This window comes from Triticum aestivum, chromosome 7A (assembly GCF_018294505.1).
Source record: "Triticum aestivum cultivar Chinese Spring chromosome 7A, IWGSC CS RefSeq v2.1, whole genome shotgun sequence".
Lineage (NCBI taxonomy): Eukaryota > Viridiplantae > Streptophyta > Magnoliopsida > Poales > Poaceae > Triticum > Triticum aestivum.
In genome coordinates this window covers 258,539-402,717 of record NC_057812.1, presented here as the reverse complement: position 1 = coordinate 402,717, position 144,179 = coordinate 258,539, and the positions used below count along the sequence as shown (strand labels likewise).

Genomic DNA, 144,179 nt, shown 5'->3' with positions numbered 1-144,179 from the left:
TCCGCCGATGCCAGTGATTGCTCCTGGGACCACGGTGAGTTTTATTTGAATGGACATTACTTGCTAGTCTTAACATTTGAGTGTCATCATGCTAACAAGACATTGGAAATGATCTTTGGTGCAGCGTAACTCCAGACAAGCATCGCACGATCCTTCTCCATCTACCGACACGAGCCACCCCGCTCCTACACCTCCTGGATCTTGGTAAGTTTATCTAGTGTTTTGCTTAACACATGCATAAAGACCTAGACTTAGCTTTATTTCCTCCAATGCTTACCATAATGACCTAGACTTAGCTTCTTCTCCTCCAAAATGACTTAATAAGCTTACTGACCTCCAAAACCATCCATTTTACCTAAGTTAGCTCTAAAACGATCTGTACTTAGCTTACTTATGTCAAAAATTGCATAATTAGCTTAGTTAGCTCATAGACGATCCATTTTACCTAAGTTAGCTCTAAAATGACCCATTTTACCTAGGTTAGCTTATAAATGATCCAGTTCATCCAAGTTAGCTCAAAAATGACCCATTTTACCTAGATTAGCTCCTAAATGATCCATTTTACCTACGTTAGCTTTAAAATGACCCATTTCACCTAGGTTAACTCCAAAATGACCCATCTTACCTAGGTTATCTCATAAACGATCCATTTCAACTAATTTAGCTCATAAACGATCCATTTCACCAAGTTAGCTAAAAAACGATCCATTTCACCTAAATTAGCTCTTAAATGATCCATTTCACCTAAGTTAGCTCAAAAAGATCCATTTCAACTAAATTAGCTCATGAATGATCCATTTCACCTAAGTTAGCTCAAAAACGATCCATTTCAACTAAGTTAGCTCATAAATGATCCATTTCACCTAAGTTAGCTAAAAACGATCCATTTCACCTTAGTTACCTAAAAAATGATCCATTTGACCTTAGTTAGCTCATAAACGACCCATTTCAACTAAGTTAGCTCATAAATGATCCATTTCACCTTAGCTAGCTCATAAACGACCCATTTCAACTTAGTTAGCTCATATATGATCCATTTCACGTAAGTTAGCTCATAAATGACATACTCTTCTTGTTCTAGTCTTCTTCTTGTTCTACTCTTCTTGTTCTAGTCTTCTTCTTGTTCTACTCTTCTTCTTGTTCTAACTTTCTTATTTTTCATTTTGCAGATTTCATTCACTTGACGAAAGCTTGCATAGATGGAGTGCTCCTTATCCCTTTCTCTGTTTCTTTTGTATCGTTGAACTATGCATGTATCGTTGGATGAAACTATTGTAATATATATGGTTGGATGCCTCTATGTTGAACTTGTTATGTATGATGGAACTATGCATGTAATATATATGGTTGGATGATGAAGTTATGTGGTGGATATCTTATATGTTTGCTCTGTAATGGCCTTTTGAAATATATCTATATATGTCATATATATTTGTGATGAAAATTGTTGGATTTAATAAAAAACAGATAAAAGAGCCAACATGGCAGGCTCTTTGCCGTCTGCCACCGACGGCAACGGGCTCTTTGCCGTCTGCCGCGGACGGCAAAGAAGACACGTGGCATCCAGCTGTGCTTCCTGGGAGCTGACCCATTTGGTCAGTTTGCCTACAGTGGCAGACGGCAAAGACTTTGCCATCAGTGGCGAACAGCAAAGAACCTGCCATGTAGTGACGTGTAGATGACATCATACGGCGGACGGCAAAGACACTAGAAATTTTGCCGTCAGCGGCGGACGGCAAAGGCCTGCCGTTAGCCACTTAACGGACTGACAGCGCAATTATTGCCGTCCGCCGCAGACGGCAAAGGGCCTTTGCCGTCAGCCGCCAGGAAGCAGACAACAAAGTAGCTGTTTACCGTAGCCTACTTTGCCGGAGCCTTTTGCCGTCCACCGTTCATGCCTTTGCCGTCCGCCGTGGCAGACGGCAAAATAGCTGATTCCTGTAGTGCATGTGTCATTGAGCTGAGGATTATGGTCAGAAAGCAAAAGAAGGTTTTGCAAAGATCGCAGCTCTCCAAAAGCTCTCTCAGAAAGGGGTAAATGGAATAAAGAGGTGAGCTCAGTCGATTCAAAAACCTCCGGAGCAGAGATAAGGGGATCAATAGCAAACGAAAAAAGCCTAGCAAACCTTTGCTCAAGAGGAATATTAGTGTCCCCCAATGTCCAAGAATCAGACCAAAAGAGGACAGTGTCACCCTTATTAACATGCACTGCATTGACCATCCTGAATTTATCCATTAACTTGCATATATCCCTCCACCAGAAAGAACCACAAATGATGGTGGCATGAGGAACCCTACCATGGTAGTAAGTATTCCAGATGAGTTGAACCCAGGGCACATCAACTTTATTGTAGAATTTGCTAGCATGTTTAAGGAGCAGAGCCTCATTCTGCAACTTCAGATTCAAAATACCCAAGCCACCTTTGTTCTCTGGTCTACAAACCAAACCCCAAGCTGCTAGTGACTGACCAGAATCGTGACCATACTTCCTCCAAAGACACTGCCTCTGAATTCTCTCTAGCCGCTTTAAAATACCAGGAGGCAAGTCCAGACTACACAGGAAGAAAATTGGCACAGAAGAAAGGGCAGATATCAGGTACTGCAGTCTTCCTCCATGAGCAAGGAAAGAGGAGCTAACAGAGAGCTTCCTTTCCATACTATCAACCAGAGGCATTAAGTCCAAGATCTTGGGTTTTGTAATTCCCACAGGAAGGCCAAGATAAGTAAAAGGTAGGGTGCCAACCACACAACCAAAAACACCAGCAAGTCTAGCAATCTCCACTGAATCCACATTAATAGAAGTAGGGATGACTTGTGATAGTTAACATGCAATCCAGCGGACTTAGAAAAAAGGAAGAGCATTTTCTTCAATGAGAGCAACTGAGATTCCTCAGCAGGCATAATAATGAGGGTGTCATCAGCATACTGGATAATTGGATATTCCTTATCATGGAAAGGAATAGGAAGCTGAAGAAGACCTTTATGGTGCATATCATTGACTATTGATTGCAACAGATCTGCAGCAATGGCAAACAGAAGTGGGGAAAGAGGGTCACCCTGCCTAACCCCCTTTTGCAAGCAAATTGTTTTCCAGGAACTCCATTCAGCAGGACAGAAGAGGTTCCAGAAGCCAGAAACTGTTTAACCCAGGAAATCCACTTATCATTAAAACCCTTGTGCCTCAAAATTTGGAAAATGGCCTCATGTTCAATAGAGTCAAAAGCTTTCTCAAAATCCAGCTTGAGGATGACAATAGGCTTCTTTGACTGATGGCACTGGTGCAAATATTCCAAGGTCCAAGCAACACAGTCCTGAATGGTTCTGGACTTGATAAAACCATATTGGTTTTTATGCAAACATCTTATGATATCTAGCTGCAGCCTGTTAGCAGCCATCTTAGAAAGGAATTTCACCCCCATACCAGAAAGAGAGATAGGCCTAAAATCATTAACAGACTAAGGAGATCTCTTCTTAGGGACCAGGGTGATATAAGAATAATTGATGTTCTCCAGATTTACAGACCCCTCATAAAAAGCAGAAGCCAACTCACAGAAATCCTTACTAATTATAGGCCAACACTTTTTAAAAAAGAGTCCATTAAAGCCATCTGGCCCAGGAGACTTATCAATGGGCATGCTCTTAACAGTATTATCCATCTCCTCCTTGGAGAACATCTTAATGAGGGAGTCAAGGCCCCAAACTCTGTGTAAAATTGAGGAAAGATCAAAAGACATTTCAATACCATGACTAGTTCCCATCCTATTTTTGAAGTTTTGCCAGAGAGCAACAGCCATTTGCTCATGATCAGACACAATTGTACCATCATCCAACCGCAGAGAAGCAATGGAGTTATGCCTAAATCTTTCAGAAGCCATAGCATGAAAGAATTTAGTGTTCTCCTCTTCCACTTTAATAGATCTTATAGTGCACCTCTTCTTCCAATACAGAAATTGAAGGTGCAGCAGATGCTCCAAGTGCAACTTGACCAGATTATGAAAGTTGAACTCATGTCTATAAAGTGGCCTCAATTCCTCCAAGCAATCCAAAATGAGAACCACCCTATTACATTTAGCAATTAATATTTTCATTTTGGAAACATTCATGTGCCAACTCTTAAGATCCCTCCTCAAGGTTTTAAATTTGTCAGCAATCTTGCCCGAGATGTTGGTTTTGCTGGAAGCAGTAGCCCATGAAGCAGACAAATAGTCCATAAAACCCTGCAGCTCCACCCAGTAATTTTCAAAATGAAAGATATTACAGTTAGGGATGGAAGTGTTGATGGCCACCACACAAGGCACATGATCTGAAGCAGTCCTGGCCAGGGGCAACACCTGGGTGGAGGGGTAACAAGAGATCCAGTTTGAGGAAGTGAAAAACCAATCGAGCTGCTCTAGTAGAGGATTATCCTGCATATTGGACCAAGTGAAAGATCTCCCCTTAATAGGTAACTCAAGCAAGCCAAGGTGCCCAATAATCTCATTAAAAATGAAGATATCATTAGCATCGCCACCAGGGAGATTTCTGTTCTCAGTGGATCTAATAAAATTAAAGTCTCCCAAAACAAGCCAATTTTCAGAGTCAGGGATGGAGAGATTATATAGCCAGTCCACAAAATCATCCCTGGCCTGGCCACGACATGGCCCATAAACATTAACCAACGTCCATTGCTCATTGTTGTGTTTGGAAGTAAAGTGCACAACAACGCCAAACTGCTTGACCTCAATTAATCTCCCTGTAAGGACAGAGGAGTTCCACAACACAACAATGCCGCCCGAAGCCCCAACAGAAGGGCTATAAACAAAAGAATCAAAACGACGAGGGCAAAATTTTCTGACGGTTCTGGAGTCAATACACTCCATTTTCGTTTCCCGCAGACAGATAACAGAAGCCTGACTTTCATCCACCTTGTTACGAACAGCATGCTGACGGTCATCAGAATTTAGGCCCCGAACATTCCAACACATAACACGCCAACTTCTAGTAGACCGAATATCCATGGAACATAGCGTTTACAACTTTAACAGCATGCCCACATAGCAGGCAGCACAAAGAGCATTTCAGACATGCAGCAAAGCCAAACAACAGAAGTTTGCAAAGACAATGAAAGCATACAGGTCCCAGAGACAAAGTATTTAGATAAATCCTACGATAACTAGTCCAGTTATGGGTCGACCACACCCCGCTTGCACAGCCCGAGCTATTCATGAGAAGATTTGTCCTTGGCAGAAGAAGGATCCGCCATAAGCGCATCCACAGTGAGCTTTTCAGCAAAGATCCCCAGTTCCGCTCCAATTTGCTGAATATGACAAAGAGGTGTTGGAGGTGGCACTGAGGGCATGCTATGGGCAGAATCATCATCGATCAGAGGCATGGAACGGGGCTTCTTCTTCTTAGGTTCAGTCATAGGCAAGGCTTGAAGCACAGGCTTGAAACCATCCCGTCTTGCAGAGCTACGGGTGCAGCGGCGCAGTTCAGAGTCCACGACTGGAGGACGACCACGCTTGGAGGCCTTCTTCTTCTTCATAGAAGGAGCAGAAAAAGAGAACTGCTCATCAGGGGCAGTCGCAAACTGCAGGCCTGGGTCGTGCTCCAACTCCATCTGGCTGTCAGGAAACAGAGCCCGAGCAAGTCCCCTGGAAGGTGGGAGAGTAGACAAAGGGGCGACCATGCTAGCCGAATCATCAGTGGTAAAATCTGACACCCAATGGACCTTCTCTAAAGCCAGGGACCACGATCTCTTGGAAAGGAGCAGTGACCCAAAAGAAGACTGTAGGACTGGCTTTGGAACCTGAAGAGAAGAGCAGCGCCCCAAAAGAGTATCGAAAGTACGCCTCCAGGCCATCTCAGGAGGCAAAGGCGGGCCATAAACAACATGAACTCGTCCAACAACAAGATCTTGCTGTGGAAACACAGGTGGCTGGTACGGCACTATAGCCAATGCATCAGGATCAACGGGTGGCTCACCTAACTGAATGACATTTTCATCCACTTCCATAGCAGGCTGAATACCAATCTGAAGACCACCCTCAACGAGAACTGGTTCCACTGGTGCAACGTCAGGCTGGGCAGCCAAAGCAACATTTCCATTATCAACAGGAACTTGCACAACTACAGCTGGAGGATCTTGCACAATCGCCACATCATGTAAGGGAGGATCAGCCTGAACTTGACTATCCGACTAGCCAATAGAGCCCGAGAAATCCTGCTGGTTAATGACCATAGACTCCTAATCAGGAACGGGCTCAACTTGCACTGCATCCTCCTGGGCATCCTGCTCATTGTCATGCCAGCCCCAGCCACCGCCCTGATTATGCATGGGAGGCGGGGGAGGCGGCATGTCGTTCCACCCAAGAGCTGGATAAGGCGGAAGAGCAAAGAGATTATCTTCATGTATTAAGTGACCAGGCAGGGGGTGAGGATTGCCGTCAATAGGCATGGGATCTTCATCTTGCGGCATTCGCTCAGCAAAATTAGCTCCTAGGATGTAACACGGCGCTGTCCAAGAAACTTTAGCACCACCCCAGGCAGCATAATCAGAAAACACCACGTCCCTAGGAACCAGGATATCCTCAGGGAAGGAGGCAAACACAATAGATCTGACAAGATATGGATCGTCACTAATCCAATGGTGGAACTTTCCAAAGGTATTAACAGCAGCCCTGAGATTCTCAGTATTACGGAGATCCAGGGGGACACCTAAGAACATCAGACATCCATCACGAAAACCTTGAACCCCACGAAAACCCTCGCCATGGTCATGCTTCATAAAACGAACAAATCTATCCTGACCAAGATCTTGAGGAGGTAGTTGAATCAAAGCAAAACGCTCGCCAGCATCTCTGACCTCAAACAAACCCACTCCAGAAATCCATGGCTGAGCAGAACGAACATGAAAACCCATGTGGTTGATAAGCTCAACCACCTGCTCACGTACCTGACCCATCTGATGCAAAGGTGGAGCCGGCATAATCTCAGCAATCATGAAGCTCTCATGCGAACGAACAACGGGCGATGGGGGCGTAACGAAAGTCCGAGGAACGTGATGAACACCTCCGTCAATGATGTGATGGCCCACCGGCACATAACGCTGCGGATCCAGGGCGAAGTTGGCCATGGGCGGTGGCGAGGAAGGGAGCGGTGGCGTCGGAGGAGGCGGAGCAGATGGGGTGTGCGAAGCACAAGACTGCGGGCTGGTTAATGGTGATGTGATAGGACTAGCCTGCAGAGATGGCGGCAGCACGTGCTTCCCGACGCAAGGAGAGACCGGTCTATCCGAGATAGCGGGACGCTTCCGTTTCCAACATAAACCTTTTTCAATCGCAATAAACTCACAGTCTTTTCTTGAATGAGCAGGATCTCCACATGCCAAACATCCAATGGTGGAGGGGCAGCTGACAGAAGGTGGCCCCCCAAAGAGCAACGAGAACACGTAAGCACTTGGTCCACCATGTCATTGACCATGGTCTCGAAAGCGTCCAGAGCCTCCTACGTGGACGGGATCACCAACGTGGAAGGGCTAAAAGGCCCAACTGGAGAAGAAGGAGAAGAACTGGGCTCCACAGAAATTGGGCCGCCACTCAACGGAGAAAAACTTGGCCTGGGAAGACAGGTGGGCGAAGGTCCAGTGACAACCGAGTCCGAAGAACCCAACATGGCGGAGGGGCCCATCATGGCATCATTCGAAACATTAGCAATCCCGCCCGAAGAACGCGCCGGTGATGGAGCTAGTGGTTCCGGGGAAAGCGATCGGATAGGAGCGACCGTACCAAAGGTGATCGATGGCGAGGCAACCGTCCACTGAAGCTCCACCGGCGGCGGGGGGTGAATGACAACTCGTTCCTTGGGGGGAAGATTATAACCAGACAAAGATGCTAACTCAAGACAATTTTGAGTAGCCGGATAGCGATACCCTTTGCACACATCATAATTCTGGAACGTGGCGAAAGATAGCCTTTTACGAGTAGAATTAGCAGATTTGATCACAGACTTGACAGGGGGCTTATGCATAGCCAACATACCAAGAGTAGCACGCCGCTTAGAGGGACTAACAAGAATCCACTCAGCATCACACTCCTTCTTCCAGATCAAAAACTCACGCCACCAATTTGGCCCACCATTACCCCAGAGATGAAAATAACATTTAAACTGAGGACAAGCATAAGAGCATGAATCAAAAATATGAAAACCAATCTCCTTGCAAGACACCACAAATGAGAAAACCTTATCCTTGATATATGTCACCATAAGATCAATTGCTGAACCCCCTAGAGCTGCCTCAAGTGCCGCAGCCACAGAATCTTCATCAAGCGGGAAATCATGCCAACTGAAAGAGACCACCAGGACAAAAGGACGGGATCCCTCCAAAGTATGGATCGAAAGACCAGAAGATCTAAAAACCTTATCGGCAAAAGCCACACCACGAGAAAAATCCAGATCCAGAGTAGCACCACCATCTGAACCCATAAAGAATGGGATCCAAAGAGAGAGGAGGGAAATCCAAATCCAATGCACGGAGAAGATCCAAAAGTTACCGGAGGAACGGGGAGATCACCGGAGAGAGTCGCCGGAGGGTGGGTGGGTGGGAGCGCCATTGTCTACCCACTTCGTGTTGTATTTCTTTGAGCATTGTATAGAGTTTTACTAGCATAATGGATAACATTTAATTTCTTATCAACTCTTTGCCCTAGAACAACACCTACAACATAATTACTAGCATCACACATAATTTCAAAGGGTAAATTCCAATCAGGTGGCTGAACAATAGGTGCAGAGATCAATGCTTTCTTAAGTATTTCAAATGCTTCTACACAATCATCATGAAAGACAAATGGTATATCTTTTTGTAATAAATTAGTCAGAGGCCGAGAAACTTTTGAGAAGTCCTTAATGAACCTCCTATAAAATCCGGCATGACCAAGGAAACTTCTTATACCTTTGATGTCCTTGGGACATGGCATCTTTTCAATAGCATCAACCTTGGCTTTATCAACTTCAATAGCTCTTTCAGAAACTTTATGCCCCAAGACAATACCTTCATTAACCATAAAGTGGCACTTTTCCCAATTCAAGATAAGATTAGTTTCTTCACATCTCTGCAAACCTTGATCAAGATTGCTCAAGCAATCATCAAAAGAGGATCCATAGATGGAAAAATCGTCCATGAAAACCTCACAAATCTTTTCACAAAAGTCAGAGAATATAGCCATCATGCATCTTTGAAAGGTAGCAGGTGCATTACAAAAACCAAAAGGCATACGTCTATAAGCAAAAGTACCAAAAGGGCATGTAAAAGTAGTCTTTGATTGATCTTTAGCCGACACAGGTATTTGAGAGAAACCAGAATAACTATCTAGGAAGCAATAATGTGTATGTTTGCGTAATCTTTCTAGCATTTTATCTATAAAAGGTAAGGGGTAATGATCTTTCTTAGTAGCCTTATTTAATTTGCGGAAATCAATTACCATCCTATAGCCTGTAATAATTCTTTGTGGAATCAATTCATCTTTATCATTAGGAACAACAATAATACCTCCCTTCTTAGGGATACAATGGACAGGACTTACCCACTGACTATCAACAACATGATAAGTTATACCTGCCTCCAGAAGCTTTAGTATTTCTTTTCTTACCACTTCTTTCATTTTAGGATTCAAACGTCTTTGAGGATCACAAACCGGTTTGGCGTCCACCTCCAAATTTATTTTATGTTGACATAGAGTGGGACTAATTCCCTTAAGATCATCAAGAGTATATCCAATAGCAGCACGGTGCTTCTTCAAAGTTTTCAATAATCTTTCTTCTTCATGCTCTGAAAGGTTAGCACTAATAATAACAGGATATATCTTCTTTTCATCAAGATAAGCATATTTAAGATTATCGGGCAACGGTTTAAGCTCAAACACGGGATCACCCTTGGGTAGAGGAGGATCCCCTAGGATTTCAACAGGAAAATTGTGTTTCAGAATAGGTTCCTATTTAAAGAATATTTCATCTATTTCCCTTCTTTCATTCATAAACATATCGTTTTCATGGTCTAGCAAATAATGTTCTAAAGGATCACTAGGAGATACGACAATAGAAGCAAGACCAATAATTTCATCCTTACTAGGCAATTATTCTTCACGGTGTTGTTTACTAAATTTAGAGAAATTAAACTCATGAACCATATCATCCAAGCCAATAGTAACAACATTCTTTTCGCAATCTATCCTAGCATTAACAGTGTTCAAGAAGGGTCTACCAAATATAATGGGACAGAAGCTATCTTGTGGGGAACTGAGAACAATAAAATCAGCAGGATATTTAGTTTTCCCACACAAGACTTCAACATCTCTAACAATTCCCATTGCTGAAATAGTATCCCTATTGGCAAGTTTAATTGTGACATCAATATCTTCTAACTCAGCAGGTGCAATTTCATGCTTAAATTCTTTATACAAGTCATAAGGTATAACACTAGCACTAGCACCCATATCACATAAGCCATGATAACAATGATCTCCTATTTTAACAGAAATAACAGGCATGCGTACCACAGGTCTATGTTTATCTTTAGCACAAGGTTTAGCAATTCTAGCAGTTTCACCGCAGAACTGAATAACATGCCCATCAATATTATTAGACAAGAGATCGTTAACAATAGCAATATTAGGTTCTACTTTAACTTGCTCAGGAGGTGTATAAGTTCTAATATTGCTTTTACGAACCACAGTTGAAGCTTTAGCATGATCCTTTATTCTAACAGGGAAAGGTGGTTTCTCAACATAAGAAGTAGGAACAATAGGATCATTATAAGTGACAGTCTTTTCTTCAACTTCAATTGGTGCAGCTACTTTTACTTCTATGGGAGGATGATATTTAAACCACTTCTCCTTAGGTAGATCAACATAAGTAGCAAAAGATTCACAGAAAGAAGCTACTATCTCAGAGTCAAGCCCATATTTAGTGCTAAACTTACAGAAAATATCGGTATCCATAAAAGATTTAACACAATCAAACTTACGTGTCATACCTGATTCCTTACCTTTGTCGAGATCCCAATCTTCAGAGTTGCGTTTAATTCTATCCAATAAATCCCATTTAAATCCAATAGTCTTCATCATAAAAGAGCCAGCACAAGAAGTATCGACCATGCTGCGATTATTTTCAGAAAGCCGAGCATAATTTTTTTGAATAATTGTTTCTCTTGGGAGCTCATGATTGGGGCATGAATATAACATTGATTTAAGCCTCCCCCAAGCTTGAGCGATGCTTTCTCCTTCACGAGGCCAAAAATTATATATATAATTGCGATCACAATGAACAAGATGCATAGGGTAATACTTTTGATGAAATTCCAATTTCAATCTTCTATAGTTCCATGATCTCGTATCATCACATAGCCTATACCATGTCAATGCGTCTCACTTCAAAGATAAAGGGAAGACCTTATTCTTAGCAACATCATCGGGTATACGTGCAAGCTTAAGTAATCCACAAACTTCATCCACATATATTAAGTGGTCATCAGGATGCTTTGTTCCATCTCCTGCAAAAGGATTAGCTAGCAGTTTTTCTATCATACCCGAAGGAAATTCAAAAGGAATTTCATTTTCAATAGGTTCAGTAGGTTGAGGAGCAACTCTTTGCTCTACTGGTCTGGGTGAAGATACCCCGAAAAAGCCCCTCAGAGGATTACTTTCCATAGTAACAAGTGACAGTAAATTTCAGCACACTATATAAATTTTTCCTTACCAAATTCCACCTACCAAAGGCGCTTCACTCCCCGGCAACAGCGCCAGAAAAGAGTCTCGATGACCCACAAGTATAGGGGATCTATTGTAGTCCTTTCGATAAGTAAGAGTGTCGAACCCAACGAGGAGCAGAAGGAAATGATAAGCGGTTTTCAGCAAGGTATTCTCCGCAAGTACTGAAATAAGTGGTAACCGATAGTTTTGTGATAAGATAATTTGTAACGAGCAACAAGTAACAAAAGTAAATAAAGTGCAGCAAGGTGGCCCAATCCTTTTTGTAGCAAAGGACAAGCCTGGACAAACTCTTATAATAGGAAAAGCGCTCCCGAGGACACATGGGAATATCGTCAAGCTAGTTTTCATCACGTTCATATGATTCGCGTTCGGTACTTTGATAATTTGATATGTGGGTGGACCGGTGCTTGGGTGCTGTTCTTACTTGAGCAAGCATCCCACTTATGATTAACCTCTATTGCAAGCATCCGCAACTACACCAAAAGTATTAAGGTAAACTTAACCATAGCATGAAACATATGGATCCAAATCAGCCCCTTACGAAGCAACACATAAACTAGGTTTTAAGCTTCTGTCACTCTAGCAACCCATCATCTACTTATTACTTCCCAATGCCTTCCTCTTGGCCCAAATAATGGTGAAGTGTTATGTAGTCAACGTTCACATAACACCACTAGAGGCTAGACAACATACATCTCATCAAAATATCGAACGAATACCAAATTCACATGACTACTAATAGCAAGACTTCTCCCGTGTCCTCAGGAACAAATGTAACTACTCACAAAGCATATTCATGTTCATAATCAGAGGGGTAATAATATGCATAAAAGATCTGAACATATGATCTTCCACCAAATAAACCAACTAGCATCAACTACAAGGAGTAATCAACACTACTAGCAACCTACTAGCACCAATCCCGGACTTGGAGACAAGAATTGGATACAAGAGATGAACTAGGGTTTTGAGAGGAGATGGTGCTGGTGAAGATGTTGATGGAGATTGCCCTCACCTGATGAGAGGAGCGTTGGTCATGACGATGGCGATGATTTCCCCCTCCCAGAGGGAAGTGTCCCCGGCAGAACAGCTCTGCCGGAGCCCTAGATTGGTTCCACCAAGGTTCCGCCTCGTGGCAGCGGAGTCTCGTCCCGAAAGGTTGCCTCCTATTTTTTTCTCGATGAAAGACTTCATATAGAAGAAGATGGGCGTCGGAGAGCCACCAGGGGGCCCACGAGGTAGGGGGCGCTCCCTAGGGAGGGGGGGCCTCCCTCGTGGATAGGGTGTGGCCCCACTAGTCTTCATCTTTGGCGAGGATTTTTATTATTTATTATAAGATATTCTGTGGAGTTTCAAGACTTTTGGAGTTGTGCAGAATAGGTCTCTAATATTTGCTCCTTTTCCAGCCCAGAATTGTAGCTGCCGGCATTCTCCCTCCTTATGTAAACCTTGTAAAATAAGAGAGAATGGCCATAAGTATTGTGATATAATGTGAAGTAACAAACCATAATGCAATAAATATCGATATAAAAGCATGATGCAAAATGGACGTATCAATATTCTACGAAGATCTTTATCGGTCAGACCGCATAACAACATATGTTGTTCCCTTTGTCATCGGTATGTTACTTGCCCGAGATTCGATCGTCGGTATCTCAATACCTAGTTCAATCTCGTTACCGGCAAGTCTCTTTACTCGTTCCGTAATACATCATGCCGCAACTAACTCATTAGTTGCAATGCTTTCAAGGCTTATAGTGATGTGCATTACCGACTGGGCCCAGAGATACCTCTCCGACAATCGGAGTGACAAATCCTAATCTTGAAATACGCCAACCCAACAAGTACCTTTGGAGACACCTGTAGAGCACCTTTATAATCACCCAGTTACGTTGTGACGTTTGGTAGCACACAAAGCTTTCCTCCGGTAAACGGGAGTTGCATAATCTCATAGTCATAGGAACATGTATAAGTCACGAAGAAAGCAATAGCAGAATACTAAACGATCGAGTGCTAAGATAACGGAATGGGTCAAGTCAATCACATCATTCTCCTAATGATGTGATCCCGTTAATCAAATGACAACTCATGTCAATGGCTAGGAAACATAACCATCTTTGATCAACGAGCTAGTCAAGTAGAGGCATACTAGTGACACTCTGTTTGTCTATGTATTCACACAAGTATTATGTTTCCGGTTAATACAATTCTAGCATGAATAATAAACATTTATCATGAAATAAGGAAATAAATAATAACTTTATTATTGCCTCTAGGGCATATTTCCTTCAGTAATAAGTAGCATATTTGGGAGATCATTACATAAGCATGATGATAGTACTAATAAGTAGCATATTACATGATACTGCCCAATGGCTCATTCATCTAAGATGGAATTGATAGCATTCAACTTCACCTTGGTCTGCTCCACAACCTTTTCAAGCTCATTAGTGTGGGCATGTAACTTCCTCTTCTCTTCAGCAAGCGTCAACTTCATGTTCCTAATGACACTGACTTGAGCACAACCATGTTCTTAACCATGTCATACTTCTCCTGTAGCTTGCTCTCATCAGGTTTCCTTTCTATCTGGGCCCTCAGCTCCTAGGCATCCAAAAGGGCATTGAAATCTTCAACCAACCTCTCATAACTGGCTTGTAGCTTGATCTTCTCCTGTGTCACATTGTCACTACAAGAAATATGTCAACTTGTGACCATCATTATTGGTCGCTAAATGGTCATTATTTTTCATTTGCGACCTTTTTGTGACCAAAAACAGATGGTCAAAAGCCATCCGTCTTTAATGGAAATTAACGACATTTTGCGTGATATGGTCATTGAAGGCAACGACCAAAACAAAAGGTCGTTGATCCTACGACCTTCTGTTTTGGTCGCTAGTTGTCTGCCTAGGCCACATCGGATCCAACTTGGCTAGCTGACATGGCAAAATCGCGACCAAATGAAAAGGTCGTTGATAAGAATCAGCCCGGTCCGATTTGGTGTCTATATGGACCAAGCCCATTAATTTAGCCCATATATATTTTTTCCTGTCAATTTTCGCTAGCTACATGGGCCTAGCCCATCAATTCGGCCTTTTTATTTTCTGGGCCATGGCCTTTTTGTACCAACACAGTTTTAGTTTTCTTTTTTATAAAATGGGTCCACTAGTCAAACGGGTCCCACTTGTCAGGTTCTGATAAGTGGGTCCCAGCTATTAGGCTCAGATTCTTCATATTTCAATTTGATAGTAAAAGAAATAACCATTATTTAAATTTCCAAGCGGAAAAAACACATAATACTTCTAATAACAATAGCTAGATTCAGTACAAGCTCTACAAATGACAAGTAATACAAGCTGTAACATATACAGTACTTTACAGGCTTTACAAGCTGATACAAGCTCTACAAGTATGGGAATCATAGTTACAAGCTCTAGAAGTGTTTTCTTCTTCAGCATGGAGCTCCTTGATAGCGATCAAATGCCAGACTCACTGGACAACCATAGTCAGGACTGGGCTAACTCACTGGTCGCCCTGTTACATGAATCAGCCGGGAAGAATTAGAAAAACCGGAGCCAATATATTATGAACATTCCATTCAAAAAAAAGGAGTAAAGAGCAATTCTTTATAGAATGATAAACATATTTCAGCTAGTACCGTGCTTTTTGTTGACGAGCTAGTTAAAATGAGGTATTCATACAAGACAACAAACACAATAAGAATATGCATGGCACGAGTGCAGGTCCTGCAACTTCAATTCAACACATTGTGCCTAAACAACAATATCATTCTAGTACGACGGCCATCCATTCAACACGCAAGATCTAACATTTACTAGTCCGAGCTCACAAACTATCATCACAAATGCAGGAGAGAATAAAGGGAACCGAGAGAGATACCTGTCGATGATAGCGTCGACGATGATCTGGATTGAGTTAGCATCTGTGCGGAGGTGGATGATTGCCATGGTGTGCTTAGTGATGCACACGGACATGATCTTCTTGCCACTGTTGCATCCGTGTGCTCGATGATGGGGGTACCAATGCATCCAAGTAGAACAAAATCACCATCATTAAACCACAGCTTCAAGTACAAGCTAAGTATATATCAAGTGGCAGCAAAAACAAGTTGAGGAAAACACTGAAAATTGTTGCTGATATTAAATCTTCATTGTCCAGTTTTACTTCCATTTCTCTTGTTCATGTAAGTCATAGTGCTAATAAGGTGGCTCATATGTTCGCTAGATCAAGTGAACTTGTTGTCCGCTCTATCTACTGGCAGTGTATCCCCTGGTTGTATCCAAGATATTGTAAACAGTAAACTGCCACACGAATGAAAGAGACAGGTTTATTACTGCTAAAAATACTTAACGGCCACAACGAATTATTATCAAAGGAATGGCAACGAATCTAAGGGTTTATTTTGGCAAAATATCCAAGGTTGAGAAATGCAAAAATGCAAAAGCGCCGATCTACTGTAGTTGTTTAACCATCACCACACTAACTTACATGTGTTCAAGAGAGCCGTTCGATCCAAAGAATTGAAGACAGATAAAAGAAAGAGAAATGTTTCATTCTGTTCAGAAGCATAGTCCAAGCTATAGCTGAGTTCTAATGAAATGCATAGGTCCAGCCGATCACAACAGCAACTACTTTAGCCATTGGCTGGAGAAATGCTCATCCTTTTTATTCTTTGTAAATGAAATTTTGAGTTAAGCAATAGCACTATTTACTTACTACACATGTACCACCAGAATTACCAAACAAGATCATAAAAAACCCAGAAGAACAAAGAGGAGACTAAAAAAATTGCTCGAACAAACTTGTTATTTAACGCGGTTTTGAAAGTGTAAGTTGGCAACAGACAAACACTCACTCACTCAGACACTACAGGTGCTTGTTTCATCACGTTACAAAGGAGCAGCACAAACCACAACTTTTCTCGACACACACACATACACACAGGACCAGTAGATCAACACGGACCAGTAGTCTCCAATATAATAATGTTGAAGGTTTCAATTTCATGAGTGGATACTATAATTGACATGAACAAGGTATTCCGACACGCAACAAGGGAGAATTATGATAGTCGGGGCGAAAAACTGATAGTCAGAAAGGAAAAAAAATGCAATGTGAGAAGTTTCACAGCACTAAGTCCACAGTTCAGTTAAGTTTATGCAAATTCTATCACAAGGCCATTCTTTCATCAAAATAGAGTACAATAAAGCAATGTCATGGTCATCCTCAAAATTTGCTAAAATCAAGTGGAAACAATTTGTACAGAAACATGCCATGATCAAACTGAATAAGTCAAGTTAAATAGCTCGCACTAGTCTCTACCACCGCTCGAATCTTGCATTAATCTTCACCAGACCCCTATCTCAATATAATACATTGCCATGCAGCCACAAAAGGCAAGCTAGTTGTATCCATTGGCACTTTAGCACATAATAGACAAATAGACAGCCAATTAAAATAGCAAAGAGGGGAGACAACAGCAATACAGCACACTGGAAGACAGTGGTGCAGAAATTAAATCACTAATTGACAATGTAGCATGAAAATTGCAGAGCAATTATTCATACGAATTGAAGTGTCACATGTGGTGGTCCTGGAGGAGATGGGATCCGACGATTCTTCTATCGGTCCTGCGGAATACCCACACACAATCTGTACCAACTCGACAAGCAATGCCACTCGTTAGACTTAACCATCATACCACAATTCTTTAGTAGAGATGAAATTTCCGCATCCCTGGAGACCAATCGATTCGTATCCCCAAAATCCAACTAGCAATAGCAGCAGGGAATTTATTTTCCAACTAAATGTGCTCATAACAAATCCGCACTAACCACCAAAATCACAAGGATTAAACTTAAGGGCGAAGAACATGTGAAGAAATCGACCTGAATCGGGGAGAGGTTGTTGTTGACGAACTGCTGCAGCGACTCCCTCCTGGCCCCGAACCTCTGGCAGACCCCACCGTCGCGGAGGCAGCTGCGGATCTTGGCCCAGTTGTCGGCGTCCTCAACCCGGCAATGCAGCCAGGTCGAGTACTCCCCGAGGCGATACTCCTGGTACCCGCGGCCGAAGATGATAGAGCCGGCGCCGTGATTGGTGACGACGAAGGGGAAGACGGTGAAGACGCGGCAGAGGGACCCCGAGACGGCCTCCGTCTCGGGTCGTGGGATGAGCATGCCATCCCGGACGACGACCACCAGGCCAGTTGGATCTGGGAGTGGGGAGAGGGGAGAGGATCTGAGGTGGGGAGGAGAGTGGTGGGTGGCGGGAGCCGGGGGCGGCGGCGGGCTTCTTCTTCCGTTGGACCCTTGGATCACACGGGTAGAGAACGGAGCGCAGCTAGGTAGATATATCGAGGGCCGGCTAGAATGAGGAGGCGGCCTTGGAGGAGGCGAGGAGGCGGCCTTGAGGGGGCGAGGAGGGCGGCGAGCGGGGAGGAGGCCACTGCGCCCTGAGCGCGGCAGCGGCGACGGACGTGGTGGCGGCGAGCGGCTTAAGCGTGCGCGAGCGAGAGAGGATGGGGGGGAGAGTGAGTCCGGTGGCGAGATTGGATGTGGGGAGAAGGGGGCGGCGACGATGGAGTGGGAGGGGATAGGGTTTTGGGGGGGGGTGGTTTCTTTTTTTCTCTTTTTTTCTTTAGATAAATGGGATGGATGGATGGATGACATGTCATCGATCCATGGCACAAACATTTCAACCAATGAGAACAAAGCTTATGTAATTGTGTTCTTCTATTTGTTTCTCTTGTATTTTTTGCACAAGGGTGCATTCTGGAATGGCATAATTTGTTCAAATATATCATACTTTTCACAAGGGTGCATCCTGGAATGACAAACAATGTTGCCTAAGAAAGTTTTCATTTTTTGGACAAAAAATTCATTTTCCATTTTTTGAGTGTCCAAAATGAGTTTTTTTGTGAAGGACCTACATAATATTTGTTGCAAAATGGGATCAAATCAATTTTCTAAAATATTAGGCCATATTTAATGTACAATTGACCAAAAGGTTGGGTGTCAAAAGATTTTATCCACCTCTCGTGAAAAAGACAAATTTCCGCCGATTCAGGAGGAAGCGGGTCAAATTTGAACTACAGCTACCTTATAGTTTGCTTTTTATTTTTCCCAAAAATCATTTCTAGGTACATAAGCATCTATTTAATTAGAGAAACACCAAAAGTTTCCAAGATTCAACCACTAGCGAGGAACGGTCATGCCCGCCGTTTTGACCGCATTTTGAAATGGGCATGAAAAAATAAAAAAATAAAAAATGGAAAACCTTCGCATTGTGTCATTATACATGGCCAAGATACCAGGAAAAATAATAAACTTGTAATACGGTAATTATTTTAAAAAAGTGATCTCAGAAACAAGCTATCACATGTGAAAATGAATGGCTTTCAAGTAAAATGATCAATGTTATGGTAGTATTCATGGCATAGTTTGTTAAAATGATCTCATATTGTGCATAAAGGTGCATCTTGGAATGGCAAACAATGTTGCCTAAGGAAGTTTTCATTTTATTTGTACGAAAAAATCATTTTCCATTTTTTGAGTGCCAAAAATGAGTTTTTTATGAAGGACCTATCATATATTTGTTGCAAAATTGGACCAAATCATTTTTTAAAGTATTAGGACATATTTAATGTATAATTGACCAAATGGTTGGGTGTCAGAAGCTTTGATCCACCTCTCGTGAAAAAGACAAATTTCTGTCGATTCAGTAGGAAGCGGGTCAAATTTGAACTGCAGCTGCCTCATTGTTTTCTCATGATTTTTTCCAAAAATTATTTCTAGGTACAAAAGTATCTATTTCATTAGAGAAACACCAAAAGTTTTCCAAGATTCAACCACTAGCTAGGAACGGTCATGCCTGCTGTTTTGACCACATTTTGAAACGAGTATGAAAAATAAAAATAAAATAAAATAATTGGAAAACCTTCGCATTATGTCATTATATGTGGCCAAGATACCAGGAAAATAATAAACTTGTAATACGGTAATTATTTTAAAAAAGTGTTCTCAGAAATCAGCTATCACGTGTGAAGATCAATGGCTTTCAAGCCAAATGATCAATGTTCTGGTAGCATTCATGACATAGTTTGTTAAAATGATCTCATATTGTGCACAAGGGTGCATCTTGGAATGGCAAACAATGTTGCCTAAGGAAGTTTTTATTTTATTGGGACGAAAAAAATCATTTTCCAGTTTTCGAGTGCCAAAATGATTTTTTATGAAGGACTTACCATATATTTGTTGCAAAATTGGACCAAATCATTTTTCTAAAGTATTAGGACATATTAAATGTACAATTGACCAAATGGTCGGGTGTCAGAAACTTTGATCCACCTCTTGTGAAAAAGACAAATTTCTGTCGATTTAGAAGGAAGCGGGTCAAATTTGAAGTGCAGCTGCCTCATAGTTTGCTCATGATTTTTTCCAAAAATTATTTCTAGGTACAAAAGTATCTATTTCATTAGAGAAACACCAAAAGTTTCCAAGATTCAACCACTAGCGAGGAACGGTCATGCCCGCCGTTTTGACCGCATTTTGAAACGGGCATGAAAAATTAAAAAAAAATTGGAAAACCTTCGCATTGTGTCATTATACGTGGCCAAGATACCAGGAAAAATAATAAACTTGTAATCCGGTAATTATTTTTAAAAAGTGTTCTCAGAAATGAGCTATCATGTGTGAAGGTTTATGGCTTTCAAGACAAAATGATCAATCTTATGGCGACATTCATGAAAGAGTTTGTTCAAATGATCCCATATCGTGCACAAGGGTGAATCTTGGAATGGCAAACAATGTTGCCTAAGTAAGTTTTCATTTTCTTTGGATGAAAAATACATTTTCCATTTTCAGAGTGCCCAGAATGAGTTTTTTTGTGAAGGACCTATCATATATTTGTTGCAAAATTGTACCTAATCATTTTTCTAAAATATTAGGCTATATTTAATGTAGAATTGACCAAATGGTTAGGTGTCAAAAGTTTTGATCCACCTCTCGTGAAAAAGACAAATTTCCTCCAATTTAGTAGGAAACGGGTCAAATTTGAACTGCAGGTACCTTATAGTTTGCTCTTTATTTTTTTCTAAAAATCATTTATAGTTACATAAGTATATATTTAATCAGAAATACATGGTTTGGTGGCGATACGTCGAGGTTTGGACGGTGGCCGAGGGCCCCAACTCCAGAGCGTGTAAACTCGCATGCCCGCCGCGTGGTCGCCGCGTGACCGTGGCGTTGCCATGCGTTCTGGGCGGCCTAGACATGTCTAGTGGGTTGGGAACTCCCCAGGTAGGTGCCAGGGAGAAAATTACAACCAAAGAATCTCACGAGGAGACCGAACTATGCTCAAACATGAATTAGCAGCCAAGTGTTTGATTAGCGGTACGGGAAATGCACATGGATAATGTGCCTGAGTTTTGGCTGAGGATGTTCATCTACTAGGGAGACTGTCTTGGCAATTTTTCAGCTCAACTGGAGGAGCCTAGATGGCACTTGATTTGCAAAGTACCACATCGGGCAGAAATATGGATGTTGAAGCTGGGCTCAAATGAGTACATGGATTGAGCTGAAATTTTGTGGAGTATGGTCATTTGGGCATAAGAAAGCACTGTAATTTTTTATACCATTTGGATAATCCTAGCTTGTACTTCATTCACAAAGCTTCTCTCAGGATAGAAACTTTGAAAATTTGCCGAGGAAGATTTAGTAGGCAAATGGAGCTGAATATTGGAATGTGGCAATGATTTGGATATGGAAGATGGCACAAAAAGTTTGAGGGCAATAGGAGGTGTCTAGATAGCACTTGCTTTGCAATGTGCCAATCTGGACAGAAAATAGAATTTGAAGCTGGGCTTACATAGATGATTTGATTGTGCTGAAATTTGCTGTAGGATAATAAGTTTGGCATATGAAGGAACTGTAAAAATTTCATACCATTTGAATAAATAAAAATGGTACTTCCTTCAAAATGTTCTCCACTGAACTTAAATTTGGGAAACATATTGAGGGAGATTGGTTAAATAAAATGAGCTAAAATTTGCTGTATGGAGTTTCTATGGTCAAGGTAATAGAACTGTAGAAAATAGCCTGGGAAATAGTGTTTTTGGGCATAAAACAGTAGACTTGTGGTTTCTGCAAACCTAGCCTTCAATGTCGATGTTTTTTGCAATTCACTCGCCTAGACAAGATAGGTGCGCACGTGCCAGCCTAGCCTCAGCCTCAGCCCTCAGGTGGTGCCATAGTCTCTAGTAATCATGCAAAAAGAAAAGTTGGAATGTGAAATATTGTGTTGTACTATGAGTGAAGGAATTTCATGCGTTGGATGCAGAAGTAATGGATGGTCGGGATTTGATTTAGGGGAGGAAGGGTTGCCTTTTTGTTTCCTGCCAAAGAAAATAAAATAAAATAAAATAAAATATGAGACTCTCTCGATCCCCTTTCTCCACCCCACGGCCGTGCTACTGCGGCGCCCGCATCTTTGTCCCAGAGTGATGGAGAGGAGGTTCGGGGTCACGTTGCCGTGGCCTTTCGGGGCCAAGGCCGTCTCCCCTGACATTGACATGATGGCGGCCGTCGATGTGTGCCCTGTCTGCATGGACGACTTCCTGCTCCGCGCCGCCGCCAAGGCCAAGCAGCTCCCCTGCAAGCACGTCTTCCACGAGGACTGCATCCTCCCCTGGCTCCACATCCGCAGCTCCTACCCTGTCTGTCGCCATGAGATCGAGGTGCCCACTGATGACCCAGCTGAGTCTCCTGGTGCTGGTGCTGGTGGTGGCCCTTGGCCTAGGGTCATGGAGAGGAGGTTCAGGATCTCGCTGGCATGGGCTTTTTCTGGCGCCCAGCAGGCGGAGAGCAGCGACCACAACAACAATGATGTCGACTAATGCACCGTCCCTTATTTCATCATTATTACTTACGGTTACTTCCGTGTAAGACGTACTCCCTCCGTTCTGATTTACTCGTCGTGGTTTTAGTTCAAATTTGAACTAAAACCACGACAAGTAAATCGGAACGGAGGGAGTACGTAGGGTGATCTCAATTTAGGTTTGGTTTTAGTATTTACCTTTCAATGAGTTGATTGTTTGGTCAAAGCTGGCGTGCATGTTCTATATATTCAGCTAGACAGAGCTGTATGCATGGAAAGGGTTGTTCAAAATATAATTAGGGCTGGGCTGCTGTCAGTAGTTACACATTTACGTACACTGCATCTATGATAGGTGTACGGGATTCCTATTCGATGTGAAACAAAGGAAAATATATCCAGCAGTTTTGTTTGGTCTTGTCATGTGCTAGGGTTTATACTAGCAGCCTGGACACAAACAAGTATCTATGCATTCAGCAGTAAAACTTATTTTAGAGGACTATTCCCAATTTTTGGTTTGCACTTTGCGGTCTTGTGTCCTAGCTAGCTGGATTAATTCTCTTGTAAGTTTCTTTAGTTCGTTCCCTCACTAGGGTCATGCTGTTCGGAACCTTTGATGGTGAAAGTGTAGGTTAGTTGTGCTGCTCGCCCCAGCGTTTGCTCTGTATCGGTGTTGGTGCTTTGAAATACAAAGCGGGGTGAAACCCTTTTTCGGTAAAGTGTAGGTTAGAATGTGAATCCTATTCCTTTTTTGTCTGGCACGGAGGTAGGAAGGTATATGACCATGAAGGAGAAGCTGTGAACTTAACCAATTCGGTACTATAAAATGTGCACAGCATCATCCCCAGTAGTTTCACCTCCTCGCAGGCCTTTTTAACTTGCGGTTATGCTCTGCGCTTTGCTACCTGTTGTTTGGCTGGTGCACATTGCCCCTGCTATATCTGCATTCATTTTCCCTGCTGCTGCGATGGAGTCGTTATAATGTGAGATGTAGTAGGCCTGTATCTTCCCGAAACAACCGTGAAGCGCTTTGCCATCTATTGTTTATATATTGACGATGGCGCACATTGGGTTGCAACATTGATTTATACCTGTGCATTGCATCCCGAACACTAGTAATTGATCAAATTGAAGTGAACCTGATGAGTGGTTTGCTGTTGTGTGTGTTTGTATCAGGCTGCTGTGTGTGTTAGGAAGAAAGCAATATTATGTGTGTTTCATAGATGATTTCAGTAAATTTACATGGATTTATCTTATCAAACACAAGTCCGAGGTGTTTCAAAAGTTTCATGATTTTCAGAAACTTGTAGAGCGACAATTTGATCGCAAAATTTTTGCTCTCCAAACAGATTGGGGAGGGGAGTATGTTAAACTCAACTCCTTTTTTACCAAAATAGGTATATCTCACCATGTCTCCTGCCCTCATGCGCACCAACAGAATGGTTCAGCTGAGAGGAAACATCGTCATATTGTTGAAGTAGGTTTGTCTCTTCTTGCTCAAGCTTCTATGCCCCTGAAGTTTTGGGATGAAGCTTTCATTGCCGCAACCTACTTGATAAATCGGATGCCTAGCAAAGTGATCAACTTTGAAACACCTCTTGAACGGCTTTTCCATGAAAAACCCAACTATTCTATCTTGAGAATTTTTGGGTGTGCCTGCTGGCCCAACCTCCGACCTTACAACAATCACAAGCTTCAATTTCGCTCCAAGCAGTGTGCTTTCCTCAGGTATAGCAACCTTCACAAAGGCTTCAAATGCCTTGATATTTCCACCGGGCGTGTTTATATTTCAAGGGATGTTGTGTTTAATGAAAACGTTTTTCCTTTCTCTACACTCCATCCTAATGCCGGTGCTCGTCTTCGTGATGAGATCCTTTTGCTTTCACCAGATTTATTAAATCCTACTGATCAAGGGGGTGAACATATTGCTAATGATCATTTGTTTAATAATCCTAATCCTAACGGAGACAGTAGTGAAAAAAAAACAGCACTCCAAATCGTCATGATTTTATGCAGCAGCAGGAGCAACAGGAAACGCCTGGTGCGGAACACGAAGCAGATTCGCCTGCACTTGCGGGCGCTGATCCCGCGAGATTTGGTGGCAGGGGGCCAACTGACGCGCCTGCGGATCCCCAGGAAGATCTCCTGGCGCCCCCTGGCCCCGGTCTGGCGGAACTGGTGGTGATTGGTCGGGCGGACCCGACCTGCCCTCGCCTCCGTCTGGCGCGCGCCACGCGTCAGGCTCCCGCACGGGCGGCCGTCGACGTGTGCACCACCTGCATGGACGACTTGCTGCTCGGCGCCGTCGCCAAGGCCAAGCAGCTCCCCTGCAAGCACGTCTTCCACGAGGACTGCATCCTCCCCTGGCTCCACATCCGCAGCTCCTGCCCTGTCTGTCGCCATGAGATTGAGGTGCCTACTACTGATGACCCCGAGTCTCCTCCTGGTGGTGGCCTGCTTCGCCTAGGGTCATGGAGAGGAGGTTCGGGGTTACGTTGCCGTGGCCTTTCGGGGCCGATTTTGGCGCGCAGCAGGCGGAGAGCAACGACCAGGACCAGGACGCTGCTGGTTCACCATCTGGTGACTACAACAACGATGCCAATGCCAATGCCAATGCGAGCGGCCGCTCGTATGATGATGATCTCGACTGAGGCGCTTGCAAGGAAGAGGGGAAAAGGAGGTAATTTATTACATATTTATTTCTCTATCTTGCAATACATTGATGAGCTGTAGAGTGGTGATTCTTGACTTGGAGCTGAGTGTAGAAAAATGTTCGCTTATTTAAGCGATCAGCCTGCAGCTGAGGTTTTCATTTATTTGTCTTGGTTAGCCAATGCCACGTGTATGTACAAGTAAAACGGCTAGAGAGAGGCGGTTTTAGTTCGCCCCTGTATGGTTTTCCATTGTTGTTCAAATGTTCAATATCTCAATGTAGGTTTTACTCCATCCGTTCCTAAATATTTGTCTTTTTAGATATTTTAAATGGACTACCACATACGGATGTATATAAACATATTTTATAGTGTAGATTCATTCATTTTGCTCTGTATGTATTCATTGTTGTATAGGCTTGTTTGAAAGGAAAGGGTTGCGCTCATGGAACAAGATTTGTCAGTAGTTACACACTTGCACTGCATCTAATGGTAGTTGTATGGAATGCTATATTTCCTAGTTGACTATTTTATAGTTTTGATGTAGAACAAAGAAAAATACCAACCTGTTATATCTGGTCTTGCGGCACAATAGGGTTTTTACATCCCGAACACAAATAAGTGCCATCTATGCATTTAACTGAATTTGAATTTTACATCCTGGACACGGTAGGGCTTTTACATCTTGGACACAAACAAGTGTCATCTATGCATTTAACTAAATTTGATTTTTAAATCCTGGACACAAAGAAGTGCCATCTACGCATTCAAGTGAATTAGGATAATATCTGTTTTTCTGGAATAAGAAGTTTGGGCGAAGTTGAATGAGATTGTCGAGAGATGGGTATATGTTGACTGTCGTCAGTTTTTAGTTTACGCTTTGCTGTGTTGTGTCCTAGCTTGATTTATTCTCTTGTTAATTTCTTTCAATCCATTCCCTTACTAGAGCCAGGCTGTTTGGAACTGTTTATAATGAAAGTATAGTTTAGAATGTAAATCCTGTTTTTTTTTCTTTTTGGAACTTTTGATGTGACTATGAAGGAGAAGTGACATGACACCTATATAGTATAGCATCATATCCAGCGGTTTCACCTCCTCACAGGCCAACGTATTTTCCATGTTGTGATGGAGGCCTTTTTAACACGCTCTGCGCTTTGCCACCACCTGTTGTTTGTTTGCTGCACATTGCCCCTGCTATACTTGCATTCATTTTTGCCTGCTGCCATGAAATCATTTTAATGTGAGATGTAGTAGGCATGTAGCTCCCTAAAACAAGCGTGTTGTGATTTGCCATGCATCTGTTGTTTGTTTATATATTGGCGAGGGCGCATATATATTGGGTTGCAACATTCATATTATATATGTGCATTGCATCCCAAGCACCTGTTGTTTGTCTGGTGCACATTCTCTGCTGCGCTGGAGTCATTTTAATGTGAGATGCTGTAGGCATGTAGCTCCCTTGTTAAATAAACCGTGTTGTGATTTGCCATCTGTTGTTTGTTTATATATCGATATATCGATGAGCGTGCACGTTGGGTTGTAACATTGATTTATATCTGTGCATTGCATCCCAAACACTAGTAATTGATCAAACTGCAGTGAACCCGATGAGTGGTTTGCTGCTCTATGTGTGTATCAGGCAGGGGCAACGGACTGGCTGGAAGAAGGGAAGAGAATCTGAATGCAAGGAAAGAAGATAAGAAGAAGGAAGACTTATGTTGTTGTTGTTGATCTGAATTGAATTGGAAGCTTTTTTTGGGTGATGAATAGTGGCGCCGTCCGTCTATTGGTCTCCGTCCCCTCGTCTCCCCTCCCCTCTTTGCCTGTCATGGTTGTAGAAAGAGAGAGAGAAAAAAGTAGAGATATTCTTTTGTTGCCTGGTCTGGTCTAGTTGGTGGGTTGACTTGACTTGAAATACCTTCTTGTGGGAAGGAAGAAGCTCCCTCCTTCCTAACTTGTCTGTGTTAGTAGAATTCGGTCGATCCTCCTTTCTCTCTTGTGGGATGGGAAAGAAAGAATAAAGGGAACCCTAGCGATGCGATCCGATCCTCATATATATATACATAATGTGTTATACATGAATCAGTGGAGTATGTGTAAATGGATGGTGTCTGGAATTGATGATACTAGTACTAGTATTTTGATGCTTTGTTTTCCCTAGATAGCTAGCTAAGTAATCCATGAGAAATTTTCATGATATAATCATCTAAGTAGTATTGCTCATCCATCAGAGAGAGAGGATTCCAAGAAACTCAACACCTGCAAGCTGCTTAATCTTTGTGCTTAACATCCTGGACTACATACGGAGCAAAATGAATGAATCTACTTCTAAAATGCATCTATATACATCCGTATGTGGTTCATAGTTAAATCTCTACAAAGACTTATATTTAGGAACGGAGGGAGTATTACTTAACAAAAGCATGATTAACATACTTAATAAATACATCAACCCTAGAAAGCATAACAAATAATCCTTCGAGGCCCGCATTGCAATCAAAGAACAAATAATCCCAATAAGCACATGTAGTTCGAGCGGCCCTTCTTGCCCCTGTATCCACATGTATCCCAGTAACCGTTATGTATTAAGAAAATGGTTATCATTTATTCGATAATTTCTTGTCATGTACCAAAAATTGGTCCAAGTGTATCTAAAAACTATCATTGTGTATTTTTATAAATATTGCATCAACACTTTGAGATACACGCGACAATTTTTTTTAATAGTTTTCAAATATATGGTGAACAAATTTCAATGCATGATGATTTGTTTTAAATAGTTTACGCCATTTTCTATTTTTTAAAATACATGATGTACATTTTTTTGCAACACATGAACCTTTTTAAAAATAAAAGATGAATAACTACTTTCAAATACATGAAATTTTTTTTTTACTTGCAAGTCATTTTTTATTGAAGCAGTAAAATATTTTTTAATAAATATATTCTTTAGTACAATTATAAAATTAAATAAAAACGAAAGCCTAAAACTTAAAACATGAGGGACGTTTGAGCGACGTGAGGGACGCATTTATGGGCCAACAGGCGATCCGGCAGTTATAGCAGCGCCCCGGGACGTCCCCGCGCGGTTTGCGCAGGCCCATTGCCGGGCGGGCGGCCCATTTTGTTTTTCGTTATTTCTGTTTATTTTCATTTTTAAAAATGTTAAGGAATTCAAATGAGTTCCTAATTTCAAAATTCTTCATAAATTTTGAGAAGTGTTTGTTGATCCAAAAAGTGTTCGTTAATTCAAAATTGGTCATGAATTCAAAAAAAAATATCATGGATTTCCAAATATGTTTGTCGATTCGAAAAATGGTTGTCGATTCGGAAAGATGATCATGAATTCAAAAAATGGTCATGAATTTCGAAAATTGTTTGTTGATTCAAAAAATGATTGTGAATTTCGAAAAAATTTACTCGCTCCGATCCTAATTATTTGACACAACCTATATACAACATTGTATAGAGGCTGCGTCAATTAATTTGGATCAGAGGGAGTAGTGAATTGAAACTATGTTTGTGAATTCCAAAAATATGTTCCCAGATTTCATAAAATTTCATCAAAAAAAATCACAGATCTAAAAACAATGTTCGCAAATTTCAAAAATATTACTCCCAAATTACAAAAAATACTCACCATTTCAAAACAAATGTCCACGAATTTGAAAAAATAATCATAAATTCAAAATATCTTTGTGAATTTCAAAACCTTTTTCCTTTTCAAAAACAATATTCTCAGATTTCAAAAATTATTCACAATTGAATAAATGTTCTCAGATTTCAAAAAATGTTCAAAAAATTGAATAAATGTTCTTGGGTTTATTTTTTGAAATTTTCATGAATTTTAAAAAGAAATAAAGAACAAAATATAAAATAAAAAGGAAAAAACTGAAGAAATCCACTAGTAAAAACACAAAATAGGAAAAAAAAAGTAAAGTGAAATACGAAATTCAACAACTCTGTCGGTTCCATGATTTCAACGAGAAAATCCTACACTAGAAGCAAAGTAAAAGAAAAATTGGCGCATAGCTGAAAATCAGACTATTGTACCACGGCATAAATGCCCCCCAAAAAGTCTCTACTTGACCCCTACCCCTGTTAATCCGATTTTGGCCCGCGCCAAGACCAGTGGGACCCATGACCTTGCCGACTCAGCATTTCCGGTCTCGCCCCACTCCACATCATCCATCCCTGTTTGGGAACAACCTCAAGGGCTCTAACGACCGGGATTTGGAGGTGGAAGTTCCGATAGGTCGTATGAAAACGAGGTTTATTTCAGACTTCACTCGGTAAATGAAAATCAATCACGTATATATACCTTGGAAAACCGGAAATTAACCACGTGTGTACACTGAAAAAAAAAAGAAAATCAATGAATCAATCACGTATTCCAAATCTGATGGTAATCATGGAAGCACGGTGCACATTCCAAATCTGATTTACTATATAGTATATATTGTAATTGAAATATATGATGGCATGGAGACGTAATAAGCAATTTAAGGAAGGAAACTGGAATATACTTATCACGTAAGTAAGTAAAGTATACGATTGGAAGGAAACAATCAATCAAAATCAAAATTAAAATGGAAGGAAACTATCAATCAGCATACAGCTCCAACGTTCACCTCCTGCATGCTCCGGTTCCGATGGCCAGCCAAAACTGATCGTCCGCAAAATCATCATCATCAAAATTCAAACCTCCTTTTAAAACCCCCAAAATCCTCACCTGCACCCGCACACACTCAGATCCATCTTCCAAACCATCTCCACGAACCCAGTGAGCTGCGAGCTGGAAGTTGAAGTAGCCATGGACATGGAGAGCCTACCGTCGGCCGCCGCCCTCGCCACGGAACAACCGCTGACGCTGAGGGCCTCCACACGCAACCGCAAGCGCACACCTGTCGTCAAGTCTCCGGTGAAGAGGAAGAGATCCAAGGCGCCGGCGCAGCCCGCGCCCAAGGCTGCCACCGACAGCGACTCTGACTCTGTGTTCGTCGGGGAGTCATTCCTCGCCGAGGAGGCGCACAGCAGGTGGCCCAATCGATACAAGCGCCAACGCGGCCCAAACCTGTCACGGACCCAAGTACCTCTACCTAACGCACACCAGCACTTAACCACCCAATTCCCAGGTGGCTGGGTCGAACTTGTGGCTGGGCCGCTTCTTCCTCCTGGGCCGGCCTTCTCCGGGGTTGTGGGCTGTAGAGGTACTTGGGTCCGTGACAAAACCCAAGGAGGGGGTAACTCATGCGTCCTATATCTTCATCTATATATGTGTCACTTCATTCTATATATGCATGTGCTCAAGACGACATTAATGTAGTTGGAGCAGGAAAGCGGCCGCCACTGACGATGAGGAGGTCAAGCTGGCCAAGTCGCACTACCGATCAGCCAAGGTCGACGACACCATCTACAACATTGGCGACTACGTCTATGTAACGGTACGATATACGATATATAACACAGTAATTAACATCCCTAGCTCTCTTCACCTCTAGTTTTTTTTTTTTGAGGGATTCTTCACCTCTAGTCTAGGTCTCATCTCTGAATACATGCATGTTAGCTTCCTTCCGATCAGATTAGTCTTGCTATATACCTAGTTTGTTTGTTGGTCTATCGTAGCAGCACTGCAACAGCAGAGTAGAAGGTCAGCACTTTTTTTTTACTTCAGTACTGAAGATTGTTACCTTAACTTTAACTAGCAGTGTGTCCCGCACACTTGCGCGGCTAGGCAATGCATATATATGAAGAGTAATCTCTACTCCTAATGGAGCAGTCCGTAAGTCGTTCGTTCGTTCGTTCGCAGCCCCTCCCATCGATCGATCAGGTCAACCCCCAACGATTTTATTCCTTACTTCGGTTGTCCCTCCTCTTTCCTTAGAAGACAGGTAAAATCGGCATGCAATCCCCACTTACCATAGTTTGAGTTAATTCACGGCACATCTTTCCTGCAAAAATTGGAACACAATCTTTTTCTTCCCTTGATGCACCAACGCCTGACAAAAGTAGATGCAAACCCCATACTCATCAATCTTCTGATAGGTGAAATCATATTTTCTCCCTGTACCTGCCCGAACCAGAAATCGCTCCTTGTAATCCTGGAACGGGAAGGGCAACTTTCCTGTACGTACTCCTCCCAGATAGCTCATATTGTAGTATTGGAATGGTTTGAATCCTTGACGGTGGTGGTGCGATTCCCTGGCTGCGCGGGGAGCAGCGACAAGCAGCGATGACCAACGGGCATCAGCAGCGTGAGCACACCCGCGGGACCGGAGGCGGTGCAGTGGGCGTCGCGAGCGGAAGAGCGCCGTGCACGGCGTCCATGATTTGGGCGGACTAGGGAAGCGTGCGCCGCCGCAGAATCGGCAATTTGGCGGGCAAACACAATGATCCACTGATGCCAATGAATTTTTTCAGCTGCCGGGTCTGGTGCTCGATCCACTGATTTGGAGAATCCGATTCTGTCCCACAAACATATTGTGGGCACGGATATATTCACGAATGCAGAGCTTTCACGCCAAGAAGTCTGATGTGGAGGGTGGGCGGGAGTTTCGGGCGCACGACGATCCAGTTCGTGGTAGGGTGGTCCGAGGGGTGCATGTGTGCACTCGCCTGGTTAGGAGGATGTAGGCGACAAGAAGTGCACCGTCGACGTTGTTGCGTGCATCGTGGCGGGGACGCCCGTGTGGTGGCTGTGCGTTTGCTGCTCGAGCTGGGTGTTGGTGTGGAGGTCCCCGACAGGAACGGACGCCGCCGGAGCTGCTACGGGCGGGGAGATGCTAGCGGCGTGCTGTTGGAGCTGGGAGGAGACGCGGAGGCCCCGGACCCGATACTCTGTGCAGCGTGCTTAGATGGTTGTGCATGATGGGGAGGCGGAAGGACCGGCGCCTGCCGGCCAGGGCAGCTTCGTGCCGCGGGCTCGGGTGCGATCTCTTCCTCAATCCTTTCCCCGGTGAGCTTTCATTGCTTCTTAGTTTTGGTTGTGCGTGGCTGAGATTTCTGGAACTCCAATCAGATTAATTTCAAATTTATTGCGTTGCTTGCAGCATGACAAGGTCTGCATGGAACTCGATTAGTATGAAATTTGAACATTTGTAGGTTGTTGTGATATATAGTTGCACGTTAATGATTTTTTGGTTGTTAGAAACTTGGAATCGGACCGCCCTGAATGAGTACATGCAGTTTGAATCACCACCCCGAGTTGAACATAGTGATTTAGGATATGTTGCCTGATTTATGTGTTGGTGGCTTTGGGTAGGCTGGTTTGAATCTGAATTCAATAGCTGATGAAGGTAAATCCTTGAACAAAACGTGAAGGAGTTTATGAGACAGTATATATTTTTCATTCAACACCCACTTCCAACATTGTAAGAGTAAAGCTAGAAATCTTGATAGGAATGTTTAGACATTGACGTTTTCCCTGATATGTCAATGCCCGCATGCCTCTCTAAAAAATACTCTTCTCAGATTACTTGTTTGTGTTTTGTTCCCTCGCTACTGAGGAACGTGATGACAGAAAAACGACGGATGGGGGTGAGGCAATAGTGGAAGAAGGCACGAGGAGCAAAGCAGATAGAAAATAAATGAAGAACCATGCCTATCATTTTATGATTGTGTTAACATACCTTCTGTTTACGTATATTTGTTCATGTTTATTTCGTGATATATTATGATAATTTTTTATAAGTATCACTATCTACTTCCTCCAGGTGATAGAGGAAGAGGAAGAAGCAATTTGTAGGTGCATACTATTATAGCATGAATTGGTTCTTTGGCAAAATGTTCATGGATCAGAATAGGTGGGGGTTATTTAGTTCAGTTTAGAGAGCATTTTTCATTGCCATATTTTTTGTCACCTTTGGTTTTCTATATTGGGCCTCATCTATGAATATTTTTGATTATGTTGTTTCCCATGGTTTTCCTATATGTAACACAGTAACAGTATGTCAGGTTTTACAAGGTTGATCATTGAACCATGTTCCTCCGATTAATAACAAATGGTTCAAGAGTTGTTTGTACTGTGAACCATTATTAGCGATGGATGTCCTAATAATTAATTATAAGCTGGTTGTTTGCTTGCTTCTTGTGAATACAACATGGCTCGCTGACTTTATTTTTATCGCAGTATGCAAGCTTCTAAGCGCCGGATCAAGGTCCTACTAATTAATTAAGGGGGTCGATTGCTTGCTTTCTTATCTCAGTAATGCAAGCATTACATGGGATTGCCATGTTGTGAATTAAAAGGAATCCAGTTCTTTAGGGCACGGTTTAGTTATTGCTGAACAGAAGGCCATGTAAAGAGTAAATGGCAATGTAGCATAATAGAACAAATACATGGTGTTGTGTGCTGCAGAGTTGCAGTGTATTCCTGCATTTTGAAATATGGAATAGATATGATATGCTAGATATAAAGCTTCAGTTTGGAATTCTGCTGTGTAGTTTGGTGTACTCTCAATATCATTTCAAGTATAGGGTTTTGTGACGAAGGGGGTCAAGCCATCGGGCGGCACAGCGGCGAGCGAGCTTCACTGATTGCAGCGAGACGAGAGAAGAAGAGGAGTACTCGAGGAAGAGAGTGAGCAGTAAGTAAATTCTTATCTGGTCTAGCAATAGTCTTTTTTCCTCCGAAATAGGCAGCCAATCAGTCGCGCCATTGCCACCTTACCACCCAGTGCTGCACAACCCAAGACAGCGCGCCGCCGGCAGACCCGTTGACGAACTAGGAGCATCGCCGCCAGCCGCCACCTCCGAGCAGGGTCGCCATGCGCGGGGAATGTCAGGGCTGCCTCCGCTGACACCACGCGAGCAAGGCCCGACGGTGCACGCCGGCGGCGGCGAGAGGGGGTTAGTATGAGGTGGAGGAACTGGAGGGAGGGAGGGGAGCCTCACTCAAGAATCTCGAGAGTTTAGCATGAACTGTCGATGGAAAAGAATATGCCTTTGGTATTTTCATGCTAGGTTTTGCTCTTATCTGAAGTCCCGTGAGTACTTTCTTTTGATAAATTTGAACATGTAATTTTGCATTGCGATTTCTTAGCACATTCCTAACAAAAGGTGACATTAAGCAGTTCGAAGATGGCTGTGAGAGGCACCACACCCTATACAAAATATTCTTGTTATTTTCCCCTTTCGCCTTAGGGTTGTAACTCTCTTGTAAATTCCTAATTTTGAATCTTTGAAAAATAGGATGGCCCTCTTATCTTATGTATTGACTTATATACTTACATTCTTCATACGAGACAAGAGGGCCATTCTATTTTTCTCGGTGAAGCAACAAAGATGTTTATTTGTGATATTTTTCCATGTAGTGTCCTACTATACCACCCAAGATAGATGGCGTGAATTTGTTTTGTTTACACAAAGTATTTTTTAATTTTCTTAATTTGTAGCATAGAGATGTTAATCTAAGTGTATGGTGAAGGAAGTAAAGGGGGAAATGCATGTACAATGCTCACAAGTTCAGATGCATACTCCTTTAGAACTTCATATATATTTTTAAAAACTTCTTTATGATCGTGTTCCCATCGGACGTCTGCTACCTTCGCCGCCACCCTTGCGCCGGACCTTGCCCTCTACCGTCGGACTACACCTGCACCTACAAAGCAAAAAGTGCTGGGCAGCCATCAATGCTCCTTTTGTGAGGAATATTAACAATAATGACACGCAATAATCTTCAGCCATCAATGCCTATCACTTTCGGACGACACGGTTATTTAAGTCGGTCGACTCGCTCCTCGCACGGCAAGGTGGAATTAAACCTCCTACCGCGCCAGGCCAACTTGGGTGTTAATCTTCACTGCAAATCACTGTTCAAGATATCTTCCGATATTCCGATAAATCGGCCGATTTATCGCTTACCATTGTCTGGCCGATAAGATAAATCGACCGATAAATCAGCCGATATGGCGATAAATCGACCGATATGCCGATAAACTGGCCGATTTACCCCTTATCGATCATGGGTCGACCGATAAGTTCCCGATAAGTGATATCCCCAACATTGCTGCAAATCTAAACAACCCCGTCGGCGCAACATGGACTGTGGGTTCGGATCGTAATCGTATACACTAGAACTGACATGCAAATCCAAAATGATCGACGTGCATGTGTTTGCATGTATTTGATGTTTGGAAAAATAGGATTTGTGATTGCAAATGAAAATTTAAGGCACGAGAGGACACTATCCGTGGATGCACCTGGGTGCGTCTGCAGACGTTTGAGGGGCCAAATTTGTTCATTGTGTCAGTAGATGCTCTGAAATCATGAAGAAAAGTAACAAAGAGCAACAAACACCAAGTGGAAATTCTTGGAACACTGTCCATATGAGCATCTTTGAGAGACTTATAAGCTTGCACATTGTTTTGAGATTGACGAAGTCGCTACAGACACCTTCGTTGACTACGGGAGCGTCTTCTCCTACTGAACGCACATCACTAGAAGGCCTGAAATAAATCTAAAAAATGCAAGCACGAGTGTCAAGTCTAGGATTTGAACACTGGTGGGCTAAAATACCATTATCCTCCTAACCATACAACTATAAGTCATTGTCCTCTTAACCATCCAACCACGCATTCTTTCGCTCATACGAATATGTATTGGACCATATGGATGCATGGCATCACACTAACTGAGTAACGTATAATAGCAATACCACTAATTGTGAGATAGGTGAACAAATGGATAAATGTCTAGATTTAACCCATGTATATTTAATTTAAGTTTTCATAAAATCTATTTTAAATGATGTTTAAAAAGAATTATACCGGTGTCTAATTATCTATGATGCACGAGTCACAAAAGCACATAAATTAGAACAAAATGTGCAATAAAAAATCCAATGTTTTGTATCAATATACAAAGTGTAATAAATTTGTCAATAAAATAATACCTTTATTCTTTCGCGGAGTGTCCATCACGGTGCTATGATCTATGATATTGCATGTTCATATAAAAAATATTTGTCAAAATCATATACTTAAGAACATGTATGGTAGTACATCTAAAATCTAGCCGCACAAATGCACGGGCCGCCCCGCAGTTATGTTTACACATGCTATCTGTAGATTTTTTAAATGCCCGTGGCAACGCACGGGCTTTTTACTAGTGTAGTTTGTAATGTCTAGGTTGATCTATTAAAATAACTTTATGTTGATTAATTTCTTTCTCGGTGGTATATCTCATGTCATCAAAATTGGAATTTATGACACTCTATCACTCTAGAATGTATATTATAGATGTTTTGTGATTCCAACCTTTATCCATGGTGAAAAAACACTATGCACCTTCCTTTGCAAGAGATGCGCTTACTCACAAATATATATCGCCCGTCCATCTTTCTTACCTAGTGTCATTCATATCTTCTACATAAGACATGCATCTATTTTTCAATGCTTCTCAACCTACTACTTTTTGATTATTCTCGATCACCATGGACTTGGTCCGCTAGTGATATGAATGCTTCTGCTCGTGTCCATCATGCTCCTATCAAGCTCTTCCCATATACTGCCAAAAACTATCCATGTTGATGCATCTAATGCACACTTCTTATTTCCAATGCGCAAAAGTGATACATGCACAGAATACACTGAGGCATGTTTGGATGTATTTCCCCTTTCTTTCATTGCTACATATTGCACGCTATTTGATGTTTTTTTGTTGATGTTCCGTTTGTGCTTTGAATTTTGTATACAAATACGTACAACTGCCCATATAAATTTATGTACACCGATATTTATAAGAACATTGTTTTTTTCTAACTCCTTCTTTTCCTTACACCAATTCTCTTTGGTGCATATATATAATTTGTACTATCAATGGATTTTGCTGCAAAATTAAATTTACACTTTATTTGTATTTTCATGGGCATCTTTATTTTCAAAATAAGTCCCGCACAGTATGGTATGAAAATAAAAATGCTAAAATTTTGTTCTTATTACAATACTACTAACGTAAAATAGAGTTAAATCCATAGTGGATTAGATTCCTCCTGGCATATTTATGTATGCATCTAGGACCGTCTGTCTTATTACTATTGTCCACGCCAATTTGATATAGCACCAATATTTACACTTGCTCCATTGAAACATTGTTCTTTATTATCGTGTGTATGTTGATTTGTAGTGACCTATAATTATTACAAATTGACCAGGTATGCTGTTTACAACATATTTGCTACAACTTCCTCTTTACGTCACTCTCATATTAGCTATGAACTAATGTGTACAGTTTAACCACTTAGTAAAAAAAACTACATTTTGTACCATGTATATGTGTAATTGATTTATATGCGTTATCTACCCAATAAAAATTGCACTCCAGCTCAAACATCTATTATCAGTTTAAGTAATATATTTTTTAGCATAACTTGCGTCTACATTTTATCATCTTCACAAAAAATAACTGCCTTTAGTCCCACGTATATGCTAGTATTTGGCGTAATTCGGGTAGATTAATTGCACAAATCTGATTGATGGCATCCAGTTAGATGTTGATCATGCATCGAATGCAGACATATCAGGTTGTACCGTCGGATGACTTTGGGTTCGCTTGAGTCCAATTCCATACACATATACATGTGTATATGTTTTCCTTCGTGTGTAGTTTTAGATCTCTTTATAATTAGCATCCACTGCAAAATCTACGATTGAGAATATTCCAATGAAAGAAAAAATTGTTTTGCTGATGTCATCGTGACATCATCACATGCAATGGTCGTACAATCTGGCATTGTTTGCTACACTAGTAGAAAAGGGGGATTTGGTCCAGGCCGGATAAGCCCATTAGTCCCGGTTCAGTCCAGAACCGGGACCAATGGGTGCATTGGACCCGGTTCGTGAGCCCAGGGGGCCGCCCGGGCCACGTGGGCCGTTGGTCCCGGTTCGTCTGGACCTATTGGTCCCGGTTGGTGGTACGAACCGGGACCAATGGGCCTCGCTCCTGGCCCACCACCATAGGTCCCGGTTGGAGGCATGAACCGGGACCAATAGGTCCCCTTTAGTCCCGGTTCATGTCTGCAACCGGGACTAAATGGTTCGTCCTCATTGCGATTCACAGTTTAGTCCCACCTCGCCAACCGAAAGGCGCCCACACTGGTTTATAAGCCCGTCCCTCTCTGCCTTGTTGAGCTCCTCTCAAAATGAAAATAGATGCCCCTATACAGGAAATTTGACCTAAATTCATAAAGAATTTCTCTAAAATTCATAGAAATTGATTATGAATTTAGGTTGAATTTTCTCTATAGGCGCATCTATGTTCATTTTTTTTAGTAAAGTTAATCACAAACTTGAGATTCACACAAATTTCAAAGAATTCAAATTTTAACTATTCTATTTGAAAACTAATGGCACTAACAGAAAGTTTATAATTTTCGGTATCTCTGTGGAGAAAGATTGTACATAGTAAATATAATACACAAAGTGTTTTCAAATTTGAAAACTAATGGCATTAACAAAAAGTTTATAAAGAATTAAAAAATAAAGCAAAAAACAAAAGAAAATAAATAATGCAGAAAACAAAACAAAAAAACTGGAAAAAAATAGCAACAATAAGTATTTTGTTGTAAGTAGAAACAAAATAAAATAAATAAAACAACAAAGAAAAAAAAAGGTGCCACCTACTTGGCCCCCACGGCCTGAATACGACTAGAAACCGTACCATGGGCCAAGATTCAGGCCCGCAGGAGGCCAGTAGGCCCACAGGCACACCGCACAGGGTTAGGCCCGAAAGGCTGCATTTGAGAGGAGCTCGAGAGGGAAGGCGCAGCAGCGCTTATAAATCACTCTCGAGCTCCCTCAGCTAGCGAGGTGGGACTAAATTTCAGGGTATAAACCTTTAGTATTGTTGAAACTAAAATTATATAAAATTTATGCAACTAAAATTATCAAAGTATTTTCTGTTCAAAACATTATAAGCAAAAATAAACTTTAATAGCAAAAAGAATTATCATAAATATTTCTTTTGTTACAAACTAGTGATTCACATAAATTTCAAAGAATTCAAATTTAAACAATTCAAACTGGAAAATTAATGGCATTTTGATAATTTGTTACAAACTAGTTTATAATTTTTATTACCTAAAACCAAAAATAATAACTGAAAAACTAGTAAGTATTTTGCTGTAAGTAAAGAAAAACAAAAAACTGTTTTTTTTTAAAAAAATGCCGCCTACTGGGCCACCACAGTCTGCATACGACTAGAAACCTGCTAGTTGGGCCAGGATGCAGGCCCACAGTAGGCCCAGTAGGCCCACATGCACAGAGAGTGGATTTAGGCCCGTAAGCCTGCAGTAGAGAGGAGCTCGAAGTGGTCGGCTCGGCAGGGCTTATAAACCACTCCGAGCCCCTCTCGGCTAGCGAGGTGGGACTAAACATCCCAACGCACCGCGGCAGTTCCAGTACACGCCCTTTGGTCCCGGTTGGTGGCACCAACCGGGACCAATGCCCCCCTTTAGTCCCAGCTGGTGGCACCAACCGGGACCAAAGGCCGCCGCTTCCCGCCATTTGGGCTGCCGAAAAGTGGCCTTTGGTGTCGGTTGGTGGCACCAACCGGGACTAAAGGTCGCATTCGTCCCGGTTTCTGTCACGAACCGGAACCAATGCTTCGTCTATATAAGTAGCACTTGTGAAATTTTTCATTCAGTTCGTCTTCCCCGCCCGACGACGCCGCCAGGCTGCCCCTCAATCTGCGCCTCGCCGTCGCCCTGCCTCCGACGCCGTCCCGCGCGGCCCAGACGCCGTCGCCACCCCGTGCCCCCCTGCCTCCTCGCCGCCCGACGCCGTGCCCCTCACCGTCACCGTCGCCGCCCCCTGCCTCCTCATCGCCCGTCGCCGCGCCCCTCACCGTCGCCCCCGTGTCCTGCCTCCTCGTCGATCGCCGCCCCGTTGCGTAATTTCCTAATTTAGATGTGTAGTTAATTTAGATGCGTAATTTAGGATGTATAGTTAATTGAGTTGTTGTAGTTAATTTAGATGCGTAGTTTAGATGTATAGTTAATTGAGTTGTTGTAGTTAATTTAGATGTATAGTTTAGATGCAAAAGTTAGAATTTTTTTCTGTTCATACATTTTTTTCTGTTTATATTATTGTTGCATATGCAAAAGTTTGTGTGTTCATATATATGCAAAGAATATGTCAATTTTTTCATAGAATTTTTATGAATTCTTTTGTTGTAATTTTGTTCATAGATTTTTTATGATTTTTTTGTTCATAGAGTTTTCTTTGTCAATTTACATATATGTTCATATTGTGTAGGAATCTGAAAATTATGTATGATCAAAGTCATTTATGTACATGTTCATATTTAGAAGAAAAAGAAGGAGATAAAAAAGGAAAATAAGAAGAGGAAGAAGGAGAAGAAGAAGAAGAATAAGAAGAAGAGGAGAGGAAGAAGAGGAGAAATAAATAAGAAGATGAAAAAGAAGAAGAAAAAGAGGAGAAGAAGAAGGAATAGAGGAGAAGAATTCTTCTTCTCCTCCTCTATTATTCCTTCTTCTTCTCCTCTTTTTTTCTTCGATCTCCTCCTCTATTCCTTTCTTCTTCTCCTCTTTTTTCTTCTTCTTCCTCTTCTTATTTTTGTTATCGGGTATGTCGTTGTCGATATACCCCCCTCCCCGATAACTTTTAGTAAGTACTACTTAGAAAGTGTTTAATGGAATTAGTTAGAACTAGGTAAACTTGTTTATTTTTAGTAAGTACTGCTTTATTCTATTTATAGTAAGTGCTTAGTAGTGGAACTAGTTGATTTAATAAAACTGGTTTATTTTACTATAGAAGTAGTTTATTTTTAGCAAGAAAATTAATAGAACTAGTTTATTTTTTTAGTTAAAGCAATTATTCCCGCATCGACGTGGACGATGCCTACCCCGCATCCTCGTCGTCGAGTCGGCGGAGGACGTCACCTGCTTGACCAGATGGGCCATGTCCGGGACTGGGCTCCGTCGGGGTAGTACTGGGAGGCGCTACCTTCCGGGGGGGCGTAGCTTGGTGAGAAGCCAGCCCGTCGTTGACCCGATCCTTGTTTGGTGGCGGTCGCGTGGGCCAGTGACGGTGCCGAGGCTTCCGGACACCGCGGAGGTGGTACGTCACCGTGTCAGTGAGGAGGACCAGCACGTCCGTCGCTACATGGTTGCGTTGGAGGGCAGGTTCGAGAATACCTGACAGATTCTTCAGGGATCTCACTGGAGCTATGATCCTGTGATGGTTCCTTCCCTTTGGGTGTCCACCGCCCGCACCGATACCCGTCGGGCGCTACGGTTCTAGCTGTACTGGCGATATGTATGATAGTATTCGACGTGTATTAGTGATAATATTCGACGATGTACGGACACATGTAGATGATGTATTTTTCTTATAATTGAATGCATCCTAATTTGAATACTACTTTATTTTGCGATTTGATTTTTCTTATTGAATGCTCAAAGTGGAGAGCACTATGCAAGGCATATGCATATGATTAGTTGAATAATAATGATCTAATTTAGTTTCTGTAGTACACATATATATATATAATTGTACATGTTTAATCTTTGAATTATGAACGTATAAGAAATGTCATCATCGGACGACGGAAGTCTCCCGGGGGAGTGCAACTGGTGCCACGACGATCGAGGTCTGTGCGACAGGCCTCACCTGGACGATGATCGGCGCTTCAGCATTAAGCTCGAGGAGACCTTCGAAGTTGAAACGGTACGCAATGACGACAAGTGTTTTTTTCATAATTAAGCATGACTTCAACTATTTCAACGTGTAATTTTCATCTTTTACAATTCGAGTATAGTTTATCCCATGCCATGCAAGATGCTATGTCTTGGAGAGGATGGATTTTGAAGACCATGAAAATTTTGAAACGAAGAAAATTCACCTAAGGACCCATCATGATGTGGATTTTGAAGTAAAGTTGTATAATGCTGAGAGCGTAACCCATTTTGGTTGCAAAAATTGGGAAGCATTTTGCAAATTATATGGTTTTGATGAGGGTATGCTTGTCACCATGGATCTTGGTGATCCTGAAATCGAGTAAGACAATATGGACATTTGGGTCCTCGTTGATACGCCTCCAGTTCTACCGTTATGTGAGTTTCTCAAACATAGTTAATTATTAACTAACTTATATTGTTCATTTCAAAATAGTTGACAGCTTATTTCCATTGACAGCTTATTTTGAAGTATCAAAGAATGTGCAGAAGATGGTAGATAGAACTTACTACACCGATGGCTCTGAGTTAACTTACAAGGAGAAAAATCATCTGGTTGGATTTTGTAATGATCTTGAGAATTACAATATCTACAATCGAACTCCTCAACATTATGGTCAATACGTGCCACTAGTGCACGTGTTGAACTACGGTAACTACTATGGAGATACCCTGGTAAGATTTTTTACTATTACGACATACGTGCATCTTTTGCATACTTCTATATAAAACTAGTACATCATTGCGCTAACTATGAAGTTATTACTATGTTTTTCAACAGATAATCCCAGAGGATTGTGTGCCTCATCTGATGTATGAGCATGGTCGCCTTGATGTTTTGAACATATATCCAAGTCATCCTACGAATCTCAACTGTCCATACCGGATTTCTAAAATAAGTGGAGACATGCAAATCAGAGAATGGAAAAAATGTATGGACACTCGTAAAGAGGTTCTTGGACGCAAAAGGAAGCACGGCGCAAGAATTGGAGACAGGATGATCTCCATTCTCCATAATGGAGAGTCAGGGTCTATACTGTTTTATGTTATTTTACCTTAAAGAGGGTATTTAGGTCCTACCTAATACTGATGATCATGTGCTAAGAACAATTAAGTAGGGTTGGGTTCGATGACTATGAGGATGATGATCGTATGACTTGTTATTAATAACGAGTAGAAGTTCTATCATGATGATTAGTAGGACTTATTATTATGATGATGCATGATGTGAGCATGAAGAGTTATTATATATATATATATATATATATATATATATATATATATATATATATATATATATATATATATATATATATATATATATATATCAGTGGGTGAAATGAACATGGATTGGATTGAAGTGAAGGAAACATGCATGTGGTGCATGTCGAAAGTAATACTAATCCAAACTTGATCAAGTTAGGATTAATTAGTATTACTTTCGACATGCACCACATATGTTGCGTTCACTTCAATCTAAGCCATGTTTAGGCATAGCATAGCGTTGGTATAAACCAAGCAAGGAGATATAAGAGACCACACTTCTCTCTATTAGCTAGCTAATAACAAGCTAAATTAACCCCCAAAACCCCTAAACAAGCCCCTTTCAAAAAAAAACAAAAACCCTAGCCACATAAATGCTGATGCGTGGATGCCTATTGGTCCCGGTTGGTTCCACCAACCGGGATCAAAGGCCCTCCTGCCTGGGCTCGGCGCACCGGCCACGTGGAGGCCCATCTGTCCCGGTTCTGGTTAGAACCGGTACTAAAGGGTCAGGGCATTAGTAACGACCCTTTAGTCCCGGTTCAGGAACCGGGACTAAAAGCCATTATGAATCGGGACAATAGGCCCGTTTTCTACTAGTGCTACCGTGAGGTGTGTACAACTTCCAGTGGAGTTTCCAATTGTAGTTAGGTTCTGTGTTAGATCTGGACTTTTGCTTTCCTTTTTTTTGACCGGCTATTGTCTCACACCCGGACTACTACAGGACGCAGAGTTTCTGCACCCGAGCTCAAATGAGCTCAGGTGAACAGTAAAATCAAAATAAAATCGAAAAAATTCAAAAAATTCCAAATTTTTTTTGGGTGAAACATTGACAAAAGTTGTAAGTGCTTGCAAAAATTCGTCTTAAAATCACATTCCTAGAAGGCGTGGCAGAAAAAACAAAATTGGTACTCTGAAAATGCTACTTTGAAAAGCATTTTGGAGCACTGAATTTGTTTTTTTTGTCACGCCTCACAGGAATGTGATTCCATGACGAATTTTTGCAAGTAGGTAGAACTTTTGTCAATGTTTATCCCAAAAAAAATTTGAATTTTTTTCAATTTTTTTTTATTTTTTTTCGATTTTACTGTTCACCAAGCTCAAATGAGCTCGGGAGTAGAAAGGTACTTTCGACTACTACATCTTTATGCATAGACACGTGACAACGTGATGGTTCAATCATGCCGTTTTCTACAGATTAACATGTTACGTAATTACTTTTAAATCTTAGCCGTTGCTATTCTAATCAGATTAACATGTTACGTAATTACTTTTAAATCTTAGCCGTTGCTATTCTAATCAAATGGTCTAAATAATATTAGCATATGTGGATGAACATGATGGCTTATTTGTCTCTTGTTTTAATTATATAATAGATAGATAGATAGATAGATAGGTTTAAAATTGGTTATGTACGCATTGCATCGGAATAATGCAGAGGTCGCTTTTTCTAAACAAGTAATAGGAGTAGTAGTAGTAGTAAAGACCGCATTGCTTGATTGTTGCGACTAGAAATAATCCTATACTTCCAACTATTAATTCCTTTCTACGTACCCATTTGTGCATAGGCCGGTGAAAATCTGGTGGACTACATCGGCAGGATAACAGAGTTCTTCGAGGGCGTCGACGGTGGCCGCTACTTCGCCTGCCGGTGGTTCTTCCGTCCACAAGACACAGTGATATCCAACACGAAACTTGTCAAGGACCACACCCACGACCCGAAGCGTGTTTTCTTGTCTGACGAGAGGAACGATAATGACCTTGATTGTATTGTGTCCAAGGTCAAGATCATCCAGGTCGATCCCAAGGTAAGTGTAGTTTGTTGTTCATGACTCTATGATGCCTTATACCTATGTAAATGTTTCTCAGTTTTGTTGCACACCTCGTTTCAGCTTGATCAAGAAGCCAAGGCTCAACTAGCGGCTGACGCGGACCTGTACTTTGATATGTCCTATACTGTCCCCTACTCGACGTTTGAAAATATCACACCAGGTAATTGCTGCCTGCATCAAGGGCAAACCAGCTTGGTTATGTTTTGAACATTATATATATTGGCTCTATAGAGAAACTTACTATATATTGACATGGCTTTGCACTCTGCTTATAACCTTTGGAGTACCATTGCTAAATTTGTTGTATTAGATTTTCAAAATTATTTTTTGGGCTTTGAAGGTTTTTTAAAATATACATAGACCTATTTTCCCCACCAATTTCGCTGTTGTTGATCATAATCTGCTTGAAGTCAGAAATCCAGTTTCCACCTTGAACTTGTACACACAAATTCAGAATTAATCTACCGAGATAAATTCCCGTGGTAAAAAAAATTATTATGATAATACAAGATTTGCCTTGCTTGTAGATATTAATGAGAATTCTGGGATCTCATTTGATGGTGAAGCTAATTCAGAGTCTGACGCTGCAGCAACAAAAGCAACAATTCTCGACCTATATTCAGGCTGTGGTGGAATGTCCACCGGCTTGTGCTTGGGTGCAGTAATAGCTGGTCTTCAGATCGAAACGGTATAGTTCTACCTTATTGTTTTGAAGAATATAAGTGATTGATTTCTCTCCACTAACATGTCCTTATTTGCTTTTACCTTTTTCTTGATATTTGTAGCGATGGGCTGTAGATCTTAATACCAATGCATGTGAGAGCTTTAAGTATAACCATCCAAGCACAGAGGTATGTCTTGGTGCATCTTAAACTTCGTTATATTGTATAAATGCTCTCTCTTGTTTGCTGAATATATAATTTGTTTCCTGATTTTTGGATGTAGGTTCGTAATGAAAAAGTGGAGGATTTTCTTACCTTGCTAGAGGAATGGTCTGTCCTATGTGACAAGCACATTCATAAACATAATGGTGATGCCTCAGCTAGTTCGTTGGCGGATGAAGGGAAAGACCGTGTACTTGAAAAAGGCAAGCTTGTCATAGACAAACTTACCGCCATCTCCTATGGTGGCACCAAGAGAGAAAAATGCATATACTTCAAGGTACTCTTAATTCTCATCTTGTTCATTTGTTGGTGCATTTGTTGTTTGTGTACATGTCATCATAATATAATTTTTTAACAGGTGCAATGGAATGACCATCAGGTCGAGGATTCCTGGAGCCCATGGAGAAACTCCGGTTAGTATCTAATCAGAAGTTATTCGTAAAAAAAAGTGTATTTCAAGTGCAATGACTCTGCTTCAATGTTCAGTGCTTTCCCAGTTAAAATTAAACAATTTGTTCAAGAAGGCCATAGGCGAAAGATCTTACCATTGCCAGTGAGTGTTTCCTATCTTCTTTCTACTTGATAATATTGGCTAAACACAAGATTCGCTAATGGTATTTGATTGTCCTATCACATTTTAAAGGGTGATGTTGATGTGTTGTGCGGTGGCCCGCCCTGTCAAGGATTGAGCGGGAACAATCGGCACAGAAAATGTGACAAACCCTTGGATGATGACAAGAATAGACAGATTGTCACATTTATGGACATCGTTTCCTTCCTTAAGCCAAAATATGTGCTTATGGAAAACGTCGCGGATATTCTTAAGCTCAATGGTGGCTCTGTTGGTAGGTATGCTTTGAGCCGTTTGGTGGCACTAAACTATCAATCTCGGATGGGGTTGATGGTAGCCGGTTGCTATGGGCTGCCACAATTCCGAATGCGAATGTTCCTATGGGGAGCCCTCCCGACCATGGTTTGTTTTTGTACCTTGTCATTATCAGTGTTCTCTACAACTCTATGACTCAGATGATTGATATGGTGTATTTGGCTATGCAGGTGCTCCCAAAGTACCCCCTCCCCCAAGTGCCTTCTCTGTAAGTAAAACTATACTGAAATCACTAGCAAGTGTAAACATGCATGATGACCAGATTGATTCTGTTTTGCAGCAAAGCGTTGTTGCATATGATGAAAATCAGAAACCAACCTTGAAGGAGGCTCTGTGTCTTGGTGACGCCATTTCAGATCTGCCCACGGCAAGTTTCTCCCCCAGCCTATACATTTCATAACCTCGACATATCTAACATCTTTTGTACATCTAGGTAAGCAACGATGAAACTGCGGATGAAACTGTGTATAGTGTGAAAGCAGAGACGGAATTCCAGCGCTATATCCGGCTAAGTCGTAAAGGTAAATTACATAGCTCTACTAACAAGATGAATCCGCTCACCTTTTTGTTTGTTTGGGAAAGAAAGGCCTAGTTTTTCACTTTGCAATTCAGTTTCATATATATACCTTTGTAATGAGTTGAAGCTCCTGACATGTTCCAGAGATGCTGGACTACTCATTTGGTGATAACAAATGTCCCTCAGAAGGTAAGCTCCTGGATCACCGGCCTTTGAAGCTGAACAAAGATGACTATGAGCGTGTTAAGCAAATACCATATCAGAAGGTAGGAGGCTGGACCTGAACTGAACATTTGCAACTCGTGAATGTTGATGATGATGTGTTGCTTGACAGATACATGCAAGTCGGCAACGCGGTGGCGGTCCCAGTCGGCCGTGCGTTGGGGTATGCGCTGGCCCAGGCGTTCCTGCGCAAGTCGGAGGGGAACAGCAACCCGCTGATCGTGCTGCCCGACGACTTCTCCGACGTGGCCACGATGAGGGCGAGGGCAAGGGCAGCGTCGGCTGCTGCCGAGGTGGCGGCGGAGGAGTTGGAAGGAGCTTGAGACCTGAGTTCATCTGGGAACAACTAATCACTAGCTATCATGATGACTCGTTAGGATGGGTGGGAGACGAGTAAGCACTGCTGTTGCTGTGCTTGACTGCTGATGTTTCCAGTCTGTTTTTTGCCCTGTCTACTGGTTTGGTAGCTGGATGAAATTGTGCTCCGGCCAGTTGCAGGTTGTGGCTGCTGTTTCATTAAGTGTAGGACTGAATGAATCTATTCTACTCCCTCTGTAAAGAAATATACGAGCATTTAGGTCACTATTTCTTTACGGAGGGAGTATGTAGTAAACGAAACTGGATTGAACCAAATAGTCGTCAGTAAAATGCAATTTTCTTGCCCGGCCATGAGAAAAAGAAACAAATGGATTTTGGAACTTTGAAGGGTACAAGTATAAGTAGTATAAACTAGCTAGCTAGTTGAGATACAACTTGTTCGTGGAGAAACAACTTCACTAGCTAGTTGAGAAACAACTTATTCCCCTTCTAATACTTTAGAAAATATGGGATTCCAGAAATTCCCCTAACGGTGTTTTGTTGATCTCTCCTCTAATGTTGTAATCTCTATTTTATCATCTCTGATCTCACACTCTGGTCACATAGACCCTGTTCGGAATTCCACCAGCTCCATGAAATCGCGAGAGCTGCGAAGCCAAGAAACAGGTGCTCCGTGATTTTCAAGTGTAACTCCACCTGCTCCGGGGCTCTAAACAGTACGGTAAGCTATCCTGAGGTAGGGATCACGCCGGCCTATCCTGTCGCGTGATTTCCTATCCTCTCCACTGTCCTGACTCTTGTAAAACAAAAACAAAAACAAAAACAAAAACAAAAAATCGAAATATACTCAGGTTGGGACTCTTTTCCCCCGGTGACAGTTTCAAAACAAAAAAGAGACGGGACTCTCAAAAAGATACCAACTGTCGATTATACAGATCGATCGATCGATGCAGCTATATATATATATAATGATTAGTAACTCAAGTTGAGTTGCAAACTGTTGTGAATGCTCTGAATCAAGGTATGATTTCCGATGAATAATAAATAAAACAAGGTAAAGAGAAGAGGGTACGTATACCTCGATTGAATGCATAACCCCACGAACAGGGCACAGTCACACACAAACACAGGCACAGGCACAGTCATCCCAACTGAAGGCAACCAAAGAGCATCTCCAATGCATGGGATCGACCAACATATCTCTCTGGATGGTTCAGATGATCACCTAGTTTCTCCGGGTCTATATATTTGGACACAAGGATCTAGTTTTTTTTTTCTGTTTTTGTTTTTCGAGAATGGAAATAAGAATTGTTATGATCGTATTTTCCAATTTGCGGGATCCCAATGCACCTTATCCGGCTTAGTTGTTGGTCAGGTAACGGAAAAATGGTCTCAAGAAGCCGGATAAAGAAATACAAGAGAGTGTAAATGTCAGATAGTAGACTTGTTTCCCGAAAACAAAAACCAAAAGAGGAAAATGGATGAATGAAGAAAAAAAGGAGTATATTTGGTTTGCTCCAAACAAAAAACAAAAAATAAATTAATGGAATGGGCAAAAGAGGGTCAAAAAAGTGGAGGTTCAATTCCCCGCACCTCTCGCATGCGAAGCGAGCACTCTACCTTATGAGCTACACCCCATATTTGCGTTTGTTGAATTGTGATGCTTAAGGTAATGGGGTGGAAGAATCAAAACAATGGAGGAAGACGCGCTCCGCTCTCGCTCCCCCACCAGCCCCTCGCCATGCGCCTCCCCGGCCGTGTGGACCACCATATCGGCGCTGCTCACTCCGAGCCCGTCGACCACCTCACCCCCTGCCCGGCACTGGCCTCTCCCCGGCGCCTCGAACTCCGCGGCGGCGCAGCTGCGAATCCTTCGGCACCTGCGGTCGCCCCAGGCTCCCATGGCACGCTGGATCTGGCTGGATCTGGTTTCGGTCACCTTGAAGTGGGCGGTCCAAGCGAGGCCAGTGGGCAGTCGCCCTGCTTGGCAAGCGGGCATTCATGCCCTGCGCCGGCCTACTCTCGGCGCCTCCCCTCGATGATCTCGATCCCGCAATCCTCCACCATTACTGCTCTGCGCTGCGCGCCATCTCCCCCTCCTCGCCTCGCCTCCACAGTCTACATCCCGCCCACCTCCTCCTTCAATGCGCTGCAGGGCACGCTTCCGCCCTCCTCCTCCAGCTTGGAGGCGCGGGATTCGCGCGATGGGCGGGCCCCGGAGGCCTCTGCTTGGAAACTGGTCGCTTCGAGGAAACAGCAGCGTGCACCGCCCGTACCATCTTCAGCCGGGCTGAGTAATGGCCGCCCGCGCTCCCCAGCTGAGCTCCTGCTCGCCGAGCAACGGCGCGCTGCCTATTTGAGGCGCTTTCACGACAAGTGTCTTCGCTGTCTCGCCCCCGGCCACCGTGCAATTGATTGCCGATATCCCGTGCGCTGTTCTTCCTGCTGGCATTGGGCGCACCGCTCCAGGTCCGCCCGCTGTCCCGCCCGCAAGCCCGCCCCTAGCCAGAGCCCCTGCGTCCCCTCCTCCGCCTCAACCTCCCACAGCGCCTCGCCGCATCCCGCCACCACCACCACCTGCGCCTCGCCACCCCCCCGCACCCAGCCACATCCCACCGCCACCTCAGGCCGCGCCACCGCCCTCTCCTCCCATCTGTGCGCGCCCCCCTGCCCTGCCGCCTGTGCCGATGGCCTACCGCCCTGGGGACCTCTCCCGCCGCCAGGCGGCCGACGCCACCTTTTCGGTGTGCTCCCAGGCTGTCGAGGAAATGGCCCGCCATCTCAGGGGCACAGCGGTGGTCGTCACCCTCTCGGAGCAGCGCCAGGACATCAACCCCCAGCTCGTCGCCAAGGCCATCGAGCGCGACCTCGCCATCCCTTTCGACCAGATGCACGTGTCAAGGCACAATCCTGAAGACTTCCTCGTCCGGTTCGCGCACACGCGTGATCGCAACATTGCTGTCGACGTCGGCGTGGCGTCCTGCCGCGGGGTGGCTATGACCCTCGCCGCCTGGAGGCCGGCCGCGGGCGGGCATCAACGCGCCTGGCGCTTCTACTGTCGCCTGGCCATTGAGAACCTCCCCGTCCAGGCGTGGCACCGTGAGGTGGTGCAGGACGTGCTCGGCATGTCTTGCTGGGTGGACAGGCTGGAGCGCCAGACGACGTCGCTATCCAACACCGCGCTTGCCTACGCTTGGGTGTGGGCGTGGAGCCCCGATGACATCCCCCTCGGCAGCGGCCATTCCTTCCTGGATCGTGCGCCGGACGGCCGTGGTCGCCCCGCTCTCCCCGAAGGCACCCCGCGCGAAGAGGCGCTGCACGGTCCCCAGTTCCCCGTCATCATCCACCTGGACCTGACCAAGGACTACACGCCGCTGGCCGATCGCGCGCCCGGGGCCAGCCAGGAGTGGCCCATCGAGGAGCGTTTCGGCTGGACTCGTCACTTTGAAGATGGCACGGTGGCGCCCGCCCCGCGCCGCCGCCCCCGCGGCCAGGATCACCCGCGCCCCTATCCCAGGCGCCGTGGGGGTGATGACGACGATGACGTGGCGGGTGACTGATACGTCTCCGTCGTATCTACTTTTCCAAACACTTTTGCCCTTGTTTTGGACTCTAACTTGTATGATTTGAATGGAACTAACCCGGACTGACGATGTTTTCAGCAGAATTGCCATGGTGTTGTTTTATGTGCAGAAAAAAAAAGTTCTCGGAATGACCTGAAACTCCACGGGATATCTTAGAATAAATAATAAAAAATCCTCGCCAAAGATGAAGACCAGGGGGCCCACACCCTGTCCACGAGGGTGGGAGGCGCGCCCCTCCCCCCTGGGCGTGCCCCCTACCTCGTGGGCCCCCTGGTGGCCCTCCGACGCCAACTCCAACTCCATATATTGGCTTTCAAGGAGAAAAAATCAGAGAGAAAGTTTCATCGCGTTTTACGATACGGAGCCGCCGCCAAGCCCTAATCTCTCTCGGGAGGGCTAATCTGGAGTCCGTTCGGGGCTCCGGAGAGGGAGATTCATCGCTGTCATCATCATCAACCATCCTCCATCACCAATTTCATGATGCTCACCGCCGTGCGTGAGTAATTGCATCGTAGGCTTGCTAGACGGTGATGGATTGGATGAGATTTATCATGTAATCGAGTTAGTTTTGTTAGGGTTTGATCCCTAGTATCCACTATGTTCTGAGATTGATGTTGTTATGACTTTGCTATGCTTAATGCTTGTCACTAGGGCCCGAGTGCCATGATTTCAGATCTGAACCTATTATGTTTTCATGAATATATGTGAGTTCTAGATCCTATCTTGCAAGTCTATAGTCACCTACTATGTGTTATGATCCGGCAACCCCGAAGTGACAATAATCGGGACCACTCCCGGTGATGACCATAGTTTGAGGAGTTCATGTATTCACTATGTGTTAATGCTTTGTTCCTGTTCTCTATTAAAAGGAGGCCTTAATATCCCTTAATTTCCAATAGGACCCCGCTGCCACGGGAGGGTAGGACAAAAGATGCCATGCAAGTTCTTTTCCATAAGCACGTATGACTATTTATGGAATACATGCCTACATTATATTGATGAACTGGAGCTAGTTCTGTGTCACCCTATGTTATGACTGTTACATGATGAACCACATCTGGCATAATTATCCATCATTGATCCGGTGCCTACGAGTTTTCCATATACTGGTTTACGCTTATTTACTTTTCCGTTGCTACTGTTACAATCACTACAAAAATACCAAAAACATTACTTTTGCTGTCTTTACTTTGTTATCGTTACCACCACTATCATATTACTTTGCTACTAAGCACTTTGCTACAGATACTAAGTTTCCAGGTGTGGTTGAATTGACAACTCAGCTGCTAATACTTGAGAATATTCTTTGGCTCCCCTTGTGTCGAATCAACAAATTTGGGTTGAATACTCTACCCTCGAAAACTGTTGCGATCCCCTATACTTGTGGGTTATCAGTGACCGCGACCGTGGGCGTGGGCGCCGGGCGAGTCGCGTCCGGCTCGGCGCAGGGGTCTGCTTGGCTGCCGCTCGGATGGCTCAGAGCACGGTGCCACATCGGATGGGCGTCGGTCGCACGGCTCTTCATCCTGCCACGGACGTCTCCATGACACGTCTCCTGGCTCCTTTCACGGGCGGAGCACCTCGCGTGGCTCCAGCAGCAGCCAGTCGTCGCGCCGCAGCCGCTCGAGGTCCCGTGACCGTTTTCGCCGCGGGGGTGCCCGCTCTGCCTCCCCGACAGGCGTTTTGGAGGATGCGGTCGTGCCGCCTCTCGTCTTGGCTGCGGTGCTGCCTGGCGCCCTGGCGCTGCCTGTGCTGTCTGCGGATGCCGCCCTTCTCGGCGTCCCCGTCTGCCGTGTCATCGGCCAAGAGCCTCTGCCCTTCCCCTCTGAGGTAGAGATGCTCTGGCGCGACCTCACGCGCGCTGATCCCCTCCTGCTCGACCTGGATGGCGGGACCGTGCGCCAGGTGCACTCCTTCCCAGCGGACGAGACTCTGTGGCCCTACACCAACCAACCCCCACTCCCCTGGTCTGGTCTCTCGGCCACGGAGATGGGCCTGCTGCCTGCACCGACCCAAGGCCCGGACAAGGAGCCCTTGCAGCCCACGCTGCTGCCTAGTGCGCCCCTCGCCCCCTGGCCCAACCTCTGCTACATGGACCCGGCCCCGCCCGCTCTCGAGGAGGTCGTCGTCCACAAGTCTCCTGCTGAACGGGTCCACCTGGACAACGTGGCTGACAGCCTGGCTTGCAAGTTCACTGGGCTGGAAGTTGACGAGGACGGCCCAGCGTCGCTTCTTGCCAAGCTCTTCCGCACGCCGCCGGCCTCGCTGCTTGGGTCGCCACCGCCCCCTCCGATCAAGACTGGTGATGTCTTCCCCCCCCCCCCCCCGACCCTCCGGTGATGGTGCCCACCCCCATTGCGATGCCACCGCTGCAGCGTCGGGCCAGCGCGCGGATCGCCAAGGGTGCCACGGGCCTGACCCAGCAGCAGAAGGCGCAGGCGCCTCGCGCAGCAGTTGGAGTTCATCTCGAGGCCGGAGCACTTCACACCGGAGATCCAGGAGCGCTGCATCAACAGGTTCAAGACTCCTCTTGGGAAGCTGACGGCAAAGCTGGTGAGGGCTGCTGGGGTGCACGCCAAGGCCTCAATCAACTTGCCATATGAGGGGCTCGCCGCCCTGGCCGGCGAGGAGGCTGGACTGCCCGTCTGAGGCGGCACGTGGACTAGTCATGGGTCTTCACCTCCGACATGATAGTTTGCCAGATCAGTAGGATTGTGCTTTGTTTCGGGCCGTCCTGTGACCGCGCCGTAGTTTCGCTCTGTCCCGCGCCATTCTGTGACCGCGTTGTCGATGTTGTTGTTTTTCCTTCCCAAGCGTGCCCGCCGGCCGCTCGTAGCCCTGTACCGGCCAACGTTGATGTTCTTCAAAGTGGCACTGCTCGTTGTTCGAGCGTGTCTTCTGAAGGAAATATGCCCTAGAGGCAATAATAAAGTTATTATTTATTTCCTTATATATCATGATAAAAGTTTATTATTCATGCTAGAATTATATTAAACCGGAAACATGATACATGTGTGAATACATAGACAAACAGAGTGTCACTAGTATACCTCTACTAGACTAGCTTGTTAATTAAAGATGGTTATGTTTCCTAACCATGGACAAAGAGTTGTCATTTGATTAACAGGATCACATCATTAGTTGAATGATCTGATTGACATGACCCATTCCATTAGCTTAGCACATGATCGTTTAGTATGTTGCTATTGCTTTCTTCATGACTTATACATGTTCCTATGACTATGAGATTATGCAACTCCCGTTTGCCAGAGGAACACTTTGTGTGCTACCAAACGTCACAACGTAACTGGGTGATTATAAAGGAGCTCTACAGGTGTCTCCGGCCAAAAAGGTGGACGCGACTTCGATGGCGGATTACAGGCCGATTAGCTTACTCCATAGTGTGGTTAAGCTGTTCATGAAGGTGCTTGCGATGCGTCTCGCTCGGCGGATTGACGAGCTTGTTGGCCCGGCCCAGTCTGCGTTCATCAAAGGGCGCTGCATCCAACATAACTTCATGTTCGCCCGAGGGATGGCACGCCATTTCCACCGTGTCAAGCGCGCCATGCTTTTCGTCAAGCTCGACATCGCCAAAGCTTTCGACAGCGTCTCCTGGTCATATCTGCTTGACATGCTCCGTGCTCAAGGTTTTGGCCCGAGATGGTGCGATTGGATCTCCATGCTCCTTGCCACCTCCTCGTACGTGTTCTGATCAATGGGGTGCCTGGCCGGCCCATAATTCACTTTTGCGGATTGCGTCAGGGTGAGCCTCTGTCGCCGTTCCTTTTCATCCTCGCCATGGAGCCCCTTCAACGGCTTCTCGATGTCGTAGTGGACACAGAGGTCATCTCCAAGCTCCAGGATCGGCTGCCGCAGCTGCGGGCTTCCCTCTACGCCGACGATGTGGCTCTCTTCCTCAACCCCGTGAAGACCGAGCTGGCAGCTCTCCGCTCCATTCTCACTGCTTTCGGTCTGGTTTCCGGGCTTAAGGTAAACTTTGAGAAAAGTGCCGTCCTTCCCATAAGGTGCGAGCAGTTGGACGTGCACGACGTGATCTCGCCTCTGAGGGCTAGGGTTGAGAGCTTCCCCTGCAAAATTTTGGGGCTGCCATTGTCGCTCAGGGCCTTGCGTAAAGTGGACCTGCAACCGCTGCTGGACAAGCTCCGCGCACGCTTGGCGCGCTGGAAGGCCAGGCTGCTCACCCTTGCGGGGAGGCTGGTTCTCCTCAACTCCGTCCCGACTGCTTTCACCATATACTGGTCGGCCGTCTATGCGCTCCCGCCATGGGTTCGTAAGGAGCTAGATCGGCTGCGGCGTGCATGGCTATGGCGGGGGAAGGAGGTCTGCCATGGCGGGCACTGTAAAGTCGCGTGGAGCCGCGTTTGCCGCCCGCGGGACTTTGGCGGGCTCGGTATCGTCGACCTGGAGCGGTTCGGCGTGGCGCTCCGCCTCCGCTGGCTCTGGGCAGAAAGGACCTCGGTTGTCCCCTGGCAGGGTTTACCGGTCCCGGTGACACTTGCGGAACGACATATGTTTGCGGCAGCATGTGCGGTCACCGTTGGGGATGGCAACCGGGCCAGTTTCTGGTATGATAGCTGGCTGCCCGAGGGCGCGCCGCTCGTGATCGCCCCTGACCTATTCAAGGCCTCAAGACGCAAGGCGCGCTCCGTGCGTCAGTCACTGTTAGGGAGCAGATGGATCCAAGACCTGCGTGGCCGGGTGACCACCAACATGCTGCCTTCCTTTGTCAGGCTATGGGCATGTGTCAATTCCCGGCAGCCGCTCTCCCCCGGCACCACGGATTCTTTCCGCTGGAGGCTAACGGAAAATGGTGTCTACACGACGGCCTCCGCGTATAGGCTATTCTTCATCGGATCCACTACTTTCCCATTGCGGCAGGAGATCTGGAAGGCCTGGGCTCCGCCCAAACTCCGTACCTTTGCATGGCTGCTTGCCCAACAGCGATCCTCACAGCCGACCGCCTACTTGCCCGGCAATGGCCCAATTCCTATTTTTGCCCGCTATGTAAGCGGAGCCTCGAGACATCGGTGCATCTCATGAAGGAATGCCCTTGGGCACGACAGCTATGGGAAATGGTGGCGCACCGTTTCGCTGTCGCGGAGCTAAATCCGGCCGCATGGACGCTGGATACGCCATGGATCGACTGGATAAGCTGCATGAGTCGCGCGCCTTCCACTCGGAAGCTGGCGAAGTCGGTTATCCTTCTGGTTTTTTGGTGGATTTGGAAGGAGCGCAACATGTGCATTTTTGGCGGTGCCACGGAACGCTCGCCGCGGCAAGTCTTGCACCTCCTGCTATCGGAGGCATGCGACTGGGCGCTGGCAGGAGGCCGGCACCTAATTTTGCGAGAGTAGCCCATTTATTTTCTCTCTTTCTCTTTTGCTTTCTCTGAATTTCTTGTTCCGCAAGCTAATGCGTTAGCCTGCACCTGTACTCGGCGTTCTCTCGCCTCCCCTTCTAATCAATGAAATACGCAGCTCTCCTGCGTTTATTTCAAAAAAAAATGCTTAAGGTAATTGATGTTTGGTATTGTGTAGTACTGAATGAATCTATTCTATATATGTAGTAAAGGAAACAAATGGATTGAATCGAATGGTCGTCGGTAAAATGTACTGTAATTTGGTTGCTTGCCAGGCCGTCAGAAACAAATGGATTTCTGAACTTTGAAGGGTACAAGTAAGTGCTAGTATAAAGCAGCTAGTTGAAATACAACTTGTTCGCCGAGAAACAACCTGACTGGCCTCCTTCTCACCAATTACAATGATCGAACTTTGCTCTACAGTCACCATTGCCCTAATGCTTTCGAAATTTCCCTAATGATGAAACAAGACATGTTATCGTATTATCGACCTCTGATGGTACTAGTAGTACTACCATAAGTATGCAAGGCATGTAAAACGATCTTATACTATTTCTTTACATAGGGAGTACTTGTCAAGATGAAAAATACTGAAACACACACTCTAATTAGCTTCGCTAACTAAACTAGAGGTTAGCCAGTTTCCTACTCCTCTGTTTTTTTCCCAGAAACAGAGCAGAGCAGAGCAGCTCCTCTGTTTTTGCTGGATGCACAACATATATTATAACTGAATAATATCCCCCACTTGGCATCTTCATCTTATTAGCTAGCTTCATCAACATCACCCTTGAGAGATGTAATTAGGTGCCGCCCACGTGGCATCTTCTCTTCTGGTACGCGTGCCCTTTTGTAACCTTGGCTTTTCTACAGCCGCAGCGCAGCAAGATTACTTTGATGAGTTGTAATAGAAGAAAGTAGCTACAAACTATCAGTTGCGATTGCAGAATCAAATTCTTTAATAAAAAAAACAATATCTACTTACCATACATACATCATAACGAGGCAAGAAAGGTTTGCATAAAATGTGCACTCGCCTGCCAATAACTACTCCCTCCGTTCCCAAATATAAGTCTTTCTAAAGATTCTAACAAGTGACTACATACGAAACAAAATAAGTGAATCCACACTCTAGAATATGTCTACATACATTCATATGTTGTAGTCCATTTCAAATGTCTAAAAAGACTTATATTTAGAAACGGAGGGAGTATAACGAATGCATGAGATTAGTGGCGGAGCTACATTCATTATTGAGGGACTCCCCAAGCATGAAGTTCAGATGGTCCAACATTTAGCTGAGATTTCAGTTCGTGTTAATGGAATGGAATGGGAATAACAATAATGCCGTGGTTGGTGTGCTCTCACTTGTGTCGCTCCACTGAACCGGAACAAAATGGTGGCACTGAATCTCTGCCGAAATGGTAAACTGCCGCTAGGTCAAGTCGTTTCTGTATATCCACATAGCTTTAGCTAAAGCGTGCGATCATGACGAAAATCATAGCAGATCTGAATATATACCCTTGCTTTACCAAGGCGAAGCTTATTGGCGAGTTGATCAATTAGTGGCCTAAAGTAAACATGGATCAACACTTATATATATTAGCCTTCTCAATCAACTAGCTACGGATCAGATGCACGATGGAACACATGATTCCCATTTTCTCTTTTGGATTATAATATATATATATATATATATATATATATGCACTACGAAAGTGCCACAATTAAAAGTCTTTGCTTCAACAAAAAAATCCTGAAAGAAAATGACGCGCCAGCAGAAATGAGAATGTGACTGGTCGACTAGAAATTTTAACACAAATCAGCAGAAATAAGTTGTCTAAATGTGTAATTTGGGTAAGTGTGATTTTGTGGGATAATGAAGAAGGCGAAGCGGAGCCCCGAGGTAGAGCCGGGCACACGCTGCGTCTAGTGGCAGCAGGGCGTATGGAAGTAGGCGAGACCGAGCCGAAGCCGGACACGCTACGGACGAGTCCGAAGGTTGATCGATGCGGGTGGGGGAGCCTTTTAGTATTGGTTCCTGCTTGTATTATACACCGATCTCGCTGAAGTCGGGAGATGGCATGGCGAGTGGCAGCGAGGAGAGGACGATTTGAGGAGAAGAAAAGTTGGAGGAAGAAGAAAGGACGGGTGTTGGATCTTAAATTGACGGCCTAGAAAATCGACTTACCAAACCGGAAAGAAAGTTTTCAAGCGACTTACGTAAAGTCGGACCCACATTTTAATACTTTAGGGGAATTTTGAAACTTTTTGGAAATCTGAAATTTCACATGATGGGAATGGGAGATAGAAGCCGAACAGTTTTTTGCTATGTGGAGCAGTGGTCGTAAGAGGGAAACAGCGTGCAGCTGCGTGGTTATTGAATTGAAACACGCTGATCTTGGTCTTGGTTCTGTGCTGTTGCGCTTTAGCTTTTGAGCTATATATCTTTATTTTGCTGCAAACAGACTAGTAAGTGATGACATGCAATGAGGAGTATAAGTTGGCATTCGTTCATGCCATCCCAGGGTAGCTAGCTAGCTCCACCATCCATCCATCCATCCATTCATCCATCATATCGATAGAGAAGAGCATGACCACGCCCAGCTCGCAATTCTACTCACGGCCGCCGCCGCCGCCAGTAATCCTACTAGTCTTAGTCGTCCTTGCCGCCATGGCCATCATTGCTGAAGCTGAAGCTGAAGCTCAAGCTCAAGGGGAAGGGGAAGGGGGTTGCCTCCACAAGTGCGGCGACATCGACATCCCCTTCCCCTTCGGCATCGGCGTCGGCCCGGGCTGCTTCCGGCATGGCTTCGAGGTGTTCTGCTCCTGCTCGTTATATCTGCAAGTGCTGGGACCATTACGATGGCAACCCATACATTGCAAACGGATGCCAAGGTACATATGATATTACATACTCCTACATTCATACATGCAATGCAAGAAACAAACTGTCCATTACCAACTCGTTAACGTGTTGATGATTCTTCAGACATCGATGAGTGCAAGCAACCCCAAGTGTATCCATGCTCGACTCACGGGATCTGCAAAAACAGGCCCGGAGGCTATGACTGTCCATGCAAATTCGGAATGAAAGGCGACGGCAAAGCCGGAACCTGCACACATGTATTCACTCCAGCAGCAAAGGCGACTGTGGGTAAGCTACTACTACACCGCACCTGCACTTTTTTCTATTTGTCTCACCTAAATCAATTACTTCAAGCAGGACCTTGCTTCCACCTATAATACTCCTAGTATATATCTTCATGCTCCTGCAACTCTAAATCAACAACATATATTTATATACATATATATTTTTAGAAAAGGAGGAATGCCCTCGGCCTCTGCATCAGAATAGTGCATGCAACCATTTATTAAAAACAGGTCCAAAAAGTCTCAGTACCAGAACAAGCTCTGTCAGAGCTGAAAAATAAAAAGTAAAGTCAGCCACAACCGGCGAAAATAGAAATAGATGACTAAACACCTATCCTATTACATGACCACCATCCAAACCGGTCGAAGATATCCCGACTATCATCACCCATCGGGTAGACCCAGTAACCAAAGGCACACTGGCTTCCATAGGAATGAGAAGCGACCACATACGGATCAAAGCAGTGGCCCTGAAGATAACCTGCAAAAAAATTAATACGAGTTTGCCTGTTAAAAACCATGTTGTTCCTAAAGTTCCATATAGCCAATAGTAATGCATGCACATACTCCTACACAAATATGTTCCGCCGTATTCGTCTCTACTCCATTTAGCCACGTCCCAAATAGTGTGTGAATACTATTTGGAGGTGAGATATTGAAGGCTATATGCACTGAGCGCCATAAAACTTTGGTCATCGGACAATCGAGAAAGAGGTGTTTGATATTTTCATCATGCTCACAAAAGCTACATGTCCATGAGCCCTCTCAATTACGTTTTGCCAACTTATCCTTAGTCAGAATCACCTCCTTGTGAACAAACCACATGAAGACCTTGATTCTTAATGGAACTTTGATCTTCCAAATATGTGAAGATTTTGGGATTGGACCGGAATTAATTAGATCCAAATACATTGCTTTCACAGAGAAAATTTCATTAGTAGTTAACTTCCAGTGATACTCATGAGACAAGTGCACATCCATCAACCTTCTGACTAAATGGAGCCAAGCTTCCCAACGGTCTCCAGCCAAAGATCTCCTGAATCGAATATTTAGAGGGTTGGAGTGTAACACTGTAGCAGCATAAGCCTCTTTACGTTGTACAATATTATAGAGAGAAGGATATTGTGTGGCTAAAAGCGTCTCCCCTAACCACGTATCCTTCCAGAATCTCGTCGAAGTATCATTTCCAATGATAAATTTGGTTCTATGGAAGAAGTCTGATTTCATTCTCATCAGACCCTTCCAAAAAGGCGAGTCACTGGGTCTAGCTGTAACCTGGGCTAAGGACTTAGACTCCTAGTACTTACTGCGCAGAATCTGGGCCCACGTGCCTTCGGTCTCTACAGATAACCGCTACAGCCATTTGCTGAGCAGACGTATAGAAACACATCTATGACATAGCAACTGTCTGTTCATCTCTTGATGCATACAAAGCCGCATATATATGTAATTGTTTCAAAGGATCAACATGTCGGCTCTACTTCTTAATTCCTATAAATCACCTGACTTTATTGTACAAGCTACATGCTTTCCTTGTCCCTTGCACACTTTCCTCGGAGTTTCAACCCCTTGGCAGTCTTGATTTAGATTTATTTTTCTTCTGGTAGTTCTAGTGGTAATTTGATTATATTCCATTTACTTCTTATACTAAACATTTTTTGCTAGATTTGTAACTGCTAATTTAGTGACATGCATAAACCAAGTTTGTTTCTTGTCCATCTAGGTGCAATAGGTGGTATTCTTCTTATGGTGATTCTATCGTTTCTTCTTATTCTTCGCAAAGAGAAAAAGAAGGGGCAAGAATTCTTCAAAAAGAACGGCGGACCTACATTAGAGAAGGCAAATGTCATAAAACTTTTCAAAAAGGAGGAACTCAAGCCAATTTTGAAGAGTAGCAACTTGATCGGTAAAGGTGGCTTTGGTGAAGTTTACAAGGGCCATCTTGACAATAAAGAAGTTGCAATAAAGAAGCCGATCAGTGGTAGTGTGCTAGAGAATGAACAATTTGCAAATTGAGTCATCATCCAAACTCAAGTCATCCACAAGAACATTGTTAGGCTCATTGGTTGTTGCCTTGAAGTTGATGCCCCCATGCTGGTCTACGAGTTTATCACCCAAGGTAGCCTCCATGACAATCTTCACAGCAACAAGAACAATGTAGCTCTCAACTTGGATGCACGTTTAAGTATTGCTGCACAGTCAGCGGATGGTCTAGCTTATATGCACTCAAAAGCAAATATTAGAATTCTACACGGTGATGTCAAACCAGCAAATATACTCTTGGATGATAACTTTGTACCCAAGATTTCAGACTTTGGCATATCCAGGTTGATTGCGAGAGACAAGCAACACACCGGATCAGTCATCGGCGACATGAATTATATGGATTCGGTATATCTTCAGGAAGGCCTCCTCACCGAAAAAAGTGATGTCTATAGTTTCGGAGTTATGATCCTGGAGCTTATCAGCAGCAGGATGGCCATACGTTCCGACAATAATATCTTGGTAAAGAGCTTTCTTGAAGCCCATAAGAAACAGAAGAAGGCCACCGAGTTTTTTGACAAGGAAATAGCGATGCCAGAAGATTTGGAGCTTCTTGACAGTCTTGCGGTTATGGCCGTGGAGTGCCTTAGTCTGGATGTAGATCAAAGACCAACGATGATGGAGGTAGCTGAGCGGCTACACATACTGAGTCGATCACGTAAGATGCAAGATGTTTGTCACTAAGCTATTTTTGGTGAAATCCTTAAAACATGAGCAGCAGTGGAGGTCTCCTTTGGTCAGAACAAAATTGGTAACTGTGTTTTCAAGGTGGCCGCATGCTTGTACGATGTATCTGTAACCATATTTCTAAGATGGCAGTACGTTTGTACGCTGCACTACATTTTTTTTTACCAAAATTGTAACCGTGTTTTGTTTTGAATAATTTGGATTGCTTACTACATGTGTCACGTGGTAAATTGTACCCATGTTACAGATAACACGTTATGTTTCCTTGCACCAGCAGAGTTTTTTTTTTTTGGAACCAAAACCGTAGAACAATCGTTCTACGGGCACCAGCAGAGTTTCAACGCACTTTCTTTACAGGCTGTATGAAAAGCCAACTGGTGCTGTGAGAAAAGAAAGTGTCAAGGAGAGAGATAGAAACCCCGCAAAAAAAAATGGAGAGAGATAGAAACGATTCGCCAACGCGTGAGGAAAAAGCACATTGGCCGACCGTCCGTTCCAAGTTTTCCACAGGCATACTACTATTTGGTTTCTGATGCAGCATGTGGCATTCTTTTCTTTCTTCGGTCAAAAGTAAAAGAGGTTTTTATTTAAACAGTACTAACAGTTAGTCCAGTGTTGTGTTCTAGTAAACAGTATTGTAGTTCCTGGGGTAATTTAAATTCTAGCCGCCGCCGCCGCCGCTGGCTGTACCCCAAATCCTAGCCTCCCCGGACCTCTCACCCGCCCTGCGCTCTATTCCTCGGCTCGCCAACCACTGATATTGCCATTGTTGAGTATATTATATACGTGTATATTTGTGTGTAGAGCCCACCTCTTGTTTTCTTTATATAGTTGAGGTTGTGGTCCACCTATGTACTTATATATACGTGTCTGGTGCACCAATCAATATCTTGAGATTGCACAGCCCATATCTTGTCCTTCTACATGGTATCTATCACAGCACGATCCTAACCCTAATAGCCGCCGCCCACGCGCCGCCGCTACTCCCTGCCGCCGTCACCAGCCGCCGCCGCCGCCGCGCCTCCACGCGCCGCCGCCGCCGCCGCCGCTACTCCCCGCCGCCGTCACCAGCCGCCGCCGCCACCCTCCTTCCGGTCGCCGCCGCCGCTGCTGGTCACCGCCGCCTCTCCCACCACCTCGCCCGCCGCTGCCGCCGCCTCTCTCCAAGGCCGCCGCCGCAGCTTGCTCCCGCTTCCGCCAACACACCCGCACCATCACCTCCCACCCACGCCGCACCCCTCCCCTCCCCTCCCACCCACTCCGCCACCCTCCCCCTCCTCTCCCACCCGCGCCGTACCCACACCACCCCGTCTCCCTCCACCCACGACGAGTCCCGAACCCTAGCCATGAGCTCCTCCTCGTGCACCGTTTCCAACCCGTTCGCCGGTCCCGATGTCACTCTCGTCCGCGACCTCAACATCCATGAGCGTGTTCCGGTCAAGCTTGATCACACCACCGCGTCCTACTCCGCTTGGAAGTGGTATTTTTCGCTTGTGTTCCGTGAGTACCTCCTGCACGGCCACGTGGATGGCACCGTGGACTCGTCTCTCATGATCAACGACGAGGAGTGGATGATCCTCGACGCCACCATCATCCGCTGGTTCTACCTCACCATCTCCAGCGACCTCTTCCACACCGTGGTGGACGACGAGGACGACGCCTATGCGGTCTGGACCAAGCTCAACGGCCTCTTCACCGACAATAGGCTGCAGCGCAAGGTCCTGCTCTGTGGTGAGTTTTACGGGTGCCAGCAACTTGACTCATCCATCGATGATTTTTGCATGCACCTCAAGAAGCTCGCCGATGAGCTCCGTGATCTCGGGGAAAAGATTGGCGACGAGCTCCTCATCAGCACCCTCTCCGGCGGCCTCAGCGAGGACTTCGGGAACGCCGCCTCCAACCTCACCCTCATCCCGGAACCCACCTTCGTCAAGGTGGTCGCGTACCTCAAGTTGGAGGAGCGCCGGATGCGGGTGGCGCGGACTCGCGCGACCCACACTGCCCTTGTCGCAGGCACCCGCGGGGGTTCAGCCCCGCCACCGCCGTGCCCGACGCCGCCACAGCCGGCGGCGCCCGCCTTCCCGCCAGGCTTCCCGCCTGCACCGGCCGCCCCCTTCCCGCCGCCCCAGCCGGCGGCCAATGGGGGGGGGGGGGTCGTCGCGGCGGTCGTCGTGGCGGCCGCAAGCAGGGGGGCGCAGGTGCTCAGGGAGGAGCACCCCGCCCACCGCAGCAGGCTTCTCAGCCGGCCCCGTGGTACGCCGGCCAGAACCCATGGACCGGCGTTGTACACGCCTTCTCTATGCCGGTTCCTCGGGCCCCTACCCCGGACATTCTCGGCACCCGGCCTCAGCCACACCAGGCGTACTACGCCGCGCCGCAGCCCTACGCGGCGCCCTACGGTCAGCAGCCGCCGCTGCTGCCCCTGACGGCCGCGCCGCCTCTCCCGCCGGCACCGTGGGACCCGGCCCTCCTGGCGGCTCTCCACAACGCTCCTTCCGCGTCCAGCTACACCGGTGGCGGCGACTGGTACATGGACAGCGGCGCCACCGCTCACATGGCGGCGTACCCCGGTAACCTTCACACCGCCCATCCTGTCCACACCTCCAGCCGCATCACCGTCGGTGACGGTTCTTCCCTTCCCATCACTCATATTGGTCATACATATTTTCCGTCTAACTCCACTCCTATATCCATGTCTAATATTCTAGTTTCTCCTGAACTTATTAAAAATCTTGTTTCTGTTCGTTCTCTTACACGTGAAAATCCGGTTACCGTTGAATTTGACGAATGTGGTTTTTCCGTCAAGGACGCTCGCACGCGGATGGTGCTCCACCGATGTGACAGCCTCGACGAGCTCTACCCAGTTCACTCCGCCACCTCCACCACTTCCACCACTCATGTCGCTCTCGCCACCGGAGTGGATCTTTGGCATGCTCGCTTGGGTCATCCTAATCCTGCCACCCTTCGTCACATACTTCAGAGTTTTTCTTTCACGTGTAATAAGAATGAGGATCACTCGTGTCATGCATGTCGCCTCGGCAAACATGCTCGTCTTCCGTTTAGGGCTTCTTCTTTTGTTGCATCGTACCCGTTTGAGTTAATTCATAGTGATGTTTGGACATCTCCTGTTTCCAGTAATACGGGCTTTCTTTATTATCTTGTCATACTTGACGATTTTTCGCATTATGTGTGGACCTTTCCGTTGCGCCGCAAGTCGGATGTTATATCCACTCTCGCCGCTTTCTATTCTTATGTTCTCACGTAGTTTGGTCGTCCCATTCTTGCGTTGCAGACAGACAACGGGAAGGAGTTTGACAACCTCGTTGTTCGTAATCTTCTCACCACACATGGCACGATTTTTCGTCTCACTTGCTCGTACACCTCGCAGAAGAATGGTCGTGCTGAGCGCATCCTTCGCACTCTCAGTGACTGCGTTACGACTCTTCTCTTTCATGCCAATGTGCCTCCGCGCTTTTGGCCTGACACTCTCGCCACCGCTTCTCTCCTCATCAACATCCGCCCATGTCGTACTCGCGGGAACTTTACACCTCATCATCTTCTTTTCGGTGCACCCCCCTCTTATGATGGGCTTCGCATCTTCGGCTGCCTTTGCTACCCTAGCATCGCCGCTACTGCGCCTCATAAGCTTGCACCCCGCTCCGTCGCCTGCATCTTTCTCGGCTACCCACCTAACACCAAGGGCTATCGCTGCTATGATCCCGTCTCCCATCGTGTTTTCACCTCCCGACACGTTTACTTTGATGAGATGGTGTTTCCATTTCAGCAGCAGGTACCCCTTGTCGTCTCGTCACTGCCGGCCACCGGCGGCCCTTCGACGACTTCGTCAGGTGGACGGTCACGTCTGGCCCGTGGACCGCCGCCGGGCTTTGGCGGTCCTTGCGCCCTCACGCCGGTGCCCGCCCCCTCGGCCTCCTCGGCCGGCTCTGACGGTGCAGCCGGCGCCCCGTCTTCACCCGCCGCCCCCGACTCGGGCGTCGCGGGATCGGGCGCTGCAGGCTCGGCCGCCTCTTCCGCGGCCTCGACGCCAGCCACCTCGCCGGCCCTGACGCCGGCCCCCTCGCCAGCTCCGATGCCGGCTACCTCGCCGGCCCCCTCGCCGGCTATGATGCCGGCCGCTTCGCCGGCCCCGACGCCGGCCGCCTCGCCGGTGGCTCCGACGGTGCCGCCCGGCCCAGTCACTCGCGCTCGTACCGGCATTCATCGTCCGAGCCTCCGGTACTCGAGCGACGAGTACGTCCTCGCCGCTTCCGCCGCGGAGCCGTCGCCCATTCCCGCATCTGCTCGCGCCGCCCTCCGTGATCCTCACTGGCTTGCGGCGATGCAGGAAGAGTTCGATGCTCTTCAACGGAACCGCACCTGGACCCTGGTTCCCCGGCCTCCTCGCGCCAACGTCATCACCGGCAAGTGGGTCTTTCGCCATAAGACCCACTCGGATGGTACTCTCGAGCGCTACAAGGCTCGCTGGCTGGTCCGCGGTTTCCGCCAGCGCGCTGGAGTGGACTTCACTGAGACGTTTGCCCCGGTTGTCAAACCGGGCACGATCCGCACCGTCCTCCAGCTCGCCGTATCCCGCGGCTGGCCTGTTCACCAGATGGATGTCTCCAACGCCTTTCTCCACGGCCATCTTGAGGAGCAGGTGTATTGTGAGCAACCCACCGGTTTTGTCGACGCCTCACTTCCCGGCCATGTGTGTCTGCTGTCCCGCTCTCTTTACGGGCTCAAGCAGGCACCCCGCGCCTGGTACCAGCGGATCGCCGGGTTTCTTCAGACACTGGGCTTCAGCGTTACTCGCTCGGACGCCTCACTGTTTGTCTATCGCCACGGTGACACAACTGCATATTTGCTGCTTTACGTCGATGACATCATCCTCACGGCCTCCTCCGCAGCTGTTCTTCAGCAGATTACTCTCCGGCTGCGTGACGAGTTTGCTATCAAGGACCTGGGTGCTCTACATTATTTCCTTGGCATTGAGGTCGTTCGGCGTCCGGACGGTTTCTTTCTTCATCAGCAGAAGTATGCACATGAGCTTCTTGAGCGTGCTGGCATGCTCAACTGTCACCCTGTTGCTACTCCTGTTGACACGAAGGCCAAGGTCTCTGCTCTTGAGGGCTCGCCTGCGTCGGATGCTCCTTTCTACCGGTCTATTGTCGGCGCTCTTCAGTATTTGACTCTCACCAGACCGGATCTTCAGTATGCTGTTCAGCAGGTGTGTCTCCACATGCACGCCCCTCGTGACTCTCATTGGACTCTCGTGAAGCGGATCCTTCGTTATATCCGCGGCACAATGACCCTTGGGTTGACACTTACGGCGTCTACTTCTCTGGAGATGGTGGCCTACTCCGATGCAGACTGGGCCGGCTGCCCCGATACTCGTCGGTCCACCTCTGGCTACTGTGTCTACCTCGGTCCTTCACTCATTTCGTGGTCGTCCAAGCGACAACCCACGGTTTCGCGCTCCAGCGCGGAGGCTGAGTACCGAGCTGTGGCCAACGCTGTTGCCGAGTGCACCTGGCTACGACAGTTACTTCAGGAGCTGCATCACGACGTATCCCAGGCTACGGTTGTCTACTGTGACAACGTTTCTGCGGTGTACCTCTCCGCCAACCCCGTTCATCATCGCCGGACTAAACACATTGAGCTGGACATTCACTTTGTGCGCGAGCAGGTGGCTCTTGGACGCGTTCGGGTTCTCCATGTGCCGACTGCCCAACAGTTCGCCGATGTGATGACGAATGGACTGCCGACTTCTACCTTCGAGGAGTTTCGTTCCAGTCTTTGCGTCACTGGCGCCGCTTCGACTTCGGGGGGGGGGGGGGGGGGGGTGTTGAGTATATTGTGTAAGTGTATATTTGTGTGTAGGGTCCACCTCCTGTTTTCTTTGTATAGTTGAGGTTGTGACCCACCTCTGTACTTATATATACGTGCCTGGTGCACCGATCAATACATTGAGATTGCACAGCCCATATCTTGTCCTTTTACAGCCATTATTCGGGGCGGCCGCGCTGCCTCAACCTTCTTGGCTTTCTCGTCCGGGACATGGTACCACCACCAATCTGGAGTCCACTCGGCCAAATCAATCCCCCACGCCTCTCCGCTTCCTCCGCCATGTCCACCCACCAAGAGTGCGCAAGAGTCAAGACCATGGCGGGATGACGGCCATGAGTTCCGCGGCGCTCTTCTCCGTCCACCCCTCTGCCCACGACGATAATAGCCTCTGGATGGACTAGCAGCCGCCACAGAAGCACCCGCTCCGCCGCGGCCGTATCCTCCATCAGATGCTCCAGTGCGTCGTCCAACACTCCGGCGCATACCCAAGCCCCAAATGGCGCTCGAGTTCGTGATAAGGCCTCAACCTCAATGGTCTCCGCTGGCTCCGGAGTAGACCGCTTGCTCAATCGCCGGTTAATCAAACCGAGGAGAAGAAACATTTATGCCCCAGTCGGCCCACAGGTGCATTAGAAAGGGGATCATGTGATATTTGTGATGTTCTCGCACTAGTTGGATGCAAGTGACATGTGTTCTTCAACTTATAAATTTCTCTTATCTCAGGTTTGATCTTCTAATTGAATGGGTGGAATTCACACACTTGGATGGAAGGATTTGTGATGTGCTTAGATCGATAATCTAATTAAGCAATACATGTTTATAATTTTTTAGAAATGCACATATAAGTTTGGTTAGTATCTCTTCACCTGCTCGACGAAGCTTGGATTCGCCTTCTTGTGTGCTTTTAACAGGAATAGTGTAATTACTAATTATTCCAACCGGCAGCAGCGTTCTAGATGATCCAGGTGTGATTCCTCATATTAAAGTGATCCAGCAACACTCTAGATGGTTTCCCCAAAGATGATGCCTCCTCGAGGTCCACTTCTCTGCCGCCCCCAGCTCTGGTATAGTATGAAAATCCTATGAATAAATCTGAAGTTTACTATTTGATGCTTATATTTGTTGGTGCAGTCGTCCTTTTTGCAGGCCCACTCCTGGAGGATTTTGCTCAATTCTTCCATTTAGTCGAATGATTTGTCAATACTTCTCTGAATACATATGATGCTTAATATTAAATGTACCGATGGATCTAATTACGACTTCTGAGTGCATAATGTTTAACATGTAACCATTCATAATCTTTAAATGGTTAAGTAAGGCAAGAGCTTCTGACTAACCAAATTGATTTATATATCGTAAATATCCTAACAAAGAAAATGTTGATTCTAGTTCTGTCATCATATGAACATTTAGCCTACATTCAAACTATAGATTTGTTAGGAGATAATTCCTCAGTCGACGATGACAAACTAGATAGATATCTATTGTACCAGTAGAGCGTGAATGTATGACCCCAAACACCTTTGACCCTTCTCCGTTACTCCTCCATTCCATAATTCTTGTCGTGATTTTAGTTCGGATTTGATCTAAACCTGCAAAAATTATGGAACGGAGGGAGTACTAGATAGTTGCATACGTTTATCTCTGGTAGCTATGAAAGATATGATGGGCACACCTCGACAAAGCACCGTATATCTCTAAGCCATATCCGTACTACCTGCACCTAATAAAATATCATATACATGAATATACTATATCTTGATGATTTTCATAATAGACTATACTAACACGTAAGTTGGTTGCGACACCATGAATTTCTCTTCAAAAAGCTATGAACTACGGTATAAATATTAAGATCTCTATACTCCAGGGAAAATGCAGTGAAGTTTTTATCTACTCAAGAATATGAAGTTCTTATACCACTCTAGAATATGACCAGCAAAGGGGGTCCTTTTAGACTTCTTAAATACAGCAGCAGCATAAAGCATGACAAGGTGCTCTTGCAGATCTTCGTACTTTTGCTCTCCTGTACTGCTGATCAATACTACTCGTAACATGAATTGCAGTTGTTTTGTTCAGGTAGTGAGGCTATTTTCCTGGTACTTAGACTCTGTGCATGTTGTATCCAGTTGAGAATATTTAGTAGTGGGTAGAATTTGTGTTGAGGCAAAATTTCTTTCGAGGTGTCCATATCCTTGATTAATGCAGGCATGTTTTGGGAGGGGCATCTGTGGACAAAGAACCCTTTTCTGTAGTTCAAATTTGACTTAAATACTGATACTTTACCGAGAAACACCATCCCAAAGGACAGGCACCGAATGTGTTCTTGAATTAATTCACAGGCTGAGAACGTCTTCACCCAAATTTTATACTTCAAGCGTACTGTGAAATCGAATATAGAGTCTGATTTGTGTTTATAAGTGTAAAGCAGTTCGCTACCTTTTTGCTAGGTGCAGGCTGCTATCGAAGTTAAGGCCTCAGTCATCATTTGCTTCACCTCATTTCGACGTGCGGCAAGGTAGAACGAAAATAGTATTGCTTCGCGTAGGCTTACAGTTTAATGCAAATTAATTCATACACTATCTGGCATATCTGGTATGTACAAGCCAATTACTTTTGTCTACAGGAGAACTGCCAAGTACAAGCCCACCATGCCTATTACTTTTGTTGTCATTCCACGTCTAAAACCAAACCAATTGATGAATTGAGGTAGACCTCCAATGGTGCATCCAAAGTATGTGAACAACCATTTTTTTTGTAACCTTTTTGGTTCTTCCATATGTAGTTTATATAGCTAATGATTCAAAACTAGCATGTTGATCTTCAACTTCTGAAAGAACTTTAGGCTAAAGTTTTTGTGTAATCCTAAACCTAACATCAAACCATGCTGACCAATTATGCAAGCATTTGCCTTATAGAAAAAGGTACTTCGTTTAGCAATTAACCTTTATCATTTTCCGACAAAATACACTTTATTGTTTGCGTTGATAGAACATCCTTGCGGCGGCTGCACCTGGTTCTACTCTAGGCTTGCCGCCGCAAGTGGTGTGTCTCGCTTAGTTAGTTAGTTACTGAATTGTTTTTGATCGATTCTCCATGTCTGGTTGAGATCAATGTGAATTAATTGATTTTGATCTTTGTTGCAGGGGGTCTAGAATGTGAAGAACCTACAAGGTGGCTACCTCCTTGTTTTGGAGCCTCCTCTAGTCCTTTCTAGTTCTAGTTGGTCCTAATTGATCTAATTAGAGATAGACCTAGATCCTCTTATCCTCATAATTAGAAGCCCAGTGTGTTTATAATCTCCTCCATCTAATTCTTCGGGGACGATTAGCTCTGGACGGTGAAGCACTGACGGATCGTGAACACCGTATGCTTGCAACTCGTAGAGAGGCTGTGCTTTCGGTCTTCCGTTCGAGAGACTGTTCATGGACGGTTTGTGTAATCATTCATCTACAGTTTGAGGGACTCCAAGTATGATCCATACTGACTCGTCTTCTTCCGCTGCAACTCGAAGTCGGTAACGATCTGATCCAAACTATTCATTGCATCTTTGTAGTGTTCCTGGTTGATCATAGAGAGAATCATTTTTTATTTTCTACTACATTACTCAACACTAAGTATGCACCTTGCACTTCCACAATTAGTTTGCTTACAGCGAATTGAAATATATTGCCACAATGTTTATACGGATGCCCTTTATGCATCCATATTATGAAAGTTTAGTGCCCATACTTAGAGCCTAAATCCTGCTTTTGTGTTTATACTCTTAAAGATCCATGCATTTTAGCGGTTGGAGCTTGCAACACAAAGCTCATACGATACCTGAAATAATTTTAGTTCTTGCTTGGACAGTAACTTGTGGGCGCTGACATCGGACCGATGCTCCAGATCATGCATACATATGGAATATGTACAATGCTGAATTTCATTGTGCTTGTTCAATTTCTGAATGTACTCCAATGCAGGTCACCTTCTCAAAGAGTGGAAATCATTGTAGGATTTTTTTTTGGATTAACGGGGCTTATATATCTGCTGAAAGAGTTGGCAACCGTTGTAGGTTTTTTGAGTTCACATGGCTTATCTTCTCAAATCTGGTACTGGTAGAACTTGCACTTTGTACCTCCATATTGTGAGATGAACTTTCACTGAAACGAGAGACAAGTGAGTATATCAAGTTAGTGCTAAATAATAATTTCACACAAAAACAAAGGAACAAAAGTAGGAGAGAAATATCTTACACTAGTTCACAGAAGTTCTGCTTTGGTGGCATGTCCAGTTCATTTAAGCTTCTCTCAAACATTTCCAGAACTCGTGTTATAGTAGGGCGATACATAGGTAATACCTGTATGCACCACAGGCCAATTAATGTCATCTTTCTAGCTATCTCCGTAGTTTCACTTGTCACATCACATGCCTGCAAACCTTCATCTTGTGAAAAGTGGTCATAAATCCAATCTGGGAAATACTTTTCACTGGATTTTTCAACAATTGATTTTACATTTCTCCTGCCTCCAACCATCTCCAACAACATCATTCCATAACTATAAACATCTGACTTTGTTGAAACCACTCCGAAGGTTCTAGAATGAACTTCTGGGGCAATGAATCCAATTGTTCCTCTAGCACCACCAGTCATTGAAACTTTACTCTCTTTCGTATGACACAATTTAGCGAGACCAAAATCAGCAATTTTGGGGCTAAAATCACTGTCCAGAAGGATATTTTGAGGCTTGATATCGAAATGGATGATGCGTGTATTACAGCTATAGTGCAAGTATTGGAGGCCATGAGCAATCCCGAGTGCTATTTCATAGAGCCTCTCCCATCCTAAAACTTCTTTGGGGTTCTCTGAGTAAAGGAACTTATCCAAGGAACTGTTCGACATGTATTCATATATAAGAGCTCGTTTTGATCCCTCCAAACAAAACCCAAATAAGGTAACAACATTAACATGTGATGTCCTGCCAATGCTCATAACCTCATTCACAAACTCGCCCCCATTTCCTTTGGAGTCATGCAAGAATTTCACAGCAACTAAACGACCATCATGAAGTCTTCCTTTGAAAACCACACCGTAACCACCTTTTCCAAGCTCATTGCTGCGAGAAAATGTTATCTTCATTACATCCGAGTACATGTATCGTTTTGGAGCTAGGGATCCATAGGATGCTATCATGGCCTCGTAATTATTTTCATTGTTTCTGCTAGACTTGTTGCAAAGGATAAACCATAGTCTTCTCCCTTTTCTACGCCATGTCAGCATATAAATACATGGGAATAGCAAGGTTGCGGCTGCTGCTGTCGAAGAAAGCATATGTTACTTCCTTGCGTAAACTAATTAAAGGCTGTAGTATAGTAATTATGATTTGCAAGACCAAAGGTAGTTTAAATTTCCCTTTATGCAAGATTGCATGGTGGAAAAAATATCAACAAAGCTAAATTCCATAAATTCTAGTAGTACGTGCAAACTGGGAGTTGCTTCTCTGAAATTTTAGTTTAGAATCAATTTTCAATGATTACAGGCATGGTAAATTTTTGAAGTTACTATTTCGTCATAGAAAAACACTATTAGTGGACCATTGGTATTTAAATCGTCACATATGAAAAGATGACAAAAGTTTTTAGCATACCTATTAGCATAATCTTCATGACGGCCCTCTTGCTACCTGGAACAAAACATCGCATTTATGAGTAAACACTGTGTCATCCAATAGTACTACATTGGTTCATTATTTTGCCAACCAAATATACAGAAGAAACAAATACATTGCAAGGCATTGAAGGACAATAGAACATGAACTACATATGTGACTTTCTTTTGATCGAATACAGTTTTGGCAAAAACAAAAAAAAATTGTGGCGCATCTCTCACTTATTTTTTGAAGAATTCATATCTCGCTAGTCATCATTTAAAATGTATTCCATCTTGCCTGAAGCTGGGGACTCGGCAACAATGCCAGGCGATATCAATCATCTAAGTGAGTAAGATTGTTTTGTTGACGCGTTTGATTTGGTAACACAACCAATAAATCGAGGTGCATAAACAACCAATAAAATTGTTTTGTTGACGCGTTTAATGCAGAGGCAGGGGCTAATCCTCCTTTTTCTTTTTCGGAAAGAAGAAAAAGGGTTTTCAAGGCTTAAACTCTTTTCGGGGCAGAGGTAGGTAGCTAGCTGGAAGGAGAGCCTTGGCGTAGTGGTAAAGCTGCTGCCTTGTGACCATGAGGTCATGGGTTCAAGTCCTGGAAACAGCCTCTTACAGAAATGTAGGGAAAGGCTACGTACTATAGACCCAAAGTGGTCGGACCCTTCCCTGGACCCTGCGCAAGCGGGAGCTACATGCACCAGGTTGCCCTTTAGGCAGGTAGCTAGCTGACTGACCTCTCGTAGGAGCAGCAGTAGCAGCCGTGGGTGCTGGAGCTGGCGCCGGTTCAGCCGCCTGCTTGGTCTGTTGCAACATGGCGCTGCCAATGTAGAACGGGGACACTTGGTACCTCAAAGTGCAGCGAGGACCAGCGATGCTGGCGCCCTCCAAATCCAAGTGGGGGAACGTGGTCCACCACTTGCCCACGAGGCGTTGCAGGCAGTTTCGGCACTGCGCCGGCGACAGGTCCGGTGCGCACTGCGCCGCCGAGTACATATTGCGGTCGGGCCCTACCCAATGCCCCGTGGCGAAGAGCCTGGAGGAGTTGTCCACAGCATACTGCACCGTGGCGGTGAGAAAGCCGGTGACCGCCTGTTGGTAGGCATGGACGTCGGTGCTGATTCTGTCGGCGCCGGTAAGGAGATCTACCTCGCCGGAGTTGCCGGTGGGGTCGAGAAAGTCGTGGTCGTCGGATAGACGGACGTAGCACGGGCTGTAGTACAAGGCCACGTCCATACTGCGGTTGCAGGCTGTGACCGCGTCCCGCATGGCCCTGCTGACGCAGTCGTAGCAGTCGGGGGCGCTGACGTCGCCACGGCAGAGAACCAGGGCCCAGGCAGTGTCCGGCGCAGCGCCGAGGGCGCCGGAGGCGAATCGGGAGGGCGAGTTGGAGGCGTTCGAGCGGAGGATGCGGAGGAGGTATACGAGGTTGCTCTCGTATGTGCTGCCTGCCGAGTAGTTGCCTTGGCCTGTGCCGCAGTTTGCCCACGTCGTCTGTGCTGCGGCGAGCGGAACGAGCGCAAGGAGGAGCAGGAGAGCGTGAATGTGAATGGGCATGGGCATGGCGGCCGGGCGGGAAGAATGAAGAAATCGCTTCTTCTCCCAGCCTCATAAGAAGAAGGGCATCCCTAACTAGCTAGCTTAATTTTCTGGGCTACTTCATTCAACTTTTTTTGTTTGTCCCTTGAGCTTTCTTTTGTTATACTATATGTTTTTGTCTCCTTGTTACATTTACATGCATGCAATGCAACCGGCCGTCGACTCTGCTGAGTCGACTATTACGAGGTAGGCCGTTTTTCTCGATCAAATAGTACTAGGTACCAGCTGCCTCATCTATCTTTCAACAACGACGTTGCACCTTATAATTCAAAAAATGTATGCATAGTTTGTGTAGTTGGTTGCCGTCTAGTACGTCTTGCCATTTGTCACATGTCCAAGCCGTCTTCTCTTAGCCGACCGATGCTCTTTACAAAATCCTTTTTTATTTTTGAAAAGGAGGACATACCCCCGGCCTCTGCATCAAAACGATACATGCGGCCATTTTATTAAAAAGGTTCATCAAATAAAGGTCCACAGTGCAGTACAATTCACAGAAGGAGCACAAAAAGCAAAAGAAATAGACCAAGCCACAACTGGTAATGAACAGGATCAGACGACTAGGCATCTATCCTATTAGTAAACCGTCATCCAAACCGGTTGTAAGTAGCCCGTGCTACCGTCTTCCATCGGTTGCACACAGTAACCAAAAGCTCCATGGAGTCCGTATGAGTGAGTAACAACCACGTACATATCCAAGCGGCCGCCCTGTAGATAACCTGCAAGAAATTTAAAATATTCTGTCTGTTAAAGATCATATCATTCCTTCAATTTTATATAGCCCAGAAAAGTGTGCATGTTTCTATCCGAATACGTTCCACAGTAACTGATTCCAGTCCAGTAAACCATGTCCCAAATAACATGTCGATGCTAACTGAAGGGCTTATGTTAAAGGCTATATGAATCGTACGCCACAGAAGCTTAGCGAGAGGGCAATCGATAAAAAGATATTGTATTGTTTCATCAGTACCACAGAAACAACAACATGAATTGCCTACCCAACTGCGCCTAAGCAGATTATCTTTGGTGGGAATCGCTTGCTTATGGACGAACCACATGAATATCTTGATTCTCAACGGAACTTTAATTTTCCAAATATGAATAGATCTCGGGATTGGGTCAGAATCAATCAGATCCAAGTACAAAGATTTTACCATGAAAGCCCCGTTCTTCGTGAGTTTCCAGTACTGCCTCCTCCTTCTTTGATAACAATGTTATTGTTCCAAAGTTAAGGTGGAAAAGCTGTAGGTGGTCATTAAAGAATTCATGGAACATTGGAATGAGATCAGCCTTAATGATGCGCCAGTATTTCTTGTAGAATTCTGCCGGGAACCCATCTAGTCCAGGTGCCTTATTATGCTTCATCTGGGATACGACCTCAAACACCTCTTTTTCCGTAAATGGCGCAGATAAAATCTCATTTTCGTCGGTCCTTAGTTGAGGTATGTCCCTGACTGCGTTCTCGTCATCCTTTCCACTCATTACTTTTTGTTGTTGATGTGAAAAGGCCTTGCCACTCAATACGATCGAGTTAGCAGCCTATCACATGTCATTATTTGTTAGACTATAAGTATCATACTACTTTTAAATGTTTGAGTTTTTTTGCGGGGTAAATGAGTTTTATTCCATTACGATAGGGTTATCGTCGAGAGACAAAAGTTCCCCAATAAAAGGTGGTCCTCTATGTAGCCACACAATAGTGTTGTGCTCAGTACAGCTGTATAATGCTAGTCAATCTGCAACCCTCTTTTGCTCTTATGTAGGGAAGCCGACAAATTGCACCTAAGATTGGATAGTAACCTCCTTTATAGCATTGTGTGCTTATGTTGTATTTTCTTAAAAGTTGGAGAAGACTAGATGGATACGCGCGCTTTGCTGCGCCATTTTTCTCTAATTATTGCACCACTTTTTTATTTAACATATATGGTATAACGTATTGTGCTTTTAGCCATAGACTATGGTTGCATTATTATGTTTACTAAAGTATAGCAAAGGAAAATGCGAAGACTAAAAAAATGGTAGAACATAACAAGAAAGTATGCCATTAGATAATTCCAGAGTGCCAGTATAATATTCAATAATACAACGTGTATTACCGGTAACAAAGAGGCTTTCCTTCTGATATCTTCAATAAAAATTCTTATTACTCTTACTACAGCGAGATAATACATCATGGTCGTGAGTACCACTTCGAAACTTCGGAAGTTCCATTACGAATTCGAGCTTCCTCATTGACTTTTTGTTACACCAACAAATTCGATACATACATGATGTCTTATTAGAACTTATTTTTTTACTTAATAAACATCCACTAATTGAGAGACTAATGTCTCGCGAAGATGAAATCATCCTCTTATTCATTACCATTAAATGGACATGCAATGTAAAGTGAAATAACATCCCCTCTTGACGTTAACTCAAAAACTCAATTGTTAGGTTGTCGACCACTGTCGGGAGGTGGCAAGTTTGGAGGAAAAAGGCCCACCATGAGCCGGATCAACAAAGTTGACAGCAAACATAGCGGACAACTCCTCTACAAAGACAAACATTTGGGCATCACTGTGTGGTGGGTCACTGTCGATGACCTAGGATGGGGGTGTGCAACGAGCCATCAGAGGCTGATTCCCAGATCTGAACGGGGCAAGGAGGCGTGTGAGGGGAAGCTACAACCGGAGCTGATGATGGTGGCCAGAGCAACGCCAAGCTACGGCCAAAAACCAAACGCACAGGGATGCTCAACATCAAACCAAAAACAGCTTCAGAAGAGAACCAGCGACGAAGCAAAGGAAGATTTCACACCAAAGCAAACCGTGGAAACGGCGCTCCCGCCGACCGTCCAACCGAAACCCTCCTTGCACGGACCACCACCAACGGACGCAGCCTTGAGAGCATCTCCAGCACCATGTGTATATATCGTTGTCTATAATTTCATATACACAATAGTCTAAAAAGATATATATGCACATTCAGTTTTCCATTGTCTCTATTTTTGTCTTATATTTTAATATTTCCACACATTCAGTTTGCCCATACGGAAGCGAACGGAGACACCAAGCTGGTCGCTGCTCCCTTCCCCCTCTCTGCTCCTGCTTCCTCCTCCTTCTGTCCTCCAAGCTGGTCCGTTCCTGGCTGCAACCAAACTTGTGCTTCCTCCTCCTTCTGCTCTCGGCTGCAGACAAGTTGTCCTTCCTCCTCCTCCTGTCCTCCGGCATATGCAGCCATGCCCAGACCTCCCAGTTACAGCCACGTCGACGACCGCTGCTCCCTTCTCTCTCCTCCGTGCAGACAACAAGGACAACCATGCCGTCAGCCGCAAGTTCCACCTCCCCTCCTCCAAATCCACGCCATCCCTCGCTGCTCCACCCATCCTCAAAGGATCCACCACGGCTCCGGCACAGATGCTATATACATGAGCAGCAAGCAATCCACGGCAGACCCAGTTGTCTCCCCCGTCGGGTCGTGGCACGCTGCCCCAGCCGAACTCTCCCGTGACGCATCAGAGAACTCACAGGGCCCCACGAAGGCACGCGGCGCCCAGCAAATCCACAAGGATTCCACGGAAGACACGTACACATGAAAAACAGATACGCAGGGGGCTCAGCTGCCAACACAACACGTCTCACCCACTGTCACCCGGGACCCACGCCCTTTTGCACACCCTCGATTCACCGGAAGAGCTCATTTCACAGGAGCTTAGTATCTGTACTGATGCCATACTGCTTCCATATAAAATATTTATGCATTTTCATGCTTATTACACCAATGTACGCAGTGTTGATAATAAGAATCTTACCGAACTAAGTGTAATTTTTCTGCTTAATCTTTGTGCATAACATCACCTATCAAGTCAGTCATGTGTGTTACATACCAAATATTACAGCAGAGGAGATTTAAAATTACCATATGTACGTACGTATGTATGTAGAAAAACACACAAGAAGCACTCAAGATGATCTAATTAGTCTCACAGGTTCAGTTATTATGCACAACTCTGGAAAACATATACTTCTTCCGTTCCTAAATATTTGTCTTTTTAGAGATTTCAAATGGACTACCACATACGGATGTGTATAGTAATATTTTAGAGTGTAGATTTACTCATTTTACTTCGTATGTAGTCACTTGTTGAAATCTCTAGAAAAACAAATATTTAAGAATGGAGGGAGTATATGCTTCTCTGCCACAAATGCAGAGATCTGTATATTTTGGTAAACAACTAGGCAGGTGTTGTATTTGCAAAATCTTATCTTCTGTTTCACAAGAACCTGCAGCAGGCTTGCTTGCTGGGAGCAGCTAACTGAACATATTTCTTTCATATCTCTATACAGTACCAGTGGCTACTTGAAGATTGAGTGCTATACATTGACAGAATTTCAGCTCATACAGATAGGGTAAAGCTACCAACATAATCTGCTAAGAAAAATCTTATCTCATATGTATGGCAGAACGTAAAAGTTTATAATTTGCAGATTTAATAAACTGATAACATCCGCGTATTGTTGAACACAACAAAAATGCGCTTACCATATACAAGTTTTTTTAGTCTAGGTAGCTTATAACTTTTCCCTTAAAAAAGGTAGCTTGTCGGACATGGAGTATTTGATCCCGAGCTCATATGCTCCCGCATGAACAGTACAATCCAAAAAATAGTAAAAAAATTCAAACAAATTTGATTTTTTTTTGTGATGGACGTTGATAAATTTTCTAACTGCGTGCAAAATTTCAGGTCAAAATGACATTCGTGGAGGTCTGGGCAAAAATAAAAAATCGATGGTCCAAAAATATTGCTTCTATATATTTAAATGACGTGCGAAGCACGTACAAATTTACTAGTTAAAAAGGTTCAGGAATTCAAAAGAGTTCCTAATTTCAAAAATGCTCGCCAAAAGAAAAATGTCCACTAGTTTCAACAATATTCATGAATTCAACATATCCTCGAGAATTTGAAAAAAATAATTCAAAACTCCAAAAGTTGTTCTCGCATTTAAAAAAATTCATAAATTTGAATAAAAGTTACAGATTTCAAAAAAATGTTCACAAAATTTAACAAATGTTCTTGGATTTATTTTTTTGAAAAAATGTTCATGAATTTTTTAGAAGAAAAAATAGAAAAGAAGAAAAGAAAAACTAAAGAAAGCCACTAGTAAAAACACAAAATAGGAAAAAAAAAGTTCTATAATATTAGGTTTTCTCTTTTCTATTATGAGAAAATAACCGGGGTGGCAATGCCACTGTGAGAGGCACATTTTGACTTTGCAGCCCTATTCGGCCCTTCCCAATCTTGCAGTGCCACACCTTGGACTACCACCTCTCAGGCCAGAGATGACTCCTTACCATATCACATATACTTGATACAAATTCCTTACCAAATCTTGATACAGATTCGGTTCCGTTGGTCTACTCCAAGTTGAAATTGTATAGTCAATAATCTTATCTTACCTGATAATAAAGGGGCTATTGTTTCTGGCGGTACGTCACCATAATTACCCTCAAAGTTGCCATAAATTACCCATGATGCCACCCATAAGTAAATAAAAACAGTTCGGTTTTATTTTAACATCGACCCGGGTTCCGTTGTTCTTATATACTGATACACTCCCATAACATGCGCACCTGAGCAATGCAATGGCTAGGACCTCCATCCTCCTCATGGGAGATCAGGTTTGATCTAGGTTCCTACCCTTTTTCTCACCTTTTCTCAACAAGCGCGCCTCCTCCTCCCGCCCGCTTTTTTCTCTCCTTTTCTCAACAAGCGCGCCACCTCCTCCCGTCTGCTGTAATGGGTCGCATATTACAACTGTTTCTGAATTCAAAAAACATTCCGAAATCAATAAAAGGATCATGATTTAAAAAAAATGGTCGCATATTATAAAAAAATCACGACTTTAGATAAATGTTTATGAAATAAAAAATGTCATAATTTTTCAAAAAAACCAAGTATTCAAAAAATATTCGGGAATTTAAAAAAAATGACCTTGTAATTTTAGAATATGTTGACAAAAAATAAAATAGATCCATAAATAATGAACAAAATGAACCGTCGCTTACGTGGAGGTTTTATTAGGGGATCTGTAGAGGTTGTTTTATGACTTTATTTAGTCCATCGCGTTCGGTAAAAAAAGGTTTGCGTGTCTTGTACAATGTTGAGCCCCCTAAAAATTGACTCAAATTCCTATGGGTTAGTTTTTGTAACCTATAAAAAAAATGACTAAATTTATATTTTGCCTCCATACACAGCTACGTTTATTCTGGTACCACATTACTGATTATGATAGACACCACTACGCTAGGTCAAGGCGAGACACATCATTGATCAGTCTAGATCAGGCAGGGTCCATCAATGCAATTTGCTCAGCCAAAAAATATTTTGTTGTGGCGCATTAGGAAATTAAGTCGTGATGAGACCATCACATTTTCAGTTCTCGAAATGGCTTTTTAAAAGTCCCTTATCTCATCATGACATCACTCAGACATAGTTTGTGAAATGACATTTTAAAAGTCCTTATCTCATCCTGGCATTTGATTTAGACTTTTTTTTAATATCCACCACACCTGCATAATCTAATAGTTTTTCTCCCGTTGCAACGCATGGGCATATTTACTACTCCCTCCGTCTCAAAATTCTTGTTTTAGATTTGTCTAAATACGGATGTATCAAGTCACATTTTAGTATTAGATACATCCGTATTTAAACAAATCTAAGACAAGAATTGTGGGACGGAGGGAGTAGTAATAAACAAATAAACAAGCAAACGTGCTCATACCTTGAGACCTAGAGAAAACATCAACTAACGGAACCGAATCTGTTTCTATTTGCTTCTCTCTCTCATCCATGAGAGGAGTCAACTGTGCTTAGTCTTTCCCTCGCCTATTCAAGTCATAAGAGAGAGCGTTTGGATCACTAAAGTACAGAGGGAGTACATATAGTAACAAGGCACACCCCTTCATGTGCTAGTCTGAATATTTTGGTCAACACCCCCCATCTCTCCATGTCTTGTTCCATTCACAAACATACTAGTAGTACAAGATAGGGAACAACAACTTTTTATTATTACCGCATAAAAGTACCTAAACTTTTCTGCAGAGCGTCCCTACACACTACTACTCAATTAGTACTATCTCAGTAAGCAGCAGAGGAGAAAGGACCATATGTACGTACGTATGTACAAAAACACACAAGAAACACTCAAGATACAGGTTAAGTTATGCAAAACAAAGATTCGTGTATTTTGGTAAACATTATTATTTTTTAACTAGGCAGACGTTGTATTTACAAAATCTTGTCTTGTGCTTCTGCCCATACTAGTACAGTATGCAGTGAATTTGCAACTCTGTAGCTAAGATGCGGTGGAGTTGCCAGCACGAAACATATAAAGAAATTGTTTTGGATGGACCTGTCCTACAGTAACTGAATTCAGTCAACTGAAAGGCTCATATATTTCAACAGATTCAGTCATTGGAGCCTGTCAACCACAAGATACAGAAAAAAAAGCATGTTTTGTTTTGGGCACTCTCAAGACTGCTCCAAGCTGTTTCTCAAGATTGCTCCGGCCGCCTGTCAATACGTTTAATTACTTAGAGCAAACATATATACTCATATATTCGAATTTCAGAGGGCCGGCCAATGATCTTCATAACAACCACAAAAAACAATAGTTTCTCATGCTCTATTGTTTTGGCCAAAAAAAAAACTGATCAATTCTCTTTAACTGCAGCATCTGAATCTGAATGCCTAATGTCTCAGCATCATCCAATGGCACATGCTAGGTATTCTCTTCAAATCTAACTGAACCGTGCTGTGATTCGCTTCTTCAAAGTACCTTTCTTCAGTGAAGCTTTGGCCGTGCTCCTGTCCTGACAGTAAGTAATTCAGGTTCCAGAGAGAAAAGCTTCAACTTTGGCGTATGTATATATGTTCAGAAGACAGAAAGTTGGGTTTGAAACCCTACATATATGATGTCCTATTAATTTTAAATAGATCTATAAGTGTTTACAAGATCTATTAATTCAAGCTGACAACTGACAAGAAACAGGGACTTACCAGCTGCTAACTTATTCAGAATGACTTCCATTCCTGCTGCTAACTGCGGCACTCAATGATGCGTACTGGCTGAAACCATCATTCTGCAATACGCCCATCATGCTATAACTCAAGTTTGTGGGCATCAGCTCAGAGAGGGGCGTGTCACCGTCGAGGTATTGCATGACTTGCCGCATACTGGGCCTTACATTGCCGAACGGATGCGCACACAACAATCCCAGCTTTAACGCCAGATGTACCTCGTCGGGGTTGCAGTTGCTGCCTCGTAGCCTCCTGTCCAGCGTGTCTGTGAGCGACCCTTTGCGCCAATGCTCCACAACCCAGTCAATCATTATCTCCGAACCGTCATCCTCTTCCTGACCGTTGTCAATAATTGGCCTCCGTCCGCAAGTTACCTCGATCGAGGATGAAAATGCCAAATGCGCACACATCTGTTAGAGGCGTTGCCTTACCGGTGCGCGCTAGCTCCGGAGCGAAATACCCCATGGTGCTGACAACACGCGTTGTTTGTGGATCGGTGCCATGGTCATACAACCTTGAAAGGCCAAAGTCACCTAGACCTAGGCGTCCATTCATTTCACTATCGAGAAGCACATTGCTTGCTTTGATGTCTCGATGGATGACAACTTTCTCCAACCTCTCATCAAGGTAGAATAAGCCGGATGCAACGCCTTTGATGATTTCAAATCTCCGAGCCTAATCTAGAGTGATTTCAAATCCTCCTCCAGTTCTTGATGATGCATGTAGGTACTGGTCAAGACTACCATTTGACATATAGTCATAGACCAATAGAAGTTCACCTTTTCTCCTACAATAACCCAGTAACTGGACTATGTTGCGGTGGCGGATACGGCCGATACTAACAATCTCGGCGATGAACTCCTTTATCCCCTGCTTTGACTCGTGGGACACCCTCTTCACCGCAACCTCGAGTTTAGAGACCGGAAGCACGCCTTTATACGCCTTCCCAAATCCTCCATGGCCAAGTAGGTTCTTTTCTTACCATGAAATCCTTGAGTAGCATGGACTAAATCCTTGTAGGAGAAGGAAGGGGTAGAGCCAAAGAGGAACAAGATGCTTACAAGCAACTGTTTGGTTGCGATTTGGGGACTCTTCCGTTCACTTACCTTGGTATCCCCATTCACCATCGTAAGTTAACTAACAACGAATGGAAGTGTATCGAGGATCGTTTTGAGAAGAAACTGAGCTGCTGAAAGGGCAAACTTATGTCGTATGGAGGCCGATTGATTCTTATTAATTCGGTGCTCACGAGTTTGCCTATGTTTCTTTTATCCTTTTTTGAGGTTCCAGTTGGAGTTAGGAAAAGGCTGGACTTCTATCGGTCTCGTTTCTTCTGGCAGAGCGATGAAACTAAGAGAAAGTACCGTCTAGCCAAATGGGATGTCATCTGCCGACCAAAAGACCAAGGGGGTCTTGGGGTTGAGAACCTTGAAGTTAAGAACAGATGCCTTCTCAATAAGTGGCTGTATAAGTTATCTGCCGAGACTGAGGCAACTTGGGCGCAGATTCTTCGTAACAAGTATCTGTACTCTAAGACCTTGTCGCAGGTGACAGCTCGACCCACTGATTCGCCCTTCTGGAAGGGGTTAATGAGGGTCAAAGCTACTTTCTTTAACAGAACAAAGTTTGTTATCGGTGATGGCAATAACACTCGATTCTAGAAAGATACCTGGCTAGGTGATGCACCACTGGCACTCCAGTATCCGGCGCTTTATCGCATTGTGCAGCGACGGGATGCTCTGGTTGCAACGAGTTTGCAATCTGCTCCTCTTAACATCCAATTTAGGAGGGTGCTTGTGGGTGACCGGTGGGAGGCTTGGATTCATCTGGTGAGTAGACTCATGGAGGTTCAGCTTACTCATCAGCCCGATCAGTTGTGTTGGAAGCTTACTAAATCTGGTGAATTCACAGTCAAGTCCATGTACATTGATGCCATCAATTCTAGTGTTATTCCTAGTTCCAAACACGTTTGGAAAGTTAAGGTTCCTCTAAAAATCAAAGTGTTTATATGGTTTGTGCATAAACAAGTCGTTCTAACGAAAGATAATTTGATTAAGCGCAACTGGACAGGATCTACTAGGTGTAGTTTCTGTGATCGGGATGAAACTATCAAGCATCTTTTCTTTGATTGCCCGATGGCGAGGGTGTTGTGGCCCTCGGTGCAAATTGCCTTTAACATTACTCCTCCGAATTCGGTCAGGTCGTTGTTTGGAACGTGGCTGGTTGGTATAGAGGCCGAAACAGCTAGACAAATTCGAGTGGGAGCATGTGCGTTGTTATGGGCAATTTGGAACTGCAGAAATGACTTGGCTTTTAACAAAACAACAACTATTCATTTTTTGCAGGTTCTATTCGGGGCTACTGCGCTAATTCGTACGTGGTCATTACTCACTCCGACGGAGGCCAGGGCGCGTTTGGTTACTGGATCTGTCCGGTGGGAGATGGTAGCGCGGGATATCTTCAACCGGTTTGAATGGCGGTCATGTAATAGGATAGGCGCTTAGTTTACCTATCTCTCTTTACTATGCCAGCCGGTTGTGGCTTTTGGGCCTTGTTTTATTTTGCTAGCTCTTTGTGAGCCAGTATCCTTTGTTGCAGCACTTTGCAAGACATTGTTGAACTACTTTATTTATTTATAAATGTGGCCGTATGCATCTTTCTGATGCAGAGGCCGGGGAACCCCCCCCCCCCCCTTTCGAAAAAAAAGGAGAAGGAAGGGGTGTGGCCCATACTCATCCTCCCAATCTTCGTGTAGCTCGGCATACCTCCTTCGCCTCCGCACCAATAGAATTATATATAGTTGTTCCAACAAGAAAGATGAATGTGGCAGTGGCTATTGGTAGGACGATCTGCATAAATTTGGGCTGAGGTTTGGGGCCAATCCGAGGTAGCTTTGGCAGCTTGGTGATGTCAATGTCTGGTGCAGGACGGTTTATGCCCAAGCTCCAGCCAAGCACACAATACAGTGAGTTTATCGGACCAGTTGAAGCCGAGAATCCGAGGTAGGACTGATCTTGTAGTACTGTTGAGAGGCCGTTGTACGTGGTTGAAACTAGTCGCCTCCACGGTTTGGCTACCTTGAGGGGGGCCAAGGTCACACTGATCTAAGTGGTATCTCTATCATAATCTACCCACACTTGCATTTCCTTGCGGCTAACGAGGGACAAGTTGTTGAAGACGCCGTTGCTCTTGTCATCATAGAAGCCAGACGGTCGGGCTTCAGTGGAGGTGAGGCTATTGATGTCGATGCCGACATGGTTGTCATCGACGTCGCCGAACTCTGTATTTTGGCTGCTATCAAGCTCGACTGCAAATATCTGGTTGCTTGGCTTGCCATTGCTTGTTTTGTTGAGGAGGCTCAGGTTTGAGAGTGTTGTGCACCCGAGAAATCCTTGGTGGGAGATATCAAGAAAGTCATGCCATCAGTACATTGATCGGAGTAGACAGGGACCATGCCGACCACGAATGTGATGGAGAAAAATTGCACCGCCCCGTTGGCGACTTGCGGAATCGCCATGGGGTTGGGTAGAAAGCATGGCCCTTGAGGTGAAGAGTGTCATTGGTGAGCTTGAGAACCCCATCTGGTGTAACCGTGGCTGTGCCATCAAGGGTGATGTCGGTACCGCCCGAGAAGCCCGAGTATAAATGGTTTTTTTTTGGTCTAGCTACTCTGGAAGTTATTCGCAGCCCATGACTTGGGTGCTTCCATCATTTGCCTATTTTTTTTTCATATTAGTCATTGTCTGGAGCTGTTAGTAACTTACGTAGTATATACTACTTGTATAGCAGCCGGCCATTACTTGAGTGTACAAGTCATTGTCTATTTTTTGCCTGGAACAGTTGACTTGAGCACCAACCGATGTTCAAGACGGTGTGTACGTGATGGGAGCAGGTGGTTACGTAGGTTTTTTCTCAACATGGGTGGCAGCATAACCTTCAGATCGATTCACCGCCGCTTTCAACATAGGCAAAGTGTCGGTTTATAGGACTCTACTTGTTGCCGATTTGTCGGTTTTGTTTCATTTTCTAGTGTCAGAATTTGGTGTTTGGCTGTGTGCATCCTAACTATGCAGAGGCCGGGTGTTACTCATAATGTTTTGTATCCGCTTGATGCTACATTTGAGATAGTAAAATCGCCCTTTTATCGGAAAAAAGTAATTGTCTCTCTGCACCTTAATTAGCACCTAATTTATTTAAACATACACACACAACCGGACGGTGATATCTATAAGTTTTTCTAGTTTCTAGTGGAAATGTATTCTCGCGTTGGAGACTTGGCTTGGTCGCCCTTGGCTTATGATGTGATGTGTATTTGAATACGTACTCTGCCATATTTTGATTATCGAATAATAATTCGATAATAAATGAGCAGAATAATCATTTGTGTGGGATGTTATGATGGTTGAACAAATGAGCAGAATAATTCTAGGCGGCTTCCCAACTAGCCATCAGCTTTAATATAAACCAGATTGATTGACTGATTGCTTCTTCTACTCTTTATATGTAAACCAGGTCGGGCTCCGGCTGCTATACCTATACATATACATGAGACCAGACCAGCTGGGCATATGTTGTTGTCACAGATAAGAATAAGATAATTTTCCAGGGTATTTTATACCACAGCTTCATCCCAAAAAAATTCTAGTACAATTTTCTCCATAGTCATACAGTACACACTATAATACTTATACAGCTAGCACTGAAGTAAGTAGTAGTATTTCAGCAAGCAGCAGACAAGGTTTCAAAGAAGTATATATGACGCCACAACCGCATGGCTCCCCCGACCTCTCTCCCCCGAGGCGGCGGCGCCGCGCCGCCCCCGGGGAGTTCCCGTCTACACCGCCCTCAGCCCTCCCCCTCCATCGCCTCCCACTACCGCCGCCGTCGCTGAGGACGCCGCGGGGCGAAGCCCTTGTGGTGAGGCGGCAGCGGCGGCGCAGTCCTCGGCCAGCGGTAACGCGTGGGGGGAGCGACGTCCATCTCCCTCCTCCTCCAATGGCAGTGCGCAGCGGGTTGGCGGTGGCCAGGAGATTTCCGGCGGCCGCTGGCGGATGAGATTTTGGCTACGATGAGATCTGATCTAGGCCCGAGGGGTTTAGATCGAGATCCACTGCGGCTGCGCTTCGTCTCGACAACGTCAAGAGGAGACCCCCCCCCCCCTTTGGTAATCTTTGCGGCACGAGGACGTTCGGGTCTCTTGGCCCGGGCATGGTGGTGGTGGCTGCCTTCTCCATCGAAGGCAGTTGGCCAGGCTGGTAGTGACGGATCTTGGATCCCACTATTAGCACCGGTGGCGAGTTGGGGAGACATAGTCGCTGGTGGAAACCGAGCCGACTCCTGTCATGGCGGGCGATGGCGGCGTCTACGTCGTTACCTTGATGAAGGCATCGTCAAGCAACTATCGTCAACCTGCTCGTGCCGCACCGAGAGAAATCCTAAGATCACCGGATCGGACGATGGCGGTGTTTTTGTGCTGTGTTCCCTCTAGGGGGCATCGTTTGTGGAGCGGCGCCGGATGGAAGAGGCGTGAGGTGGTGTGGCGTGCCTTCTCTCGCGTCGACGACGGCGGGTCCCAGCGGCATGGAGCAGCGGAGTCTCGGTGCTAGACGTGGCGTGATGGCCTCGTGCAGGGCGGTGGCGCTGTCTGGCGCCATGGTGGCGTCGACAGCTGGCCTGGCAAGGTGGTGGAGCGGCGTGGTGTCTATCACGTCATCGACGACTGGTCTCGGCGGCGTGGCGTAGCGGGGTCTCGCCGACAGATGTGTGACAATGGACGCGCGCAGGGAGGTGGCACTGTCTGGCGTCATGGTGGCGTTGACGGCAGCTAGACTGGGCAAGATAGATGCAACAGTACAACACTGAAGATGGATTGGTGGCAGGTGGCTGTGGCGGCCTCATACCCGGCAGGCGTTCTGGTTGAGGAGTGCGTCGGATTGGTGGGTGCCCCATACCCGGCAGGCGTCCTGGTTGGGACCTCGAGTCTTAGGTGTTAAGTTTGGCTGCGAGGTCTGTTTGGTATTAGGCCCAGACTATCAGCATCGCTTCATCAACTGGATAGGAGTAGCGACGGATGTTGCCTAGACGGCGACTTTAGTCTTACTGTTGTATGACTTTGTAAGATCTTGTGTGAATAATTAATAAAATGGCTACATACATCGTCCAGATGCAGAGGCCAGGGGTCCTTCTCCTTTTCTAAAAAAACAACCACAACGATGAAGAGACGCTATCTCCTAGGTCGCCTCCATTGCTGTCACATCATCTGAATCACGCTAGCGCCATCAACAATGAGCTTGAGATCCTCTCCTGTCACCTCCGATCTGGCCTCAACCAATCTGGCAAGAGACTTGAATCAAGGGAGGAAGCCAGCATACATGCCTCCAACTAATCGGCTAGAAAATCTACTGGAGTTTGTGACTTGATAGCTTTTTTCGCCTCAAATTTGATGTCCAAAAGCAAGAGTTCAATGGCCCTTTTGACCAATCGGCTAGTTACATATATGTTATTCATGATTTCTGATAAGGAAGCATCATTGACCACCGTGACCGAATGCTCTTGGTAGTAGTGTGCCACCTTCTTTGCAGTCAGATAGATTCCATAAACCAGTTTCAGATAGTATGGATGACGCTGCTTGGAAGGGCTCAACGCCTCTGAAATGTACTATACGGGCCTCTGCACTTTCAAGGTTTTAACCTGTTCCTCACGTTTGACTGTGAGTACTGTGCTGATCACTTGACTTGTAGCTGATATGTATAGCAGCAACAGTTCTTTGTCACTCGGAGTGACAAGCATCAGTTGGTGGAAAACATAGCTTTGAGTTCCTCGAACGCAGCTTGCGCTTCATTCCTCCATTCAAATTTGTTTGTTTTTTCATTAGCTGGTAAAGCGGCAGGGCTTTCTCTCCGAGTCTTGATATGAATCTGCTTAAGGCTGCAAGACAGCCCGTGAGCCGTTGGACGTCATGAAGATGTTCTGGTTTCTTCATTCGGATAATTGAGCCAATTCTTTCGGGGTTGGTCTTGATTCCTCGTTCGGAAACAAGGAAACCGAGTAGTCTGCCAGCTGGAACCCCAAAAACACATTTCACAAGTTTAAGCTTGATTCCAAAAGCCCCAGGTTCATGAAGGTCTCGACGAGGTCTACTAGGAGGTCGGAACCTTTGCTAGACTTGACCATGATGTCATCCATGTAGGCCTTCACATTCCGACTGATCTGCTTTTGCAACCACTTTTGGATCATGCGCTGAAAACTTGCGGCTGCATTCTTAAGTCCGAATGACATCATGATATAGCAAAAGCACCCGAAAGGGATGATAAATGCCGTTTTTATTTCATCAGGACCATACATTCAGATCTGGTGGTACCCGAAGTACGCATCTAAAAAACATAAACGCTCGCAACCAACGGTGGAATCCACCCGTTGCGCTCCCTCGCCCATCCCAGCCGCCAGAGAAGAGGAGAAGGAAGAAGGGGCCCACCACTGCCACGAAGCCTCCCCCACCACCGGGACGCCACGACAGGGGCAGCCCGCCCCTGGAGATCGGATATTGCCGGGCCAGCAAGACATGAAGCCGCCCGATCAGCCCCCGCAAGCTGGTCATATTGGTTTTTTGTTTTTTTGCGGGAAGGACCTCAGATTAAATTGCAAAGGAATAGTGGTACAAAGCACCACAAGAAATATAGAAGTTACAACCGGGTCCCTGGGGAACCAACCCACCCAACAAACCAGCGCGGGCTGACGGCGCGCCGCCGCTACTGCCGCCGCCGCTCATAGGCAGAGCCGGCGAGACCTTGTAGACTGCGTCCGGAATGAACACGAACGGGAAGTAGACAACCTCGGCCTGAGAGGACCATCACTCTGGAGAGAGGATAGATCGGGTGATGCTCCACTACTAGGGAAAAGCCTAGCAGCAGCGCGGATTTTGGGCCTCTCAGTAGCTCGGGGACCGGCGCTACTAATAAGGCGCTACAGCTAACGTATAGCAGTAGCGCCTGTTGTCCCACACTACTGATATACATGAATAGCTGTAGCGCTCTTTAGAAAAGGGCGCTGCTGATATTATCTGCAGCGCTGTTTACTGGGAAGCGCTACTGGTAAGGCGGCGCTACTGCTAAATTTCCCCCCTCGCTACTACTAGTTTTATTAATTTTTTCCCTGCATATTTGTTTTGTATTTGTTTTGTATTTGAATAGGCTTTATACAATAATCTTTAGCATATCATACACATACAAATGTAATCATAGCATATACATACAATTAGTCTCATCAAATTATGTCATCATCATAATCATCATCCAACAGAAAGTGGTCTCTCGTCATCATCTCGAAAATAGCGATACAAGTCTCGATTACTTGCAAATACATCGTCATCCATCTAAACAATGATATACGCGAGAAGAGCTATCACTTTGAGTACATGAGTTCGTATCCCTCTCTCGCATTAGCGTGAACCTAAACTAACTACTGCCTGTCGCTCGGAAACCGGAAACTGGTACACCTGGGCCTGACACTCCGGCCACTTATCGTATATATACTCCTGGCGTAGCACTTCTTCGCCATCTATGATCTATGCACCTGCATCGTCACATGAGTCGATGATATGCAACATATATAGTTGAGCAACAGAAAGAGACAGACTTGGCAAAAATAGAAACAACATATCATAAGCATAAATAACAAAGTTCATCGTACCCCAAAATGCCCTAACTAGAGTGATTTTCGCTAGTCGAGGAGGAGGACGGTTTAATTACATCACAAATAAAGTTTCACCGTGCATAACTCAAAGTTCTGTCATACAGAAAGTATCGACTAAACGGACACATTGTCATATATCGACAATCACTCCAACATGTCATGCCATCCATCCAAGTCAGGGAGATAGTCGTCGAGCTTAGTGAAAGGCTTCATGTCGAGACGCTGAGAGGCTATCCATGTTCGGACGTCTTACCGCGACATTTGTCCTTCTCCGTAGAACATCCCTGTTTTTTCGACGACCTCCTTCATGATGATTTGGGCAAGTTCCCGCTGGATGTTATAGAACTCAGCTCGAAGTCGATGATCCTCGATATCTCCTATGTCCTTCGCCCATTGCAGAATATGGGCATCGCCGGATCTAGGTGATATGCGAAGGTTCTGGTGATCCCGTCTGTACTCCAGCATGTGGTGTAGGACATAGAATCCATCATTAAGAGAATCGTTCGGTTGCTGGATGCAGCAGAAGTCGGTCTTATGGATGAAGGTGGGCCTGCCGCCCCTTCTCTTCTTGTCCCTGACCTCTCCACCACTTGCTTGGTAGTAAAACATAGCACTGTCAAGAACATCCTTGATGTGGGTGTAATCCTTTTTATGAATGTTCTTCGACGAGTCCAAGTAAAGAGCGTCGAAGAATCGGGGGTAGAGGATGATGAGGACGGCGCGCCCGCCGCTGCGCCAAATAAGTACACCTCAAATTAATTAGCCTCCACCGTGCAAATGAATGATTGAAATCGAAGGAAGGATAGCAGCGCGGATAACTTACACGGGATGATAAGGCACGAGAATCGCTTCCTTGTCCTTATTGGCGAGCATGAAACTGACGATGTAATCCCTCGCGTATTCACGATGCTTTGCACAGACTCCCAAGAAGCCCTCGTGCATGTAGTACAGGTCAGCGACACAGATATGAGATATCTGCTCAACCCCGATGATGTAGTTCATGTGCAAGGCATAAAGGCGGACAAACGTAAAATCCAGCTTCTTCACGTGAAACATGTCGAATATGTAATCGAATAGGAGGAAGAACTTATCCGCGGGGAAGCTGTCGACGTACAACATTTGCCGCGGAACGTTAACCACATAGAGTGGGTATCCTGGATCTTTCGAGGCGATGAGGCCTTTCTATACCCGCAGCACATCGTCATGAAGTCTCCTTAGATCGTCGTATCTGGCTCGTAGCGCTGTTGCAGGTAGGATTGGTTGACCGGGGATATGCCATTTATCCGCATCGGGGATATCTATACGGTCCTGAAGCCGAGGCTGCTGAGGCGGCTGGATCATAGAATCAGCTTTTTTGCCTTTCCTCGCTCTCTTCCTAGACTTCTTTACTACCGGAAGGTCGTCCATAATACGTTGAGACGGTATTTCAGGCACCGACTCATGACGCTCAAACCCTGAGGAGGCGCCAGTATAGACATACTATTCAGCGCCATCGTCATCCTCATCCTCATCCATGGCGATGTCATCAGCGACTAATGGAGCCTCCTCCTTACCTCGTCCGCTATCACCCAACCTGACACCCGACGCTAATTGGGTAGGTGGGGTGTTGATGTTCATACCTTGCTGAGGCTGCGTGCTCGTGGGTGTGCTCCCGGCCGCCTCCAGACGAGGCAGACTCTTTGGCCACAACAGGACCCACCCATTGCAACAATCACCAAGCCGACGCGGTGTCTCGTCGTCATCCCCCACTAGTATTGGAGGAGGCAAATTCTCGTGGCCCGGTTTGACACTGGCCACGGAAACCTTGAAGACATTCGGGGGGATCGGCCGGCTGTGGAACAATGGTTCCTTCGGCTCCATTATCGTCGCCTTCCCCACGTCCACCTTCTGGTCGCCGATGATGTACAATATGGTGTACGGGGTTTCGTCGGCCTGCAAAGAAAAGTCTGCGACGTGAGACATAGAAAGGCAACGAAAACGGGAGATTATACATTTATATTGAAGGGGGCCGGTGTGACAGATACCGTGAGGGCGTCGAGCTCAGCCAAAGATGAAGCACCACCGAGCACGTCCGGTGCAGGAGCCGGTGCGGGAGCAGGTGCTGGTGCAACGCTAGTCGAGCTGCTCCCCAAGAAGTCAGCAAGGGGAAAGTCCTCTGCATTTTTTTCTAGATTTTGCCTTGTCCAAGTGAAAACGCCCATCACCAAGGAAGTAGACAAATCTGCAACCACCTGTTTTGCGGCAGCTACCGTTGTTGTGATTATCTGAGATGATTTCTTCTCAACCGCAATCTCAAACTTCTTGTCGATGTTTTCTTTAGTTAACCTCCCTCTTTCCTTTCTCTCCTCCGTGGTCTCAAGGTAGTACTTCTTCCACGTGGCGCCGTCTCCGACACCGTGCACGCGTCCATATGACGGTTGAGTATCCACCGGTTGTCGTTTCAATATGTTCAACGCCCGGTTGAATGGAGTGTCCCACTTGGGCCTCGTCAATGCCTCAGACGGCGAGTCGCTTTCGGCCGCAATCCGGTGCTGCTCTCTCTGCAAAAGGCACAAGGATCGTTTACAAATATGACTAACGTGTGCATTCGAATTGATCAGAAACTAAAATTACCAGCCGTCTCATGAACTCCGTAATGACCAGTTTTGTCTCGTAAACCTTCTTCACTGGATCCCAACGGTGCCGGTCCCTGAGGACGTCACGCTCCTGCGGGACGGTGAAATCCGCCAAGGGGTCTGGGATGCCCAGACTCGCGGCTTCCGCGTCCTCCTTGGCTCATTTGGACCTTTTTCCGCCGTAACCACGGCTTCCGAGGTGGTGGCTCCCAATGTTCCTCTCTTGAAGCCCCTTCATGTACTTAGACTTTTTTCTGGCAGCTTCGGCCTCGCAAGCCTCCTTAAATATTTGAAACTGCTCTTCCGTGATTGTCGGATTATCCTTTACAATCTCAGAGTAGGGTTCCTTCTTGTCGATGATCTTTGCTTTCACTTGATTTTTCCAGACGGCCAACGCGTCGCTAAACTTGGTCATGGCGTGTTTGTTTATCTTCTTCATTGCCGGGTCCTCATCTGGATCTTCATAATCCTTCTCATTCCGGCCCGGGAACAAGAATATCTGGTGAAACTTCTTTAGGAGGGAGCTCCTCATATTTTCTATCTTCTGTAGTTTCTCGTCGTTGATGGTGGCGGTTGTCCGTACGATGCAGCCTATTTGATTGTCGTAGCATCGACGCGCTTCCTCGGGCGCCTTTGGCTCAAAATTGCCGTCGTCCACCTCCGTGACCACCAGTCTAGTAGTCCTGAGTTTGTTAGGAAGCCGTTGCCTCTTTGCTTTCGGTTCTACACCGGCTCCGCTCCCCGAGGCAGCGCCGGTCTCAGTCTCAGCGCCGGTCTCGATGCCGGTCTGAGTCTCAGCACCGGTCTCAGTCTCAGCACCGGTCTGTGTGTCGGTCTCAGTCCTCGATGCCACCGGTGGGCCCAGCAACAACATTGGTTGATCGTCGGCAAGGCTAAAAAATTCGTCTGCCACCCGGTAGACATCGTCGCAATCACCAGAACCCTGTCCTTCATCGTTGCTAGCCATGTTTCCTATGATTAAATCTAGTCAATTAATTCTAGACCTAATAAAATGAATAATGACATAAAAAAGGCCTATTGTTTTGCAGGAATGTTGACTCCTTTCTGGTGCGGCAAATCCTGGACACTCGATATGTCCTAGTTTGTAGCACAAGTCATACCGAAATTCACGGAAAATTTCGGCATGACCATTGCTAAAAAGTGGACAAATCGAGAACCTGAAATTTGCCGGAACAGAAATGAATCAACATTCCGGCAAAACATAGGCCACTCAGCATCATTCCTGGAAACGGTGTTCAAATATCCCTCTTCGACACCGCAACACATGTCCAAATATACACGAGCAACCACATGTCCAAATTTCACAAGCTAATTCAAAAACAAAGTGTAGAAGAAAATTCAATTAACTGCTAATAGAACAAAATTCAGTTAACTTTAGTGCTCTATAATGATGAAAGGAAAAAAATTCAGTTAACTACTAATTTCATTCATTTAGGTTATTCATTTAACTTCACCTAATTAACCTACTGTACCACTACTACTAGCAGCACTACTAACCTAATTAACCTAGCAAAACTCTACTGCCCTAACTGAAAAACATCTAATTAACATGTACTAGTACCACTACTGCCCTAACCTAATTAACATCTACTAGTATCACTATATACTATACAAGCAGCATCTACCCTAATTAAACCCTACTGCCCTAACTAACTTTTGCTGTAAACCAAATTTTTTGCTCTAAACTAATTTTTGCTCTAACATCTACTACTTAACATCCTTTGCTCTTAACTAAATTTTTTGCTATAGACTAACTTTTGCTCTAATAATTTTTGCTCTAAAATGCAGAGAGAGAGAGGAGTGGGTGGGAGGGGTGGGGGACTTACAGAGAGGGGAGAGACGGTGGTGGGGAGGTGCTCGGCGACGGAGGCAGGGGCGGAGAGGGCGGGCTCGGGCACGGGCAACGGCGGTCCTGGGCGGGCTCGGGCGGCGGTGAGGTGGAGGGCGGCGACGGTGAGGTCGAGGGTGGCCTCGGGCGGCAGCGGTGAGGCTGAGGGCGGCCTCGGGGGAAGACAGTGAGGTTGCGGGCGTCCACGCCGGTAGGAGACGGCGGCGAAGTGGGGCGACGGTGAATTGGGAAGATGGCGGCGAGGGCGAGGGATTTGGGGAAGAAGTGGTGGCCGGGGGGGAAACCGTTGTTTAAGTGAAACATAACGGTAGCGCGTTCCTGAAAACGCGCTATAGCTAAGTTAGCCACAGCGCGTTTCCTGAAACGCGCTACTGCTATTCCTTTCTCCTTTTTCCCTTTTTTTCATTTAATTTTCTTTACATTTTATTTTTTTTCCTTTCTCTTTTTTTCTATTTCTTTCATTTTCATTTACTTTTCTACTTGTTTTTCATTTTATTTTATTTTTGTTAGCAGTAGTGCCTTACACATAAACGCGCTGCTACAACAAAGTTAGTGGTAGCGTTGTTTCTAAAAGAGCGCTACTACTATGTGTAGCCGATCGGCTTAGTTGTGGGAATTTTTGTAGTAGCGCTTTTACAGACAGACGCGCTACTGCTATACTTGTATCTGCAGCGTGGTTTTTTCGCGCGCGCTACTGCTTCCTAGCAGTAGCGCCCTTTTTTAACACGCGCTACTGCTAAAGTTCTGTGTACAGACTTTTCCCTAGTAGTGCTCCACCATTGAAGTCGACCGAAAACCAGTGAGAGCTTTGATCTGAAGTCCACGCATACTCCATAGATCAATGGATCCTCGAGCCACCAATGCCGGAAGATCATCGGCTCCGCCACAAATGGCCTCGCCGAGATGGGAATCGACCTCCAACACTTTTATTCCAAAGCAACGTCACCACCACCACCTTGCCAGCGTCGCTGGAGACAACTACCCTACTATCTACACGCTTCAAGGACGGATCTGTGCCCCCCCCCCAATCTCCCGCTGCCAAAGCAGCAGCCGGAGAGGGAGGGGACCGTCAATCCGGCCGTTCGCGGAACGAGGGATCGAGGGGAACCTCCTTTTCGCCTCTCCTATTGCTAACTGCTTCCTTTTGCTAACTGCTTATTTTATGTTTGGTTTTTGGCCTTTTGAATACAAGATATGTGTCTTCATCTTTTTTTTGGTGACTGATTGGCGCCGGCGCGCCGGCCCAATGTTTTGGCCGGTCACGCCCACGTCGTCACATGTCAGCCATCTCGTCTATTGGATTAAAAAAATGCTTTGTCCCCAAAAGCTTTTTCTTCCTCACGCAACACCCGTCGCCTTCCGCATCTCCCGCGAAACCGCATCTCGTGCAGCTCGCCAGTTCCGCACGCCGCGCTCTCCCGCTGCCCCTCGGTCGCAGCACCAAGCTGCCTCCCTATCGCTCCATGCTAGATCTCGTTGCCGGGATTCACGGCAACTCCTCACTGGTCGCAGTCCCTAGCCTTCATCCTCGTCGCCTTTCTTTGGTTGTAGCTTTCAAAAAGTTGTTTGTAGCAAATGAATTGGCCGCATCCAGCAAGAAAATTTAAGCAAAACTAAAAATCTCGAGTTACTCGATTGAAGCAAAAAAAATGTTGGTTCCAACAAAATAGAAAGAAGGTGATAGCAATTTTTAGGCTAGTTCCAGCAAAAAGAAATCAAAACAAGGTGGTAGCAAAAAATCTTGATGCTTCCAACAAAACAGATGGCTGGTTGAAGCAAAATTTCTCACCGGCCGCCCAAAAATGGCGATCCCAGCAAAAACACGCAAAAAGCTTTTGTACTCGCATCCATGGAAAATAGCTGGTTCCAGCAAAAATGCTTGATGCTTCCAGCAAAAACAATGGATGGTTGAAGCAAAAAAAACCTGCTGGAGGCTGCGGCTGTTGGTTCCAACATTTTGCTGGGATGGTTGTAGCACCTCGTGTCGCCAATTCTAGCAAAAAGGCTGGCTGGTTCCAGCATCGTCGACATCGTTGCCGCATGCCGCCCAACCTGTCGCAACTCTTTCACGCCTTCCCGGTTGCAGCACCCCATGACGCGGTCCCAGCTTCTGGTAAGGCGGGTTGTAGCACGCTCGCTGCAGTTCACATCTTCTCCGCTGGCCGGCGCCGCTCGTAGCTTAGGCTCGTCGAAGCGTGCGGCACGACACCGAAGGACAACGGATGCGTGAGCGGTGCATGGCCAGGCCATTGCCTCGGCCGCGCGGCTGCCCGTCATGGCCGGTTGCAGCACACAAGCCCAGCCGCCTTCGACACCGGCGACCTCGCGTGCCGACATGGCTAGAGGAGATGGTGTGGTGGAGAGCTCTCGCTAGAGATGAAATGAGGAAGGAAAGGGAAAGGGAGGGGATTGGATAGAGGATGAAGACGCACTGTGTTTGTGGCTAAGAAAAGAGAAGCAGTGGAGGAGATAAGGCTCCTGGCCCCGGCACTGGACACGCGTGAGGGAGGAGACCGGCCGAGCGCTCGGCCGGTCTTTTTTTGCGGGAAAATTGGAGAGCTTTATTCATTGAAAGCACACTCGGTGCAGTCAGCCAAAAGGCTGGTGACCAAGAAGCTAGGGGTTTCATCGAGCCAGCTTTCCGTCACATTCAGTGTGCAAGCACGCTTCGCACACAAATGCGCCGGAATGATCGCCGCCCGATTTACATGCTGAATACCAAATGAAGAAAAAGTAGTACAGAGCTCTCCTATTTCCAAAAGTAAAGGAGCCACAATTGAACGAGAATTGTGGCGAGATTACCAGAACTTCACTAGTTCTAAACGTCGACTTCCATAATCACATGCGGAAATCCTCGAAGACAAGCAAAGCGTACTCCATCTCGCAGCGACAAACACTCCATCACCAAGGGATCTGAAACTCCCATGTAGGAAGGGGTGATGCAGCACAGTAGCGTAAGTATTTCCCTCAGTTTTTGAGAACCAAGGTATCAATCCAGTAGGAAGCTCCAAGAAAGTCCCACGCACCTACACAAACAAACAAAAAACTCGCAACCAACGCAATAAAGGGGTTGTCAATCCCTTCACGGCCACTTGCGAAAGTGAGATCTGATAGAGATAATATGATAAGATAAATATATTTTTGATATTTTATAATATAGATGCAAAAAGTAAAGATGCAAATAAAAGTAGATTGAAAGCAAATATGATAAAAGATAGACCCAGAGGCCATAGATTTCACTAGAGGCTTCTCTCAAGATAGCATAAGTATTACGGTGGGTGAACAAATTATTGTCGAGCAATTGATAGAAAAGCGAATAATTATGAGATTATCTAGGCATGATCATGTATATAGGCATCACGTCCGTGACAAGTAGACCGACTCCTGCCTGCATCTACTACTATTACTTCACACGTCGACCGACTCCTGCCTGCATCTAGAGTATTAAGTTCATAAAGAACAGAGTAACGCATTAAGCAAGATGGCATGATGTAGAGGGATAAACTCATGCAATATGATATAAACCCCATCTTTTTATCCTCGATGGCAACAATACAATACGTGCCTTGCAACCCTTTCTGTCACTGGGTAAGGACACCGCAAGATTGAACCCAAAACTAAGCACTTCTCCCATGGCAAGAAAGATCAATCTAGTAGGCCAAACCAAACTGATAATTCGAAGAGATTTGCAAAGATAACCAATCATACATAAAAGAATTCAGAAGAGATTCAAATATTTCTCATAGATAAACTTGATCATAGACCCACAATTCATCGGATCTCGACAAACACACCGCAAAAAGAGTTTACATCGAATAGATCTCCACAAGAGAGGGGGAGAACATTGTATTGAGATCCAAAAAGAGAGAAGAAGCCATCTAGCTAATAACTATGGACCCGAAGATCTGTGGTAAGCTACTCACAACTCATCGGAGGGGCTATGGTGTTGATGTAGAAGCCCTCCGTGATCGATTCCCCCTCCGGCGGAGCACCGGCGAAGGCTCCAAGATGGGATCTCGCGGATACAGAAGGTTACGGCGGTGGAAATTGTGTTTTGGTTGCTCCCTGGATGTTTTCAGGGTACGTAGGTATATATAGGAGGAAGAAGTAGGTCGGTGGCCGCCCGAGGGGCCCACGAGACAGGGGGCGCGCCCTGTAGGGGGGGCGCCCTACCCTCTCGTGGCCGCCTCGGCTGCTTCTTGACTTGCACTTCAAGTCCTCTAGATCACGTTTGTTCCAAAAAGATTGCTCCCGAAGGTTTCATTCCGTTTGGACTCCGTTTGATATTCCTTTTCTTCGAAATACTGAAATAGGCAAAAAAACAGCAATACGGGTTGGGCCTCCGGTTAGTAGGTTAGTCCCAAAATGATATAAATGTATAAAATAAAGCCCATAAACATCCAAAAGGGGTAATATAATAGCATGGAACAATCAAAAATTATAGATACGTTGGAGACGTATCAACAAGCCCAGCCGCCTTCGACGCCGGCGACCTCGCGTGCCGGCATGGCTAGAGGAGATGGTGTGGTGGAGAGCTCTCACTGGAGATGAAATGAGGAAGGAAAGGGAAAGGGAGGGGATTGGATAGAGGATGAAGACGCACTGCGTTTGTGGCTAAGAAAAGAGAAGCAGTGGAGGAGATAAGGCTCCTGGCCCCGGCATTGGACACGCGTGAGGGAGGAGATCGGCCGAGCGCTTGGCCGGTCTTTTTTGCGGGAAAATTAGAGAGATTTATTCATTGAAAGCACACTCGGTGCAGTCAGCCAAAAGGATGGTGACCAAGAAGCTAGGGGTTTCATCGAGCCAGCTTTCTGTCACATTCAGTGTGCAAGCACGCTTCGCACACAAATGCACCGGAACGATCGCCACCCGATTTACATGCTGAATACCAAATGAAGAAAAAGTAGTACAGAGCTCTCCTATTTCCAAAAGTAAAGGAGCCACAATTGAACGAGAATTGTGGCGAGATTACCAGAACTTCACTAGTTCTAAACAGTCGACTTCCATAATCACATGCGGAAATCCTCAGACAAGCAAAGCATACTCCATCTCGCAGCGACAAACACTCCATCATCAAGGGATCTGAAACTCCCATGTATGGTTTGCACCAAGAACCTAGGAGCAGAGGACGATCGGGCCACTCCTCCTGCACCGCCCCGGCCTTCATCAAAATTCAGAGCACCGTCGGTTGTGATGTTGACCGAACCCACTTCCGGGGGCCGCCCACCATAACCGGTAGAACCAGGGTTTCCTTACGAGGTAGCTGAAGGAGGGAGATAGAATCCTTGATATTTCCGATAGTTGCTATAGGGTCTCTCCCCTCGTCTCCATGTTTGATTCGGTTCCTGTAATGCCATTGACCACATGGTAGTAGTGATCTTGGCACGTTCATCGGATGTGAACTGAGGATCACATGTGATGTCTCGTGCCCAAGTATCCGAGTGGAGAGGGGGAAGGCGAAGACCAAGCCATGTCCACGCCTCTTCCCAGAAGCACTGTGCATGTGTACAATGAATCAGCGCATGCTTCAAATCCTCCTCCATAGAGCGGCAGACATTGCATTGACGAAAATCTGGAATGTGTCGATGATTGAGAGTAGCTTCATCTGGAAGAATGCCACGTAACACCCTCCACCAGAAGACTCGCACTTTTGGGATAACATTCAACTTCCACAAGGATTTCCACAACTGTTGATCGTCCGATGAGGTTTCGGTAGCCGTCCCTTCCTCTAGAGCCAAACGCTCGTTCTGAGTCACGAGAGCACGGTAAGTCGTCTTCACAGTGTAGTTACATGATTTATCAAATGCCCATGCGAGAAAATCATCACCCCCGCCTTGCCTGATAGGAATATTCAGAATGGCCGCGACACCCTGGGCGGTGAAATTGTCCCTGATCACGTCATGCTTCCAAGACCAACTCCCTGTATCGATGAGATCCGACACCCGACCGATGTTTGTATTTGTAGGCCTCTAAGTTGGTGCCATAGAGACCGTGCCTGGGATCCACTTGTCCTCCCAAATTGAGATGGTAGAGCCATCTCCCACTCTGGAGATTAAATCTGTCCTCAGGGCATTCCTTCCCGCCACAGTTGCCTTCCAAGTGGCCGAAGCTGACTTGGGAATTGGAGCATGCATGAAATTGGTGTCTGGGAAGTAACGGCCCTTGAGAACTCGTGCACAAAGCGAATCTGGGTTGGTGATGAAATTCCATCTTAGCTGACGTGACTTCCTGCAACGCCTTCAAGCATCTCTATTGCGCCAACAAATTTTTCACTTTTGTCTGCCATAACCCAAGGTTTTCAGTTCCACGAACTTCTTCACCTCAAACCTGGAACTAGTTGACGTCCTGGTTCTTCGGACGGCTGACCCTGTGAAAAAACTATCTTGGCTTTAACTCCTGATGCTAACTATTTGCTTTGTCAAATTCTCAACTTTCCTGATGTACGTGTATCACTATATGGAATTTTCCGCTAGATTTGGCCTGCCTCCTTGTCTCGTCACGAGGCTGCCTGCTGCTGTTTTTATACTCCACCGCAGGTACACCCATCGCAGAGACACGTGTTCGAGTCTCCCTGGACTCGGTCCGGTTTTGTTTTCCAAACAAATCTCGTATGTACTCCTAGCTCGCACCGTATGCATCCAACTTGCACGGCTCCTCAGCAATCCAGGGCCTTGGGCCACCACTGACACCGTGCACCTGGGTTGCGTCGCAACTCGCGTACGACGCCTGACGCTCGCCCGATCGATCCACCTCATCCACCGCCGCACGTCTCGACTGCTTGCATGGCCATCCAATTTCCGCTGATCGCTTCCTCAATCTTGCCGAGAACCACACCGCAACCGGCTGCATCTCGAATTCGATACTTCCTCTAGACCAACTTCCACAACCTTTTCAAAATCTTGCTCATGATACCACTTGTTAGAATAAATCTGAGGCACACCTGTCGATCATTCGAGGACCAAGCAATCACACAAGCACGACACCGAGATTTGTTAACGAGGTTCATCGATATGGCTACATCCTCGGGGCCTGACTATGGACGCTCCTCCCCATGACACCATCACAATACCGCACACCGGCCACCCGGGCGCCGGCACACCCGCCAGCTCCCCCTTGCGCGCCTGTACTATTATGTTGGCATAGGTTACATCGTGTGTCTACCTCCGCTATATATGAGAGGCCTAGGATACAAGTGTCCTACTAGGACACGATTCCACATCCTATGTAAACACAATACAACTCATAGTCCAACTGTAACCTACCTTGTACACAATATGCGACACAACTCTAACAAGGCAGGCAGCGGCGAGATGCGGTGGGTCGCCAAGGATGGACAGAACCTTGGCAACCGCATCTTGTTCCTCGGCTCTCCGGCTAGTTTCTCCGCTCAGTTGCTGGATAATGCAGGCAACAGCAGCAGCAGTGCCTACTTTGCCTTTGAGGGCGGCGTGTTTAGATACAATTTTGTGGACGACGAGAGCGAGCTTGTCAAGTGGCTGCCTATTAGATTGAGCTACAGCGATGCGTGCGCGGTGTGGCTCCTATCCAAGCTTACGTTTGCTCAGGTCCATGAGATTCAAGAAAGGCTTGAGGCTCAAAAGAAGGCGCGCTCAGTTTCTAAACTCACAAGGGTGAATCACTATTTTAGCAACTCCATTATTGTAGTTTTGTCTCGAAATATTCGGCTACCAAAATAAGAAGGCGTTCTAGTTGGCGACCTGGATCTATATATTTGGACACAAGGATTTGGGGTTTTCTTTGTTTTTTGAGAATGGAAATAAGAATTGTTATGATTGTATTTTGCAATTTGCGGGATCTCAATGCATCTTATCCGGCTAGTTTGGAGGAAAACATAAGCCGGATGAAGAAATAGAAAAGAGTGGAATTAGGACCTGCTGCTCCCACTGATTACAACATGTAATTAGCAATTGAACAAACCCAATTAGTAATTGATCACGCGTCCCGAGGTAGCAAGAAACGGGGGTGTAGCTCATATGGTAGAGCGCTCGCTTCGCATGCGAGAGGCACGGGGTTCGATTCCCCGCACCTCCAATCCTTTATTTTTGCATTCCATTCATTTCTCTTTTTACTTCATTCGTCCTTTCCTTTTTTGTTTCTTGTTTTGAGGAAACAAAACTACTAGTATGTGACAATTCCACTCTTTTCTATTTCTTCATCCGGCTTATGTCTTCCTCTTATAAGTTTTTTTTTGTTGCCTGACCAATAGCTAAGCCGGATAAGATGCATTGTAATCCCGCAAATTGCAAAATACAATCATAACAATTCTTATTTCCATTCTCAAAAAACAAAAAAAGGAAACCCGGATCCTTGTGTCCAAATATATAGATGGTCGCCAACTAGAACGCCTTCTTATTTTGGTCCCTGAATATTTCAAGACAAGACTACAATGGAGTTGCCAAAGTAGTGGTTTGAGTTTAGAAATTGACGGCGCCTTCTTTTGAGCCTCGACCCTTCTTGAACCTCATGGACGGAGCAAACGTAAGCTTGGGGCGGAGCCACACCGCGCATGCATCGTTGTAGCTCAATCTAATAGGCACCCACTTGACAAGCTCACTCTCGTCGTCCACAAAATCGTATCTAAACATGCCGCCCCCAAAGGCAAAGTAGGCATTGCTAATGTTGCCTGAATTATCGAGCTGATGAGCGAAGAAACTAGCCGGAGACCCGAGGAACAATATGTGGTTGCCAAGGCTCTGGCCATCCTTGATGACCCGTCGCATCTCGCCTCTTTCTACAGTGCGCATAGCGTCATCCGAAATGTCCACGGCGGGCCGTCGTAGCTGTAATGACTGTTGTTCTCTTTCATCAGGATGGATGCCCATAGTATCTCACCTTGTGACTCCAACATGTAGTTGCATTCGTGATCATAATTGTGACCGTGGTCTGTATTCCACCTCCATGATGCAAGGTTGCTTCCCCCGATGCCACCGCCATTAGTTTGGTGGAGGAAGCACCAGAGATAGTCGGCAGCCCACACCAAGACCATGTTGTCATGACACATGGCATCGCCTCCTCGTGCCACTATATCCAGTCTCTTTTCCATGACCGTCCATGACTTGTCGCCGGAGCGCATGATAGCTGCCGTGAACTCTGTTTCCATAATGGCTTGCTTCTTGTTGCTGCGCGAGCGAAAACTGTAAGAGAAAAATGGTGCCATCACCGTAGACGACGCCTCCAAGGCCATTCTTGCCTGGTTTGGTACGGCGGGGGGGGGGGGGGGGGGGGGGCGGGGGGGGGGGGGGGGGTAAGTGAAATTGTCGATGAGTTTTGGCTCGGGGCCAGCGGCCAAGAACCAGGCCACCGTGTCATCCACGCTAGCCACCCGGTGAGAATGGGCATCACTGAGGAATGCCAGTAAGGTGTGCAGATTTGATGATCACAACATGGTAGATATTGTTGGGGAACGTTGCATGAAAAATAAAAAATTCTACGCACTCTATCCATGGAGATGCATAGCTACGAGAGGGGGAGAGCATCTACGTACCCTTGTAGATCGCTAAGCGGAAGCGTTTATCACGCGGTTGATGTAGTCATACTCTTCGCGATCTGATCACGATCCAACCGATCTAGTGTCGAACGGACGACACCTTCGAGTTTAGCACACGTGCGGCTCGATGACGTCTCCTCCTTCTTGATCCAGCAAGCGGGAGAGGAGAAGTAGATGGGATTACAACCAACACGACGGCGTGGTGGTAATGGTGATGGTGGAGCATCGACAGCACTTCGCTAAGCGTCTCTGGAACAAGGCAGTGGAACTACGGAAGGGCTTGATTTTTCCTCTTGGGGCACCCCCATCCCCTCTATATATAGTGGAGGGGTGTGGAAAACAGCCCCTCCAAGCCCTAGGGCGCAGCTAAGGGGGAGAGGACTTTGACTCCAAGTACAATCCTATTCCTACTAGGACTCCTTCCTTTTTTGCATTCCCTACCCACATGGGCTTTTGAGAACTTGGTGCACTGATATGTCTCCGTTGTATCTACTTTTCCAAACTCTTTTGCCCTTATTTTGGACTCTAATTTGCATGATCTGAATGGAACTAACCCGGACTGACAATGTTTTCAGGAGAATTGCCATGTTGTTATTTTTGTGCAGAAATAAAAGTTCTCGGAATGACCTGAAACTTCACGGAGATTATTTTTGAAATAAATAAAAAATATTGGTGAAAGAATCAACTAGAGGGGACCCACCACCTGTCCACAAGGGTGGAGGGCGCACACCCCCTAGGGCGCGCCCCTGTCTTGTGGGACCCACAGACTTCCACCGACCTCAACTCGAACTCCATATATTCACGTTCGGGGAGAAAAAAATCAGAGGAACGATTCATCACATTTTACGATACGGAGCTGCCGCCACCTCCTGTTCTTCCTCGGGAGGGCAGATCTGGAGTCCATTTTGGGCTCCGGGGAGGGGAAATCGTCGCCATCGTCATCATCAACCAGCTTCCATCACCAATTTCATTATGATCACCGCCGTGCATGAGTAATCACATCGTAGGCTTGCTGGACGGTGATGGGTTGGATGAGATTTACCATATAATCGAGTCAGTTTTGTTAGGGTTTGATCACTAGTATCCACTATGTTCTAAGATTGATGTTGCTATGACTTTGCTATGCTTAATGCTTATCACTAGGGCCCGAAGGCCATGATTTCAGATCTAAACCTATTATATTTTCATGAATATATTTGTGTTATTGATTCAATCTTGCAAGTTATAGTCACCTACTACGTGTTATGATCCGGCAACCCCGGAGTGACAATAGTCGGGACACTTTCCGGTGATGACCGTAGTTTGAGGAGTTCATGTATTCATTAGGTGCTAATGCTTTGGTCCGGTTCTCTATTAAAAGAAGGCCTTAATATCCCTTAGTTTTCAATAGGATCCTGCTTCCACGGGAGGGTAGGACAAAAGATGTTATGCAAGTTCTTTTCCATAAGCACGCATGACTATATTCGGAATACATGCCTACATTATATTGATGAATTGGAGCTAGTTCTTTGCCACCCTATGTTATAACTGTTGCATGATGAATTCCATCCGACATAATTATTCATCATTGATCCATTGCCTACGAGCCCGTTTCACATTGATCTTTGTTAAGTTACTTTTCCGTTGCCACTGTTACGATTGCTACAAAACTGCTACTATTACTTTTGCCACCGTTACCGCTACTTTCATACTACTTTGCTACTAAATACTTTGCTGTAGATATTAAGTCTTTCAGGTGTGGTTGAATTGACAACTCAGCTGCTAATACTTGAGAATATTCTTTGGCTCTCCTTGTGTCGAATCAATAAATTTGGATTGAATATTCTATCCTCGAAAACTGTAGTGATCCCCTATATGTGTGGGTTATCATGCGCCTAGCCCGATAAGGCCAGAGCGCCTCCCCGCAGCCCATGCTAGCCCTTGGGTCGTGGTGAACCCACTTGTGGACTTCCCGACCCCTCTGGAACCTTCTGAAAGCTTCCCGGTACAATACTGAAAAAACTGCACCTTTTCTGGAACCCAAAATATGACTTCCCATATATAAATGTTTAGCTCTCGACCATTCCGAGACTCCTCGTGACGTCCAGGATCTCATCCGGGACTCCAAACAACATTTGGTTACGACTCATCAAATATCCCAATACTACTCGAGCGTCAATGAATGTTAAGCGTGCGACCCTACGGGATTGGAAATTATGTAGTCATGACCGAGACAACTCTCTGGTCAATAACCAATAGGGGGACCTGGATGCTCATATTGATTCCTACATTTTCCACGAAGATCTTTTATCGGTTGAATTTTTATGACAACATATGTAATTCCCTTTGTCTGTCGCTATGTTACTTGCCCGAGATTCGATCATCGGTATCTCTATACCTAGTTCAATCTCGTTACCTACAAGTCTCTTTACTCGTTCCGTAAAACATCATCTTTCAACTAACTCCTTAGTCACTTTGCTTGCAAGCTTCTTGTGATGTGTATTACCGAGAGGGCCAAGAGATACCTCTCCGATACACGGAGTGACAAATCTCAATCTCGATTCACACCAACTCAACAGACACCTTCGGAGATACCTGTAGAGTATCTTTATGATCACCCAGTTACGTTGTGACATTTGATAGCACACAAGGCTTTCCTCCGGTATTCGGGAGTTGCATGATCTCATGGTCGAAGGAACATGTATTTGACATTAAGAAAGCAGTAGCAATAAACTGAATGATCATATGCTAAGCTAACGGATGGGTCTCGTCCATCACATCATTCTCCTAATGATGTGATCTCGTTATCAAGTGACAACACATGTCCATGGTTAGGAAACATTAACCATGTTTGATCAATGAGCTAGTCTAGTAAAGGTTTACTTGGACACGGTATTTGTTTATGTATCCACACATGTTTCCGACCAATACAATTCTAGCATTAATTATAAAACTTTATCATGAACAAGGAAATATAATAATAACAACTATATTATTGCCTCTAGGGCATATTTCCATCAGATATATATGTGGCCTAAATTGCACACACACCTTTATTATAAAATCGTTCCACATTTATAAGGGGATCACTGATGCAATGTCGCAGTATTGGTGGGGTGATGACGAGAACCAACGCCGGATGCACTGGTTTGCGTGGTGGAAAATGTGTGTGCCCAAAGATAACGGAGGGATGGGCTTCCGTGACATCCACAATTTCAACTTGGCTATGCTCGCAAAGAAAGTTTGGAGGCTGATTGAAAATTATGACTCTATCTGTGCAAAGGTTTTGAGATCAAGGTACTATCCCACGGGTGATATTCTAAATTGCGAGTTGAAAAAGGGCTCATCTTTCGTATGGCAAAGTATATGGGTGGGAATTCAAACTTTCAAGAAGGGTAGTATATAGAGAGTTGGAGATGGAGCAAAAATAAATATTTGGGATGATTGCTGGATACCGAATAGCTCTTCAAGGAAAATAGTGACAGTTCGGGCGAATCAAGTGCTTACTAAAGTTCATGAATTAATAGACCCAGTCTCGGGGGAATGGATGAACTGCTTATTCGTGAGAATTTCTGGCCTATTGATGTGGACCGCATTCTTCAAATCCCAATCCATCATCAGGAGATGGAAATCTACATCACATGGCACCTCACGAAGAGTGGCGTTTTTACGGTACGGTCAGCTTATTATAAGCAGTGGGAAGTGTGTTATGCGACAACCCCGGGTGCACTTCAGTCAGGTGGATCTTCATCACATCCGGGGTGGAAAAGATTATGGAACCTCAAGCTACCAGGGAAGATCAAAAAATGTCCATGGAGGTGTTTGCACAATGCTATCCCATGTCTTTGTGTCCTTGCAAACCGCCATATTGGCAGTAACTCTCAGCGTCCAGTATGTTCTTCGGGAGCAGAAGACATAATGCATGCCCTTTTTAAATGCCCCCGAGTAATGCAAATTTGGGAAGCCCTTGGAATAGCAAAGGAAGTAGCGGATGCAACGCTAGTGGATCATGCTGGTTCAACATTGATTGAATTTATGCTATGTGATCAAGCCTCTCAGCACATGTATATGGACCCAGTTAAACTACCAGAGTTGTTTGCAACAGCATGTTGGTACATATGGTGGCAACGCAGGCAATTGGTCCGGGGTGAACAAGTTCAGTGTCCAATTCAGACTGCTCCAGCAAAATACGCTTTAACCTTGAATTTTGTTAGAGCAAGAGGAATTTTGACCCAAGTTCCACATGCAAACAGATGGTCTCCTGGCATGACCGACAGCAAATACTGAATGTCGACGCATCCTACTCAGAAGACGATTTCACAGGAGCTTGTGGAGCTGTGCTTCGCGATAACAGAGGAGGCTTCATCAGGGCAGCTACAGCAAGACTTGACCATGTCCCAGATGTGGTTTCAGCAGAAGCAGCAGCGCTATTGGAGGGACTAAAACTAGCACAGAGCACTGGATGCAACAATCTTTTAGTACGTATGGACAACCTGATAGTGGTGCAGGCGCTACATAATAATGAAGGACACTCTGATGGTGGCGGCTCCTATTTTGCAAGATTGTCGAGTGATGTTGAGAGAACTCAGGAAGGCTGTGGTAGAACATTGTATTAGAGAGTCTAATATGGTTGCCCATGACCTAGCTCAGTGGGGCGGTGCCAATACTCCTACCTTTTGGGTGGAGGTTCCGCCGGATTTCCTCTTTAAATTTTTAGCTGATGATGTAAGTGTCATTTGAGTTTTAATAAAGCTAGTGATGATGGCCTTCTCGTCAAAAAAAATCGTTCCACATTTATGTTTTTGTGCGACACCACTTACCATCTTGTTTTTATTGTACGGGAATAGGTGAGTGTGGGGAGAGGGAAGGGTCTAGAGCCATTGAGCTAGGGAAGTGTGATTTTTTTTCTCCCGTTGCGACACACAAGCAAATTTGCTACTCCCTTCGATATAAAATAAGTGATGTGGTTTCATTTCAAATTGAAGTAGTACATACTAACATACATCAGTACCACGATGACGCATCATCGCCAGAGTGTACAAGTCAGTTAATTAGTCCTCTAAACAACATCAGGGATTGTACCGGGAAGCTTCAAATTTAGTACAGTATTGTGATTGATCTATTGTGGTAAGACACCCATATGGATGTTGTGCACTCTATATTTTGTCCATATAATATAATAGGAAACAAGATGCCGTTAAATACTCCATATGGAGTAGTACGTACTGACGGGAGTAATTAATTAACAGACCAATTAATCACGCGTACCAACGTAACAAGCAACGGGGGTGTAGCTCATATGGTAGAGCGCTCGCTTCGCATGCGAGAGGCACGGGGTTCGATTCCCCGCACCTCCACTCCTTTATTTTTATTTTTCATTTCAGCCATTCTTTATTTTTAGCACACAGATCATTTTTAGGCATATCTGACATTTCCTTTGTTTTGGGCAATAACGATTCCCTTTTCAGGAGATGAAACATACATAACTGACTATGATGCATTGGGGTGGCACAACTAGGACACCACTTTTGGTTCCAAATTATTTTTGACTTGGGAAATCAATCCTTCTGCAGTTGGGAATGCTTGCAGGCTTGGAGCCAAAGCTGGGTTAACCCTGAAGCCCTTTTGATGAATCCCATGGACCAAAGCAAACGTAAGGGCAACTCTAACCGATCCCTATACATAACGGAGGATCTAGCGGAGTAAACCCTCAGTGGGACATTTTTACTCCACTAAATTTTGGCCAGACCTAAATTAAAACTCGGTAAAAGCACTCGTGAATGAGGTGTTACTATCACCCTCTCAGCCCACTTGTGCGCGTCTGCTCCAAGAAGAAAAGACAATATCCATTACTCCTTCCATGGTAAAATCCAGCCCCAAACTGAAACACAGAAAAAAAAAATTATATGAGCCTCTCTTACTACACACCTTTTTTTAGCGAATCTCTCCTGCACACCTATGCCAATGTATGAGTCACGATGGTCGAGGGGCAAAGCCGAAACAACAGAAGACACACACGCGACCCAAGTGAAAATCTATCGTGCCTCGCAACTAAACCACAAATCGACACCGATAGAACGAACAACACGACAACAAAAGGCACACGTTATTACTAAGAAAATCCCGTGAGTTACAACTTAAAATTCTTTTTTTTCGCGTGATGGAAAAGGAAGCAAAAGGTTCAAAAAAAAGAAAGAAAGCAAAAGGTAAAAAAACTGCAAAAATAATAATTAGAAAGTGACCTAAATATTATTTAAAAGAGGTCTATGTGGGGGACTAAGAATACATGTGTGGCTGACTAACACAACGGTTGTACATGGTGCTTAAAGGAAAAGATAATTGATATATGACCCTAACAAAAAGAAATATAACACACGCAGGACTCCGTGGCCCAATGGATAAGGCGCTGGTCTACGAAACCAGAGATTCTGGGTTCGATCCCCAGCGGAGTCGCACCTTCTATTTTTTTTTCCTCCCGAAGAAAAAAAAACCCGGCCATCCTCTGTAAGAAAACTAAAAAACGGGCCAAAAGTGCAGAAACACACACGGCCCACGTACAAAAAGCACGGGCACATAGTGCCTATTTTTTTTGTAAGTTCAAAAAACCATGGCTTGAAAATTTTCAAATTTCTGCATTACAGCAATGCAGTATAATGCGCCAACATTTCAACATTATACATGTTTGCACGTGAAATATACAAAAAATACAGAACACGTGCAAATTAGGGGCTTGTTCTTAGTTGTTTCTGGGCAAAATTTTGCCTTTTTTTGTGCAGCACGTTGTATTCTTGAATGAAATCTCACAAGTAGTTAGACCACAAGCATGCGTATTGATGTAAAAAAACTAAAAAGAAAAATCTTTTAAGCACCTTTTTTTAGCAGTTCAAAATAACGTGCTATGTTGCCCCATGCTCAGATTCTGTCTTGTAACTGTTTACGTAAATTAAGTAAATAATTTGCTAATAACGCTCAACGTTGCTATTTACGTAAATTACGTAACAAGTATTATGCAGGTCTAGCATTCGGTGTGGTGGTGGGGAGGGGGAGGGGGGGGGGGATGAGGATCCCCTAACGTGGGCTATCCTACAATTGAGTCACTGCCATGTGGGTCTCATCAAGCATCGGTCCCACCTGTCAGCAACAGAAAGGCGGGGTAAGGCAATGATAGCAACATAAGAGGATCCATGTCCGTGTGTGTACTCTATTTCTAAAGAAAAAGAAGAGGAATAGACACATTCAAGTGAAGCCCAAAATTTCTTGTTTTCAAGTTTTGCTCCCATGCAACATTTGAACCCATTGGCCTTATACACGTATCCCTTTCTCTTTGGGTGTGCTGGATTTTATTTCTTTTGAGGGAATCGTTTTCCTATAACAATTGTTAAAGTTACTCTTGACTTTGGGTGCATGACATGTGGGCCCATTAGGTGTCTGGTCCATATGTCATAGACCCAAAGTCACAGGTGGTAGCTCAATTATATTTGCCTCCTATTAAAGGTACGAAGTCGGGACACATATATAGTATATCTGAGAGAACATGAAGTTTGAGTATTGACATAACACCGGCATACTAATTTTCGATGAGCATAACAAATTGAAAAAAATAATTAAGCATAGATCATCAATCAAATCAAAGCTAAGAAGGAGTGCGTACTTATCATCAAGAGCCTCATCTCATCTTATAGTTGAAAACATATACATATAGCGTACGTACGTACAATTAATCAATATGCATGCATGACACGCCCGATCGATCAACCGACCCGCAACAATTCGCAAGAGCTAGATGACAGCTTAGTTGACGGTGACCTTGCCGACCATGCCGGCTCCGGCGTGGGGCTCGCAGTAGAAGCCGTAGGTGCCGGGGACGGTGAGCGTGACGGAGAAGGTCTCCCCGGGGGCGTTGAGGTACTCCTCCTGGGAGATCTTGGAGACGTCGACGCCGGAGGGCACCGCGTCCTCGTCGAACACCACGTTGTGCGGGTACCCGGCGTTGTTCTTGAAGGTGATGGTCTCGCCGGCCTTGACGCTGAAGTCGTTGGGCTCGAACACCAGCACGCCGCCGTTGGCGCCCAGGAGCACGTCCTGCGCCATCGCCGACCCGCCCAGCAGCATCGCGCTCGCGGCCATGGCCACGGCCGCGCTGGCGGCCTTCTTGCCCAGGGACGCGCGCACCACCATCCTGCTGCTCCGGGGAGCGGCCACCTTGGCGCCGGCGGCGAAGGAAGGGACGGACACGGCTGCAGAGGAGAGGGCGGCCATGGCTGCTAGCTAGCTAAGTGGGAAAGAGTACGTAGGTAGATAGATAGAGCTAGACGGGGCAAGGTGCTGGTTGGTTGCTTTTATATCCACAAGAGTCGGAGGATTGGGTGGTGAGGATGAACGGTAACCAAATCTGGATGCCGGCGCCTGATTGGCTGCCGCCTCTCCATCCGGATGAGATGAGGTCCATTTGCTTGCATCTCGTCCATATATCCACCCATGTCCTACTGTCCTCTCCTCCCCTGATACATATGGTCCATAAACACATCATCCCATCCTCGTCTTGTCCACGGCTGCAACGTGCATGTGTGCGTACATACACATTCACTCGGCTCCACTATTTATGTATCATCATCAACTCAACTCATTCTATGATGTGCTACCTACATCATTCACTGGGTTATCTCACCGTGCCAAGGAACAACATGGGTACTATCGTTTTACATAAAAATTGCAGCTATTTCCATCGGCAATAAAAATATTTTCACAGGAAAATGACTGGGATAAGGTCGTGCCCGGATTGTGCCATGTGGTAACCTACACGGCACCCCGACCCCTTGTAGATGGCGAGACTTTGAGATCCCCCCTCTCCTTGCTCTGCTCCACTTATGCAGATTAATCAAAGTACTGTTGATAAAAGCCATAGCGATTGATGCGTTGATGGCCCCACAAACCGAGAACAGAAGACGATATTCAAGGACAAATTACTGCTCCATTTGTTTCATAATGTAGTGCATATAGATTTTTTTGAAAAATCAGCCAAATATGTACAACAGGAAAATACGTCTTATGATGTATGTAATATATGTATTTTGGTTTCCTAGATGTATAGGGTTTTTCTCTATAAACTTGGTTAAAATTTATAAAGTTTGACTTTAAAGAAATCTATACACACTACATTGTGGAACGGTGGGAGTAGTAGACACATACCATTGAGAATTATCTATTTTAATTCCATCTAAGCTTGATAGTCCTATACCCTAGAAACATCTTTTGAGTTATTTGCTAGATTGCTAGATCCATACTCTCTGCGATATTTAACTATACAAGAAAGCACCATATGAAATCATAATTTGAAATATATATTTGCTAAGATTTATAACGAAAATCCACTATAATTAACAACATAGTTTCTTAATTATCTTGAACTAAATAAGAAAATTGTGACAAAATATACAAACTTAGGTAAGCACCAACAAATGATTGTGTAATAATAAGTATATTAACATAATATACAAGTGTGTTTACATTGATAATTTTGCTAATTATACCTAGTATTTTATTATTCAGCAAAGTAGTACTGAATGTAAATACATTTAACTACAAGATGAATTATTTTGATGTAAAAAAGTTTATAAACAAGTAAGAATGGGTAATGAGGTTTGCCCTATATTTAGTACATGCAAATAAATGATTTGTTGATCCGCTCAGGCGTCTCCTCTTCTTATAAATCAAGGCAGAACTGTTGTTACTCATGGGTGCCTCGGCTGGAGCGGCACACCCTCACTAGTCGTCAAACTGCATCAAATGCAAAGCTGGTCGTGGCCATGGGCGCCTCTATAGGCTACTGCCTAGAGCCCTTGAGGAACAGTGCCCTATCTACATGGCCTATCTTTTGTCTCCTCTTGCCACGATGCTGCTATAGGAGTCACTACCGCGTACGACTACCGTGTTACTACAGCTTTGCTCAGGTATATGAATGAGCAACAATGAACTCCTTTTACCTGGTAGCTGCTGGATAAGTGTGACAGCTGAAGCGGGCAGCATGTAATGCATGATTCTCTTGGAGGATCTCCGTATAACTATCGGTTTTACATCCCGCCCCCGTTTGCTCCTACGATTGATGACGAGACCTGCTCCTGCTCATCATGTTGAATGCAGCAGATAAATTGGCTCTTTTCATTTTGTATCGTGAAAGGGTTCCCTTTGTTTTTTTCCCAAGTAGCACGCCCATCATTGCTCCACAAACACATTATCCCATCCTCATCTTGTCCACGGCTGCAACATGTGTGTACATATACATTCACTCAACTCCACTATTTATGTATCATCATCAACTCAACTCATTCTATGATATGATACCTCCATCATTGACCGGGTTATCTCACCATGCCAAGAAACAACATGGGTATTGTTTTACATAAAAATTGCAGCTATTTCCATCCGCAATCAAAATATTTTCATAGGAAAATGATTGGGATACGGTCGTGCCTGGATTGTGCCATGTGGCAATCTACACGGCACCCCCACCCCTTGAAGACGGCGAGACTTTGAGATCCCCCCTCTCCTTGCTCTGCTCCACTTATGAAGATTAATCAAGTGTTGATAAAAGACATAGCGATCGATGCGTTGATGGCCCCACCAACCGAGAACAGAAGACGATATTCAAAGACAAATTACTACTCCCATAATATAGTGCATATAGATTTTTTGAAATGTCAGCCAAATATGTACAACATGAAAATACGTCTTATGATGTATCTAATGATATGTATTTGGTATTCTAGATGTACATATTTTTCTCTATTTGGTATGCTAAATAGTCTTATTTTTACATGCCCATCATGCCTAAACCGTTAGCCTCCTTGTTTATGTACTGATCTCTAGAGCTAATAGCCTCCTTTGTGATCTTAGCAAAATTCATATTGTTTCACTTACTAATTTTAATCTGAATGATTTATCTCACCTTGTGAAAAGGAAGAGTTTCACTTTCTTCATTTTGAATTTTTGATAGATGCTTTACTAAGGATTAGAATAAAAAAATGACTTCCATTAGTGATCCATCTTGGAGGTTTGTAGAGGAGTAAGAGTAGGAGGTGGCTTCTGAGTTTGACATGGATCCCTAAATATACCTTTGTCCAAAATGAAACTTAATATTTTTTGATGTCATTGCTTTGCGTTGCTTTTTACTATGTTATTGGCCAAAAAGTTCCACATACAACATTGTGTATTTTGTGATCTTAACCAAATGTGTCATGCTTCACATAGATATTGTAATCCAAATTGGTTTAGCCTACCTTCTTCTAAGAAGGAAGATTTTCACTTTCTTTATTTCCATGCGCATTTGTACTGAAGATAAAATAAAATGTTGTGACTTTCATTAACAATCCATTTTATGCTTGGATTTATAAGTCAAACTAGGGATTGCAGTTTCATTCTTCAATTTGAACCCTTTTTCCATTAGCCAAGTTAGTACACATGTTGACTATGTTATGCACTTTTTCTATAGACATTGGCTTCCTTAGCTTCGGATGGTTGTTCGCATAGCAAGCACTAGGTAATCTTGGTGATTTTTTTATCTCCTTTCCTCAAGTTCTAGAGTTTTTTCCGCAATTCATTAAACTTTTGCAGTTTGTCTTTTCAGCAAGCTCAAACCAATGCCTAGGTGGACGCTCACTGTTAGCCTGCCGTGGAAGCAGTTTGTCAAGAAATGTTGTCTTGGCAACAAGAGAAGTATAGTAGGACCAGGAAGAGGGATGATGGCTAAGGTGGCAACTATTAATAAGAAATGGGGAAGGAAATTGCTCTAAACTAGAAGATGCTTAACTGTGCAGGTCGCTATAAGTTTGGGTTTGGGTAGAAGATACTTAAACGTGTGCAAGTTGCTTTAATTCTTAGGTTACGGAAACTTAGTTTGTCATGGTTTCATGGCGTACCCTAGTCCCTCCTGAATTGAATTTTTGTTAACATGCCTTACCATTATAGTGGCTACATATGAAGTCATAATTGTCTATTGCCTTAACATGTACTCCCTCTGTAAAGAAATATAAGAGCATTTAAAACACTAAAATAGTGATCTAAACGCTCTTATATTTCCTTACGGAGGGAGTACTGCACTATATTGTATACATGATCTTACCTCGGGTTTTTACATGTCTTGGGAAACTGCAGTTTTTGCACAATCTTATTTTAAATTTGTAAGAGACTCCTGCACGCATGGTTCAGCTACAGAGTTAAATGTTCTGGCATTCATTCAACCCCAGGCGCGGCAAAGCGCACGTATCCATCTAGTATAAGGCTATGCAACAGTTTGGATGTCAGGGAGGGTTTCCCCGGGATGCAGCAGCCGTGGCAAGGGAACCAATTTTCACGGTTTAACTAGTGGCCTCCTCAGTTCATGCCTACTATGCCTAATATTCAATCTCAACAACAGCGGCAATTTGTTCCTATGCTTGGGTAGTTCCGAGGTGTTGGCTGATACGTCTTCGTCGTATCTACTTTTCCAAACATTTTTGCCCTTGTTTTGGACTCTAACTTGTATGATTTGAATGGAACTAACCCGGACTGACGTTGTTTTCAGCAGAATCGCCATGGTGTTGTTTTATGTGCAGAAAATAAAAGTTCTCGGAAAGTCCTGAAACTCCACGGAATGTCTTAGAAAAAATAATAAAAAACCCTCGCCAAAGATGAAGACCAGGGGGCCCACACCCTGTCCACGAGGGTGGGGGGCGCGCCCTCCCCCCCTGGGCGCGCCCCCCTACCTCGTGGGCCCCCTGGAGACCCTCCGACGCCAATTCCAACTCTATATATTCGCTTTCGGAGAGAAAAAAATAAGAGAGAAGAGTTCATCACGTTTTACGATACGGAGCCGCCGCCAAGCCCTAAAACCTCTCGGGAGGGCTGATCTGGAGTCCGTTCGGGGCTCCGGAGAGGGGGATTCGTCGCCGTCGTCATCATCAACCATCCTCCATCACCAATTTCATGATGCTCACCGCCGTGCGTAAGTAATTCCATCGTAGGCTTGCTGGACGGTGATGGGTTGGATGAGATTTACCATGTAATCGAGTCAATTTTGTTAGGGTTTGATCCCTAGTATCCACTATGTTCCAAGATTGATGTTGCTATGACTTTGCTATGCTTAATGCTTGTCACTACGGCCCGAGTGCCATGATTTCAGATCTGAACCTATTATGTTTTCATGAATATATGTGTGTTCTTGATCCTATCTTGCAAGTCTATAGTCACCTATTATGTGTTATGATCCGACAACCCCGAAGTGACAATAATAGGGATACTTCTCGGTGATGACCATAGTTTGAGGAGTTCATGTATTCACTATGTGCTAATGCTTTGTTCCGGTTCTCTATTAAAAGGAGGCCTTAATATCCCTTAGTTTCCATTAGGACCCCGCTGCCACGGGAGGGTAGGACAAAAGATGTCATGCAAGTTTTTTTCCATAAGCACGTATGACTATTTACGGAATACATGCCTACATTACATTGATGAATTGGAGCTAGTTCTGTGTCACCCTATATTATGACTGTTACATGATGAACCGCATCCGGCATAATTATCCATCACTGATCCGATGCCTACGAGCTTTCCATCTACTGGTTTACGCTTATTTACTTTCCCGTTGCTATTGTTACAATCATTACAAAATACCAAAAATATTACTTTCGCTTTCATTACTCTTTTGTTACCGTTACCACTACTATCATATTACTTTGCTACTAAATACTTTGCTACAGATATTAAGTTATCCAGGTGTGGCTGAATTGACAACTCAGTTGCTAATACTTGAGAATATTCTTTGGCTCCCCTTGTGTCGAATCAATAAATTTGGGTTGAATACTCTACCCTCGAAAACTGTTGCGATCCCCTATACTTGTGGGTTATCATTGGCCAATTATATCAGGGGTATGGAGGGGGTATCAGCAAACTCAGCAAAAGAAGAAGAACAAAAGTGCCAATTCTCTGAAGGACAAATAGCTCTGACAAGACTGGTGAAGCTATGCAAAGCAGAATAGAGGAAGCTATGGTTAAAAATGATCCTAAGCTTAAGGATGTAATATGTTACAATTATGGTGAACCAGCACACTTTGTGGGAATTTGCCCTGTCCCCAAGTTGTGCTTAATCTCCATAAGCCTGCCAATAGTTTGAAAAAATAAAATTGAAAACATATTGGCAACAATAGAGTCATACATGCCAATAGTATGCCTATGTCGAAGGAGGTGGTGGGCCAATCCAGAGATTATGTTGTCACCCATGTTTGGTAAAACCTCTCTTGCCGCCCACTCCAATCGCATACGTACAACTGTACAACTTTGAACAGTGGTTGGGGCCGTTCTGTGCAGCGTAGAGCCATAGAGTTATGCATGCTGGGGGGGGGGGGTTGGGGGCAGGATGAGTACCAAAGAATGTTTACGCAAGAAAGCGAGTGACATAACCAAGTGCCTTGGAAGGCGCACAATGTAATTCACACTAAATTGGAAGATACATATCGTTTGCAAAACAGAAAATTGAAAGATACATTCTGGTAGCGATGACATTTTGTCGGCGGGTACACGTACGAAAGCATTCCAAGTGAATGCACTCTTGTGTTCACTTCAAACCAGAGAGGGAGATGACAATGTATGGGGCGAGTTGAAACATGAGAGTCAATAGGACTGTGCATGCCACCTTCCACCCAAACCTCTTCACCAGGACGGCTTTGTCCAAGTATGCCATGCTCATCTCCCTGATGGTCCAACCGACCTCCAACGCCACGAGCGCCCCAACCGTAACGAAGCAAGAAGAACGCGAAGGTTGCGCCAAGGGTCTTAGCCGAATAAGACAGGAGATTTACCGAGTTGAGCAAGGAGAATTCGCGTGTTTGTGACACTGTGCCCAACCCAGCAACCATGAGAATAGTTACCGAATAGCGTCAGGCTATCTCTTGCTGTATCCACCTGGTGAATGCTACATTTCGTGGTGTTTCTCCCTTTTTGTTGGTTATATTTAGCTTAACCTCTGGTGTTGGCACCAGAGCATGGAGTATATATATATCCCCGACCTCAACCGCGAGGTGCAGCGCAGTGTTCCCGTCCTTGTCCTGCATGTTCATGACTGACGATGTGAACAACTTGCCCTGTTCTTCGCAAGCGTACTTTACCACCGCCCAGTTTTTTTCCTGGACCGCCACATGGAGGAAGGTCCTGCCGTTGGCATCGCGTAGCTGGGCGCAGTAAGAGCCACTCTTTTTCTTTTCCCTTTTTGAGGAATCAGCCGTTCGTTTTTACAAAAGGAGAATGACCCCGGCCTCTGCATCCGGGCGATACATATGGCCATTTTATTAATTATTCTCACAAGACCTTACAAAGTAATACAACAGTAAGACTAAAGCTGCCGTCTAAGCAACTCTATCCAGTTGATGAAGGGGCGCAGATAGCCTGGGCCTAATATCAAACAGACATTGCAGCCAAACCTAACATCTAAGACCTGAGGTCCCATCCAGGACGCCTGCCGGGCATGGGTCTCACCGGTCCGACGTGCACTCAGAGGCCGCCGCCGCCAACTACCACCGCTCCATCTTCAGAACTGTACTGATGCATCAACCTTGCTCGGTCCAGCTATCGTCGACGCCACCACGGCGCCCAACGGCACCTCCTCCCTGCGCGCAAACAGCTGAGCACATCGCGGTCGCCACTGATACACCTCAGCACCATGCTGTCAAGTACCACCAGCCGACATAGCTTGAAGTCTTTGGAAGATCTGTCGTGCGTAGCACCTGCCTACCAGGCATGACAAAGCGTAGCACCTGTCGGTCAGGCATGACTTGACATCTCCACCGAAGCTTCGTGCAAGATGAAGCCCCTCCACCTCCAGCCTCTCTAAACGGGACGGGAGCACCCTAGGAAGACACGGCGAAGAGTTGGGCACCACAATCACCACGAGAGCCGGACCAGCCAACCGCCATGGCGAAGCGACACCACTAAAGAGAGAACCGCCGCCATCAGGAACGCCAAGAACGCGCTGCAGCTGTCCCACCTCCCCGCGGACCCAAAGCGGCGCCTTCAAGAAGGTGACGGAGCCGGGCACCGCCGCCGCCCAACCAAAGTTGTGGGTTTTCACCCGGGTGTAGGGGGAGGACGAGGGGAAGGGAGCTGAATCTCGAAACCGCCTTCAAGAAGGAAACAACGCCTGGAGCGCCGCCGGCGTCGTGCCGCCGCAGCCGGCCAAGAAATTACTCCGATCCAGAGCTCCCAACCCCACATCCGTGCAGTCCGCCACCGGATCCGGCCGGACTGACGAGGAGGAAGCAGCAGCACGGGGGCGCCGTCTTCAGATCTGACGAAGGAGAGCAGCAGGGGATCCCTTCACGCGGGGGGGGGGGGGGTTGGGGGCAGGATGAGTACCAAAGAATGTTTACGCAAGAAAGCGAGTGACATAACCAAGTGCCTTGGAAGGCGCACAATGTAATTCACACTAAATTGGAAGATACATATCGTTTACAAAACAGAAAATTGAAAGATACATTCTGGTAGCGATGACATTTTGTCAGCGGGTACACATACGAAAGCATTCCAAGTGAATGCACTCTTGTGTTCACTTCGAACCAGAGAGGGAGATGACAATGTATGGGGCGAGTTGAAACATGAGAGTCAATAGGACTGTGCATGCCACCTTCCACCCAAACCTCTTCACCAGGACGGCTTTGTCCAAGTATGCCATGCTCATCTCCCTGATGGTCCAACCGACCTCCAACGCCACGAGCGCCCCAACCGTAACGAAGCAAGAAGAACGCGAAGGTTGCGCCAAGGGTCTTAGCCGAATAAGACAGGAGATTTACCGAGTTGAGCAAGGAGAATTCGCGTGTTTGTGACACTGTGCCCAACCCAGCAACCATGAGAATAGTTACCGAATAGCGTCAGGCTATCTCTTGCTGTATCCACCTGGTGAATGCTACATTTCGTGGTGTTTCTCCCTTTTTGTTGGTTATATTTAGCTTAACCTCTGGTGTTGGCACCAGAGCATGGAGTATATATATATATCCCCGACCTCAATCGCGAGGTGCAGCGCAGTGTTCCCGTCCTTGTCCTGCATGTTCATGACTGACGATGTGAACAACTTGCCCTGTTCTTCGCAAGCGTACTTTACCACCGCCCAGTTTTTTTCCTGGACCGCCACATGGAGGAAGGTCCTGCCGTTGGCATCGCGTAGCTGGGCGCAGTAAGAGCCACTCTTTTTCTTTTCCCTTTTTGAGGAATCAGCCGTTCGTTTTTAGAAAAGGAGGATGACCCCGGCCTCTGCATCCGGGCGATACATATGGCCATTTTATTAATTATTCTCACAAGACCTTACAAAGTAATACAACAGTAAGACTAAAGCTGCCGTCTAAGCAACTCTATCCAGTTGATGAAGGGGCGCAGATAGCCTGGGCCTAATATCAAACAGACATTGCAGCCAAACCTAACATCTAAGACCTGAGGTCCCATCCAGGACGCCTGCCGGGCATGGGTCTCACCGGTCCGACGTGCACTCAGAGGCCGCCGCCGCCAACTACCACCGCTCCATCTTCAGAACTGTACTGATGCATCAACCTTGCTCGGTCCAGCTATCGTCGACGCCACCACGGCGCCCAACGGCACCTCCTCCCTGCGCGCAAACAGCTGAGCACGTCGCGGTCGCCACTGATACACCTCAGCACCATGCTGTCAAGTACCACCAGCCGACATAGCTTGAAGTCTTTGGAAGATCTGTCGTGCGTAGCACCTGCCTACCAGGCATGACAAAGCGTAGCACCTGTCGGTCAGGCATGACTTGACATCTCCACCGAAGCTTCGTGCAAGATGAAGCCCCTCCACCTCCAGCCTCTCTGAACGGGACGGGAGCACCCTAGGAAGACACGGCGAAGAGTTGGGCACCACAATCACCACGAGAGCCGGACCAGCCAACCGCCATGGCGAAGCGACACCACTAAAGAGAGAACCGCCGCCATCAGGAACGCCAAGAACGCGCTGCAGCTGTCCCACCTCCCCGCGGACCCAAAGCGGCGCCTTCAAGAAGGTGACGGAGCCGGGCACTGCCGCCGCCCAACCAAAGTTGTGGGTTTTCACCCGGGTGTAGGGGGAGGACGAGGGGAAGGGAGCTGAATCTCGAAGCCGCCTTCAAGAAGGAAACAACGCCTGGAGCGCCGCCGGCGTCATGCCGCCGCAGCCGGCCAAGAAATTACTCCGATCCAGAGCTCCCAACCCCACATCCGTGCAGTCCACCACCGGATCCGGCCGGACTGACGAGGAGGAAGCAGCAGCACGGGGGCGCCGTCTTCAGATCTGGCGAAGGAGAGCAGCAGGGGATCCCTTCACGCGGGGGGGGGGGGGGTTGGGGGCAGGATGAGTACCAAAGAATGTTTACGCAAGAAAGCGAGTGACATAACCAAGTGCCTTGGAAGGCGCACAATGTAATTCACACTAAATTGGAAGATACATATCGTTTGCAAAACAGAAAATTGAAAGATACATTCTGGTAGCGATGACATTTTGTCGGCGGGTACACGTACGAAAGCATTCCAAGTGAATGCACTCTTGTGTTCACTTCAAACCAGAGAGGGAGATGACAATGTATGGGGCGAGTTGAAACATGAGAGTCAATAGGACTGTGCATGCCACCTTCCACCCAAACCTCTTCACCAGGACGGCTTTGTCCAAGTATGCCATGCTCATCTCCCTGATGGTCCAACCGACCTCCAACGCCACGAGCGCCCCAACCGTAACGAAGCAAGAAGAACGCGAAGGTTGCGCCAAGGGTCTTAGCCGAATAAGACAGGAGATTTACCGAGTTGAGCAAGGAGAATTCGCGTGTTTGTGACACTGTGCCCAACCCAGCAACCATGAGAATAGTTACCGAATAGCGTCAGGCTATCTCTTGCTGTATCCACCTGGTGAATGCTACATTTCGTGGTGTTTCTCCCTTTTTGTTGGTTATATTTAGCTTAACCTCTGGTGTTGGCACCAGAGCATGGAGTATATATATATATCCCCGACCTCAATCGCGAGGTGCAGCGCAGTGTTCCCGTCCTTGTCCTGCATGTTCATGACTGACGATGTGAACAACTTGCCCTGTTCTTCGCAAGCGTACTTTACCACCGCCCAGTTTTTTTCCTGGACCGCCACATGGAGGAAGGTCCTGCCGTTGGCATCGCGTAGCTGGGCGCAGTAAGAGCCACTCTTTTTCTTTTCCCTTTTTGAGGAATCAGCCGTTCGTTTTTAGAAAAGGAGGATGACCCCGGCCTCTGCATCCGGGCGATACATATGGCCATTTTATTAATTATTCTCACAAGACCTTACAAAGTAATACAACAGTAAGACTAAAGCTGCCGTCTAAGCAACTCTATCCAGTTGATGAAGGGGCGCAGATAGCCTGGGCCTAATATCAAACAGACATTGCAGCCAAACCTAACATCTAAGACCTGAGGTCCCATCCAGGACGCCTGCCGGGCATGGGTCTCACCGGTCCGACGTGCACTCAGAGGCCGCCGCCGCCAACTACCACCGCTCCATCTTCAGAACTGTACTGATGCATCAACCTTGCTCGGTCCAGCTATCGTCGACGCCACCACGGCGCCCAACGGCACCTCCTCCCTGCGCGCAAACAGCTGAGCACGTCGCGGTCGCCACTGATACACCTCAGCACCATGCTGTCAAGTACCACCAGCCGACATAGCTTGAAGTCTTTGGAAGATCTGTCGTGCGTAGCACCTGCCAACCAGGCATGACAAAGCGTAGCACCTGTCGGTCAGGCATGACTTGACATCTCCACCGAAGCTTCGTGCAAGATGAAGCCCCTCCACCTCCAGCCTCTCTGAACGGGACGGGAGCACCCTAGGAAGACACGGCGAAGAGTTGGGCACCACAATCACCACGAGAGCCGGACCAGCCAACCGCCATGGCGAAGCGACACCACTAAAGAGAGAACCGCCGCCATCAGGAACGCCAAGAACGCGCTGCAGCTGTCCCACCTCCCCGCGGACCCAAAGCGGCGCCTTCAAGAAGGTGACGGAGCCGGGCACTGCCGCCGCCCAACCAAAGTTGTGGGTTTTCACCCGGGTGTAGGGGGAGGACGAGGGGAAGGGAGCTGAATCTCGAAGCCGCCTTCAAGAAGGAAACAACGCCTGGAGCGCCGCCGGCGTCATGCCGCCGCAGCCGGCCAAGAAATTACTCCGATCCAGAGCTCCCAACCCCACATCCGTGCAGTCCACCACCGGATCCGGCCGGACTGACGAGGAGGAAGCAGCAGCACGGGGGCGCCGTCTTCAGATCTGGCGAAGGAGAGCAGCAGGGGATCCCTTCACGCGGGGGGGGGGGGGGTTGGGGGCAGGATGAGTACCAAAGAATGTTTACGCAAGAAAGCGAGTGACATAACCAAGTGCCTTGGAAGGCGCACAATGTAATTCACACTAAATTGGAAGATACATATCGTTTGCAAAACAGAAAATTGAAAGATACATTCTGGTAGCGATGACATTTTGTCGGCGGGTACACGTACGAAAGCATTCCAAGTGAATGCACTCTTGTGTTCACTTCAAACCAGAGAGGGAGATGACAATGTATGGGGCGAGTTGAAACATGAGAGTCAATAGGACTGTGCATGCCACCTTCCACCCAAACCTCTTCACCAGGACGGCTTTGTCCAAGTATGCCATGCTCATCTCCCTGATGGTCCAACCGACCTCCAACGCCACGAGCGCCCCAACCGTAACGAAGCAAGAAGAACGCGAAGGTTGCGCCAAGGGTCTTAGCCGAATAAGACAAGAGATTTACCGAGTTGAGCAAGGAGAATTCGCGTGTTTGTGACACTGTGCCCAACCCAGCAACCATGAGAATAGTTACCGAATAGCGTCAGGCTATCTCTTGCTGTATCCACCTGGTGAATGCTACATTTCGTGCTGTTTCTCCCTTTTTGTTGGTTATATTTAGCTTAACCTCTGGTGTTGGCACCAGAGCATGGAGTATATATATATCCCCGACCTCAACCGCGAGGTGCAGCGCAGTGTTCCCGTCCTTGTCCTGCATGTTCATGACTGACGATGTGAACAACTTGCCCTGTTCTTCGCAAGCGTACTTTACCACCGCCCAGTTTTTTTCCTGGACCGCCACATGGAGGAAGGTCCTGCCGTTGGCATCGCGTAGCTGGGCGCAGTAAGAGCCACTCTTTTTCTTTTCCCTTTTTGAGGAATCAGCCGTTCGTTTTTAGAAAAGGAGGATGACCCCGGCCTCTGCATCCGGGCGATACATATGGCCATTTTATTAATTATTCTCACAAGACCTTACAAAGTAATACAACAGTAAGACTAAAGCTGCCGTCTAAGCAACTCTATCCAGTTGATGAAGGGGCGCAGATAGCCTGGGCCTAATACCAAACAGACATTGCAGCCAAACCTAACATCTAAGACCTGAGGTCCCATCCAGGACGCCTGCCGGGCATGGGTCTCACCGGTCCGACGTGCACTCAGAGGCCGCCGCCGCCAACTGCCACCGCTCCATCTTCAGAACTGTACTGATGCATCAACCTTGCTCGGTCCAGCTATCGTCGACGCCACCACGGCGCCCAACGGCACCTCCTCCCTGCGCGCAAACAGCTGAGCACGTCGCGGTCGCCACTGATACACCTCAGCACCATGCTGCCAAGTACCACCAGCCGACACAGCTTGAAGTCTTTGGAAGATCTGTCGTGCGTAGCACCTGCCGACCAGGCATGACAAAGCGTAGCACCTGTCGGTCAGGCATGACTTGACATCTCCACCGAAGCTTCGTGCAAGATGAAGCCGCTCCACCTCCAGCCTCTCTGAACGGGACGGGAGCACCCTAGGAAGACACGACGAAGATTTCGGCACCACAATCACCACGAGAGCCGGACCAGCCGACCGCCATGGCGAAGCGACACCACTAAAGAGAGAACCGCCGCCATCAGGAACGCCAAGAACGCGCTGCAGCTGTCCCACCTCCCCGCGGACCCAAAGCGGCGCCTTCAAGAAGGTGACGGAGCCGGGCACCGCCGCCGCCCAACCAAAGTTGTGGGTTTTCACCCGGGTGTAGGGGGAGGACAAGGGGAAGGGAGCTGAATCTCGAAGCCGCCTTCAAGAAGGAAACAACGCCTGGAGCGCCGCCGGCGTCGTGCCGCCGCAGCCGGCCAAGAAATTACTCCGATCCAGAGCTCCCAACCCCACATCCGTGCAGTCCGCCACCGGATCCGGCCGGACTGACGAGGAGGAAGCAGCAGCACGGGGGCGCCGTCTTCAGATCTGGCGAAGTAGAGCAGCAGGGGATCCCTTCACGCGGCGCCCGCATCCACCGCCAACTCGCCGCCCGCGCGGCCGAGTAGACGCCGCCCTCAACTCCGGCGAGCGCCGCCCGCCGCCAGGACGACGCCGCCCTCACGAGCAGAGGCCGCCGCCTCAAACCCTAGGCCCGAGCCCGAGCGGCGTCGCGGCCGAGGGCCTCGCCACCACTCTCATCGGCGGCCGCACGGGGGACCCGGCGCCCGTCTCCGGCGGCGGCAAGGGAAGGAATCGAGAAGGGGAGGAGCCGGACGGGGAGGTCGGTCGCCCCCGAGTCGCCCTCGAGAGGGCGACGCGAGGGAACGGGGCGAGGGGGTGGGTTCGTTGATCGACAGATTCCCACGCCTGAATCAGCCGTTCGTAGCAAGGCCATAACATTATCAGGTCCATATTTTGACGCAGCGAGATGTATGGGAAACGACCCATTGCTGTCTGGCACATACGCTGCAGATGCGTCGGTGGACAGCAGCAACTCGGTCACCCTCGTCTCCCCGAATAATGCTGCCAAGTGAAGAGGCGTCCTTCCGGTGGGACGGTCTGCTTGTTTGATAACATGTTTGTTCCTTTGCAATACCATTTTTGTTGTCTCTGCATGCAATGCAATGGTCAGCTACAGTAACACAAGTTAATTTCTGCTTGTTTGATAACATCTTTGTTATCGTTATTAGTTCAAACCAGTGGCGACGCTACACACAAGTTTCTTTGTGATGTCAAGTGACATTTTCTGGTTTCTCCTCGATCAGTGTAGCATTTGCACATCATACACCTGCTTTTTTTTTCTTTAATATTGAGTGTGCACATATTGGACGTTTTTCCCTAGGTAGCTACCATGTCTACCTTAATCTACATCGATCGAGATGGTAATTCATAAAATATGCATGGAAAACTGATAGAATAAGCAATACAAGCAAGTACCATGCATGCATATTCCAATTTGATCATGCATGTGACCTCTTAACTATTTATCCTAGGAGCAACAAGAGTTTCAATCATTTAAAACAAGTGATCCTGCCTAGCTCTATATATGTGCATAATTATTAAGTTCTACTCCTTCCGTCCCAAGTTCCTTGTCGGAATTACTTTTTTAAGAATAAAAACTAATTAAGGCCGCCAAGTAATAAATCGAGAGTATGTTGTACAAGCAAGACAAATAAGGCTGTGTTTATCAAGTGATTAGACAAATGGAATAAATGGATACAAAGTCCTCACCTATATATATTTTGAAAGCAATACAAGGATTGTGTGTGCCAATCAGGAGGAGTCAACTGATATGTGAAAAGAAAATACAACACGCACGAACAATGCTAAACAACAAGACTAGGGAGAAAATTCTTACAGAAACAATATCACTTATGCTTCAGTAGACCCCTCTAAACACATCGATGGCTGAGATTACCTTATACCCTTTCATAATAAAGGGCAGGATGGTCCTTTTTCGAAAGTACACCCGTTGTAAAGGCAAGGCCACTTACTATTTAAAAGCGCGATATAAAAATCCTAAGAAAATGAGAGAAAGCATGCACAAGGAATCGAACCACTAACCTCGTCCAACTAATTAGGCTTCTTACCACTAAGATACTCCGCCACTCCTGAGGTTAGGAAGCACGAAACATATAAGGCATCGCTATGGTTCAGGTAGCGTTGCATCAGACCTGGTCGGGTCTTTCTCCAGGTAGTTTCCTTCGAATCTGCATCAAGGAATTAATTTGTCCCGTTTATCTGCTTCCTAGAATTAATCGATCCCAAAAATCATGGTTGGTTGGAATGGAACGTAGGTCCGGCTTGCTTTCCTTGTCATTCTATTTCTCAAACTAATCAGACCCACAAATCAAGCTACGACATATTCTTTTATTTTATACCGGATAGAATTTTGTTTCTTTCCTTCTAAAGTTAGCTCCCCGTACATGTTAAATTTGCTTCCATTGAATAAAGTTTTATGTCCAATGTAACTATTTGTTTATTATTATTTGTTCAGAAACAAACTGTTGTATCAATTTTTTTTATTTTCCATCAAGAAGCATATTTTACTTCTGGTGTTACTGGACCTCGTAACTTCTGACGCCACTGAACTTTGCTTCGATCTAAAGTGAGTCAATTTGATAGAACACCATCCACCGCATATGATCTATTTTTGGACATCCTTCAAATGACCCAAACTTTTGCAAGCAGGTGGGCATGCCCATGGTAGGAATCCATGCCCGGTTTGAACAACGTTCTACATCATATGCAAGATGCGACATGTCCGATCATTTATCGGCTTTTATAAAGAGAAAAATCTAGAAAATGCAAAACTTGTCTAATACCTAAACACTTTGGCATGGTGCTTTGAATTGGCCATACAAGGCCATGGAAAAAAATGAGGCCATTTAAGGGATGTCGAGAAATGAGGTGCTCCCAAACAGACCCTTCTCGCCTACCTGATCAACACCGTTCGTTAAACATCGTATTTTTGGAAATATCAAGACTGACCTCAACTTTTGCAAGCTGGTGAACTTGCCCATGTTAGGCATATGTGCCTAGTTTGAACGACTTCCGACACCATATGTACGTTGTGACACATCGGGCCATTTTTCATGCTCGAACCATTTTCACCGGGAAAACTTCAGAAAATGAAAAAATTGTCAAAATCCCCAATAACTTGGCATGTTACCTTGATGTCTTCACACAAGGCCATGGAAAAATGGGGTCATTTCAAAGATGTCAAGAAATAATGTGCTCTCATATGGAGCCTTCTTGCCTACCCGAACACCCTCCGTTAAACAAGGTCTTGTTTTGTACATCCTTAAAATGAACCCAACTTTTGCAGCAAGGTGGGTATGCCCATGATAGGAATCCAGGCAAGGTTTGAACTATTTCCAACACTGTATGCTAGTTGTGACACATCTGACTATTTATTAGCCTTTTTTCACCCAAAAAGTCAGAAAATGCAAAATTTATTAAAAATCCAAACAACTTGGCATGGTGCCTTGAATTGCTTATACAATGGCATGAACAAAAAAAAGAACCATTTCAAGGATGTCGAGAAACAACATGCTCTCAGACAGAGCTTTCTAGCACTCGAACATCCTCCATTCAACATGGTCTATTTTTTGGACATTCTTGAAATTAATTACCTTAACTTTTGCAAGCAGCTGGCCATGCCCATGGTAGGAATCCATGCCAGGTTTGAACGATTTTCGATACCGTATGCAAGTTGTGACACGTCCTGCCATTTATCGGCCTTTTTTCACTGCAAAAAATCCATAAAATGCAAAACTTGTTAAAAAAAACTCAAACAACTTGGCATGCTGCCTTGAATTGGTCATAAAAGGGCATGAAATAAACTAGGGCCATTTCAAGGATGTCGAGAAACAATGTGCTCTCAGACGGAGAATTCTGGCCAACCCGAACATCCTTCATTCAACATGGTGTATTTTTTGGAAATCCTTGAAATGATCTCTACTTTTGCAAGCAGGTGCAAATGCCCATTGTAGGCATCATGTTAGGTTTGAACAATTTTCGACACCGATGCAAGTTGCGGCACGTCCAGCCATTTATCGACATTTTTTCACCGGAAAAACTTCAAAAAATGCAAAAGTTATCGAAAAATGAAACAACTTGGTATAGTGGCTTAAATTGGTCATATAATGCCATGAAAAAATGAAGCCATTTCAAGGATGTCGAGAAATAACGTGCTCTCAGATGGAGCTTTCTGACCTATGCGAAGGCCCTTCGTTCAACATGGTCTATTTTTCGACATCTTTGAAATGGCCTCAACTTTTTTCAATTAAGTAGGTGGACATGCCAATGGTAGGAATTCATGCCAGACACTGATGCAAGTTGCGACACGTCCGGCCATTCATCGGCCTTTTTTCACCGGGAAAACTCCAGAAAATGCAAAACTTGTCAAAACCCCAATTAAATTTGTGTATGTGTATATTCTTGTTTTGCTTCAGTACAATTTATTTTGCAAACAGTAAAGGTTTCCGTCAAACAGAAATATTGTTTTTGCTACATTAGAATATACTTACAATTCATTGAAATGCTACCATAGAGCATAGAAATAATGCTTCTATCGAGGCGAAAAATATTTCTATCAATACGGTCGATAAATATGGAATAAATATGTTCTCATCACACCATAAAAAGGATGCTTCTACTGATAAAGAATAATGCTTCCATGCCACTTAAGCTTGTTGGGCTGCACAAAAATACATCTTGAATAACGAAATTTCTATTCTGACCCCGAGACCAAATGCACCCTTGTGAACTGTAAAACTTAAAAAAATTAGTAAACAAAATTAAAAAAATCTGATTTTTTTGGTTGTAAACTTTGACAAATTTTTGCATGCCTGCAAAATTTGAGCACGAAATGACATTCGTGGAAGTCGTGGCAAAAAAACAAAATTAGTACTTCAAAATGTTTATAAAACTAGCATTTTTGGAGCATTGATTTTTTTTGCCACGGTTTCCAGTATTGTCATTTTGTGCTGAACTATGGCAAGCATATAGAGCATTTGTCAAAGTTTAGAAAGAAAATTCATAACATTTTTACTCTGTTTTTGATTTACTGTTCATCAGGGTGCATTTGAGCTTAGGAGCAGCTACTCCACGTCCCTCAAATTATTCTCTTATATTTGTATGTGTGAAGCCAATCACAACTTACTAGATTTTTTATAATAAATGAAATTTGGCGTGATTTATGGGAAGCAATTTCCGGCTAATGGTCAAGTACTATAAATCTTTCTTTTTTCAAATACTATAAATCTACCATATGTTGAAGCGTACGTTCAATCAGGAAGCACTAAATTAGAAAGCAACGAGAGGGTGCATATGTAGCGGACGTGTTTAGCGGAACGATCAACTAAAGCAATGAATTAAGGATCGATGATCCAAACCAACAAATCATGTGTGGGCCATATTAAAATACTAAACCTCTATAGTCTGATGGGCAGCCGGTTTTTAACTAAGAGCAGTGTCATATCATAATGATCACAGGAGTCAAGGTGGCCTTTATTCTTTTGAACTCTAATAGAAGAGAACAAAAGGGTGTTAGTGGGCCGGCCCAGGCCGGAGGAGTACTTCGATGACGTATGTACGGACGTGTTACCCATCATACATACGAAACTAGGTACGATTTGATAAAGGTCTATATTACCCTTTATACGTTTTGTGAAGGGGGGTCTACCAAACAATATTTAGTCAACTAGTCACAATTAATAAAATGAAGAAAGACATGTGATGTGAGGCGAATTAAGTGCAATATATGACAAGAAGATAAGAAACTTGAAATCTAAACATACACCTGGAAAACATCTCGAGTTCGAAGGTAGGTTTTTGCGTATTTTTTGAACTTTAATAGAAGAGAACAAAAGGGTGTTAGTGGGCCGGCCCAGGCCGGAGGAGTACTTCGATGACGTTGTTGTTGTCTAGCCTACTCACTGAACCACGGTGATCACCGGAGATAAAAAAGAAACAAGAGAGAGGGAGAGGACACGAGATTTCCCGGCGCACAAACGCCTCCGGCCGCACGAACAGCCCCTTGTATTTCCGGCGAGCTCGAACTCTGCCACACACACACCACCCCACCCGTGAGCGCACATACACTCCTTGAGGCTACATCATCTCTTTCTGACTACTCTTGGCTCTACCACCTACATCTGTTTAAGTAGCACACGCGCACACACGCTACCAGGGCAACAGCCTGCCCGGCTCCTATGCCACTCATGCACAAGACTAAGCCAACATGCATACACAGACGCACCACGCTAGCTAACAACCACTAAGCGCATGCACTTGACTCGGCTACGCACCAACTAACCACGTACTGACTTCACGATCTACACGACGCGGCCGGCTATGCCACCAACTAACCTATTCATGTCAAGATTAATGCTATCAATTTCCTTCCTAATCTTGACATGCCTTGTCGTCGACCGTCGTCTTAAACGCCCTCGCTCGACATCATCACGCGCCTCCGCGCCCGCTGCGACGTATCGTGTGCCTGCCGTCGCCAGAGTCGATCCAGCTCGCGTCGTTGTCGTCGTCACAGCCATGAGCCAGCCTGTGGACCCGACCTGGCGCACCGACGCCGGTCGCACCGTGCTCCGTCACGACTCCGGTGACACACACCAAGCTCCTTCTCCGCCGGCGACACACCCTGGCGTCCCTTCGCGCCCCGCACGTCCCGCGCGCAACCAACGCGCCCGACGAGCCCGACCGCACCAGTGCGTCCCGCACGTCCCGCGCGCATCCGACGCGCCCGACGAGCCCGACAGCACCAGACGCTCACCGTGTGCCGCCTCCGCGTCCGCCATGGCAGCCGCCACGCCGCGCCTACGTGTCACGTACCTTCCACGGTTGTCGCCCCGAACCGTCGCGACCTCTGCGCCACCACGCAGGTCCTTCGCGACCTCCTCGTCTCTGCGACCGCCGTGCCCTTCGCGCACACTCCCCACGTCCCCGTGCTCCCGGCCCGCGCTCCCGCCGCGCACGTACGCGATCTGCGCAACCAGGTCCAGCGCCTCGACGCGGTCCACTCCCGTGGTCCCGACGCGTCCAGTGCGCACCCATAACACGCACCGGTCGCGCCTGGCTCGCCGCCGCATCTTATTGCCCTGCACCGCCACGGCCTCCATGCCGCCATGCAGTGCCTCCACGCCTCCACACCGTGTTGCGCCGCCGCGCCACCACGCAGCGCCTCGGCGGCCTCCGCGGTCGCCGCACGTACGACGTCACCGCCCGCCGCCTCCGCCACGCGCTCGCCGCGCGCCGCAGCCGATGCCTCCATGTCGGCCGCGTCCCCCGCGGCCTCCGCGGCCTCCTCACCGCGCCGCGCACCTCCATAGACCGACACACGGCCTGGAGCTTCACCGTGCAGCCGCCGGCGAATGCCGCCACCGCCGCCACGCCTCCGACACGGCAAGCACGCCCAAGACACCAAGCTCATGATACCAATTGTTGTTGTCTAGCCTACTCACTGAACCACGGCGATCACCGGAGATAAAAAAGAAACAAGAGAGAGGGAGAGGACACGAGATTTCCCGGCGCACAAACGCCTCCGGCCGCACGAACAGCCCCTTGTATTTCCGGCGAGCTCGAACTCTGCCACACACACACCACCCCACCCGTGAGCGCACATACACTCCTTGAGGCTACATCATCTCTCTCTGACTACTCTTGGCTCTACCACCTACATCTGTTTAAGTAGCACACGCGCACACACGCTACCAGGGCAACAGCCTGCCCGGCTCCTATGCCACTCACGCATAAGACTAAGCCAACATGCATACACAGACGCACCATGCTAGCTAACAACCACTAAGCGCATGCACTTGACTCGGCTACGCACCAACTAACCACGTACTGACTTCACGATCTACACGACGCGGCCGGCTATGCCACCAACTAACCTATTCATGTCAAGATTAATGCTATCAGACGTATGTACGGACGTGTTACCCATCATACATACGAAACTAGATACGATTTGACAAAGGTCTATATTACCCTTTATACGTTTTGTGAAGGGGGGTCTACCAAACAATATTTAGTCAACTAGTCACAATTAATAAAATGAAGAAAGACATGTGAAGTGAGGCGAATTAAGTGCTATATATGACAAGAAGATAAGAAACTTGAAATCTAAACATACACCTGGAAAACATGGGAGGGAAGGTTAGAAAAAGATCACCTTGGCCCCATTCCCATTGTATAGCTGCGTGGAAGGCATTTTGGCCGTCCGGTCCAGAGTAAGACAGCTCGTCGTCTTTCTCAAAGAGCAGCTTTGCAATGTCCCTGTGACACAGCGAGAGGGCCAAGTAGAGGGGCGAGGCACTAGCGGTCAGCGGAACACGAGCTAGCTGTGAGTCCGCTCGCCGATCATTTCCTTGTCTTCCAAACGGACGGCTTCGTGCAGCACCGTCTCTCCCTCCCCATTTTGCACTCTTAGGATCGCCTTCACCCTCTCATCGTCACTTTCACTGGCTCTTGCCAGAGCCAAGAGATGAGAGACCATCCTAGCATTCCTGAGCCGGGCGGCACAATGCAGGGGGGTGTCGCCCTTCCAGTTAGGGGCGCTGAGGAGGTGATTGGCCTTGCCAACCATCACCGTTGCACACTCCAAGAATTCATATCCATCTCCACTGGACGCTACTACATGGAGGATGGAGTCCCCTGCACCGGTGGCTGCTTCTGACGGGGGCGTTGCAGCTCGCTTGTCGGTGATGGTATCCTCGACGACATTGAGGATAACTTGACGCGCTGCATCTTCTTCTTCCCTGTGATTGTCAAGAAGAAGAAGGCGCTTTATTTCATCGGAGTCGCCATGCGCCGCAGCAATGAGCAGCTCGGGATGATGCAGCCGCTGGAAACCCTCATTCCGCTTGCTTGGAAGGCTGGGACTTTGCTCTTTGTTCACTATACCCATTACGTGATCTACACGATGGTATGGACTATGGAGGAGTAGGGGATGGTGGCCGATCGTTGAGAAGAAAATTTATGTAGGATGGGCACTCCAGCAGCTATATATATATATATATATATATATATATATATATATATATATATATATATATATATATATATATATATATATATATATAGAGAGAGAGAGAGAGAGAGCATGCATGGCCTTAATCTTGCACCGCAGGTTAATTAAGAGCAGATATTTACAAGACTTGACACATCTGCTTTGGATGCCAATCGATCGACGAATCTGCACAAGATGGTGGCCACGTTCTATTAAAGCAAAAGGTCCATCGTGGGACAGCCACCTTCTTTGCTCTCCACATCTAGGTGATAACTAAGTCTTATCTAATTAACTGCTATACCATTTTATTTTGACTTTTGAGTGAAGATTCGTGTGAACATTTTCTTTCTTGTTTGATTAATTAAATGGTACCCGTAGGAGTTAATTAAGAGCTCTAATGTCAAAAACAGAATCAACGCCATCGAGCATTCGCGATGAGGACGTGTGTAGGTCCGGCCAATGGTGCCAGCGGCGTACTCCTAGCTGGTGTTGCCTAGTCGGACGACGAGCTGGTGTTGGTGGTGGAAATGCACACGTGCACGCTAGTTGCTCGATCAAATGCCCACTAGAGCGACCAGAGGAAAAAGAGATTGGATGAGTATGAGAGAGAAAGTTTGCCACATCAGCAAAGACTGGTCAAAACCGGGTTGAGTCAACAAAGATACCGAGATTGCGATATGAGGGACTAAACTTGTCTGGTTTGAAAAGTTCAGGGACTAAGGTTTGCCGGTTTCAGAGTTAAGGGACCAAATCGAGACTTTTAAAAGAATTGAGGGATGAAAAATATACTTTTTCCTAAAATAAAAGCATGCCGCCACTATGTTTGTGAACATGCGGTGCAAGATGATAGATGACACACAGACACACATATATACGGTGTTTGTGAACGAGGCTTGGCCGACATGACAAGGAGTTACCTTTCTCTGAAATCTGCCTGAACATGGACATAAACCGTTGACTCCTTCTGTTGCTATTATTTCGTCATTCAACACTAATCCTATTTTATCCCACCAAGTTCCTGGTACTCAAAAAACGAAGAAATATTTTTATTTTTCTTTTGATCTTCGCATCCAAGTGCTCCTTGGCACAACTCCACATGTCTTTCATTGTTTTTCTCTCGCAAAGTTCCACCTCGAACCAACCAAAAATCAACTAAGTGATCATTTTTTTTGTTGCTGCTCCTTGTTTTCAACCTTCTTGCTGGTAACCGTAGTTTTGAACAGCGGGCTATTCTAAATGGCGGCGGTCCTCCAAAACCGGCTATTTCATAACTTTATCGGACAATTGTACATGAATAGCTAGCTATGAGTATCGTTTAGCGAGACCCTGCTCAAAGCGCTATAGCTAGCAAATCTATAGCCGGCTGTTTCATAACTTTATCGGACAATTGTACATGAATAGCTAGCTGTGAGTATCGTTTAGCGAGACCTTGCTCAAAGTGCTATAGCTAGCAAATCTATAGCCGGCTGTTTCATAACTTTATCGGACAATTGTACATGAATAGCTAGCTGTGAGTATCGTTTAGCGAGACCCTGCTCGAAGCGCTATAGCTAGCAAATCTATAGCCGGCTGTTTCATAACTTTATCGGACAATTGTACATGAATAGCTAGCTGTGAGTATCGTTTAGCGAGACCCTGCTCGAAGCGCTATAGCTAGCAAATCTATAGCCGGCTATTTCATAACTTTATCGGACAATTGTACATGAATAGCTAGCTATGAGTATCGTTTAGCGAGACCCTGCTCAAAGCGCTATAGCTAGCAAATCTATAGCCGGCTGTTTCATAACTTTATCGGACAATTGTACATGAATAGCTAGCTGTGAGTATCGTTTAGCGAGACCCTGCTCAAAGCACTATAGCTAGCAAATCTATAGCCGGCTATTTTAAACTTTATTGGGAACCGAAGAAAAACCAAGCAAAGATTTACTCTTTTGTATGTATTCCGTGTTGCAGCTTCTTTGGCATGATCTATCTCTGACGGCTTCTAGCTTTTCTCTCTCCAACCTTCGACCCTGGGACCAAGCAAAACCCAAAACAAAGGATTCTTCTATTGCTTTCCACTTGCCAACCTTCTTGCTATGTACCAAAGCAAATTAACCAAGCAAAGATTTGTTCTTTAGTTCTTACGTGTTGCAGCTTCTTTGGCATGATTCCTGACGCCTTCTAGCTTTTCTCTCTCCATCCTTCAAGCCCCGGGACCAATGAAAACCCAAAATAATTCCTTGTTTTATTCTTCATCGGTTGTAGCTTCCATAGCATAACTCTTGATCAGCAGCCTGCAATTCCCCGCACCCGGTATATCGTTTATAATTTTTCTTCTAGATGAGACAAAGACCATTATTTACCTCACTTTAGTATTTTGTTTTAAGAAGTTAAAAAGCTACGTACGTCCTTAGACGATAGTGGCTGTGCATGCTGGCCAGGAATATAGCAGCCGTGCATGCCAGCTACGTACGTCCTGCCGCTCCAGGTTTCTTGGAGAGAACAAAAGTTGGATCCCTTATACGATAGATGCTCCAGCATTTCTGTCTTTCATAACTTTCTTCAAGGTGACAAAAGTTCTGTCGTAGTTATCTTTAGAGATCGCAGAGGTCCAAGTGACGACTCCTGGTCTTACTATATATACCCGTATCCTTTTATATTTATAAAGAAAAGGAAGATGAAGAGTAAACCATATCGAAATGGCATGCATGATTGCACCCACCCTCTGTCTGCGATGTATGTCGATTGGCATCTACGCACCCAGACTACACAAAAAAAAATGTTCCCAGATCGAACGTACAACAATTGAGTCTGGTCTGGTCGCTCACGTCACTCTCATGTAACTCTGAATATTCAGTTTACTCGGTCTTGTAAATATGGTTTTTCGGTACATACAATAACAATACTTTGGTACATACGGCATGAAATTAAAATATGGTTCAGTTTTTGTATATACCAAAATATTTTGCCATGGTTTCGATAGATACAGAACTATAAAAACGGAAACACTGGAAGGGGTCAAATGCATACAAGTTTATATAGAGAAGTCCATGCATGGCTGAACCAACAAACTAACTGACCAACTAATTCCTAGGAGCTAGGCATATCCGATTGTGGTTTGTTGGAGAAGTTGGACGTGGGTGCGTGACTGAAGACTGGTTCCAACCACCCAACCCCCCCCCCCCCCTCGCAGCGGGGTGCCGTCGGTGACGCAAAGACTGGGACGAAAATCCTCAAATAGTGCAGTATGTAAACCCTTGGTCGTGATGTCTGCAAGTTGCTGACCGGTCGGGACGTGCATGATGCACTAACAAAGAGCGACCTTCTCACGAACGAAGTGAATGCCCAGTTTGATGTGTTTGATACTGCAGTGATGCATTGGGTTTTGGGAGAGGTAGACAGCTGATACGTTGTCACAAAAGACCATTGTTGCCTTGTTGATGCCGGCGTGCAGCTCATGGAGAAGTTGGTGGATTCAGCGGCAATAAGCAACGGCGTTGGCCACCACACGATATTCTGCTTCCACACTCGAACACGACATGGTGGGCTAGCGTTTTGAGGACCAGGACACGAGTGAGGCACCAAGGAAGAAGCAATAGCCCTTGGTGGAGCGCCGTGTGTCCGGACAGCCTGCCAAGTCAGCATCGTCTGCATGTGGGTCTCAGTGAGCCTCGTTGAGGTAAAACTTGCCAAAAACCATCATCTGCACATAGTTTAACTACAAGGAAAACCTTATAGGTAGGTAGGTAACAGTGACACCACGCTACATGTAGATCATAGTAGTACGTAGCGCGGGTGGACAGACACCACGCTGCTGCTAAGCAAGCCCCACGGTATCCCTGGGGTCGAGCCATAGTAGTAGCGTGACATACGTAACCCGCGCTACAGCTACCAAGTTAGGTGCAGCGCGTGGCTTGGACATAGCGTTGCCACTACCTGTACAAGGGTCCAGCTGGTGGGGACACATTTAGCAGCAGCACGGGTATGTAAACCAGCACTACAAGTAAACGAACCTTATCCTATCAGTGTGCGTCGGCCCTCACTCTCCCTCCCCACTCTCTCTCATCACCGGCCCTCACTCTCCCACTCCACTTTTTCCCTCCACCGGCCTTCCCACGCCACTGGCTCGCCACCGCCGTGCAGTGCTCCAGCCTCGACGGCGCTCGGCCCTAGGTGACAGCTAGGGTTTCAAGCCGCCGTCGTGCGCCAAGCCGGCAAAACCCTCCGTCGTCCCGCCGCTGGTGCCTCCCTGGAGCAGCCGCTCTGCCCAGCAACGCCACAGGCAGGAGGTAGCCGCCACTCCTGCATCCCCCTTCCTCTTTCCTCCCACTAAGCACTGTTTTTAAGTCTTCTCTCCCACTAAGCCATGCATTTAGCCAGACATATAAGCAAGCCATGCATTTAACTTATAAATTATAATTACTTTTGCATTAGTCTATGAATGTAAGGTTGCCACATCATACATGCATGTTAGTCATCCTTAACATTTTTCTTCGAAATGACATCTGTAACTGTAATCCGAAAGTTTTTTTAGATACTTTATTTATTTATTCAAGATTATATTTTCTTTTCATTTGATTTAGTTATTGGCATCAACTATTTATGCATTTATTTAACAGCGTTACCGCAGAAACACACAGGGCATCATCTAGTTGGAGTTATTGAGATGAAAACAGAACCCTATTTATCCAGTACCTTTGAAGCCACTTGCATCCCGACCACCACACAAGATGACCAACTGAACCCACCTGACAGCAAAGCTTCATCTTAATTATATAGTGCCATGCCAAGGTAGGGAATGCTCATTTGGTCGTCTGTTCAATTATGTATTCCTGGTAGTAGACTCATTTGCCTATTCAGAATTCTGCTCTCTTGTATGTATCTACCTGCAGGCCAGGGTGCTTAAAACAAGCAACGAAAGGGCTAATGAAACATACCCAAAGAACGCAAGTTCCAAACCAAGAAGCAAAAAACAGAAAGCACTGCTAAAAGAAACTCGTTCTCAAGTGGATGATCATCTCAAAAGAAGGAGCTCCGCAAAAAAAAACAGAAAGCACTGCTAAAAGAACTCATTCTCAAGGAGTTCCAAAACTCATTCTCCATGATGAGCAACACTCCGGCCTATGCATAGCTAAGTTGTACACGGCCAAAGATCATCGGTCTTACAAAAGAAACAATAAAATCGACAGTTCGGCAGCAGTAAAGTTCTATGTCGAAGGAGGTGGAGACCTTCGGAACCATGTTGACACTACTTTATTTGGTTAATAAGATGGCTGTATGCATCTTTCTGATGCAGAGGCCGAGGAATCACCCCTTTTCCAAAAAAAAAATTCACAACCCATCTCAAGTTTGAGGTTCAAACTTGAGCTAGATCATCCAGGAATCATAAACAAGGATGATGAGTACCAAAAATGTTTACGCAAGAAAGAGAGTGACATAACTGAGCATGCCTTGAAAAATGCACAAGCTAATTCACACTAAATTGAAAGATATACTATGTTGTTTGCAAAGTTGAGAACATTAAAGGTGCATGCGGGGAGACTCCACCCCAATACAATTTGGTACCGATGATATATATTCTTGAGGGCAGGGCATGGCAGTTACACAAAACCATCCCAAGCCAATTCACTCTTCTATATCCGACCAACACGGAGATGATAATGTACGGGCCAAGTTCAGACATGAGGGCCACGTGGGATGATGGATTTGGCGCCTGGATGATCTACGATGGCTATTCTTCTTGATCATCCTTCCTGGTGGATTGAGCCCCATGGCACTTTCATCTTTGTAGGTTTCGGTTCACGGCTCGCTGCCGGATCAGGAGCAAACGGAGGTTTGGTGGTATAGGATACGGACCGAAGGAAACTTTGGTCGGCTGGTTCGGCCTGGCAAGGGAAATGTCCCTCGACGTCGTTACCCGCCATGGAGGCGAAGCCGAGGTCCCTCCTATCCACCTCCGAACGAAGGTCCAAAATTTCGCCTGGTTTGGGGCGGCGGCGTTCTGCGCGTCGTACCCTCCATGGAGGCGCCGTCTTGAGAGGCTCAGGTGTTCGGGGGAGAGATGTTGTGGGTGGTGGGCTCCGTATAGCTCCAGCAGCTGCGACAGTGTGGAGGTTGGCAGGAGGAGCGGCATTGTATCTCTCGGATGCAGAGGCTGAGAGGCCGGAGGTCATCCTCCTTTTCCAAAAAATCCCTCTAGCTGAGTACTTCGAGGAAATTCGGTTAAATCAGCGGGTTCTGAAAAAAATACGCATGCCGCATGCAACATGATGACACTAGCAGACTGTTTCACACCGTTTTGTAGCAAACTGTTACAGCATCCAGCCCTTCCGATCGGATCCGTTGTGTCGGCAGGCAGCACCCGGCCCCTCACTCGGAGAGGGAGCCGCACGGCCTCCGACCACTCGCTGGGTGTCTGGGTTTTTTTTTTGGAACGAAGGCTTAAAAAGAGCCCGGCTTTGAATTAACAAAGCTATCAACCGGCTAGGATTACACAAGGCCACCAAGCATGAGCGACCGAAAGATACATGGGAGTTGACTGAGCAACTTACAATGCAACGCACACTACTGCGCATCAAGAAAATACACGAGAAAATCCTGCAAGTAATGTTGAAGTCCGCTGCATCCCGGACCAAAGACAGGAAAACAAAGTAGCATCGAGGATCAGTCAGTAGCATGGAAGCACCGAGGGTCGCCTGACCATGGAGCATCGAACAAAACGAGCACCTGTCTTCCAACGCCGAAGAGGAACCCTATCCTCTCGCCTAGGCTCGAAGGCGCCGCACCATCGGATCGTTGGGAGCTCACCCGAGAGCTAGACAAGCGCCGGCCG

General features: G+C 45.7%; 3 protein-coding genes, 3 non-coding genes and 2 pseudogenes across 6 annotated transcripts; 5 read left to right on the top strand and 3 right to left on the bottom strand.

Moving 5' to 3' along the window:
* Positions 1-30,100: 30,100 nt before the first annotated feature.
* Positions 30,101-47,907, top strand: LOC123149912 (DNA (cytosine-5)-methyltransferase 1). The gene is made up of 13 exons (XM_044569702.1): positions 30,101-30,324; positions 30,614-30,731; positions 44,812-45,051; positions 45,136-45,235; positions 45,603-45,763; positions 45,861-45,926; positions 46,021-46,236; positions 46,603-46,932; positions 47,016-47,042; positions 47,108-47,212; positions 47,279-47,366; positions 47,507-47,628; positions 47,764-47,907. Exons 1-13 carry the CDS (start codon positions 30,101-30,103, stop codon positions 47,905-47,907), a joined length of 1,941 nt encoding a protein of 646 aa, XP_044425637.1.
* An 11,142-nt stretch (positions 47,908-59,049) lies between these two features.
* LOC123152472 (wall-associated receptor kinase 1-like) lies at positions 59,050-62,955 on the top strand (annotated as a pseudogene).
* Positions 62,956-72,827: 9,872 nt separating this feature from the next.
* LOC123150496 (cysteine-rich receptor-like protein kinase 6) lies at positions 72,828-75,800 on the bottom strand. The gene is made up of 3 exons (XM_044570338.1): positions 74,975-75,800; positions 74,224-74,259; positions 72,828-73,891 (listed from the first exon to the last, which is right to left on the bottom strand). Exons 1-3 carry the CDS (start codon positions 75,798-75,800, stop codon positions 72,828-72,830), a joined length of 1,926 nt encoding a protein of 641 aa, XP_044426273.1.
* An 8,085-nt stretch (positions 75,801-83,885) lies between these two features.
* On the bottom strand, positions 83,886-89,702 carry LOC123149899 (L-type lectin-domain containing receptor kinase SIT2-like; annotated as a pseudogene).
* Positions 89,703-105,050: 15,348 nt separating this feature from the next.
* On the top strand, positions 105,051-105,123 carry TRNAA-CGC (transfer RNA alanine (anticodon CGC)). Its single transcript has one exon. It is a non-coding gene; the product is annotated as a tRNA-Ala (tRNA).
* A 6,719-nt stretch (positions 105,124-111,842) lies between these two features.
* Positions 111,843-111,915, top strand: TRNAA-CGC (transfer RNA alanine (anticodon CGC)). The gene has a single exon. It is a non-coding gene; the product is annotated as a tRNA-Ala (tRNA).
* Positions 111,916-112,938: 1,023 nt separating this feature from the next.
* Positions 112,939-113,011, top strand: TRNAR-ACG (transfer RNA arginine (anticodon ACG)). Its single transcript has one exon. It is a non-coding gene; the product is annotated as a tRNA-Arg (tRNA).
* Positions 113,012-114,209: 1,198 nt separating this feature from the next.
* Positions 114,210-114,886, bottom strand: LOC123150017 (plastocyanin, chloroplastic). Its single transcript, XM_044569817.1, has one exon. It carries the CDS (start codon positions 114,815-114,817, stop codon positions 114,350-114,352), a length of 468 nt encoding a protein of 155 aa, XP_044425752.1. The 5' UTR covers positions 114,818-114,886; the 3' UTR covers positions 114,210-114,349.
* Positions 114,887-144,179: the final 29,293 nt, after the last annotated feature.

Excerpts from the sequence above, each read along its gene's own strand:
- LOC123150496 (XM_044570338.1), bottom strand. The coding sequence starts at position 75,800 with ATGCCCATGCCCATTCACATTCACGCTCTCCTGCTCCTCCTTGCGCTC. Across the intron at positions 74,260-74,974 it reads TACTGCTGCTCCTACGAGAG|GTAGCAAGAGGGCCGTCATG; the intron begins GTCAGTCAGCTA and ends GTTTTGTTCCAG. Across the intron at positions 73,892-74,223 it reads CATGAAGATTATGCTAATAG|CAGCAGCCGCAACCTTGCTA; the intron begins GTATGCTAAAAA and ends TTTCTTCGACAG.
- LOC123149912 (XM_044569702.1), top strand. The coding sequence starts at position 30,101 with ATGGACATGGAGAGCCTACCGTCGGCCGCCGCCCTCGCCACGGAACAA. Across the intron at positions 45,236-45,602 it reads GTTTGAAAATATCACACCAG|ATATTAATGAGAATTCTGGG; the intron begins GTAATTGCTGCC and ends CCTTGCTTGTAG. Across the intron at positions 47,629-47,763 it reads AGCAAATACCATATCAGAAG|GCGTTCCTGCGCAAGTCGGA; the intron begins GTAGGAGGCTGG and ends GCGCTGGCCCAG.
- LOC123150017 (XM_044569817.1), bottom strand. The coding sequence starts at position 114,817 with ATGGCCGCCCTCTCCTCTGCAGCCGTGTCCGTCCCTTCCTTCGCCGCC.